This window comes from Physcomitrium patens, chromosome 5, assembly GCF_059467195.1.
Source record: "Physcomitrium patens ecotype Gransden chromosome 5, ASM5946719v1, whole genome shotgun sequence".
NCBI classification, from domain to species: Eukaryota; Viridiplantae; Streptophyta; class Bryopsida; order Funariales; family Funariaceae; genus Physcomitrium; species Physcomitrium patens.
The window spans coordinates 1,960,934-2,075,740 of NC_143414.1; the positions used below are offsets into that span (position 1 = coordinate 1,960,934).

A 114,807-nucleotide genomic window follows, 5' to 3' on the forward strand; every position below is an offset into this window, starting at 1 on the left:
TTAGTTACAGTAAGTAAAACGACAATCACAGTGTTATACAATTCTTTGACATCAAATTGATTTTAGAACCATAATCAATTAATGCTACAATTGGTTCTTCTAAATCTCCCAATTTTATCAAAGTTTTCATAGTAGTCCTTGCCAAATGACTTCTAAAATAATGAATAGAAGCTTAAATGACATTGTCTCTTTCTGTGAAACTTACTCTCAAGATATTTCAAAAATTTTGTATTTCATCTTCTTTATCTTTATTGCTTTCCATTGCTCTTATTCTTTGTGCATTTGATGTAATAGTATCTCCTAAAGATTGTTATTTTTCCTTTATTGTATCAATAATAACTTCATAAAACTCATACTTTGTAATTCCTATAATTTCACCAATTATGAATTCAACCTTTTTATTTAAAATCTGCTCTTCCAATACTTTCTTCAAATCTATAGCAACTTCAATATCTGATTGTAATTTACAAGCAAGAGACTTTGTTTTTTCTTTTTCAATTTTTCTTTCTTTTGTAGAAATATTCTCTATTATCTCTTCATATAGGAGATTCTTTTATTGTCATGCTTTTTCTTTTCTTATAGTTCTTTTTAAAGGACCTTCATTATTTTCATCTCTCTTTTTTTTTTTCTATTAATGCTTAATGTTGACTCCTTGCATTATAAGCATGCATAGATAATTCATCTGCTAGATCATTCTATCTAATAATTTGTCAAATATTATTATCAATATGTTCTAATTATCTCTAATAATTTTTTTTCCTTTAGCATAACTCATTGGACTTGTCCACAAAGAATTAGATTCTCCTAGAAACTTAAGGTTTATATTTAAATATTTACTAAGATTTGCTTCCATTCAATATGTTAATACTTTATTGCTTGAGATTATATGCACTTTAAAAGCATCTCCTACAAATACCTTCATTCTTCCTTTATCAAAATTTGTCTCCAATTTTTCTCTACTTTCTTTTAAGTGTATCATACCATCTTTAAAAAAAAAAAACCTTTTTATGTAGTGCTTGTATAAAATCCTCACATTTCATTCTTGAATGATCTATGCTATCATACCACATGCACCTATATACTATATCTTCTATTAGCTCTAATCTTTGTCTTGTTGATACTCTTGATGATTGATCCTTCTCTTCAAGTTTTGTAAAGTTTATTTATAAATCTCTCATTTTGCATATGATTTCATCAATGTTCATTTCTTCTTTCTTTGATGTAGTCATTCAAGGTTGAATCAAAGATATTGAATGGATAGTAGACATTTTTACCTTAAATACTTATAATGATCTTTGAATATCTATCCTATCTTTTTTTTTTTACTTTTTGCTAACAATCCTACTACTTCTTTTACTTCTTTATAATTTGTTATTAATCCTACATCTTTTTCTTCATCTTCAAGTAAGATTTCTAACTTCTCTTGCAATTCTCGATGAGTTGCTTGAAGACAGACTTCCACTTTACTTGGATCCAATAATTTCCTTTCTTTCTTTAATAAAGAAGAATATTACTTTTCAAACACCTTTTATAATTTTATTGCTAAAAGTTCCTTTTTTAGCCTTTCAACCTATTCAAAAAATGATTTCTTTGTAATTCAATCACTATCTTCTAAGAAAAATTTATTTTTCAATGTTTGAGATAGTTTTTTTCATGAACCTCCAAAATTTCCTATAATAAACCTTACATGATTTTTTATCTTTGATACAATAGTCAGTTCAAGTAATTGAACCACCTTCCTTTTTGAAAACACATCAATTTCATTTCTTTTATATAATACCTTAAATACTTTTTAATGTCTTTTTTTAAAAATTAATCAATCTTATCTACAACCACTTGTAATGTTTTATTTGTCATATCTTCTTTCTACTCTTTATCTTGTTGATGTTGCATAAAAAAGGCAAAAGCCTCAAGCATGCTTATGGAATTAGATTCAAAATATATATCTTATCTTCCACTAGTACCTCTACTTATAGCTCCAATCAAAGCACTATCTATAGCCCTTCTTTCAACTCTCTTGCCTTCTTTCTCTATAAATCAAATAACCAAAGTAATTTTTTCAAATATCTTCTACTTTAAGCTTTTCACATCGGGTTCATGAAATATGTCATATTACGTGAAGTGTTGCTTGAGAATGCATCAAGCACCTAAATGTGGAAGGTAGAATAGAAATTACAATAATAAAATCTTAATTCTAATAGAATATTAAATAAAATCTAATTGAATCTTAATAATTCTAAATAAGCTTTAATCAAATTCAAAAGAAACCTTAAAGAAATTATAAAAGAAACAATAAGAAATCTTAAAGCAGTTGAAAGATAATGCACAATAAACCTTAAAAGAATCTTTAAGAAGTTCTAAAAAATATTAGAATAATCACAATGTATCTTAAATAAATCTCAATCAAGTTCTAATTTAATCCTAATTGAAATTCTAATAGACTTGAATCAAATTCTAGCCAAATCCTATACAAATCCTAAATCCTAAATAAAAGCTTAGATAAACACTTAATCTTAAATCCAATCCTAATTAAATCCGAGCCAAATTCTAAATTCTAAATTAAATCCTAAACAAACATGAAATCCTAAATCATAGCCTAATCAAACTCTAAATCCTAAATTAAATTCTAATCAAATCCTAAAACCTAAACCAAATCCTAACCAAATCCTAATCAAATCTAAAACAAATCTTAAACTCTTTACCAAACCCTAATCAAATCTTAAATCCTAAATCAAATCCTAACTAAATCCAAAGATAGTTTAGAGCCTTGATATCTTTTGATTAAACTGTTGATCTTATTTAAAATTTTATACACCTCTCAATCTCTTAATTACAAACAAGTACAACAAATTTGAAGAAAATTTCACTTACCAAATGGAAGAAAAATCCTAAAATCTGCTTGAATATTAGCAAGCATACTTCTCTAACCTTGATACCAATCTTTCAATGCTAATATCTCTCTTTTGCACCATTAAACTGATTTTAAATTTCTCATATATATAAGAAAACAAGTCTACTACCTATACACATAACTTTCACTCTAATCCAATTAGTAGATTGCAAGAAATCTTAAAAATCCTCATTGGATCTAAAATTCTACTTTCTGAGATCCTAATCTATTTAAACCTCAATAACCTTCAATTCAACTATTGGATCAAATTAAAATTCATAATATATAATAAACACAACTATAACCATTAATCTATAAAATTTTATTTATAGATTTGCTATAAAACTCCTAAAATTATTCAAAACGTCAATCTTATTTTATTTTATAAAAATTCGAATCATCCAAACAATCTTGACTTTGTAAGGCTCTTATAAAGTCATTATAAATTCAAATCACACAAAACCAATGCTCATAAAAAATTTATCAAGTTTGCTATCAAATTCTACTCTTTGATCTCCAAAAGAACCGTGAAGTTGCCATAAGTGTGTGGTTTTGTGCCTCAGGGTGTGATTTTTATCAAGGTTGATAACTGGTTCTCTTTGAGTATCAATTCTTAGCTCTTTAAAGTAAGTTTGCTAAAATCTTTTCTAAACTTCTTTCTACATATGTCTATATTATTTAATTTTTTAATTTATATTTTTTTGCTTTATTTATGGTCTTACAAAATAAATAGAAGATCATTTTGTAAAAGATAATATTAGTACTTTTTAGTTTTACTATCTTTTTGACTATTATCTATATTTCTAAGATAATTTTTTATAATATTTTGAACTAAGATCTTCTATAATGTAATAATTTCTATAATTTTTTATTTATTAATTATCTTATATCATGACACCATGACATTATCCCCCCCTTCTAGATATGAGTTCAACAAGAAGCGATCATCATCTTTCATCAATCTTACAATTCTTTATCTTGATTTTGATGGATGTTGTCAATGAAAGGCCTCAATCTTTTTTCTTGCATTTATAAGATTCTTTATTGGCTCCTATGTGCATTCACTAATATCATATTCATACCAATGAACAAGATATTCTAATCTATTTCAATGCCACCTTGAATCTAAGATTTCTTCTACCTCAAATTTTTTATCATTATCCACTATTATAAAAGGAGGTGACATTTTTCTTCTTTCGAAAATATTCACTATCTTATATGGCTCAAGAAGAGACATGTGAAATACAGGGTAGATCTTCATAGATTTTGGTAGATATAATTGATAAGCAACATGATTGATTTGTTCACAAATAGGAAATAGTCTCAACCTACAATAGTCCAATTTATTTCAAAGACGAGTAGTCTTGATATTGCGATGAAGTAACCATACCTTATCACTTACATTGATTTGTGGTTATTCCTTGTAATAGGAATCCACATTGATCTTTTGTTATTTTTTAGCTTCTTTTAATTATGTCTTTATTGTTACATATAGCTCTAACAAATAATTTCTTAAATTTTTTGCTGCAAGATTATCAACTTTTGAAAAGTCAAAAGTTTTAATTCGTGGATGATAACCATAATTGATAAAGAAAGGTTTTTGAGTAGAAGAATGTACTAAATTATTGTATACAAACTTTACTAATGGCAAAAGAATTATTCAATCATCTTAATGATAATTGATGGTACACTTCAAATACTGCTCTAGAACTTGATTCACTTGTTTTGTTTATCTATTAGTTTGAAGATGAAAAATAAAAGAGAGCTTTATATTCACATTTAGAATCTTGAATAGGATTTTCTAGAATCTTAATATAAATTGAATCTTCTTATTCAATATAATATCCTTTGATAATCCATAATAGCAATAGATATTGTTAATGAAAAGCTTAACTATTTCTTCACTTGAAATAGATTTTTTATATACTATATAATATGGTATTTTAAAAAAGTAATCTATAATTATAAATATAGATTCATATAAACTTAAACTTAGAAGATCTATAATAAAATCCATATAAATAGAAGACCATGGTTGTTTGGATATAGGCAATGGTTGGAGAAGTCTATAAAATCAATGAAAAGAAGTTTTTGATCTTGAATAAATGTCACATGACTGGACAAAGTCTTTTATTATCTTCCACATTTGTGACCACCAAAAATTTCTAGATATAAGCTCTAAAAACTTGTTGTATCTAAAATGTCCTATTGCAAGAAAGTTGTGATGTACTTGAAGAACAAGTAAACGTATTTTTCTTTCTAAAACATAAAGGCATCCTTCAAAATAGAGTAGGTTGTTCTTAAATTCGAACTTCAAAATATCATGAGACTTAGAAGAAAGTTCTTGATATCATGAATAAGAAGATTAGAGCACATACTTGATTAAATTTATTTAATAAAGATAAAATCATTACTCAAAGATGAAAAATGCTCTAGCTTCAAGAAGGTTATAGTTTGTTGATCAAAAGATATGTCTCTTTCTTTTAGTATAAGATAAGAATGTCTAAAAAGAATATCTAATAAACCTTGTTGTTTTCTAAGTTGATATATTATCTTGAAATCAAATCTTGATAATGATATGCTCCAACAAGTTTGGCAACAATTTAAAATACGTGTTGATATGAAATACTTGAGGTTCTTGTGATCTATATATACTATAACTAGACTTGAAGCACCTTCTAGATAATGATGTCATTATTGAAATAAATCTACAATTGTAAGAAGTTCTTTGTTGTGGATCTCATAGTTAATCTTGGCTGCTAAAAATTTCTTGGATTGAAAAGCTAATGGATGGAGTTTGTCATATTTTTCTATTTGTGACAATACTACATCTAAGGCAAAGTTTGATGCATTTTTTTTTTATAAAGAACACCTTAAAAAAGTTGACACGATACAAAATTGGTACACAAATAAATTCTTTCTTTAAAGCAAGAAACGATGCTTTGGCTTCTTTATTCCACTCAAGTTTATCTATACAAATCAAATATTTAAGTAGAGCTATAATTTAAGAAAAGTTCTTGATAAAGATTTGATAATAATTAACTTAGCTCAAAAAGCATTGCACATCTCTTATTATTTTTTGAATCTTCCAATTTATAATAGTTTGGACTTTTCTTGGATCCATCATAAGATCTGCATTAGAAATGATATATCCTAAAAAGTCAACTTGAGTAGTGTAGAATACACACTTTTTCATCTTTACATATAATCATGCATCTCTTAGTTTCTGTAATATACGACAAATATGAACTTCATATTCTTTTGTATTCTTAAAATATATTAAAATGTCATTCAAATAATAAAAGATAAAATCATCATGATACTCACAAAAGACATCATTTACTAGATGTTGAAAAAGACATTGTGTATTTGTGAGTCCAAAAAGCATGACATTATATTCAAAATATCTATACCTAGTTTGAAAAGCAGTCTTCTATTTATCTTCTTTTTTTATGTAGATCCGATTATATGCTCTTTGTAGATCTATTTTTGTATAGATCTCTCTTTGATTTAATGAATGAAGAAATCTTGAAATCAAAAGTAGAAGATATATATTATTGATGGTGATCTTGTTAAGTCTTCAATAATCTATGCACATTTACAAAGATCCATTTTTTTTCTTCACAACTAAGATAGGCTCTCTAACTAGAGATTTAGAATGGCATAAAAAGTTCTTAGCCAAGTTTTCATCAATGTACTCTTAGAATTCAATCAATTCATTCTATAATAGGCTATAGATTGATCCAAATAGTGATTGAGTTCTTTCTTGAAGATCAATGGTACAATCATAAAGATAATGCTTTGAAAGAATATTTATATTTTTCTTTTCTAAAATATCTTAAAAAACTTGATACTAGCTAGGAATACCACTTAATATCTTTTCACCATCAACAATAGATGTGGTATATATAACAAAAGATGGCCCTTCATTTGTAGCATGCATAAAAACTTTTGCATCTATTAATAAGGGTTTATATAAACTAAACTTATAGATTTCTACTTGCCTAGTAGGATCTTTGGCTACATTATTAAAAAAATTGAGATTGTAAGAAATCCAGTCTATTTGAGGATTATATCTTTCTAACCATGATAACCCTAAAATGATTAGATTAAAAAGAGACTTAATCACATTAAATATTATTAAAATATTATGACCATTAATTGCTACTTCTACAAAAATAATTTTATATGTAACATCTTCAAAAAATAATGGACGTCCATCTATTACTTCTATATGTATAGATTTGATTTTCTTAATCAAAGAGATAATTTATTTTTTGACAAAGTCTTCATCTATAAAATAAGTTGAGACTCTTGAATCTAAAAAGGCTAAGATTTTGTGATTTTTTGGTCCTAAATAGACTTCAATTATAAAATAAGGTGAGGGATTAAAGGAGAGAATAGGACCTTTGCTAGATGTTGCATATGATTTCAATGACACAGTCCCTATTGTAGCTAGAGCAATTTGTTTTGGCACGCATGCTTCTTATTTTATAATTGTGTTTTTCTTTAGACAATATTGAGTAGTATGGTTACCTTCTCTATAATATAAGTATAAGCTCTCTTGATATCAACAAGTCTTTTCTTGCTCTATGAGGGATTTAAAATGTATCGTTGTCATGTTGTAACACAAGTATACTGTGAAAATATAAAGAAAAAGGACTTTTATTAATATTCAGTTACCTCGAATATTGGGAGCAACGACCAACTCCAGTGCAAATACTGAGTGGCCAGGTTCAGTCACCCCGTTACAGTCAGTCAGGACATACTGAAATGCTCCATTTGATTCCAATAACCGGAGTCAGCAAGAAGGAAAAGGACCAATTCACGTGACGGGTGAGCCTGGTTTGAAGAGCCAATTGGATCCAATTTCGAGAATCCAATCCGGGTCCTCTTACCTAATATGAGACCTGAATTGGTCGGGCAACCCAATGCAGTCTAATTACGGGGAAATTCAGGTCTTAATACTGGACTCTTATCCAATATGAGACCTGAATTGGTCGGGCAACCCAATGTAGTCTAATTACGGGAAAATCCGGGTCTTACTACTGGACTCTTATCCAATATGAGACCTGAATTGGTCGGGCAACCCAATGCAGTCCAATTACGCGAGCATTTAGGTTATTACGGGCATCTTACCCAATATGAGACCTGAATTGGTCGGGCGACTCAATGTGGACCCAAGTACGGGGTTTTGATTCTGTTTCAGGCTGTCCTATTCTCTGTGCCATTTCAGGGAATGTTGCTTTCGGTAAATGGATCTCTTAAAGGTAAAAACGGAGGAGGAAGCTCTGACGACGGGAGCCAATTTTGGATCTAAGCTCTGACGATGGGAGCCAATTTCAGATCCAAGACGGAAGATTGAAGAAATTCAGAGGATAAAGTTACGGGGAGAATAAGTTTTGAGGGGGGTTTTTTTGATCGAGGAGCTAGCTTCAAGCTTTTTTTCAAGGTTACTAGTTTGGTTTCATTGGAGGTTTTTGGAGATCAAGGAGATTGGAAAGGAGCTTCATGCTTCGGGTCGGGGAAGAAAAGACGGAGAATTGGATTTTTCTTCTTCATAGAGTTTTGGGAAGACTGAGGTAATCGTTGCTGAAGTCAGTGTTGTAATGGTGAATCGGGATTTTTTAATGAAGTGGGTTTGATTACTCTTGACTGTTTTGTGAAATCGAGCTACGACTATGATTGAAGAATTAAAAGGGTGTCTATAGGATTGAGTATGCGGAGTGAATGAAATTTATTGGGTTAATCTAACAAGACAGTCAGTGGATACAAGATCGTAAGTACAAGCGGTATCAGAGATTAGCAGATTGAGTTGTTCGGGGTTCTCTGTAACGTCTAGAGATCTATCGGCTGGGGCAAAAAGAACTTTGACAAGCAGTCGAAGGGCATCCGTATAGATTTACGGTATATTCTTGCAGTCATTTATATTTCAGCAGTCAAAAACTGATAGACTGCTTGACTATTGGCAAATCTCTATACTACCTTCTACAGCCAGACGCCCGGCGCGTTCTCGAGGAGGAAAGCACGTAATACGACACCGTATCAATTTGCATTAGTTTTGGCTTTGATAAATAAATTTTTGAAAACTTAGGAGCTGCCATCATTATTTGATTTGTTCTTCTCCAACCATATCTTTGTTCTTGACATCTTTCAAATAATCGATTATCATATGTAATGGCTTAAGTAATAAATTATTTTAAAGATTTTTTCTTTGATATTATTAGTAATAAGTCTTTGACATTATCCTTCAATCCATATCAAAATTGATTGATAAGGCTTTATCATTTCAATCCATGCCGCAAGCGAGGTTTTAAAATTTAGCAACATATATGATGGTTGATTGTGATGCTTGCCATAAAGATAAGACCTTGATCTCTACTACTCTTTCTTGATTATTTTCTCCAAATGTGGCCATAAATACTTCTAGAAATAAATTCAAATCATAAAAAAGCCACAACTCATTTTCCATCAAAGGTATAAACCAAAAAAGAGTACTTTTAGATATAAGTACATCTACGAATCCAACTTGAGTAAATCCATCAGAGTATTGAAAGGGATGCAATCTTAAATAGAGCTTGATATGTTACAAAAATCCTTGAAATTATAATCTTTTTCCATCAAACTTCTCAAGCATATTAATCTTTGTTTCTATCGTATTGGTAGAAATAAAACTTTCTAAATTTGATTATAAGATTAATCTACTTGCTTCCTTTAACTGCACAACTTCTTGATGTAGACTTTAAGCTTCTTTCATAGGCATAGAAATGATACCTTTGTAATTCACATTAGAAATATGTAAAATTTTTATTCTTAAAATATTGATAAGCTTGTGAAGATCTGTAGTAGTTGCAAATCTATTCTCACTTCTATTGAGACTAACATCCATAATCATTCTTTCCATAGACAACTCAAAAAAAATTCAAAAAGTTAAATTAGAAGAGGATAATTTGCAATCTCTAATATCAAATGAAAATTTTGATAAAGAGGAGGTAATCCACTCTCTTTTAAGGAAAAAGTCAATGTTAAAAAATAAGTTTGTTTCTTTAAAAGTATGTAGTCTGCAACCTTCAAAATACAACAATAGAAGTGAGATAATTTACTTACTTCTAAAACAAGACAAAAATAATAAATTAGCACTCTTGTCAAACTATCAAAGACATGATTCTTAAGGAAAGAAAATCCTTAATATACTCTTGTATCACTAAAAGAAACTAAAAAGTCACTCATAGATGATATAATATTGAATTAGAATGACTATTATCAAAAACAAAAAGATTAAAAAGTCTTGAAATAAGATTAAGGACAAAAAAAGCATTGATAAGAGTGAAAAAGGCTTCACTCTTTCTTCTATAAATAATCTCTAAATAGATACTATGTAACAATATTCTATAGGATCTCTAATATATATTAACTTTGTTAGCCATATGTCTTAACTTGTAAGGTAAGTTATCTATGTATGCACCACATAGTTAATTTGTTCTACAAGCTATTACATGGAGTTAACTTATTTTACAAGCTACTACATGGAATTAACTTATTCTACAAGCTACCACCACATGGTTAACTTGTTGGCTAAGTTTTTAACCTATAAATTCATTTAAAATCAAAACTATGTCTATTAAGCTTCTAAGAAGCTTTTTTAGAAGACTATGAAATTAATCTATATTTACTTACTTCTACCTATTTATACAAGTAACTACTGGAATAAATGTATATGTTTATGATTATATATTTGTGAAATCTATCCACCATCTTTGAAGATAAAAAAGATCAAAGTATGTGGTAAATACAATTTGCTGCATCTTAAATTTTATTAATACATGATAGCCGCTCTTTGTAGAATTTGTTCCTATAAGGAAGGATAATGTCACATACATACATAGGTATTCTAGTAAATACCTATATGATTAGGTAGAAGTATATAAAAATAAATAAAAATAAATTAATTTCATAATACCTTCTAGATAAGCTTCCTAGAAGCTTCATAGATGATGTTTTTATTTTATATGTATTTTTAGTTGATTAATCATGTATTAGTAGCTTGCAAAACAAGCTAACTATGTGACGTATATATAAAAAACTTACCTTACAAGTTAAGATACGTGTCTTGCAAAGTCAATATGTTTTAGACGTCCTATAAGATATCCTCATGTAGCTCCTAATTAAGAATATATATGAAGGCAAGACTGAAGCCTTTTTCACTCTTATCAATACCTTTTTAGTCTTTAGTCTTGTTTCAAGTCTTTCTAATCTTCTTGTTTTTAGCAATAGTCATTCTAGTTTAATATTATATCATCTTTGAATGACTTTCTAACTCTTTTCAGTAATACAAGAGTATATTGAGGATTTTCTTTCTTTAAGATTCATGTCCTTGAAAATTGATGGAGTTATTGAAAGAAAAGATGTAAATGAAGATTTTGGAACCTTCTTTTATTCTATATTCTAATTATTGATTTATAATACCTAAGAAAAATAGATCATTATGCTTTATTTAAGATATACAACTAATAAATATAATAACTATTAAAAATACATGTATAAGACCTTTAATAGATAATTGTATAAGCATTTGTAGAAATTTTTTTATTTGATGTTTTATATTTGGATTATAATAAATTTCAACTTGTACATAGAAGTAAAAACTTAACAACAATAAAAATACTACTTGGACTATTTAAAATGGATTACATAAGTAACACTTACTGTAGATACTAGTATAATTGTAATTCAGTGGATTGTGGATCAAGAAAATTTAAATAGAATTAAATTTTTAGTTTAATTTGTAGTTAAAGTATTCATCAACATATTTATTTGTAAGTCAAAAAAAACTATGAAAAGTTATTTTTGCTATGAAAGTTGAAAAAGATTATTTGATTCGTAGTAGTAGTAATTAAAACAAATTATTTGCTATTACTTGGAATGATTATTAATAGTTTAATACCGAATATTAAAATATTAAGATGGATTATTTATACTAAATTATTAAATCCAAAGTTTAAGTATGTTGCTGGAAAGGATGATTTGATAGCAGACATGTTGTCTTGACCAAGATATGAAAAAAAAGATGAGATGGTTGAAAACATTGATGATGTAGGACCAAAATTTTATTTAGTATCAAATTTTAGCATAGAGACAAGTTGTTTTTTGAAGAGCTTTATGAAGGAAAATTATTAGATATTAGTTGTTATTTCAATACCTTAAATAAATAAATAAAAATGATCTATTAAAAAATTTAAATAAATAAAAAATTATATATGTGGATTTTTGTTTCAAGCGGGGTTTTTATAGAAGAGACCAAAGAAAGGGATTGAGATACTACAACAAGTAATAGGAAATAAGAATAAAAAAAACTACTAGAAAGATTTTATGATAATTTATTGACATGCCATAGAAAAATTTGAGCTACTTTCACTAAATTCAAAGAATAATATTAGTAGAAAAATATATATCATGATATATTTTTATTTATAGAATCATGTGAAACTTATCAAGCATACACTAATGTATAACATTGAGATGGTTTATATTCAATATATTCTTTTTTATTTATTTTAAATAGATTGTTGGTTTGATTAAAATACAAATTAAATTATGGCAAATAAAATATTTGGTCTTGGCTCATGAAGATTTATCAAACCATGTAGAAGAAAGAGCATTGAAAAAAAATCCTAGAAGGGATTAAAAGAGATTTATAGATTTTTATTTAAAGATATTATTTGTCACTATGGATGTGTAAAAAAAATCATTGCAGATCATGGAGAATTAAATGCATAAGAAGCTTGTGATTTCTTTGAAAGATGTCAAATTAAGTTATTATTGATTATTGCTTATAATCCTAAAGGAAATACAAAAAATAAACATGATTATTTATAAGGATAATATTCACCTTTCAATTCAAATTACAAGTTAGCTTCAATTAAGAATTATTTGTAATTGGTGGTGTGAAGTGAAAGTAGCAAGAATAAGAAAAAAAAAAATAACAATATAAAATTAGTGAAACAAGGGCAATTAAGCAATTAAATACTACAAAACTAATTATAGTATGTTTATTAAATTTTCATCTAATAAAAAAATTAAAAATTAAAAAAATATTTTTAGATAGATAATTTTTTATCTTTTCAATGATATAAAAAATATATAAATCTAAGTTACTATGAACAATTTATCATAGGTTAAAAATAGAAGATAAATAATAAAAAAATTAAATAAATAATTTTTATCTCAAAGATAATTTGCTCAAAAGATCAAAAGTTAAGGCTCATAAGTAATGTATATGGATTGTTAAGAAAGGCCACAAGGCCTTAGTCTTATCTTCCTACCTATATCCAAGGTGCTACAATCCATATGGAACTTGTGCACCACCATTTGTACAAGGACTAGACTAGTTGCTGGTCCTTCTATTTTCTACAAGTAAAATTAATATTTTTGTATTATTGACTTTATCATAGTGTTTAAAAACATCAAATTATCCTATTAACCTTGTATAGTCTTTGAATCTTACTTCATTTCTTCATAATAGCTCCTATGGAGCAAAAACTCAATTTTATGAAGATCTTGAAATCTTCTAATTAAATTGTAAATAAATTCTAAAAAATCCTATAATATTTTTATAATACTAATATCTATTTAAGACTATATTTTCTTACCTTGATAATTTTTAATAGTAATAAAATCAATTTATATCTACTAAAAATCTTTTTTTATATAATTAACTAAAAAGATATGAAGTTTTCTTTATGCTTCTTTTAACTACTAATCAATCATTGATAGGGTTTTTATAAGTAAAAAATGTAGATAGAATGCCAATGAAGATATTGGTCTCAATAAATAATCTTTTATACTTAATAATAAATAAAAGTATTAAATTAGCTAAGATAATTACCTCCAAGACTTACTAAGACTCTATTTTTATGACCTTTCTTTTAATAAGACTTTTATAACTTATAAATTATTTTAAATTCTAATGAATAATTTAATAATAAAAAAAATTATAATCTTAATATTTATATAATTAAATGAATTAAAATTATATTTTTAATTAATCTACGAATTGAGATGCATTGGTAGCACTCACATCATCCACCAATTATAAAAGCATTAGTTAAAGTTTATAATAGAAAGGTTTTAAATGGTTTTAACTTTTACTATTTATATTATAGGCTAATTAAAAAATTTATAGTTTAATAATGAGATATATATCTATTGAGCTCATGATAGGTCAAAAATCTACTATGCCAATTGAGAAAAAAGTACTTACTTGGAATATACTATCATGGAAAGATGAATTGACAAGAAAAGAACTTTTAGCTATTAGAATTCAACAAATTGAGAAAAGACAAAAAGATGTGCAAATAGCATTACAAAGGTTAGAAAGAAAAAAGTTACAAAATAAGGAATAATTTAATAAACAACATTGATTGAGACTTAAGACAATTGAAGAAGGTGATTGGATTTTGGTATATGATAATAGCATAGACAATTAATATAGTACTTTAAGAAAGTTTTTTAAACAATGGTTAGACCATATGTGATGATATTTATTCATAATAATGTAATTTATTCATCATAAGAACTAGATGGAAGAAGATTAAAAATACCAATTGTAAAAAAGTAAGAGAAGATATTCAAATGAAAAGAAATAGAAATAAATATAGAAGCTCTTATTGAAGACATAAATCTTTCAAGAAAAGAAGATGATTCTGACTTACATAAAAAAAATAATGAAGAAGATTTAGATGAAGACATGGAGAATATAATATGAATCAAATAAGATTTGGATTATTTGATATATATCAAAGGATTCACATGTTCAGAGGAGGTAGATGTCATGTGATAATATGACTTTATAGTAAAAAATAAAAACATGAATATTATTATAGAAGAGCTTAATAAAAATATGTAATAAAAAATAAAAATAAATCATATAAAGATAATAAAAGATTTAGTTTTAACACTATTTTTTATAGAAAGAATTTTTATTTACTTTATAAGGGCATAAATAAGCCAAATAAAAGTATATGAGATAAAAAATTAATATAAGTATGTTTAAAAAAGAATGAAAAATATTTTAAAGTAAAAATTATCTTAAATTACTAAAAATTGATATCCAAAGAAGTTTAGTTGTACATTAGGATCAAAATCAGACCTTGAGGCACAAACTATATATATACAACAATTCTAGGATTCTTTGGTAAATTAGAGAGTGGAATTTGAAAGCAACCTAGAGAAGAGATTTTTGAGCATTGGTTTTATATCATTTAAATCAATATTGAGATTTTAAGGGATTTTTAATATTAATAATATTCTTGGTAGAATGAGAGTTTGAGAAATAAAATCATGTTTATAAATTTGAGGATTTCTTGAGTTTTGTTATATGTATAAAAGTAAGATTTAAATAATGTGTTGGTGTACAAGTTATATATGTGTATGCAAATTTTGAAATCAATCAAACAATTAGATTGAAGTATATGAGGGTTTTTCTGGATTGAGGTCTTAAAAATTGGAGTTTGATGGTTAGTGAATATTTCTTAGATTTTCAACAATTTATAGATTGGATTGAAGTAAAAGAAAATTATAAAGATACTAGACTTGATTTCCAAGGTTTGGATGAAATTTGAAAGTAATTCAATAATTCAAAAAGGAGATATTATCATTGGAAGTTTAGCAATTAAATTGGAGTAGGAGGCTATTTAAAATCTGATTGGATTATCTTGTATTTCTCTCAATTAATAAGTACGGTAAATTTCATTTTTCTTGTGCTTGTTTTTAACTAAGATATTAAAAAAATTACAAATTTTGAGTTGATCTTAATAGTTCAATCATTAATTGTTGAGGTTTCAATCTGTTATAGGATATTTGTCATAGACATATACATGTAAATTAATAATTATTTATATGATTAGATAAAAATTAGTAAAAATAGATTAATTCTATAATATCTTCTATAGAAGCTTTTTAGAAGCTTCATAGATGCTGCTTTGACTTTATAGGTGTCTATAATTGATTTTTTAGGTTATAAATGTAGTCAATAAGTTGGCCATGTGCCATACATGTTAGTAGCTTCAAGAACAAGCTAATTACATGGCCCACACGTAAAAAAATTGCCTTGTAAGCTAAAGCATATATCCTACAAAGTCAACACATATTAAAAGTCCTTTAAAACATTGCCATGTAGCTCTTAGTTAGATAGTATATGTAGAAGTAAGAATGAAGCATTCTTCACTCTTGTCAATTTCTTTTTTGCTTCTAGTCTAGATTTAAGAGTTTCTAATTTCATTGCCTTTTTGTAATAGCCATTTTAATTTTTTATTAATATATATACTATTTTATTACTAATTTGCCATTTTTCTTTTAATATAGATTTTCTAAGTTTATGCATCTTCTTCTAATTCATGTCCTTGACAAATTGACAAGAATATACTTACAATATTAGAGTTTTATCTTCTCTTCATTAAGAGTGGATTATCTTTTTTTTTTTATTAGACATAAGCATATTAGAAGTTGTCGATTATCTTCTTCTAAACTAATATTATTCTTAGTATCTTCTTTGTTCTCAAGTCCCCTCTTCTACTGATCTTGGGCAATAATGGACATTTATTTTTTAAATATTATCATAACATAGCTTGTTGAAATAAAAAAAAATGCAATGATATAAATGCAAGAGCAATTAAAGAAATTAATGCTTGCAATACATCAACTTGTTTATCACGACAAGAAACAACAAAGATGGCAAGAAGTGAAGACATAGATATGATTGAAGCTGCTTCAACATCTATATCCAATCATGTCCCTTCTCCTATGGTAGAACATCCTTTTGGTACTAGAGAACCAAGAATTTCCTTGCTTGAGAAGTTTAATGGCAGAAGATCTAAGTTTCAAGAATTTTTCAATCAAGTATAACTTGTGATTGAACTAATTCCAAAGCTATTCAACTTCAAGATCACAAGTTAGATTCATTAATACACTTCTTTCAAGTTCAACATTATCATGGTTTTCATCTTTTTTTAAACAACAAGATCCAATATTAGATAATTTGAAGGCTTTTTTAGTTGAATTTCAATCTATGTATAGAAAATATGATATAATTTATGTGGCACATGTTCAAACTATTACGAATTGGAAGATCTCAAAAATGGTTTAAGATGTCCAATATTTTTTAAAATTTACCAATTATTATTGGATTTTCATCAAAGACTTCTCTTAAATTGTACCTCCACTTACACATTTGTTTTGTAAAGACAAACTTCAATAGAATCAAGAAGTGAAAGCAGCATTTGAAGCTTTAAAGACAAACTTTATTTCTACACCAATCTTGTATCAAGTTGACTTTTCTAAGGCATTCTTTATGAAAATAGACACATCGAACTTTGCTTTGGATGTTATATTATCATAAATAGGAATAGATGATAAACTTCACCCACTAGCTTTTCATTCCATGAAATTTTCAACAATTGAGATTAACTATGAGATCCACGATAAAGAGCCTCTTACAATTATGGATTCTTTTCAAGAATGGCATCATTATCTAGAAGGCACTTCTACTCCAGTCACAAAGTTAATGAATCACAAGAACCTTGAATATTTCATGTCATCTTGTATTTTGAATCATTGCTAGGCTTCTTAAAGCATGTCTTTATCAAGATTTGAGTTCAATATCACTTATTGGGCAGGAAAACAATAAGGTTTGTTTGATGTCCTTTCCAGACATTCTTATCATATACCTAAAGAAAAAAATGCAGCATTTGATTAACAAAGAATAATTTTATTGAAGCTAGAATAATTTCATCTTCAAGCACTGAAATAAACATTGACTATTGATTCAACTTTTTTCAAACAAATTCAGTCAAGTATGTCCTCTAATCTTTTTATTTAAGATATCAAGAATACTTCTTTTAAGTCTCATAATACTTCAAACTTTAAATTCAATAAAAATCTATTTTATTTTGAAAGATGCGTATATGTGCTAAAACGAGAAGTATATTTACGTGTTTTTAATTCATGTCACGATGTCAGGATATAGAGAGTTTTCTGCAAGAAAACATTAGGTTCTTAGCTACCATTAATTACTCAATTAAGACTTGAGATAAGAAAGACTAAATTTATGTATATATATATATATATATATATATATATATATAACACTTTTAGGAATAATTACATCAAATATATAAGTCTTAAGTTCTCATACACACCCAAAATATGATAAAAAAAAAAACTCTAAATCCTTATATATCCTTATAGGATATTATTTTTGAACTTCAAAAATTCATATCTTCGAATTGGACCATTCAAACATACTTAAATTTTATATGAAGTATTGATGTACTTCAAACAATTACCACAATAAATTTCAACTACACATTCATTGCATATCTTAAGATATCACCAAAATCCTAATATTAGCTTCAAATCCTAGTTTTTATATACATGCATGTAATTTTTTTCATATCTCACGAACTAAGCTTTTAAATGCTATAAAATTTGTGTATATAGCTTTTTAATATAATAATCTACCTCCTCCAAAAGGTTTGAGCTAAAAATTTGTCCAAAAACTCAAGATATGGCTCCAACCATTACTATGAATAAAATCACTTATTACCTTTGATCTGGATGCACTGACTTCAATTCTCTATAACTTCTTCATCCAAACTCCAAATTCATTAAATAATATATGAAAAGTGTAGTTGAACAAGTGATCTCTCTAATTTTAATTGCTAATCCTTTGTTCCTCTTTGTAAACATATGTTATGCCCCAAAGAGTAACAATAGATATAAAATTGACACCTTAACTTTGAGTGCCAATAACTCCTTCATAAAAACTCCAAATTACATAAAGTTTGTATCTAATCCGTACCCAAAAATCTAAAATTTCTGATTCTAGCCTTCAAAGCTCGAATGATTTCAAAAGAGAAATCCTAATCCCTAATAAGGCCTCGAGCAACCTCCTTGAAGCTCATTGGGCATGGCTTTCGACCAATAGGAATGAAGATCCTCATTCCTTACCTTCATCCAACCATGCTTTCATCCCTTTTAATAAGCCTCCTACTAGTTAATATTTTTATCTTTAGGCTCTAATCTCATCTCTAGACTTCATACTAAATATTTAGGTCCTATAATTTTTTTAAATACTATAATCAAAATAGATAAAAATTCAAAATAAATTTTCTTATATCCAATTTATTTAAATTAATATATTAACCATTCTAATATACACCAAGATTTATAAACATATTATATGTTCTAACTAATTTTTACATACTATAAGCAATTACATGACAACAACGACTTTCCAACAATATGACATTTTGGATACAATAAGACTCTAGAACTAATATCTAGAGATTTTTAGTAGCCACAAAAATAAAAGGCTATAAAAGACTTTTTTTAATCATGTGATATTTGTTCAAGGTCAAAAACTCCTTGACATTGATTTTATAGACTTCTTCAACTATAACCTATTCCAAAACAATCATAATCTTTTCTTTCTATGGATTTTATTATGGATCTTTCAATCTCAAGATCGTGTAATTCTATATTTGTGATAGTAGATTGTTTTATCAATATGGCATATTTTGTACCATACACAAAATCTATCATATATAAAGAAACTTCAAAGCTTTTCCTTGACAATATCTATCAATATCATGGATTACCAAAAGTTATTATATTGGTAGGGGGACTCAATTTGTATCACGATTTTAGAGAATTCTTTTTAAGATTTTAAAGATGGACATAAAGCTTTCTTTGGCCTTTCATCCTCAAACTAATGGATAGATAAAGCGCATAAACCAAGTTTTGGAGCAATACTTAAGATGTACCATCAATTATCAATAAGACAATTAGAAAACTTTCTTATCATTAGGAAATTTGCTTGTAATAATACAATATATTTTTCTATGCAATAAACATCTTTTTTTACCTATTATGGTTACCATCTATGACTTCATACTTTTAACTTTTCAAAAGTTGATAATCTTGCAGCAAGAGGTTTGGAAAATTATTTGTTAGAGCTATATGTAATAATAAAGGTACAATTAAAAGAAGCTCAAGAATGACAAAAGATTAATGCGGATGCCTATCGAAAGGAACAACTACAATTCAATGTAGGTGACAAGATATGGTTGCTTCATTGTAATATCAAGATTATTCATCCTTATGATAAGTTGGACTATCACAAATTTGAACCTTTCTTTATTTGTAGACAAATCAATTCAATTGCTTATTGATTATACCTATCAAAAGCAATAAAGATCCATCATATCTTTTACATATCTCTTTTTGAACCATACAAGACTATGAACATATCAAGAAGAAGATAAGCTCCACTTTTTTCTATAAAAGTAGATAATAATAAAGAGTTCAAAGTGAAAGAAGTTTTAGACTCAAGGTGGCATTGAAATAAATTGAAATATCTTATTTATTGGCATAGATATGACATTAGTAAATGCACATGAGAGTTAGTAAAGAATCTTGTAAATACAATCAAAGTAGAAGAGACTTTTCATTGACAACATCCATCTAAATCAAGATGAAAAATAGTAAGTCTTTGCTATAAAAGAAACAAGATCTACAGAAGATTGCATTCCACCTTCTATCTTTCTTTGTTACTTTTGTTTATTTGTGATGCTAAGGAGATGAAGAACCAGCAACTAGCAAATTCAACTCAAGAGCTTTTATTTGTAGACTTACTAGATCAGACATTGTGATTGTCACAACCTTCAAGACAACAAAATGAAGATAAAGATCATCAAGAATGACATGTTCTTCCTTGAATAAATGGCAAGATACAACATGTTTAATATTACAACTTTGGAAGGAATTTCTAATGTTTGATGATTTTATTAGAGATAGAAACAACTCCTAACAATCTTTTAAATATTTTATTTGAAGAAAGTTATAAAGGCTTCAACAATGACCAAATAACAGGGCAGTCTGCTTGCCCTAATGTGGGATACTATCGATGGCTGAGGAACCTATCAACTATCTTTGAAGAAAACAAAGATCGAAGTATGTGCTAAATACAATTCATCGCATCTTAGATTTTTTCAACATATAAAGACCACTCCTCATAGAACTTATCTTAAGAAAGGGGAGTAATCTCATGAGTATACACATGTAAACCAATAATTACCTATATGATTAAATAAAAGTAAATAAAATTAGATTAATTCCATAATATCTTCTATAAAAGCTTCTTAAAAGCTTTATAAAAGCTTCATAGATACTGCTTTAACTTTATAGGTATCTATAATTAACTTTTTAGATTAAAAATGTAGTCAATAAGTTGGCTATGTGCCACACATGTTGGTAATTTGAACAACAAGCTAATTATGTGGCCCACATGTAGAAACATTTTCTTGTAAGCTAAGGCATGTCTCTTGCAAAGTCAACACATATTAGAGATCCTATAGAATATTATCACATAGCTCCTAATTAGATAGTATATATAAAAGCAAGAATAAAGCCCTCTTCACTCTTTTCAATTTGTTTCTTGTTTCTAGTCTAAATTTAAGACTTCCTAATTTTTTTATCTTTTAGAAATAGTAATTTTAATTTTCTATTAATATACATATTAATTTATTATTAATTCATCATTTTTCTTTTAACATAGATTTTTTAGATTTATGTATCTTCTTCTAGTTCATGTCGTTGATAATTTGTTAAGAGTTTTTTTAATATTTAAAATTTCTTTAGGATTTGGTTTACGATTTTTTTAAGATTAAGATTTAATTAGGATTTCAATTAGGATTTATCCTAGGATTTTATTAAGGTTGAATTAGGATTTTAATTAGGATTTAATAGAAGATTTGATTTAGTTTTATATGAGTATAAATTTCACTCTTCAACTCCAATTACAAGATGGCCTCAATTAAAAGTTGCTTGGAATTGGTGGTAAAAAGTAAAGTAAGCAATTGGCAAAAAACCAAAGAGGAACAACCACAATATAAATGAAAGAAATGAAATCAAGTAATTACAACATCCAAAACTAAGTCACAGTCTGTTTATTAGATTTTCATCCAAAAAAATAAAAATAAAAAATAAAAAATATATTTTAGATATATAATTTTCTTATCTTTTTAATGACATAAAAATCATATAATTCCAAGTTATTATCAGTAAGTTATGATAGATTAAAGATAGAATGTAAATAATAGAAAAGTTAAGTGAATAATTTTTACCTCAAGGATAACTTGCTTAAGAAATCAGGAATTTGAGCCTCACCAAGGCTCAAAAGTAGTGTATATTGGTTGTCTAAAGAGGCTTTGAGGCCTTAGTCTTATCTTCCTACCTATACCCAAGGTGCTACAATCCATATGGAAATTGTGCACCTCTCTTCCTATAAGAACTACACTAGCTACTAGTCCTCCTATTTTCTACTAGTAAAATTACATTTTTTGCATTTCTGAATTCACCATAGTGTTCAAAAATACCCAATTAGCCTAAGAACCTTGCATAGTCTTCAAATCTTGTTTCATTTCTTCATAATGGCTCTCAAGGTGGTAAAAACTTAATTTTACCAAGGTCTTGAAATTTTCTCTAAAAATTCATAAAAAATCCTATAATATTTCTATAATACTATTATCTATACAAGGCTGTATTTTTCGATCTTGGTGATTTTTTATAGTAATAAAATCAATTTTAATCCACTAAAAATCCTATTTTCTATATAATTAACTAAAAAGATATGAAGTTCTTTTTCATGCTTCTTCTAACCACTAATTAATCATTGATAGGATTTTATAGGTAATACATGTAGAAAGGGAGCCAATGAAGAAATTATTCTCAATAATTAATTCTTAATACTTAATAATAATAAATAAATAAAAATACTAAATTAACTAAGATAATTGCCTTCAAGACTTATTAAGACTCTATTTTTATAACTTTCCTTCAAATAAGATATTTATAACTTATAAATACTTCTAAATTATAATAAATAATTAAAAAGTCAAAAAAACTCTCTAATCTTAAAAATTTTATAATTATATTACTTAAAACTATGTTTTTAATTAATTGACCAATTACGATCAATTTGTAGGACTCAAAATTTATTAAAATTCTAATTAGAGTTAAATTAGGATTTTATTAGTATTTATTTAAGGTTTTTATTTTTAATATTTTTTTATTATTTTTAAAGATTACTTTATTTTTTAAAGTTTTGTTTTTATATTTTTTAAAGAATTCTTGTTATTTTTTTTTTAGATTAGTTTAGGACTTCTTTTTATTTTTTTTATAATTTCTTTTAAATTTATGTTGAATTGATTAAATTTTAATAAATATTAATAAAATTTATTTATAATTTATTTGAAACTCTATTAGACTTCATAGAATTGTTGCTGTATTTCTATTTTCCTTCCATAGTTGAGTACCTAGTGCATTCTCAAGCAAGAACACACATAAAAAAGCCAAAATATTATTTGATGTTTTAAAGAAGGATTTTACTTTTATATTAATCTTGTATTGCATTGATTTTTTTAAGATATTTTTTATAAAAAAAATGTATTAAAATTTGCTTTGAATATAATATTATCACAAATTGAAGCAATTGACAAATTACATTTATCAGTTTTTTATTCTAAGAAATATTCAACACTAAAGATCAGCTATAAAATCTATGATAAAGTATTTCTTATAATTAAAGATGCTTTTTAATAATGACATCATTATCTAGAAAGCACTTTCAACCCAATCACCATATATATATATATATATATATATATATATATATATTGGTTATAAGAACCTTGAGTACTTCATGTTAGCATAGATATTGAATCGTTGTCAAGCTTATTGAAGCATGTCATTATCAAGATTTGATTTTAAGATCACATATTGATGTCAAGGAGAAGAAATCGATGAAAAAGTAATTCAGATAAGTGAGCCTTCACTCAAAGAAAGGTAACAAAATATAAATAAAAAAGTATATATATTGAAAGAAAAACTCGAATGGCTATTGCCAAAAGACAAGAAAACTAGAGACCCTTGAAACTAGACTGGAAGCAAGAAAAAAATTGACAAGAGTGAAGAAGGCTTCACTCTTGTTTCTATATATACTATCTAACTAGGGGCTACGTAGCAACGTTCTATAGGACCTCCAATATGTGTTGACTTTATAGGACGCATGCCTTGACTTATAAGGCAAGTTCTTCTACGTGTGGGCAACATAGTTAGCTTGATCTTCAAGCTAACAACATGTGTAGCACATGACTAACTTATTGACCACGTTTCTAATCCAAAAAGTCAATTAAAGACACTTATGAAGTCAAAGTAGCATCTATAAAGCTTCTAGAAAGCTTCCATATTAAATACTATAGAATTAACTTATTTTTACCTACTTTTACTTATTTCCACCTATTTATATATGTAATTACTAGCTTACATGAATATGTCCGTGAAATTATCCCCCCTTTTAGGGACGAGTTCCATGAGGAGCAGTCATCATATGTTGAAGAAATCTATGATGCGACGAATTGTATTTGCCACATACTCTAATCTTTGTTCTCTTTGAAGATGATTGATAGGGCCTCTCAACCATCGATAGTGTCCCATACCAGGGCCGAAAGACCACCCAGTTATTTGATCATTGTTGAGGCATTCATAACTTCCTTCGAATAGAACATTTGGAATACCATCAGGACTTATTCCTACCTCTAACAAAATCACCAAACATTGGGAGTCCCTTCCCAAATCGTGATACCAAACGCATTGTATCTCGCCATCTATTCAAGGAAGAACATGTCATTCTTGAAGATCTTCATCTCGATTGCATCCTCTTGAAGGTTGTGACAATCGTAATGTCTCATCCGACAAATTAGCAAATGAAGGCTCTTGAGTTGAATCCACTAGTTGTTGGTTCTCCATCTCCTGAGCGTCACAACTATAAAGAAGCTACGAATAAGGATTGATAGTAGAATGTTATCTTGTCTAAATGTTGTTTCTTTTATAAAGAAGGTTTTTATCTTGATTTTGATGGATGTCGTCGATGAAAAGCCTCCACCGCCTTTATTGCATTTGCAAGATTCTTTAATGGCTTCCATGTACGTTCACTAATATCATATCTATGCCAATGGACAAGATATTCTAATTTATTTTGGCGTCGCCTTGAATCTAAGACTTCTTCTACTTCAAACTCTTCATTATTGTCCACTTCTATAGGAGAAGGTGAAGCTTGTCATCTTCTTGGTATGTCCATTGTCTTATATGGTTCAAGAAGAGACACGTGGAATACTGGATGGATTTTCATTGACTCCGGTAGATGTAAACGATATACAATTAGATTGATTTGTACAGAAATAGAAAATGGTCCAAGTCTTCGATAGTCCAACTTGTCATAAGGATGAGTGGTCTTGATATTGCGACAAAGTAGCCATACCTTATCACCCAAGTGGAATGGTGGTTGTTTCTTTTGATAGACATCCACATTGATATTTTGTTGTTCATGAGCCTCTTTTAACTACGCCTTCATTGTGGCATGTAGCTTTGATAAATGAATCGCCAAATCTTTCGTAGTAAGATTATCAACTTTTGAGAAGTCAAAAATATCAAGTCGTGGATGATAACCATAATTAGCAAAGAAAGGTGTTTGTTTTGTAGAAGAATGTACCATGTTATTGTAAGCAAACTCTGCCAATGGCAAAAGAGTTGTCCAATCATCTTATTGGTAATTAATGGTACATCTTAAATATTGCTCCAAAACTTAATTAACACGCTCCGTTTGTCCATTAGTTTGAGGATGGAATGTCGAAGATAGTTTTATATCTACTTTTAGAATCTTTAAAAGAATCCGCCAAAATATTGATACAAATTGAATTCCCCTATCTAATATAATATCCTTGGATAATCCATGATAGCGATAGATATTGTCAAGAAAGAGCTTAGTTGTTTCTTCACCTGTGATAGATTTTATACATGGTACAAAATGTGCCATCTTGGTAAAATGATCTACTATCACGAATATAGAATCATAAGAACCTGAGATTGGAAGATCCATGATGAAGTCCATAGAAACAAAAGACCATGGTTGTTCTAGAATGGATAATGGCTGAAGAAATCCAAAAGATCGATGACGAGGAGTTTTTGATCTTGAGCAAACATCACATGATTGTACAAAATCTTTGACTCCCTTTCATATTTGAGGCCACCAAAAATCCCTAGATATCAGCTCCAAAGTCTTATTGTATACAAAATGTCCTACTGTTGAGAAGTCGTGACGAGCTTGAAGAATATGCAAACGTGCTTCTCCTTCAGGAATATATAGGCGTCCTTCGAAATAGAGTAGGTTGTTCTTGAATTCAAATTTAGAAGAATCATGAGATTTAGAAGAATTATTCTTGATATCATGAACAAAAGGATCTGAAGACATATTTAATTGAACTTGTTTAAGAAAAGTTAAATCAACAGTCAATGTTGATTTTATTGCTCAAAGATGAAATTACTCCGACTTCAAGAGAACCATTTTTTGTTGCTTAAAAGCTGCATCTTCTTCTTTTGGTGCAAGATAAGAACGTCTAGACAAGGCATCGAACAAACCTTGTTGTTTTCCTGGCCGATAAGTGATGATGAACTCGAATCTTGATAAAGACATACTCCAGTGAGCTTGACAACAATTTAATATGCGTGCTCACATAAAATACTCGAGGTTCTTGTGATCCACATATACGGTGACTAGATTGGAAGCGCCTTCTAGATAATGATGCCATTCTTGAAAAGAATCCACAATTGAAAGAAGTTCTTTGTCGTGGATCTCATAATTGATTTCTGCTGTTGAGAATTTTCTTGAATGAAAGGCTACTAGATGAAGTTTGTTATTTATTCCCATTTGTGATAAAACCACACCTAGAGTAAAGTCTGATGCATCTGTTTCCATAAAGAATGCTTTGGAAAAATCAACACGATACAAGATTGGTGCAGAAACAAACGCTATCTTCTAAGATTCAAAAGTAACTTCCGCTTCTTGATTCCATTGGAGTTTGTCTTTACAAGTCAAATAAATAAGTGGAGCTACAACTCGAGAGAAGTCCTTCATGAAGATCCGATAGTAGTTGGCAAATTCCAAAAAACTTTAGACATCTCTTACCGTTTTTGACATCTTTCAATCTATAATAGTTTGAACTTTCTTACGGTCCATCATAAGTCCATTATTTGAAATGATGTAACCTAAGAAATTGACTTGAATAGTGTAGAATACACACTTTTCTATCTTGGCATAGAGTCCTGCATTTCTTAATTTTTGTAACACATGACGAACATGAAGTTCATGTTCTTCTAGATTATTAGAATAGATCAAGATGTCGTCTACATAATTCAACACAAAATCATCTAAAAATTCTTGAAAAACATCATTCATTAGATGTTGAAAAGCTACTGGTGCATTTGTAAGTCCAAAAGGCATGACATTGTATTCAAAATGTCTATATCTAGTTCGAAACGCAGTCTTCCATTCATCTCCTTTTTTGATGCGTACTAGATTGTATGCTCTCCGAAGATCTATTTTTGTATAGATCTTAGCTTGATTCAATTGATCAAGAAGTCCAGATATTAAAGGTAGTGGATACCTATTCTTGATGGTAATTTTGTTGAGTCCTCGATAATCAATACACATCCGCAATGATCCATCTTTTTTCTTCACAAATAGAATTGGAGCTTCTGCCAGAGATTTAGAATGGCATATGAAATTCTTGGCTATATTTTCTTCAATATACTCCTTGAGTTCAATCAACTCATTTTGTGATAAACTGTAGATTGGTCCGAATGGCACTTGTGCTCTTTCTTGAAGGTCAACTGAGCAATCATAGGGATGATGTTCCGAGAGTGTATCCGCATTCTTCTTTTCGAATACATCTTGAAATTCTTGATATTGGCTTGGAATGCTACTTGAAGTCTTTCCACCAGTAGAAACAAGTGTGGTATAAATAATATATGGTGATTCTTTCATAGCAGCATGCAAGAAAGCTTTTACACCTATAAATATAGGTTTAATTGAACTGGATTTATGACTCTCTACTTGATTAACTACACTATTAGTTATACTTTTAGAGAAAGTAAGAGTTTGTGAAATCCAATCTATTTGAGGGTTGTATTTTTTTAACCATGATAAATCTAAAATGACTGGATTAGAGGGAGATCTAATGATATTAAATACTACAAAGCTATTATGACCATTGATTATTACTTCTATAGGAAGGATTTTGTGAGTAATATCTCCAGAAGACAATAGATGACCATCTATGACTTCTATATGAACATGTTTAGTTTTCTTTACTAAAGATATGTTATGTCTTTTACTAAATCCTTCATCTAAGAAATACGCTGAGGCTCCTGAATCTAACAAGGCAGAGGCTTTGTAATATTTAGGTCCTAAAATAATATTTAATATAAAACAAGGAGAAGGCTCTGAGGAGATAATAAGACCTTTACTAGATGTTGTGCAAGGTTCCAACCGCATGGTCCCTATTATAGCTGGACAAACTCGTTTTCTGACATATTATCTTCTTTCACAGCCATACTCTTTATTTTGTGGTTGCGTCGTTTCTTTGGACAATGTTGAGCAGTGTGCTTTGGTTCTCCACAATACAAACATAATCTTTCTTGACGACGACAAGTCTTTTCTTGCTCAGTAAGAGGTTTGAAACATACTCCATCAATTTACATATCTTCTACTTCCAAATGTATGTGTTGAAGAGGTATTGGTGTTGCCATTGAATTATAGAAACATTGAGGTCCACTTATACGATTCTCAGATCAAAATTCAAAAAGGTCATTGTTGCACTTCACAGCAAAGTCAATTGCTTGACTCAATGTTTGAGGATCAGATAAGTTGAGCATTAATTTTTTTACCTCATATTGTAATCCGTAGAAAAATTGGCTAATAAGTGCAGCATCATCCTATTTGATATTAGTTACAAGTTGTTGAAATTATGAAGCATACAACGTTACTGATCGATTGCCTTGTCGTAAAATACGGATCTTATTGGTTGCAACACAAATTACATCATGTTCTCCATACATGCATCAAAACTCCGCCAAAAAAGCCTCTAGATTATCTAATATTTGATTTTGTTGTTCAGAAAAAGATGAAAACTACGATAGTGTTGAACCTGAAAGAAGCATACCAATGAATCTAACTTGCAATCCTGGAATTGCATAGCTTTGGGGTTGAAGTTCAATCACAAGTTACAATTGATTGATAAATCCTGGAAACTTGGATCTGGTGCCATCAAACTTCTTGGATAGGACAATTCTTGGTTCTCTAACACTAAAAGGGCGTTCCTATTGAAACATAGAAAGCAAACTCCACACAAGCAAGTTAGGACCAGCAAGGTTGCACTTCACAAATAGAATGTGGTATGAGATAATTCTTCCCATGCCAACCCTTTTCTTATATACTAGTACCAAGGTACCATGTGTTACAACCCATATGGGATATCTCTTAGGACCAACCTCTCCTGGTATTCTAAGGCACTATAGACCAGCAACTAACCTTGTAGGATATCCCTCATTATTCATATACTCTATTGACCATTAGCAGCAACTAAATGAGTTCTTTCCTTCAACACTCCCACTTTGCTATTGGTCAATTAGCTATCAATCCTAATGCCTTACTCAATATGTTGTGTCTCTCTTTCACTAAGGCTTTTGTTAGCAAATCAGCCAACATGTCTTTGGTTTCACAATACATCATATCAATAACTCCCATCTCTATCTTCTCTCTTATAAAGTGGTGTTGAATATCAATGTGCTTGGTTCTTGCATGATGCTTTGGATTCTTTGCAAAAGCCAAACATCCTTGATTGTCACATCTCAATGGAGTGGCTTCCAATTGCACAAGTCCAATGTCTTCCAACAACAACCTCAACCAAATTGCCTCCATTGCTCCATGACTTGCTGCCATATACTCCGCCTCCATGGTGGACAATGCAATTGTTGGTTGTCTCTTACAATTCCAAGATATGGCTCCCATTCCAACAAAGAATACATAGCCCGTTGTTGATCTTCTATCATTTGTATCTCCAGCCCAATCCGCATCACAATATCCATGTAATTCAATATTATTTCCTCCAAGACATAGTTTATGGTTCAAAGAGCCTTTCAAGTACCTCATGATTTTTTTGATGGTTGCCCAATGCATAGGACCTGGTTTTGCCATGTGTTGACTTACAACACTTACTGCAAATGCAAGATCCATCCTTGTACCCACCATTGCATACATGAGTGAGCCTACTGCTGCCTTGTATGGTATGCCTTGTATTTGATGCTCAACTTCAGCATATTCTTCATCCGTGAGCTTCATCAACTTCAAGTTGGCCTCCAAAGGAGTTCCAATGGGCTTGCAATCTTGCATGTTGAATCGTTTCAATACTTCTTCAATGTACTTGCTTTGACTCAATGTGATGGTCTTTGATACTCTATTCCTTGTAAATTCCACACCCAAACAATAATGAAGCTCTCCCAAATCACTCATTTCAAAATCTTTCTCCAATTTCTTCTTCAACCAATCTAATTTTATCATGGTGTTGCTTAAGATGATTAAATCATCTACATAGAGGATCACAACCAGCAAGAAGTCCTTGGCTTGCAACACATACAAAGAATGGTCAGCTTCACTTCTTATAAAACCTTCCTTCACAAAGAATGAGTCAATGCGTTGATACCATGCTCTTGGTGATTGCTTGAGTCTATACAATGACTTCTTCAACTTGCATACAAGGTTGGGTTTGTCTTGATCAATAAATCCTTGAGGTTGCTCCATGTAGATGTCTTCTTCCAATTCTCCATTCAAGAAGGCTGTCTTGACGTCCATTTGATGCATCTCCAAGTCTATTGATGCTCCAATTGCTACTATGGTTCTAATGGTAGTGAATTTGGCCACTGGAGCAAATGTCTCATTAAAATCCACTCTAGCAACTTGTGAGTAGCCTTTGGCAACCAATCTTGCTTTGTACCTCACAACATTGCCCATAGCATCTCTCTTGGTTCTAAACACCCACTTACATCCAATTGCTGAACGATTTGGTGGAAGTGGAGTCAACTCCCATGTCTTGTTGTCCATAAGAGATTTGTACTCTTCTTGCATAGCAATCTCCCACTTCATTGCATCACCACACCTCATTGCATTACACAAAGTCAATGGATCATCAAGAAGAGCAACATTGGCCTGATCTTCACTTACTTGTGGAAAGATGTGGTTCTTCCACCATTCACCTTGTGGTCTTCTTTCACGTGTTGGATATCTTCTTTCATGCAAAGAAGATGAGCCTTCATGCACCTCTTGCTGCCTTCTATGGCTCATACACTTCCTTCTCTCATTCATTGGTTGATATTCTTCATCTTCATTCTCTTCATTGTGCTTGTTGTATCTTGCTGGAATTGAAGTCTTTATAGAGTTGGACTCTTCTTCAATGATATCTTCATTTCCATCTTCACTTTGAGAATGCTCTTCTTCATCTTCTTCTTTGTTTGCTGAAATTGAAGATGTGTCCACAAACACACCACTACTCCCACTTGGACACATCTCCCACTTTTCACTTGCACTCTTATACTCCAAGAACTCTACATCACGACTTTTGATGATCTTTTTGGTGTCTAAACACATGAGCCTATATGCCTTGGTGCCTTCACAATATCCAAGGAATGCACATCTTGTGCCCTTTGCATCAAGTTTGCCTCTCATACTATCTGGAACTTTAGCATATGCAATGCATCCAAAAATCCTCATATGAGATAAACAAGGTTTCTTACCAGTCCAAGCTTCTTCGGGAGTCATTCCTTCAAGTGCACTTGTGGGACACCTATTTCTTGTATATACGGCATTTACCACAGCTTTCGCCCAATACTCATATCCAAGCTTTTGAGCATGAATCATACTCCTTGCCATCTCCACAATGGTGCGATTTGCTCTTTCAGCAACTCCATTTTGTTGTGGGGTATAGGGAGTGGAGGTTTATCTTGCAATGCCTTCATGCTTCAATAACTCATCAAAGTCTTTGGACAAATACTCACCTCCATTGTCCGATCGCAGCACCTTAATCTTGTGCTCACATTGCTTCTCTACAAGTGCTTTCCACTCCTTAAACTTAGCAAAACACTCACTTTTGGCCTTGATGATATAAATCCATACCTTCCTTGAAAAGTCATCAATAAATGTGACAAAATATTTTGCTCCACTCATAGATGGTGTTTTCATGGGTCCACAAACATCCGAATGCACAAGCTCCAGCAATTGATTTGCTCTTGTTGCAATTCCACTAGGAAATGGTGTCCTATGTTGTTTGCCTTGAATGCAACCTTCACAAGATAGATTCATAGTAGAATGGCCAAGGTCTAAGCCACTTACCATGGATTGAAGCTCCTTCATGCTTTTGGCATTCAAATGTCCAAGTCTTTGATGTCAAATGCCCACCTTATCTTCATTTGATGGAAATTCAACAAAAGCAGCAACCTCTACTCCATTGATGCGCTTGCAATTGATAATATAGAGATTGCCATCTCTAATCCCTTTTGCTACTTCTTTGCCTTCCATGGTTCTCACAAAACATCCATTCATATTGAATTGCACTTTGCACCCATGACTTACAAGTTTACTCACCGAAAGGAGGTTCTTCTTCATCTTTGGCACATGCAACACATCCTTGAGTGTGATCCTCTTGCTTATACCCTTGACCACTACTTCCACTACAATGGTGCCCATTCCAATGGCTTGTACCATACCATTATCACCTAACCAAACCTTAGTTGCTGGAATTGGTTGATAAGTGTTAAATGAACACTTGTATGGAGTCATGTGTTTGGTACATCCAAAATCCACGATCCATTTGCTCATATCAAGCATGGAAGAAGTTTGTTTTGCCATGAATGCAAAGTCATCACCTCCATGGTCATGAAAAGCATTATTGGCATTCTCTCTTTCTCCTCTCTTTGCCTTGAAATAATTCCTAGCAAAATGCCCTGGTTTTCCACAAATATAACAAGTTTTGGAAAGATTACGTTGAATGGAAGTACTTGCCTTACTTGGTCTCATAAATAGTGGTGATTGCTCTCCAATAGACTCCTTTTACTTTCTTTTGGTCACTTCATGGGCTAGTCTTGCCATGACATAGTCCAAAGTAAGATCTTTTCTTGAAATTGACTCCAATGCCACAATGAGGGAGGAATAGGAGTCCGGAAGGCTTGAGAGCAATGTCATCACAACATCTTCTTCAGGTAAAGGCTTGTCAATAACAGCAAGTTGGTTTGCAAGTGCTTTTACCTTATTCACATGAGCCATGAGATCTTCACCTTCTTCCGTCTTCACGGTGAAGAATTTTTGCCTTGACCATAGTACATTGGAGAGATTTCTACTCTCATAGACGTTGCAAAGAGTCTTCCATGCATCTGCTGCCCCTTTGCAAGAAATGACATGAGCAAAGTTGCTCTCATCTAAATTGGTGGCAATTATGCCAAAAGCCTTCTTTTCTCGTCTTTTGAACTCCTTATGCTCCTTGATGCTTGCCTCTACCCCAGGTGCCTCTTCTTCCTCACATACAATCTCCCAAAGATCCAATGACGCCAAAAGTAGCTCCATTTTGGCCTTCCAGTGGTGAAAGTTGTCACCTTTGAACTTTTCAACCATTTTCAAGCTATCACCCTCAAAAGATGCCATCTCAAGCTACACGTAGGTCCAAAAAACTCTTGATTTGGAGTTGTAATGGAGAAGATATCACTACTCAAAGATCGCTGAACCACAAACCCAGAATTCGCTGTTTTGCAACTTTTTGTAAATTATGAGTCCAAATCACGTCTAAATGGTGGGGAATGAATTTTAAAGTAATTCTATAGCTCTCATAAGTCTCCCTCACGTCACTCCACTCAAAATGACTCACTATCTCATAAAACTTTCAAACACTAGTGTTACTTCAGCAAAGACACTATCAAGGTCTTGCACAAAACTCATATACTCACAAATCCAGGAGCAATGACTTCAACAACACACTAGCAACACTCTACCATAAGATCCCAACTACCAAAGTAAGCAACAAAGAAATAATGCAAGAACAACTTACTTGGTAAGAGAGTGTGGGCCCATAACCTATTGAAACATAGAAAGCAAACTCCACACAAGCAAGTTAGGACCAGCAAGGTTGCACTTCACAAATAGAATGTGGTATGAGATAATTCTTCCCATGCCAACCCTTTTCTTATATACTAGTACCAAGGTACCATGTGTTACAACCCATATGGGATATCTCTTAGGACCAGCCTCTCCTTGTATTCTAAGGCACTATAGACCAGCAACTAACCTTGTAGGATATCCCTCATTACTCATATACTCTATTGACCATTAGCAACAACTAAATGAGTTCTTTCCTTCAACAGTTCCACCATAAGAGAAAGGACATGATTTGGTGCAGATGTTGAAGCAGTTCCAACCATTTCTATATCTTCACTTCTTGCCAATCCTGTTGCTCCTTGTGGTGGTAAATTGAGTTGATGCATCGCAAGCATTAACTCCTTCAATTGTTCTTGCATTTGTGCCATTGCACTCTTCATTTCAATTAGTTCTACCATGATAACACTTAGAAAAGAAAAGATGTTTAATATCGCTCAAGATAAATAGAAGAAAGGACTTGAGAACAAAGAAAATACTAAGGACAATATCAGTTTAGAAGAGGGTAATCCGTAACTTCTAATATGCTTATATCTTATCAAGAATAAAAGATAATCCACTCTTAATCAAGATTAGACAAAACTCTGATAGTGTAAGTATACTCTTGTCAATCTATCAAGGACAAGAACTTGATGAAAAAGCAATTCAAATAAGTGAGCCTTCACTCAAAGAAAGGTAACAAAATATAAATAAATAAGTATGTATATTGAAAGAGAAACTGGAATGGCTATTGCCAAAAGACAAGAAAACTAGACATCCTTGAAACTAGATTGGAAGCAAGAAAAGAGTTGACAAGAGTGAAGAAGGCTTCACTCTTGTTTTTATATATACTATCTAACTAGGGGCTACGTGGCAACATTCTATAGGACCTCCAATATGTGTTGACTTTATAGGACACATGCCTTGACTTACAAGGCAAGTTTTTCTACGTGTGGACCACATAGTTAGCTTGGTCTTCAAGCTAACATGTGTGGCACATGGTTAACTTGTTGACCACGTTTTCAATCCAAAAAGTCAATTAAAGACACTTATGAAATCAAAGCAGTATCTATGAAGCTTCTAGGAAGCTTCTATATTAAATATTATAGAATTAATTTACTTTTACCTATTTTTACTTACTTCCACCTATTTGTATATGTAATTACTAGCTTACATGAGTATGTCCGTGACAATTGACCTGAAAAATAATAAAGTTTGTTAGATGAACTTTCTAAACATTCTTATTTTTAACTTAAAGAAAGAAATATAGTTGTTGATTAAAAATGAATGATTGTCTTAAAGCCTAAGTAATTTCATCTTTAAGCAATAAAAATAATATTGACTATTGATTCAACCTTTGTGAAGTAAATGCAATTAATTATGTCATCTAATACTCTTATATATGATATCAAGAATATTTCTTTTGAATTTCATAATGCTTCTAAGTTCAAATTCAAAAACATCTTAATTTATTTTGAAGGTTGCCTATATATTCTAAGAAAAAAAGTATGTTTATGTATTTTTTAAGTATGTCATGACTATCTAATAAGAAGACATTTTGGATACAAGAATACTTTGGAGCTTATATGTAGAGATTTTTGGTGGCCACAAATGTAGAAGACTGTAAAAGACTTTGTAGAATCATGTGACATTTATTCAAGATCAAAAATTCCTTATCATTAATCCTTTGGACTTCTCCAACCACTACTTATATAGCAATAATTATGGTCTTTTGTTTCTATGGATTTTATTATGGATTTTTTAATATCAAATTCATATGACTCTATATTTGTCATTATAGATTGCTTCATTAAAATGGTACATTTTATACCATATACAAAACCTATTATATGTGATGAAACAACTAAGTTTTTTTTTGATAATATCTATTGCTATCATAAATTATCAAAAGATATTATATTAAATAAAAGAATATAATTTGTATCAAGTTTTTAGAAAATCCTTTTTAAGATATTAAAGGTCAATATAAAAAATAAATAAATAAATCAACCTTTCATCCTCAAATTGATGGATATGTAGAACAAATAAATCAAATTTTAGAACAATATTTGAGATGTACCTTCAACTATCATCACGATGATTGGATAATTTTTTTGTCATTCTCAAAGTTTATAAACAATAATTTGATATATTTTTCTATTCAAAAAATACCTTTCTTTATCAATTATGATTATCATCCATAACTTGATACTTTTGACTTTTCAAAAGTTGATAATTTTATGGTCGAAGATTTGGCAAATTGTTTGTCAAAGCTACATGTAATAATGAAGACATAGTTAAAGAGATCTCAAGAATGAAACAAGATTAATGTAGATGCCTATTGCAAGGAATAACCACAATTCAATATGCATGATAAGATATGATTATTTTGTCACAATATTAAGACTAGCCGTTCTTCTGATAAATTAGAATATTGTAAGCTTAGACCTATTCATTTTTGTGAATAAGTTGATTTTGTTGCTTATTGATTATATCTACCAAAGTCTATGAGGATCCATCCCACATTTCACTTATCTTTTTTTAAATCATATAAGATAGTGAATATCTTGGTAAGAAGTTAAATGCCACTCCTTCTTATAGAAATGGATAATAATCAAGAGTTCAAGGTAGAAGGAGTCTTAGATACAAGGTGGTGGCAAAATAGGTTTGAATATCTTATTCATTAGCACAAACATGATATTTATGAATATGCATAGAAACCAACATAAAAATCTTAAAAATATAACAATAAAGATTGAAGCTTTTTATTAACAACATCTATCAAAATCAAGATAAAAAATAGCAAGATCCATGAAAGATGATAGTTGCTCCTCATGGAACTCATTCCTAGAAAGAGTGGTAATATCCCAAATATACATATTTATTCTAATAATTATTTATATAGTTAGATAAAAATAGGTATAAATAAATTAATTTCATAATATCTTTTAGATAAGCTTTATAGATATGATTTGAACTTTACACACATTTGTAGTTAATTGATAGGTTAGAAACTTGATCAACAAGTTAAGTACATGTTATAAATGTTGGTAGCTTATAAAATAAGCTAACTATGTAGTGCACATATAAAAAACTTGTCTTGCAAATTAAAATATATATCTTATTAAGTTAACATGTCTTCGAGGTCCTATAGAACATTGTCATATAGCTCCTTATTAAATAATATATATAGAGGCAAGAGTGAAGTCTTCTTCATTCTTATCAATGCTTTTATAACCCTTAGTCTTGTTTCAAGACTTTTTTAGTCTTCTTGTCTTTGACAATAGATATTTTAATTCAATATATTATCATCTTTGAATAATTTTTTAGTCTTTTCAAGTGACACAAGAGTATATTGAAGATTTCTTTCTTTAAGATTCATGTCTTTAATAATTATTTAAAGACATTGGATTATTATAAGTTGGTCATATGTCTATTTTTATTAATAATCAAAGTTGCATTTTTTTTCAGAATCCTACATTCTATGCTTATACTATGCTTATAGAAATTCAACATTATTTTATTCATGAGAAGATTGAACTTGACAAGATCAACTTTTTTTTTTGCAGGACTAAAGATATGATTGTGGATAATTTGACCAAAAGTCTAACTTGTGAGAAGCATTCTAAGTTCAAAGAAATGATAAGAATCATTAAATTAAATTAATTTAATATATCATTAAATAAAGTATTAAAAGAGTGTTTACATATATATATGTAATTTTTGTTAGACATTATATGATTATTTATATGAATAGTTGAAATTGCATTACTAGTTGATAACTTGTAGCCGCCACATTAATTGGTCATTAAAATATAATTATTTCTACTTACGAAGTTGTCATGTAGCTTAATAAGTTAAGTATCCACATGTCAATTGGACCTTGGCGGCTAAGCTAGTTATTAGTGTAATTTCATTAAAAAGTCCATGTCAAAAAACCTCTTGTATTACAAGAACTAAAACCCAAGAATCATTTCAAGCAATTAATTCTCTTGAATCCTTAATGGTTGGTTTGTAAGTTCATATATATTTCACATCATTATACTTCTATCCTATAGCATTATATATCTCATATTTTTGACAATTGACAATTATATGCATTAGCATATGAAAAATAGGTTCTTTTAATAATATTAAGATTTATGAAATTTTAAAAATATGCATAATTCTGTAATAAAATCAAATAAATTTTCTATGATGTTTCAAATTTAATAAAAAAATTAATCAACTACAATTTTTAAAGCTAAATTGAAAAGAAATGAATTAACTATAGTTATAGCTGATAAAAATAGAATAAAAAATTATCAAATACAAAGAAGTTAAAATTAATAATTTTATATAATTATATAATTATACTTATATTTAAATAATTTTTATTTAATACTTCAGCAAAGAATTTGAATTTATCATATTAAAAATCATCAATAGATGTTATTACAATTAAAAGATAATTAATTTAAATTCTATAAATAAAATTTTGAATTTAAAAAATATGTAAATTATCTAAAAAAAGAAAATTATGCAATCCATACTTGTATAAAAATATTTAAAAAATAAATTTTTATTTAATTTAAATATCTTATATATATATATATATATATATATATATATATGTGTGTGTGTGTGTGTGTGTGTGTGTGTGTATGTATGTATGTATGTATATATATTTTATATTTATATTTATATTAAATAGAAGTTAAATATAAAAATAATTAAGAATCTTAATTAAGAATCTAGTTTTTTTGATAAATTTTATTTCTCTTTAAAATATAAAACTTAATATTTTCTACTTAATTTAAGATTATTTACCTGTAACAATAAGACAAATCTTTTATATGATATAAATGAAATAATATTTATTATAAATAAGATCTAATATTTTTAAGTAATGCATTCAAACTGAATAAGTATTTTTATAATTAAGTTTTTATAATTATTATATAATCATTTAAAAAATCATAGATTTATTTATTTATTTATTTATTCTCAATTTAAATAATTACTCGAAATATTTTTAAATATAATTTAGAATTAAATTTTAATTTTTTATATTATTATGTATAATATTATTTATTTATTTTAAAAATTATATTTTTAAATTTAAAAAATAATACTAACTAAATATATAGATTTTTTTATAAATATTTATTAAAAGATATTACAATTATTAAAAAAATTGGATGTTGAATAATTTTATTTATGGCTTATGATGGTATTCTTGATATCAAAGTAAAGCTTTTGTATCCACATTTATATTAGAGACGTAATTAAATTTCTATCATCTCTAAATAAACTTTTTTTTTCTTTAAAAATAATTACATTGAAATTTATTACCCATGGATTGTATTAGATCTAAACTTCAATTCATAAGAAATTTTAGTTAAGTCAATTTAATTCTTTGACTAATAGTTTATTCCAACTTCACTTATTACTTTAATGTTCTTTTTTTTGCATTACTTAAGTTGATTATACAAATGATATTTTAAAATAGTAATATTTAATTTTGGAATTGTTTTTTATTATTTTATTAATAAAAAATAAAAGATAGAAAAATATATTTTTCTATTTCACATTTATAAAATTAAGTTTTTTAGATTTTTTTGTGCATTTTTGCACATTTGAAGTACCAAAAATATTTTTAATGAATCAATTACTATAAATATGTCTTATGTCTCTAATATTTATACTATTTTTTAAAAATTATTGGAAATGACAATTTTTATTTATTTCAATAACTAAAATATATCATGGAAGTAAATAAGAATTGTCATTGCCAATAACATGAAAGAAAAGTAAATGGTTCTCTTATGATTTGATTTGATTTGATTTTTTCTTTTCTTACTAATGTTTTTTTAAGAGTGGTTGATAATTGACTTAACAACCACATGTAAAAACTTAAAGTTTTTTTTGCGCCCAATGGCATGGATTTCTGCTTGTCAACCATAAATCATGAGTATTTTAACAACCTTAAAATCTGCTATTGATGTTATGTAAACATTTTTTATTATTATATAAAAAATATTCAATAATAACCTAATTAATTTCACAATTATTATATCTTATATAAAATATTTATTATAGAATGATCACTGTGTAATTCAATTTTTTAAAAAATTCACCAATCTAAATAGCAATAATGATGATTAATATATATATATATATATATATATATATATATATTGATGTTATATTTTTTAATTAATTTATCTACTTCGTGATTAAAAATAAAAATATAAAATATAAATATATATAGGTAATGTTTTTAATAAAGTGTTGACAAATTATGTGATGAAGATAAAACATGAGGAGCATCGAAGAAGAATTTCAAATTAAAAAGAATGTCTAAAAAAGAAACTAAACTAAACTAAAAGGCATTACAAACGAACTAAACATGACACACATAAAACAACAAACAAATATTTCTTTTGGATGAAAACACTTTTGCAAACACACACACGTGTATATATATATATATATATATATATGTGTGTGTGTGTTTATATACATGTGTGTATGTACACTTGTAAGAGAGAAATAATAATAATAATAATAATAATGGCAAGTGTCATGTGCTGGTTGCTTTTGGATCCTCATTGATTTATTTATTTACATTTGTAAAGCAACTAGAAAATATTAAAAGTGGGCATTAATGGAGGCCCAATCTACTTGAAAAGGGGACTGGACCACACGCACACTTAAGCGTGTTCCTCTTTTAAAATCTTCCATAAAATCAATTCGAAGTATATATGTAGTCAATCATTAATCATTACATTAGCTTTTCTTTTTTATTTAAAAAACACTCTCCCCTGCATCCTCATTATCCCATACTTATATATATATATATATATATACATATATATATATATATATAAATAGAAGAGCGAGTATTTTGGAAGAGAGGACACACAAGAGAGACATGCACCACAGGTGGACGATGCAGTTCATCTGTAATAGTAACCAGGGGTGACAATAAAACGAAGGGTGATAGTAACGAGGGGGGATCCGAGCGGATTTAGCGAGGCAAAAGGGGGGGGGGATTTCGTCAGCAAAGGCGCGGGGGCAATATAAGAAGAAGAGAAAAGAAAAGAAAAAAAACAGGACGGGGCAGAGGAGGGGACCTGCCCCGTCCTGTTTGCATGCCAGCCGTCCATTCCTCGTCACAGCGCTCATCACAAAACGTCGTTTTGCTAAACAAACACAACACAAGGAAGGAATAAAACACGACAATTCCCTCCTCCTCCTCACAGCAATAACAAGAACAGCAACGCACTACTACTACTACTGAACTGCACAGCACTACACAGAACAGCACAGCACACACCCAGTATAGTAAAAACAGGGGCCACCCATCCAAGCCTGACAGGCATCTGCGAATACGAGAGAGAGAGATAGACGCAGTCAGCCCCACCACCACCACTACTACAACCCTCCACCTCTGCATCGGTATCTCCGCTGGGGCCTCACAACGGAATGACTCATGTCGCAGATTCATCCCCAAAGCCTGGCTGCTGCTGAGTGGGTGGCTGGCTGCCCTTTATGCTGCAGATTCCTCCAAGGGTGACCTTGAGTGACGGTGTTGTTGTTGTTGTTGTTGTGTAGAGCATTGTGTGAGCCAGTGCCGCAGTAAAGTGTGGACAGAGTAAGTAGCAGCAGTAGAGCAGTCAGCAGCAGCATAAGCAGCAGCCAAGCTGTAGCAGTAGCAGTTAGAGAAGGAGTCGCATCAGGCGTTTCGTGGGTGGCGCTGCCTTCCCCCACCAAACCATCGCTGACTTGCGAGGCCCTTAATGGGTCGTTTCTGGTGGCCTACTTTGATGGTAACTGGCGTTGCATTCATTCATTGCTGGGAGCTTTAGTGGTGGAGGCGTTGGGGGTGGTTGTGATTTCAGCTGGTGGGGTGGAGGAAGCAAGGGAGCGAGAGGGAGAGAGAGAGAGAGGGATTTAGGGTTTTTCGGGGGAGGAGTGCCTATGGCGGAGCGCCCAATGCCAATGGGGATGGAGCGTGTCCGTGTGAAATTCGAGAGTGGGTGTGCGTGCGACGAGGGGGCAGTGTGTGAGCGTCGCCATGGCTGCTAGAGTTGGTGAGAGGGCAGGTAGTGGGAGTAGTAGTGCCACTGTGAGGCGACAGAGAGCTGGAGGGGTGGATTTCAGGAACAATGGCAGCGGAGGAGGGGTCAGTGAGGTAGTTATCATGAAGGGAGGAGGGATTACGGGAGTTGGGGGCGGGGCGCCGTCCGTGACGCCATTTATGTTGCACAACTTGACAAAATCATTGAGTGAGAGCAAAGAGCAGGAGGAGAGAGGAGTGAGTGGGAGGAGAGGGCTGAGTGAAGGTTGGAAGGAGAGGGAGAGGGCGACGGCGAAGCCAGGGGAGTCGGCAGCAGCAGCCGTGGAGAGAGCGAATGGGCAGGGGCGGGAGAGAGAGAGGGTCAGGATTCGAGATCAGGAACTGCGCTTCGATGCGGAGAAGGAGCTGGGGAATGGCGTGGTGCTGTGCAAGGAGAGGTCGGATGGGATGCAGTGGAAGTATGTGAGTAATCTTGGAAGATCTGGGGAGAATACCATGCAGCTTATGTATGCGCAGCAGCATCGAGATCCTTTGGCTGTATGTCCTCTCCTCCTGTTGATGGATTGAATAGCATGGAAAATTTTAATGGTTCGCATTTGGGTTTCTCACATACTGACCCAGTGGAAAGTGTGGTCGTATGTGCTGAATTTAGGCGTTCGGATTATCGTGATTTTGTGACATAGTCCAACATAGTACACAACTTTCTGTTTAGTAAACCTTTTCTACGGCATATAATGGTTCCATGGTTATGAAGATTGCCGTTCTAATTACTAATAGAAAAGAACAAAAAAGCGGGGGAAAAAAAAGTAGGAAGGAGAAATTCTGTGGTTTGAAATGGGTGCGAGATTACAAATTACTAGATGCCAAGTGCGGAGGTTTAAGGCCGGGTGCAAGGGTCCTGGTTTTCGACGTGTGTATCTAATGGACAGAGGCTCTGATTGCAGGAATTAGTTTCATTTGTGAAGGCGTACATTGTGCCAGAAGGTTATCCTGACAGTGTTGCACCTTCCTACACACCATATATGCAATGGCGTGCCGTGCAGGTTTGTGCTTGCACAGCCATCATTTCTGTACCGATGCCCAACTTTCTGGCATAACATTTATTTATTTATTTATGTATTTGTTTTTCAACTTATGCTTCATTTCTGGAAAGAATTGTGTCCTGGAAGGTTAATTCAGAGTATTTAATAGTAGTGTAAGGTGTCGTGAAGACATGTTTCTCCGTGTCTTCGCTTGCATTGTTTACTCTTTGTGGTATATCTATTAGTATTGGTGTTCCTTCACTTCATTTTATCTCGGGTAATTTGTGCAGTACTTTTTTGGAGGTGCAATGAGCGTGTTCACTACGCGGTCGCTGATGCATGCGTTGGGCGTATCCAGAGGCACTTCTGCATCTTCTGCTGTCGCTGTCAACTGGGTCATAAAGGTCAGTATACTGGTCAGCGTTTTGAGTTCTAAAACCTCCTCTGAGGCAATTGATAGCTTGAAATATGAGCTGTCATGCTCTATTTACTGGAGAAACTTCACTCCCGAATGACTGGTTCAAGATCGACATTCCAGGCAAAAGTGCGAATTATTAGTTTTTTCTATGTGAAGTAAAATCCTCGTTGTAACCGAGACAAAGCAGCAGGCTATTGGTTGATCATTGGAACCAATTGATGTTTGTAAGTTTCTCACTGTTTCTTGGTTACAGTTTATGAAGTTCTAGTTCTTAAACGGTGTGTGACTAACTTCCAACCCATGTTGTTGAGCAGGACGGAGCAGGACGTATAGGGAAAATGCTTTTCGCTCGACATGGCAAGAAGTTTGATGTGGATCTTAAGCAGGTGCTTTTACTTATCCTTGTGTTTTTGGAACAGTTTTATCTACTCTTTGCACGTTTTCACAAGCCGAGATGTTGCATCCGTTTGTGGTAACATCACAAGGTTAAGTGAACCAGAAGGGCTTGTTTATTTTTCAGTTGCGCTTCAAAGGAGCAATGCTGATGCAGTTGGGCGCAGGCGTAGAGCTTACTACCATGGCAGTGCCTCATCTCTTCTTACCGCTGGCATGCGCTGCCAATGTAGCCAAGGTACGTTCTTAACACTTTCTTGAGTAGTTTGAAATAGAAAAAAAAAAAAATCTTTTTGATTGTGTAGTTCTGGATCTGCAACAGTTAACGTTCAAACTTAAGAATTTATGAGATACAGTTTGAGCTTCGCTAGTAACTTGTAAATATCAATTAACCAATGCTGGTATAAGTTCTTTCTTATTGTCTGTACCTCAGATCATAGCATTCAAAGTAAATCTGCAAGCTCATTTACTAGTTATTCTTTTATCAAATCTTACACTGCATCAAAGGTGATATTGTGTTCATGCATGATGGGTTTAGAATGTGGCGGCTGTGACTTCATCGTCAACTAGGGCTCCCATATACAAAGCCTTTGCCCGGCGAGAGAACATTGGAGACGTTACAGCCAAGGGAGAATGCATCAGTAATATTGCTGATCTGGTAAATGTTCCTCTTACTTCAAGGTTGTGTAGAGATCAAGATAGATCTGTCGAAGAAGTCCTTTCTGGCTCTTACTCGGCTGTATGGAGGTCTCAACACATTTAACTTGATTATCAATCGCTATAGATTTTCGTTCCAACCTTTGTATCAATGAATTTTCCTGGTTGTCTCTGAGATTGATCGGTGATGTCCAAGCGATCCTGATCAGTGTGGGATATTATTCGTGAACCGTGCAGCTGGGAACTGGACTAGGAATCTTCATCTCCAAGAGGAGTCCTTCCTTAGTGGCTACCTTCTGTGTGCTCTCGTGCGGATATATGATCTCCTCTTTCAACGAGGTGAGAGTCTCCCAGAAGGCATGAAGCTTGTTGTCTTCAACGAGGACAGGTTTAATTGTTTAGTGAATTTGTCCTCCACGTTAACGTCAACTCCTATCTTCATGCTTGAGGTGGTTTGATGTTTTAACTAATTCATATAGTTGCACATATCCAAGTATATGGTTGTCTCCATGCATTTTTGTTTTGGTTCTTGTGGTTGAAGCAGTATCCTCATGCTTTGCTTTGATGGTGTTTTCCAGATCAAATCAGTTCGTCTAGCCACGCTAAATCGGGCCAGATTTGGAGTAGTAGTTCAATCGTTCCTTGAAACTGGTAAATCTTTCTTCCGTTCTGTTTTTCTCAGTTTTTAATACCTGAGACAGTTGTGAAGCAAAGGTAAGAGTTTTTCTATGGATTTCAAATAGTACGTTCTAGTTCATTAGAATCCTCATCTAAGCAGCATATTTTATTTTTGGGCGCTTCAGGGCAAGTACCTTCGATTGAAGATGCGAATCGAAGGGAGAGCGTTATAACACTTCCTTGGCAGGAAAAGCCTCTGGAGCTTGGTAAATATTTTGCAACTTAAACCTTTCCCTGCAAAGTTTGACGAGCTCAATGATGGTGGATTAATATTGACCACTATTTCTGCCATGTGTGAATACTAGTAGTTTATTTTATTTTTTATTTTTAGATCAGTGTCTTGACGGCAACTGTGTCTGCAGGCTTGAATTATATTTTACATCTTTATTTGCTTTGACGCTACGCTTCTCACCATGCAACTTTTACAGGTTCCCGAGTTGGACAAGCGTTCTCCAACCCAAGAGAGTTCATAAGAACACAAGAGCAATTTCAGAAAGAAAACTACCTCGTAACATACAGACCAAACAAAAAACGTGCATATGTTGTGATCAAGGAATCTGCCTCCTCTGACGACGTTGTTCGAGCTACATTCCAGGTCAAATATATCTCCCTGACCACGCGCTTCGTTTGATTCCATGTTTCTTTGTTGATGTATAGTCACCCCTCATACAAAACTATTTTTTCCAGATTGTTTTGGCCTAGGCTGGAGGCTTTTTGATGTCAGGAGCCAATTTAGCTTAATTTCGGTTGCGGCGTTATGCAAGATGCATGCCTCCTTTGTCTGAGATTTAATGGGTTTGTTCTCGATTGTCTTGCAGGCACATGTCATGCTGCATATGTTACGGGGATTAGAGGGCACAATTACGAACAGCAATGTAGAGGATGCTGTGGCAGAGAGCACCAAGCGCACTTATGATTTATACGATTCCTTCAAAGAAGAGGCAAAGTCTAAGGTAAAAGGCTGTTCGCACCTGACGCTCGTTTATTCATTTCGTGCATAATCAAAACTATGAACGATGGGTTGCTCATCGTGTTGGTTGTGTCCATGGCGTTCAACCTTTCTAAGCTTTTTTTGCACTTGCAGGGTTGGATGATGGGAGAAACTTTGCTTAATCCTGGAGATTCAAGGGTTTGTGATTAACAATTTTGTAGTCCAGCATATTTTATCTGACCAATTTAAAGCTTTTCCTAATAAACTTGAGATTGTAACTAGTATATGCCAATTTTGCTAGTTTGTAACGCTAATTTCTTCATGTACTGGTAGAGTTATCATTTGATTTAGTTGAGCAATCCACAGTTTCAAATACATGTTACAAAGTAGAGGTACAAACAAGATGTATGGGAGTGGACAGATATATACTCTGTAAGGTTGTACACACCCACCTTGCTATTGAGGTTTAATATATTATGGTATATTCATTCGACAAATTCATGGACTTGACTTGATGTATGTAATCTGCATGACAATTGTGCTGATTATTCACATGAGAATTTATATCAACTGTTGTGTGGGAAGGCATGACATGATCAAAGGGACGCGAACTGATGTTACACTGTTCATGAACGAAGGATTGTACAATGAAACCTGTTAACAGCAGACCAGGGAGAACATTAAGTTGCCACCCCATGCATTGCTACATCCGATTTTTGCGAAAATTGCGCATATATTATTCCACAATACCTTGTGCGCATTGTGCACCACTTGAACTCATAGTCATCATCCTGCACACATCTTCCATGTCATACACATCTCCAGCGCATGATGTTGTTAATAATGGTCGTAAGCCACTATAGTTGTGACAGGAGACTCGGTGCTTATTTCTTGCCTCACATTATTGAGAGAAGCTGCTCAATCAAAAATTACTTGATACAGGGACTGCATATAATAACCATATAGCCCACATCAGGTGTACTGTAAGTGACGGCACAGAATCAATTCAAGCAGCTAAACAATCCTGACAAAAGAGCGACAATAATGCATAGATAGAGAACCCCGAACAACAGCCAGAACAAGGATGGGCGCAGTTCAGTTATGAGCAGGGTTAAACCCAAGTTAAATTTAAGATATTCAGAACAGCGAGATCGCGAAAAAGTGAGTGAGAGGAACCTGCAATGCTCCCTTGGAGATGATGTCATCACAGAGCCTGTTAGAATTTCGCACAAGGTTGCTGAGTGCACCAGCAGCATTTGATTTAGTCTTATCTTCCTCATCCTCTAGCAATATAGTCAGGTGTGGAATACAACGTTGCAGTTGATCATATAGTCTATCATCATGGTAAGCAGCATTTCCAACCTGTACATAGGGCAACCGCAACGGTTGGGTTCCAGAACTGCTTCATAGAAGTAGAGCACGCGAATCATAACTTCTATTATTGCCTTCACAAAACAATTGGCTTATTTCTTGGAACGAGGACATATAGATAAACATAATCATGTTCTTTCATAGCGAAGAAATTTATTTATTACTTGAATGGGGGAAAATGAGGACACGTATCGCAAAGCAAGCAAACTTCCGCGTATACCTATCCGGATCCACACATCGGTCAATGAGAATAATGACAATGTTATGCTTAACCTGTCCAGACAATATACATCAAAAGTTCATTCAAAGAGAATTCTTTATTAGCACAGGTGTAAACCAAATTCCACAAGAATAATAAAAATAAAAGTACACAAAACCAAACTTTTACAAAGTAACAAATTTAAGACAAAAACCATTCGAGACTATGTGTGGCATGATGAGACCAGAAAGACATACCAGAGCATCGTAAAAATAGGGCGTATGTCGACACATGTTTCCCAAGGCACTGCAAGCCTTGGAACGAATACCAGGATCCGTGTGGTGAGGACAAGCTTTCAAAGCATCCCATATATTGGCCTCTCCAATAGACTCATAAAAATCCTGTGCAATATGCATAACCCCTGGTTAGTTCAAGTATTAAATAGACAGAATGTAAATCCCATAACGAATCTCATTATGCACACCAATAGTACAATACTGTGACAATTGTCCTCAGAAAAAGAACACATTGCATTAATGTTCTTAATTGGAACAACTACTGTAGTGTTGATCAGAGCATGAGCTAACCATACCTCTAATGAGTTTCAATGCGGCATGAAAGTCAATGAGAAACAAAAAACAAATTTGCACAGGAAAATTTGAACAGGAAAATTTGAACAGGAAAATTTGAACATTGGTTTTTAAAGCGCGCAAGGTGAGCTCACATAGCAGCCATGTAAAAACAATCAGCTGTCAACATTTCACCAAAGAGATGTTACCTTGTTCATGCGAGAGAGATTAGATAAGGTCATAAGCACATCCCGCACAACCTCTTCAGGAGAGGCGAGGTTCGAGAGTTTGACCATTAGCGGACCACCAAGGAAGCCTTCTGAAACAACTTGTCCCGCCAAAACCCTAGAACTTTGCACCATTTGGGCAATGAGCCCAACTGGCCTGCCTAAATCATTCGTATGCATCAACTCCAGGCATCTTACTAGAGGAGCAGCAGCATGTACCTATACATACAGGTAGAGGAATTATCACAAAACTAGTGGGTCTAACTAGACTAGAAAGAGCAAGCATGACATGAAAATGCTTGATGCACGCGTTCGGCATAAATTTTACCCATCTAATAAATTTTTTAAAGAAAACTGAAAAAAAACAAAACAATACAAAACAAAACTGCTAGTAGATATTAGTGCCAAAGCAGTATCAAGAGCAAGGGGTAGCGCTCATCATTAAATTTAGTCTAACCAGAGAAATATGGAATATTCTTCTCGAAAATACTCAGTCATAACAATCAATAAAAACACATCTGAAACTCATGATATTACAGAGGAAATCCCAAGAAAACAGTCAATGCGACGTAGTGATAATGTACTGCCCGTAACCATCAGCTCAAGGACTGGTTACCTCTTGCAGCAGCTGCCAATAATTAGGCATGTTTGCTGCCATAGCCCTAGCCAACTCCGTTTCGGAGTCCAACGCCGTTCTCCCATCAGGTACAGGAGTAGCTGCAGTACTAGAAACTGCGCCAGGAATACTCTGCGCTTGCACAAAAAGAAATTCTAGAACTTCAACAATCTCACGTACCAAAGCCCGCAATCCATCACGACCATCACAATTTCCCTCCCATAGCTGTAAATGTGAAAGATGAACTCGATCCATTAAGTTTAGCAGAGTCAGTATAAGTACACGGCGAAATAAGACTTCACGATAGCCTCCTCCTCTAAGAGTGTACGCTAAGGCTGAGATTGCCCAGGTGACAGCCCTACAATATCATCTCCCAAGCCATTAGGCTCATCACAATCATCCCCTTGTTCGGAGCCACCAGCCAGTTAAGTCACCCAGATAGGAGGGAAACCCAAGGACCAATATTGTTCCGCAACCACCCCCCCCCCCCCCCCCCAACGAAGACGTGCCTCAAGAAGTCCTACGCACCCATTTCGGGTACCGGGATAACTTGTGAGGATACCAAAATTACTATGCCCATATTGGTTTGGAAGAGCGTTTGAGATTTTAAAAACTCGATTGAAGAAGTAACAATGTGTTCAATATACTGTAAAGTTGCACTTTCTCAGCATAGTCCAGAGCTGCGTACACAAGGAATTAATAACTAGAAATACTCGGAATTGAATTTGATCACGCTAAATAGATAAAAACAGCGTAAACTTGTGGTTAGAGAGACACCTTAACAATATGTCTTATAAGTGTGTACACTGAGTTTGTGTAGAAAAGTGGTTGACCTACATAAAGCTCATACCTATTTCAGATACCCGTACAACCGCCAGACAGTTACTCAGCTGTCTAATACATAAAAATAACTCATTCTAAACAACTAAACTACACAAGAATAAGTGCACCCCAACTATAAACAAATATGTGAAGTTACATGATCTGCAAAAACATGGAAGCAGATATATATAAGTATATAATGTGTCTGGGATGAAGAGTAAGAACAGACTTTTGACCACCACAAACATATAGTACACTAAAAAACTTACAGAATGACACCAAAAGACCAAAGATCAGATATGTGGTTGTAGGAATGCTCTTGAACTAGCTCAGGAGCCATGTAGAGGGGTGTCCTTGAATATGCAAACCATTCACATAATAAGCTAAAGGAGGTACATTGAAGTTTTAATGTTAAAGGGACTCAAGTCAACTTACACTTAAAGGTGCCAAAAAGCAGGCAATAATTCAGAAGAAGGAAGAAATCATTCGGAGGAAGCAAAAGATTTGTTACGAACAATAATCATTCTGATACACTTATACACTGAAATATATACCTTTGATAGACCGCAAAACCGTAGTGTTGCAAGACATTGCCCTTGCGAAACCAAAGCCGCATAGCTGAAAAGGCAAGAGATTAAATATTTGCATAAAAAATTTAGGGTGTACTGTGAGACAGAAGGTCAAAAGATGTAAATTTTTTTTCTACTGAAAAGACACTCACCAATTCAATGGGGTATTTTTAAAACATGTCGAAACAGTACAAAACCTGTGTTTCACTTGTAAATGTTGCCACAACGGGTGCGAATATTTTGACAGCCAAATCCCAGACACGTTTGAACAACCGGAAAGGTTCAGTAACAGCACTTGCTGGAAAGCAGAACCAATCCACATGAATGATTGTAAATATCTACCTTCACTATCCTAGCACCAATCAAAATATTCTGCGGCTTCATACCCCTGTGAATGATACGATGAGAGTGAAGATAATGTAGCGCTTTAACCTGCAGCTCACAAGACCAGGAACTCTAAGATTCTAGCTATAGAAGGATATGTCTCATGTTACGGAATCGAGCTCAAAATACACCTTCACATGTACAAGGACCAGAGTTTGAGAAGACAAATTAAAGCTCACCAGTTGTTTTGCTGTAGCTTGCACTTGAGCTTCTGGAAGGTACTTGTCATCTTCCAGGAGCTCAGACAGTTCACCCTATTCTCCACCCATCACAATAGATCCAATATCTCCAAACTGCCCAATCACGTTCTTTTCACATTCGTACAATCACGTCACAGTAGAATAAAATCAAACAGACTAGCTCGGCAACCCTCTACTCTAATCTCAAACATGCACATAGAATGCCATCAAAAACTCGTTGAGCCCAAATTAACCAGTTGCCTCCTATTTTAATGTACCTTCGGCTATGCCTCTGGTATCAAAGGGCCAGCCGGGGCCTTCTTCGGAATTAAATTTCAAGATTATCGTAAAGGGAATATATTATGATCAAAACAAGCAGTAGGAGAAGAGCATAGCTGAGCAATCTCGGTCACTACACAAAACTCCTGGTCACTTTCAAAAGCATCGAGCATTTCTATGATATTCTCATGCTTAAGTTGCTGCAATATTTGGAAAGACATGGCACTTAACAAATTGACAAATGTTTCAAGCCCCTCCATGTGAATATTCACAAACTCATGAAAACAATATGATTTCATGGTCGTGAGCACATGAAAACCAAAAAAATAGACAAAGCCTACATTAACCAAGGACAAGGAAGTAGAAGGCAAAAACACAAACTTACAAGTGTAAGATTGATCAATTCTCGTTAGAGACCATAAAAATATACCTCAATCTCCTGTCTAAGGTTGTCGATGTCCTTGTCACTCTTGCCATGCTTCACAATGAACTTCATTGCAACAGTCTGTAAGCAACGCAAAGCAATCGCAGCACATTGGATAATGTGAATTTTGGAGCAAAATCTCGATGCAAAGGACCATCTGCATGAAGCACAGATGACCGACAAACGGGAGGTGCTATAGTCGCATGATGCAAAAGGTAAAAGGAATAAAACCTGGTCCGTGTATTTTCTCCGACCTTTGTAGACTTTCCCAAATGAACCCTCTCCCACAAATTCTATTACATGATAATTTTCCACACCCATCCTGTAAGTAAATAGGGCAAATTGGGTGATGCTGGTGAAATGACGGAGCCGATGATAACCTCAATAAGAATTCTAAAAACGTTTAAGTGAAGTGAATGGCTGCGGTCAATGAAGACGCATGCTCAAATTTTATTTTATTTTTAAAGAAAAGGCACAGTTGATCATTCTTAACATGTTAAATTAAATATTCAAATTAAATAAAAAGGCTCTTGGTTGATCTCACAACTATGTTCCACCCAAGTAACAATGCAGGTGGCCACCTACCAGAAGTTGCACAGTTGTCCGCTCGCAGAGACAAATTATCCACTCATCCTCTCCGTCGTTGTCATAAACACCCGGCTGCCTTAAAGTATACATACACTTGACGTCCTAAAGCGCAGATGCATTCTGAACGGATCGAAGCCAATATGCTCTGGTTGTGCGTGGGAATGTAATATGTAGTAGAGGAGAATGGACTTGTTGCAATAATATCCTATGAAAAGAACATTAACAGAGAACAGGTAAGTCTGTTACTGCAACTTTCCATATTTACACTCAATTTCATAAACTTGAGTCTACTAGATTACTACAATCAAAAAGCAAGTACCTCTTGACTCCCAGTAACAACTCCAATATAGCCAAGACGTATTGGTATGACATTTCCGAGCAGGAAATTTCGGGCGTCTGTTCCTCTGTCAATTATATCCAACTGCACATTCCAAGTACTCAATGAAACACTTAAACACACCCTACAATAACATGAATGTATTTATTTTCAATAAGAAGACGAATACGTTTGGTTCGAGATCCTGTGAATGAGAATCGCATTGTTAGTTACATAGCTCCTCCGCCACCACTACATATTACGTTCCCAAATTTACAATGATCATGCATTCTTAGCCAGCAACGCATCAATTCATTCGACGCGCACAAAGATACTTGAGGATAGCGTCACGGAAACGCACCTAATTTCCAGAACTGCAGTCCGCCACACCAATTTTCATCACGAGCATAACAGTGGCATGTCAATTCAAATCCTCTACCAAATCACGAATCCTAACGAGTCCAATCACTGCACAATTTCAACTACCTGAATCAAGTAGGAAAGGATCAGCGACACGGTGCAATTAAGCTCAATATCCGGCCACCTCCTGCACACTACTCTCTCCGCCGCAGCATTGAAAGTTCTCGCGCATCTCGCCCTACGTTGGCGAATTGTCCACACTTCCCTAAACCTCCCTCTCACTCCTCTTTGTCGCAGCCATACTCTTGCTGCTGCTGCTGCTACTGTTTTCCTAGAATACGAGACAGCTACTGAAGAAGCAATGGCGATGGTGGCAGTGAGCAAACTCCGCAGCTCTCCCGTTGGCCTTGGTGTCGGAATGGTGGGGGGGGGGGGCTCACAGTTTAAATGCCAGTTACGGCGGGAAGTCTGCGCTGGCGTGGACCCACGTCGCTTTCGTTGGTACTGGTTGTGTAGGTTAGGATTTGAGTCAACAGCCAGTTTTCCGGTAACGGGCTATTCTAAATTCAAATATTGACCGGAAGGTCCAGTCACATCTTGAGTCGTGAAATACTAGGGATTTTGTATTGGAATAATATGGAAAATTGTAACATAATTATTCGAACTTTAATTAGAATGAAATGATTATTCTTGAAATTATAAGTACATTTGCACATAAAGACTATATCATTTGTTAATAATAAAAAATTGAATTGGTTAAATTTTTATTTTATTATTTTTATCTATAAATTGTTTTTTTAATTATAATCAAAAATTCATTTTTTATTAAAAAATAAAAAAAATCTAAAATTATTAATATAATACTTGATATATATTTATACCATTTATAACTTATAATAATCATTTTTGTAAACAACTAATTCAAAGATTAATTATCTTACAATCAAAGAAACTTAAGTATATATTGTAAAGAAGTATAGTATAATACAATCTATTTTCATATACTTTAATTAAAAAATTATTATTATTATTATTATTATTTAACTTTAAACATAAGTTTATTTTGTTATTTTAATAATAATAATATTTCTAGAAATGCATCACTTAAATATTTTTTTAGATTTAGATGACTAATTATTTCTAGAACAAAATTGTATTTATTAGAAAATGAATAATTTATTTGTCTAACATATTCAAGTCATTTTAATATAGGGCATTTTATCAAAAGATAATACATTAACTTACATAATTCTCCTTTTAATATAAGACGTGAAGGATCATGTCAAGGACATGAATTAAAAGATGATGCATAAACTAATGAAATTTGTGTCAAAGAAAGAGTGAAAAAATAGAAATAAGGAAGTATATATATTAAAAAGAAACTGGAATGGCTTATTGCCAAAAGACAAGAAAACTTGAGACTCTTAAAACTAGATTAGAAGCAAGAAAGGAGTTAACAAGAGTAAAGAAGGCTTCACTCTTGTCTCTATATATACTATCTAAGTAAGGGCTACGTGGCAATGTTCTATAAGACCTTTAATATGTGTTGACTTTGTAGGACACATGCCTTGACTTACAAGGCAAGTTTTTCTATATGTGGGCCACATAATTAGCTTGATCTTCAAGCTAACAATATGTGTGGCAGATGGCCAACTTGTTGACTACTTTTCTAATCCAAAAAGTCAATTAAAGACACCTATAAAGTCAAAGTAGTATTTATGAAGCTTCTATAGAAGATATTATAGAATTAACTTACTTTTCCCTACCTCTAATTACTTCTACCTATTTATACAGGTAATTACTGGCTTCTATGTATATGTCCATGACATTATCCCTCCTTCTAGGGACGAGTTCTACAAGGAACGATCATCATATGTTGAAAAATCTATAATGCGACAATTTGTATTTGCCACATACTTAGATCTTTGTTCTCTTCGAAGATGGTTGATAGGGCCTCTCAACCATCGATAGTGTCCCATACTAGGGCGGGAAGATCACCCTATTATTTGATTGTTGTTAAGGCCTTCATAACTTCCTTCAAATAAAATATTTGAAACACCATTAGGAGTTGTTCCTACCTCTAATAAAATTACCGAACAGTTCGGGTCTCTTCCAAGGTCGTGATACCAAGCATATTGTATCTCGCCATTTATTCGAGGAAAAATATATCATTCATGAAGATCTTCATCTTAATTGCGTCAGCTTGAAGGTTGCGACAATTGTAACATCTCGTCTAGTAGGTCAGCAAATAAAGACTCTTCAGTCGAATCCGTTGGTTGTTGATTCTCCATCTTCTTAGCATCACAACTTCAAAGAAGCTACAAATAAGGATTGAAAGTAGAATGTTATCTTGTCTAGATCTTGTTTTTTTCATAGAAAAGATCTTTATCTTGATTTTGATGGATGTCATTGATGAAAAGCCTCCACCGCCTTTATTGCATTTATAAGATTCTTTACTAGCTCCCATGTGCATTCATTAATATCATATCCACGCCAATGGATAAGATATTCTAATTTATTTTGGCACCGCCTTGAATCTAAGACTTCTTCAACTTTGAACTCTTCATTATTGTCTACTTCTATAGGAGGAGGTAGATCTTATCTTCTTCTTGATATATCTACTATCTTGTATGGTTCAAAAAGACAGACATGAAATATCTGATGGATTTTATTGAATCTAGTAGGTGTAAATGATATGCAATTACATTGACTTTTCAAAAGTCACCATTCTTGAAATGAATCCATGATTGCAAGAAGTTTTTTGTCGTGGATTTCATACTTAATCTCAATTGTTGAAAATTTTTTGGAATGAAAAGCTGTTAAGTGAATTTTATCATCTATTCCTATTTCTGATAATATGGCATCCAAAGCAAAGTCTGATGTGTTTGTTTCCATAAAAAAAATGCCTTAAGAAAAGTTGATGCAATATAAGATTGGTACAAAAATAAAGGCTAACTTCAAAGTTTCAAAAGATGCTTCAACTTCTTTGTTCCACTCAAGTTTGTCTTTGCAAGTCAAACGTGTAAGTGGAGTTGCAACTCGAGAGAAGTCTTTAATGAAGATCTAATAATAGTTAACAAAGCCCAAAAAGCATTGGACATCTCTTACCATTTTTAAAATCTTCCAATTCATAATGGTTTGAACTTTCTTAGGATCCATCATAAGTCCATCATTTTAAATGATGTATTCTAAAAAATTGACTTGAGTAGTGTGGAATACACACTTTTCTAACCTAGCATAGAATCCCACATCTCTTAATTTTTGTAACACATGATGAACATAAAATTCATGTTCATTTATGTTCTTAAAATAGATCAAGATGTCGTCTAGATAACAGACAACAAAATCATTTGATAACTCTCGAAAAACATTATTTATTGGATGTTGAAAAGCTACTGGTGCATTTATAAGTCCAAAAGGCATGACATTGTATTCAAAATGCCCACACCTAGTTCGAAATGCAGTCTTCTTTTTATCTCCTTCTTTAATATGTACTAGATTGTATGTTCTTCATATATCTATTTTTGTGTAGATCTTAGCTTAATTCAGTTGATCAAGAAGTCCAGATATCAAGGATAAAGTGTACCTATTCTTGATGATGATCTTGTTGAGTCATCGATAATCAACACACATCTACAATGATCCATAAATGGCAGTTGTGCTCTTTCTTGAAGGTCAATTTAGCAATTATAGGGACAATGTTCTGGAAGAGTATTTTGCATTCTTCTTCTCAAATATATCTTGAAATTCTTGATATTGGCTAGAAATGCCACTTGAAGTCTTCGCATCATTAGAAATAGGTGTGACATAAATGAAATAAAGTGATCCTTCTTTTGCAGTATGCAAGAAAGCTCTTGCACCTACAAACATAGGTTTAATTGTACTAGACTTATGACTTTCTATTGGATTAATTTCACTCTTAATTAAGCTTTTAGAGAAGTCAAGGGTATGAGAAGCTTCCATAGAAGATATTATAGAATTAACTTAGTTTTACCTACTTCTACTTACTTCTACTTATTTACATAGGTAATTACTGGCTTATATGTATATGTCCGTGACAAACCATGTCTTACATTAGAAGGGCATGAATATATGAATATAAAGTCACACTTATATAAAAATACAATAATAATAAAAATAAAATAAAAAATAATTTGATTTTTTTTTGTTTATTATTTGAATCTTTTTATTGAATAAGCAAATTTTTAAAATGCAATTAGAAACTATATTTAAACAGAACAAGATGTTCAACTAGATTTGTTGTACTACAAAAAAAATCACAAATTACAAAATTAATAATATTTAAGACAATAGTTGAGGGAATTACAAAATAATAATAATAATAATAATAATAATACAATGGATCAATTTAATTAAAATTTCAAAACTAAAAAAAGCATATTTTATAGTGAAAAAAATAGCTAAAATATCATATCAATAGGATTAATCCTATTGATGTTTTAATAAATCCACAAATAAGTACAGTTCGAATTTTTGTAGAACTACCATGCATGAGTAAAAAAAAATTCAAAAGGTGTTAGTGCTTTTTGAAATGTTTTTTATTACAAAAGACACACTAAATGCATGACTAAATTTTTATTCTATGTATGTGTGTGCATGCATATACATTCACATTCTAAAACATTAATCAATTAATTAATTACCTAAAAATAGGAAGAGGGTTTAATACTTGTGCATACTAAAATAATTAACATCATTGTTTATACTTTATGTGCTTGTTGTGTAAAAAAAGTTTTTACACTTTTCCTCTACATAAATGAATCAGTCTTGTATTTCTGTCAAAGTTATTTTACCACCTATCACAGTATGTTTTTATCACCTAATGATGTAAACTTAAGATCTTACAGTAACTAGAATATATAATTTCAACATACTTGATGTCAATTTTCCTTAAATACTATTCAAAAAATTATTCTCATTGGATGCAATAACAATAATATATAGCATAACAAAATCATCTTCTTGAAGAAAAAAAATATAGACATCTTTTGCACATAGTTAAATTTTGTAACTCTATAAAAAGGAGAATGATTTGATTTTATAAAAAAAGATTGATTCGTGCATAATATAATTAATAATTTAGACACTTGGGTGTGATCTCAGAATTATTTCAATTTTCCAACATCCCAAGATTAGTCTCTTGAGAAAAAATTGCATTATTATCTCATTTTATTTCTCTGCAAATAAATCACCTTCAACCCTTACAATTGAACACAAAACAATTTTCTTGTTTAAAATGTGGTGCATTGAATGACAAATCAACATAATGGTTAACCGGTAACAACTTTGCCCTATCCGGTGAAACAACCGGCTAATCTCCTGTAGGGAATTCTAATGAAATACAAAGTAAGTGGATTTCAATGAGCTGCTCAAAAACGTGACTAGCCTGCCATTATCTGCAATACTAATTTATTTACGGATAGGGAGCCCATGGGCTTAGAAAATTTACCCGGTTACAACAGTTCTGTAACCGGTTAACTAGACTGTGAACATCCATGCCCACTGCATCTCACCACGCATATGCAAGACGACGACGACGACGACGACGGAAGCAGGGACGAGACGGGACGAAGGAAGAAGAGACGCTGGGGGGGTGGGGGTGGGAGAGCAGAATATAGTACCGAGAATTTGTGCTATTGAAATTCTCTTGTGGGATCAATCACCTGGCCGCGCAGATATACACGAACCATTCTGTCTCGTCAGTGGCAAGATTCGCCGCTACCCTCCTCTTCAAACCTCTCCTTGCATTACTTAAGCTTTGCGTCTCTGTTCCCCTTTTCTATCGGTCGCTGCATCGCTCTGTTTTTGCTGTATTTTGCCTCACAACTTTTACTTCACTGTTTTTTCGTAGGGTTTTGCGGTGTGTTGTTGTTGTTGTTGTTGTTGTTGTTGTTTTTTGTTTTTTGTTTTTTTTTTTTTTTGCCATGGCGACTGCTAGTATGTCGTGTGCGATAGCTGCCGGCGCCTCCGCGGGGTTGCAGAGGAGCACGGAGCTCCCTCAGCTGCGCGGGGCGGAAGTCAGCCTCTGCAGTGCCAAGAGGCGCGGCAGGGGGAGCTTGGCTGTGAGGAAGGCTGTTGCTGTGGCGAGTACGACGATTGGCAATGGCCAGGGGCTCACTTACAAGGATGCCGGGGTGGACATTGACGCGGGCACGGAGCTCGTGCGGCGAATTGCGAAGATGACGCCGGGAATTGGCGGGTTTGGAGGGTTGTATCCCTTTGGGGATTCGTATTTGGTGGCGGGCACTGATGGTGTTGGGACCAAGCTGAAGCTGGCGTTTGACATGGACAAGCACGACACGATCGGGATCGACCTGGTGGCGATGAGCGTGAATGATATTATCACAAGCGGTGCTAAGCCTATGTTCTTTTTGGATTACTTTGCGACCAGTCATTTGGACGTGGACCAAGCGGAGCAAGTGATCAAAGGAATTGTGGACGGGTGCAAGCAGTCGGACTGCGCGCTGCTGGGTGGAGAGACAGCTGAAATGCCCGGGTTTTATGCGCCCGGAGAGTATGACTTAAGTGGATTTGCAGTAGGGAGTGTGAAAAAAGATGCGCTGATCGATGGAAAGAGTATTGCTCCTGGTGATGTTCTACTTGGCTTACCTTCAAGTGGAGTGCACTCTAACGGGTTCTCGCTTGTGCGTAAAGTGCTGGCCAAGTCTGGGGCATCTCTTCATGACGAATTGCCTGGTGCGGGAAAGTCCATCGGGGAGGCATTGCTTGCGCCCACAACCATCTACGTCAAGCAGGTGACCAGCGAAATTCTGTCTATTTCGTTCATGTTACCGTGTCCCTGTATCTTTTGGTTTGTCGTCGCATTCCGAGAGTATGTCAGAGCCGTTTCCACAACAATTAGCTTAGCTTTTCATGTTGTTTTGCCTTAGAGGTTGCAGCTGAGTAGCTGAAGTCATGTTCTCTTCCGGTCGCTTTCCTCGCATTCATGGCCTTGCATACTGCGTGGAAATTCTCACTCCCCTTCTGGTGATACAAATAGATGTATTACGGGCAATATTCCACTGTGCATCATCTAGTCATCTTCCCTTACTTATTCTGCTAGCCTTAGAAACTATTTCGGCATTTATCCATTTATTTGTTGGCAGCTGGTTCTTTCGAAATGCATGGTTTTATTTATTTATTTATTTATTTATTTATTTGTCTGATGCCTCGTGTGTTCCATTCACAGGTGTTGGATCTTGTGGCGAAAGGAGGCATTAAGGGAATTGCGCATATCACCGGTGGCGGTTTCACTGACAATATCCCTCGCGTCTTCCCAGACGGTCTGGGTGTGGAGATCGACGTAAATTCGTGGGAAGTGCCTCCTATCTTCAAGTGGTTGCAAGAGCAGGGTGGCGTGGACGATGCTGAAATGCGGCGAACATTCAACATGGGCATTGGTATGGTATTGATAGTTCGCAAGGATGCAGCAGAGAGGATCGTGTCCGAAGAAAGCTCGTACGGCAAGGTGTATCGCTTGGGTCACATCGTTGAGGGCAATGGTGTCATCTTCAACTAGGACCGAGGAAACCATCAACATCACGTTCAATCAAGGTTTGGCATCTACTTGTGATATATTTATTTACTTTATACGCAGACACAACATCAGATGACTTTAGAATGATTATTTAGCGATTCGGTAATTATAAACTGAAAGCAACTATTTTTAGGGATATGTTGATCATGATGTTTACTTATTTGTTGCCTTCTTACGTTGCAATTGCAGTGTGGGGCTAAATTTTAGAAGGTAGACCCATCACATCTCTGTGAGATCGTGGTAAATTCTATGCTGCTTTTTATGGGGATGTGAAGGCTTTGCAACGACCTGTTGGATACATTCATCGTCCACAATGAGGAGAGGCTTCTGGTGCTCGCTGTTGCCCACAATTTTGGATAGAAATTGGTCTACTATGATGATTGCTCGCCCTCCTGGTTTTAGTACATGCAAATTGTGGTCAACGCAGTGCAGTCGGGGTTGACGGGATTAGTGGGTAGAGGACAACCTGAGTAGAAATATCCACCCAACCCAAGTGGTTTGTTTTTAATGTTGCAAGCCAGTTGAAATACATCTTTCCAACGTATGAGCAAGAGAATTATGACGCCAGCGTAATCTGGCTATCTATTGTCACTATACAGGAGTTGCAGATCTTCAATGTGGTTGAGATGTTGAGAAACGCGCAGTAGTTTACAGTTTCCACTCCTAACGATGCTGCTTCGGTAATTGAATTCTGTTGCTCCAGGTATCCCACCGCCTGCACATGCTATTTATCTCTCGCGTGACCGTCCCAGTTCAACAGACTGGCGTCACTGTCCTAATCCAACTGTCGGGTTTATAAAACTACAAACGCAAATGATAATCTACACAGTGAGCGCAGTGTACATGATTTTACATCGGATTACAGCTGCATTCATCTCTAGATTGACTGGTGACGTCATCAATTATCCCACTGATCCTGCCGGCTCAAGAAATCCCACTTCTTCAGTGATGCGCCTCTAAAAATCTCTGAAAATCGTGACAAGCATTGCGTCCGTTTAGCGTAATGCCCTTGCGTGTCTCTGCTGATTGCCGACGTCGAAATCTTGGAGGTATCCACGGCCCAGGCAGGGTGCACGTACTCTACCGCACGCTCTGACGTCTGGTTCGCAAGAATGAAATTCATGAGGATATCCTCGCAGTTGAACAGCTCGTCAACCACAGCGCGCCCCTTGGCCGCGCGCTCGTTCCAATACTTGGAAAACGCGAATCCACTATCCATAAACGCGGCGCTCGTGAGGATCATGTTGTACCCCGACTGAGAGCGCGCGTATCGCTCGTTGCGGTATTGCAGAGGATTGCCTTCAATGAGACGAGGACAATATCCCACCATTCGATCAGGATTCTCCCTCCACGCCCTGAATCCCCGCTCAATATCATCGCAGGTCATCATGATATCATCGTCAAGCTCCAGAACAGCCTTCGTCGCGATCAAAGGGTCTGGTTTGAAGCGATTGTTGAGCGAATTTTCGGGCTCCACACGGATTCGAATCGGGACGGCTGAATCGAAATCCAACACTGGGTCCGGGGGAATGCCTTTGTTCCACACCACGACGATCTCACGAACCGATGCGCAGCGGGAGTAATGTTTAACATACAGCTGCAGGTTCCAGAGACGCGCGTCATATGTCATGGCGATCATCGTGAACTGAGAGTAGTGGCCATCAACGGGGTAAGGATCTTGGGCGCCGTTGCGACCAAAGAAAGAGTTCACTACTACGCAAACAGCGCAGACACTGAGAACTAAGCATACGAGGCCAGATACATACTGCAGGTAGGAGTTCGAGGGGAGTTTCTTGCGCAGGGAGGAGCCGGTTCTGTTCAAACGGCTCACTGCTCTGTAGAGACGGGTTGTCAATTGGGGGCGTACCACACAAGGCAGCAACGTCTCGATTGATCGCTTGCTCCCATTCAGCATGATCGAGAGAGGCGGCAAGAAACAACGACCATAGCCTGTCACTAAGCCCACTATAACGCTCATCGACAGGAGAAGCAAAAGAGCAGCTCCTCCGAGGGCATATTGCATCGACAAATACCCCGAGGGAACCCGATCTCCGTCCACAACCGCAATCCACTCACCCGAAGGCAGCTGGTGCAGGTTCATATGGTGAGATCGCTTGCCGTTCCAGGCATGGCGACCTTTCTTCGACTGCTCCAAATTGAGCGACACCTCAACCTCGCGGTAGCTGTTCTTCGTCAATGTGACCACATGGAAGACGCGCAACCGGCGCCCATAAGTCCCTCCACAGTCCTGCCCGAGACGGTATAGCTTGCCGTCGTGCACAAACGGACCCCCGCCGTTTCTGGCTCCCTCACTGCTCGGCCCATTCTTAATGGGATTCTTGGTATGTTCTTTCCAAGGGCCAAGAGGGGACGGCGCCACCCATATCTCCAATTGGCCATTCTTGCGGCTATTGAAGCGATTGAAATTGGAGGCAAACAGCCAGTAGTGTCCACTGTATTTCACCATGGACGCGTCCACCAAAGGCTGGTGGATCAAAGTCTTGTGGAAGTCCCACTGCAGAGGAAATCCCGTAGCCTTGTAGAGACGAAGATCCCCATTTCTGCTGCCTTCAGGCATCATATATAACTGTACCACACAAAAAACGAGACATTAGAGGAACAAACAGTGCAGAAGGTAACGAACCAACCGAGCCACGTCCGATCGAAGCGATAGAATATACGAAGACGAATGCAAGAAGATCACCGAATATCACCTCTCCTTCATACTCGAAGACGTATGGATAGGACAAATGCCATTCTTCGTCGAGAGCGATGCCCAAATACCTCCAAGTCAACCCTTCGTCTGAGCTTTCGGCCACACCAATATCTCCTTGCATTGTGATACTGTTCTTTGTTTCGAAGAACAAGTACATTTTAGAGCCCTGGTTTAGATGACGATAGGGAGTATGAACCATTAGAATCTATGTCAATTCAGATGCTCAAACAGTTGAAGCTTCAAGGGGAAAGCTATTTATCTGTTAGGATGATCCAACACGTCCAAGATTAGAGCAATCGGAGAAGGTGAAGGGAGGTCACCTTAATGAACATAAATGGATCTGCAACAAAATTACTGGGACGCGTCATGCTCGTCACTGACGCGCATGTGAATATTGGGTTGGCAATAGGCCATGCCGATGTTTTGTTGACCCATTTGTTTGTCTGCAGATGCATCATGCCGATTGGTATCAGAGCACTACGTTCCGAATCAATGTAGCTTTTAATTTCCAAACTTCTCAATCTCGACTTTGCATTACGGGAAAGTACCCACTACAGCAGCAAGTCAAGTCATCACCGACACTGAATAAATGACATAATGTTGAAATTGCAGGTAACACTCAATCTCCCGAAATTGAAGGTTCATTTGGTAAAAGTTCTGATAGGTTGACTTGGACAGGAAAACGAGAGCATTTCAGAAATAAAATTAAAAAAAGAAAATTGAAGCGGAGGAGAGAGGGATTGAAGAAAGTGCTGACAGCTTCAAGTGGCTGCAGAGAGAAAGGGGAGCTCCCACGATATAATCCGATGCTCCATGAGCCTTCGTTATCTGGTTGGCAGCCAGCGATTACTGCACCACTAAGGCTTTTGTAAGGGGAGAACACCAACCATGAAAAGAGAACGCCTACAAACGAGAAGAAGAGGATTGACAGAAAGTAATATAAGTAGGTTGATGAGAGGCCACAGGCACGGTGGGGGAGCTTGTCGGGGCACATGGTGCACATGCCATAGCTGGGCCATCGGTATTTGCTTTTCATCGTATCGAACCAGTCGAGTCCTGCTCCCGCTCGTGGACTTCCAGTGGCCTTCATTGTTACAATCTAGTTTCACCGCCAATAAATTATTCCTCCAAATCGTTCTGCACGATATGGTTCTCAGCGCCCAAGTAGCATCATCTTGGATATCCAATACCGCCAGTGGACAAAGTTCCTCTGTTGTATGAAAAGTCACCTGAGTTCCAAAGACAGCCGATGAAATGCACGATTCTCGGCAGCAGTCCAGATGAAACCCTGTTCTTTGGGGCACTCCAGCAGCTAAACTTAGACAGACATGCTGAAAGACCTGTTATCGCGAGGTCTACTCAAGGTCGTAGCAACTTGGCGGTAATCTGTGGGGAAATGGGAGCTGAAGCGGGTCATGAGGGTATCGGCTCCAGGATTCTTCCTGAAGCACACGTTGTGAGTGAGCGTTGTGACACAGGATACAACACGCGGGTTACGAGAACGTTGCTTCAGATTGTCGGCGTTTATTATTGCTCTCAACGAGGTTGGTGTCTACCCTGTTCGAACTAAATCCTTAAAAACCTCTCAAAGAAACGTCTCTCCTCTCGTCCTGCTAAGAGATGAAAAATGGGTGTGATCTCGACACAAGAAGCACTTTGTTCCTGCACGTAAAAATACATCACACACTTCAAAATGCCAATAGTTCTCAACTTCATTTTCGCCGACAGTAGCTGCCAGTTTCCGAATAGTAACTGCTAGAGCCAAAAAACCCTCATGATTTTCGACGCCAGAGAAATCACTAGAACTGTGGCATCCGCCAAGTTGCAACCCAGAAATGTAGATCTCTGACATGCTTTAGAAGCAACCTCGGAAGATTGCAGCAGCAACAAAGCACCTCCCTCCAAGACAATAAAGTAAAGAAAAAACTTAATAATCAGTTGATAAACACAGCTCCATTATCAGAAGTCGAGGTGCACTAGCAGAGTGTCCCAGCAAACGTCACACGCTTGATCCCTCGCTCTTTTTCTCTTGGTTACACACTTCTGCAGGGCTCCGTTACCTTGATACCTGGCAGAGAGACTTGAGGGGCAAGCCAGGCGGCAAATCGTCTACGAGATGGAGGAACCACCTCCAAGAACTAGCCCACAACTCCTTCTCCAGGTCCTCTCTCCCAACTGCCTCGCAGGGTCGACCCCAGTCGGCCCGAAGCTTCCGACTTCCACACAACACGACCTTCGCCAGTACTTCGAGAGGTGGATCCTGGTAACAGTTAAACTAACAAACTCACAATCTCCTCTTGTTTACGCATGAACTGACGACAACTTGCTGGCGGATCGAGACTTTAGCATGTATACAAGTTCTCTCCACATACACCGTCGGCGGAGCTCGACTCGACTCCCCTCTCCTCTATTAACAGCACCCGCCACTGGAGGCAAAAAACGGACCCCAAAGGACTGCATCCACATCGATGCTGCTCGAGAAATTTCGGCGGCTGGGGTCGACATCTCCACAAACAGACAAAACAATCCAAATGTGGGAAAGAAAGAATGATGGGAGGATCATCCGCCCCTCCCGCTGGTTCTGGTAGCGAATCCTACGCAGCTTTTGAGCTGCTACAAATGTCCCAGCAGCGGGGCGTGCCGGGTCTGAGCGCGAGAGAGAGAGATCTCCACTGCTGGCCAGGCCCCACTAGGCACCTCAATATTACGTACAGCTGGCGCAATTTCCCGTTTTGATTGAATTCACAACAGGCTTGGAACATCTAACCAGTCAGTCCAGCTTGAGTGAGTCGCCGAGGGGTCGTGTTGACCGGATCCCGTTGCGTGGCTAACCGAGTTCACGCTCCATGAGCGCGAGCGAGCTAGGCTTCGCAACAGAGGCCATCATCAGCAACTCTCTCCACCACAACGGAAAATCCCCTTCGAGAGTGACGGTCCTATCACCGTTCCATCGGTGTGAACGCGGCCCCTCCTCCTGTTTCGCCTTCAACGCTCACACCACCCACACCATAAAGAGACCGAAAGGGATCTATTACCGTCTCCGCGGTGTCAACGGGGACTCCAGGGGTGTAGGTGTTCTGGTGGGATCCACTTTTAGAAAAAAGGATCCAACCTTCGTTTTTTTTTCGCTGTGGTTTCATTGGAACTTTAAAAGTGAAGTGGTCGTTCGTTAAAAGGAGTAAGAGTTTCTCTTGGGATTTGTGTACTCTTATAAGGTTTGGATTGGATAATGTATCATTTAAAAGTGCACTAGTGTCTGGTGCAAACAATTGAATGGGGTTAGGAAGGAAGGATTGTGCAGTTTCGTTAGGATTTATATTCTTTATATTTTTATTTTCTTTGTTTTTGGTATTATGCATTAATGTGAAGAGAGAACTTTTATCATGTGGGGAGTGTGACTGAATGTTGGGCATGCCTCTGTTCATTTGTTTATTCCCTGTAGTGAATTTAACCAAATCAAAGTGTTGCTCAACTGCCAGTTGTCACATTTACAATGCAAATGTTAACAATATTGTAATTGTTTCGTGAATATCAAATAAATGATTATATCACAGTTGGAATTCAGCTACACTGTATTTTACAGTTTTAAAATACTTTTTACAAGATAAATAAATAAATCCTGGAAGAAGTATTACAAGTAGATAATAGTTTAGAAAATGCAATAAAATTAAGATAAATTATTTTAAAAAAATAAAAACTTCTTCAATCAATGAATGATCTTTGCATGATGTATACATAATTGATGACAAGAAACAAGCACAAGAATTGTGGCCAAATAACAGATCTACCTTGATAGCAAAAAACAATTATTTCTTTATTTCTTTATCATCGGGTCCATCATTTTTATTTAAAACTGATCTCTTCTCACATTGAAATTTAAATTTGATACAAACATCATTGCCAATATATATTTTATAAGCTTTGTAATAATAGAATAAAATGATGTTTTAGAATAGAGCAATTTGAAACAAATATCCATGTTCCATTACATGATAAAGAATATTTTTTTTGTAATATTTTTAAAACTTAAATTAGCACAAATATTAATGTAATATTTTCCAATAAAATATATAATCACATTCTTTAATTCGATTGATATTGTAAAAGAATAGTTGTACAGGTAGCACTTGTTTGATGTACTAATTTAAGACACCTTAATAAAACCAAGTTAAATTCACAATATTTATGCATTGTTAGAACCATGAATTGTAATTATATGTTCATAAATAAAGGATTGTGTTTAACCAAATTATATCTTATGATGTTGTTTTTAATAATTAAAAGCAATAGATTTACTAAACTATGGAATAAGCTAATAAAATATTATTCACTAGTTAGTAGATTCTTATTTTATTTCACAACTTAATTATTTCTATTTTTATAAAATTCAAAATTTATAAGTGTACAAACATCATATGTTTCTATAGTAAAATATTTAATGTAACATTGAAATAATAATAATAACAAACATACAAAAAACCATTATTTGATTTTTTAAAAGTGCATATAACTGCTACAAGTAATATCTAAAACCTTGAATCATCAAACACATTGTCATTGCATTGGTTCATGATAAATTATATTGATATGTAGAGGCTACTATTTTTTAACAGATTCATCATAGACACACAAATTGTCAATTTACAATTACCACGTTATACCATAATATACCATAATAGTCATCAAAGTTTTTAATGTTTCATTCTGTATAGAATTTTCTTACACATTAAAATGATGAATATTTTAACAAGAGTAAAAATGAACAAATTGAAAATTAGAAAGATCAAATAAAGAAGTTTATTCTTGAGTATAGCTTTATTCAAGAATACGATTGTTTAACTAACAAAACTTATTCTGTAATAATCCAACTATTATCTTCCAAATATAAATTGTTAGAATTTTATAGATATTTCTTTATTTTTTATATTTTTAAAGGAATAATATTACTTGTGAATTTTTATTGGATGCATTAAACAATGCATTAATTAATAAGAGAATATTTCTACTCTATATTGGAAGTGACAAACATATGTTGGTCAAATATATAAACTTTTTATTAAAGTAAAAAATAAAAAATAAAAAATTGAATCTCATAAAAATAAAGAAATTCAATAAAATAAAAAAACTGACACTTGAAATATCAAAAAAATTAAATAAAAAATAATACCAAAAGCAATTAAAATAACAAGTCTAAATTTTAATATTTAAATGAATAATTGTAAAATAGTAATAGAAATAATTAAACCATTAATTTTTCTATTTTTATTGAATGTATTATCTTATCAATATCAATTTATTATTATTGTTTTAAAAAAATTCTATGATATTTAATATACTTATTTGGATTTAATGTTCTTTGCCATCATAAATATTTCCAAAATATGCATTCATCAAAAATCATATTATTATACTTAAATTTTTAAAGAAATTTAAAATGTAATGTGTTTTATTTTACATGCGGATAATATTATAAATTATCATTAAACTTGTTAAATAATTTTAAAATCAAAATATGAATCCAAATATTTAATATAGAAAATAAGTTAATTCAATTAGTCATATTAAACCAAATAAACTATTGCAATATACATTGGATTTATATTTTTTTTCTTAATTGAAAGTTGAATTTTTTACAAAAAAATAAATTTGAGTAGGTGTGATGAAATAAATATTTTTTTAATAACATATGCCACAAGAATAACAATAAAAATAAAAATACTTGAAATAATCATTTGAAATAAATTGGTGGGTTTCATAAAAATAATTCAATAAATTTTTTAATAGTAGAATTTGATTCTTTATTTTCACGATTATTTTTTCTTTGATTTATTAACATGATTCTAAAACATATACTTACTAAAATATTTCATATTTTTCAAGAACAAATTTTTAATAAAAATATTTTTTTTTCTAAAATGCAGTTTAGATAATATTAAGACACCTTTGCATAACTTAAGCAGTTCTAATCTCTACATAAACTGGTTATTACTCTTAACTTTTTGATATGATAAATTGTTTTATTGTAAAAAAAGAACTTTAAGCATAAATTATTCAAGCTTTATTCATGTACTGTAAAAATATAACTAATGTATATCTCTCTCGATATATATATATATATATATATATATATATAAATGTATATTTAGATATCTGCAAACAACATAAAAAAATTATTTTTATTTTGTAAAACAATCTTGCAAGATATACATGCATGGTCATGTTTGAAATACAACAAAACTACCACAACAAAAACTTAAAACCATCCTTTTTGTGTCATTAATTTGTTAAATTTTTTTATTTTTTCTTTTTCTTTTGTTAATCCAACATCAAAACTCTCTGTCTTTTATTTGAAACCATCGTTTAAAGCATGAATACAAATAATAATATGGCAGTGCTTCTCCACATTTGATGGAAACGTCAAGCCCGTTTAGGAAACGAGCAGAGCACATAATACATCCGAAAGGATGGATGAAGAACACTCATTCCTTTTAACGAACAGAATACGTAATTCATCCGATACGGATGGATGAACGAGGCGAAGCATGGAGGAGCCTCGATGCTGTCTGTGCCGAGCTCTACGCCGCCATCGCCACCAATTTTTAGTTGGTTTTTTTTGTGCTTCGCTGCGTCTGTTGCAGCGTCATGGTTTAGATTCATGCGCTGATTCAAGTCCGCGGGGTTTCGATTCCTGCTTCACCTTCGTTCCGGGTATCGTATACTCTTCTTTTGCCCCGTTTGTTTTGCACTTTTCTTCCCGAACATTGTCTATGTAGGGTTCCATTTCCTCACCGCATTTTCACATTCAGTCTTCATCTCATTCATTGTTGAAGCTCTTAATTACAGGTGAAAATTTACGTCGTATGATCTCTTGATTTTCTGTGGTTCGCTAAGCTCAGGAATCATGAAGTGTCTGTATCTTTGTAACTTCACTCAATCGAAGAATTAGGGTTTCGGTCATTATTTCGATTTTTGTGTTGTTGGATTTCGAAGTGCGAAAATTTGTAGTTGGTCAATCTCGAAAGATGTTTTAACGTTGACTGTTGGACTTAATACTTGGGTTGTTTTCAGCTTTAGAGGTTTTCTTTCTTTCTGGAAGCAGCCAGAATGGCTGCGAAGAGAGAAGGTGAAGAGAATGACTTGGCTTTGGTTACAAAGCGGCAACGCACTGATGAAAGAGCTATAGTACCTGTGGGAGGTTCCGCTTTGTCCTCCAATGCCAACAATCAGCTGAGTGTAACGGTTGAGGTAGGTACCATGTGATTTTCTTCTCAATACTTACTCAAAGCTCTCTCTGGGTTGCCCTAATATACGGCAAAATTGAGCAATATTATTTCTTCAATAGGTGGTTGATGCCTTTGGAAGAAGACTTTTTAAAATTTTGACGGTAAATGAATGATTATTCTACCGTTCCCGTACTCTTAGTCTTATCTAGTCATACGTATTGAACCAAGTTTATACTTAGGGCGTCATCAATCATATATTCTCAAATGAATCAGAAGGCACCTCAACTCCTCTATGGGTGACAAGAAAAATCTAGTTCATTTTTATACAACATGTGCTGCACTTACTTGCATGGGTTATGATTTTCGAACCTCACGGCGATAAGCGTTAGAGTTGAGCCTTGATTTATTTTGGCAATTTCAGGGTGTGAAAAGAACGTCCAGTCTCGACGCTCCCATAATGCTGCTTTCAGGTCATGGGGTATGTTCTCAACTTCAATTAGATCGATGAGTTGTAGTTCCCTTGGGCACCTCCTTTCATTTTCAAATCTATGCCTTTTCTGCGCCAAGTATATTGATTTCGCACACACGATCACTGCATTTATTCTCATGCAGGGTGCTGTTTATACTATGAAGTTCAACCCTCAAGGCACTGCCATAGCTTCTGGATCTCATGACAAGGATATATGTGAGTTATTTTCTCGAAATCTATAAATTTCATGGGAAATCTATGGAGGTCCTTCAAGTGCCTCCTCGCTTGTTCCTAATCCCTATTATTGTGTAATTTATGAGCATAGTATGCAGGGATATTTAGATTTCAAGTTGAGAACTTGCATTTGACATTAGTGATTGGTAATGGAGGTTGTCTTACTGAATTCTGGTTTGGTAGTTCTATGGAATGTGCAAGGTGATTGTGATAATTACATGGTATTGAAGGGGCACCGTAACGCTGTGCTGGATCTTGTTTGGACTACCGATGGTCAACACATTATCTCAGCTAGTCCAGATAAAACAGTTCGTGCATGGGACGCAGTTACAGGGAAGCAGGTGTGTTTTTTGGCTTTCATACGTTAGGAGATTCTTTCTGAAGAGATTTTATTCTTTTATTTTCTTATAAATTTATTTTAATGTTTTTCATGTATAATGATTTTTAAAAGCATTCTCAACCCATGATTTATTTTGTCTTTACTTTAGACCTCTGTGAACTCTTTTGCAGGTTAAAAAGATGGCAGAGCATTCGTCATTTGTGAACAGTTGCTGCGCTGCTAGACGGGGTCCACCACTCATTATTAGCGGCTCAGATGATGGCACTGCTAAGTTGTGGGATATGCGTCATCGTGGTTGCATCCAAACCTTTCCAGACAAGTATCAGGTTGGTGTTTCTTGGTCAGCTTATTGCTTGCGTATCGATACTTAATCCTATTTCTTTCACTTAGAAGTCGCTACGTTATGATGGAAATTGAAGTGTTGATTAGTTGGCCTTAGTTGAACAGCCCAAATATTTATCTTCATCTTAAAATGAATGTCATTCGGCCGTGGTTTTGTCGGCGTAGACTGGTGGTCAAACCGTGTTGCATGAATCATATGTCGTGAAGTGTCATCAGTGGTCTCTTGCAGTTCATGATTTATTAAACGTATGGTTGGATTAACAGGTCACAGCAGTAGCCTTCTCTGAAGGTGCAGACAAAATTTTCAGTGGAGGTATTGACAACGACATCAAGGTGTGGGACCTCCGCAAGAATGAAGTGGCCATGAAGCTACAAGGACACACTGAGACGATAACTAGCATGCAACTTAGCCCAGATGGATCTTATCTTCTTACCAACTCAATGGATTGCACGTTGAGAGTCTGGGATATGAGGCCATATGCACCTCAGGTTGGCCGTCTCTCGTTGTTCCTAGGATGGGAACAACGCATCTGCCATTTCTTGCATGCAATTTGAACTAGAACACTTTGTTTGAATCAGCTGTCTGTTCGTCGATAATTACACTTTCCATATTTCTTTTAGCTTTTGAAATACGTCCTCTTTTCAAACTAATCCCCATTCCGCTGTGGTTTCTAGATTTTTTTCTAAACTATTGACTGAAGATCTCCTCGGAGGGAGGAAACCTTTTACGGAATGTAGTGGTTCTTAACACATTGAGGTGTTATTTTTCTTCTTTTACAATTCTTAACTTTTGACTTCTATTTCTATTTATAAAAGTTCATATCAATAATAAAAAATCATGATCGCAGAATCGATGCGTCAAGATATTTACGGGACATCAGCACAATTTTGAAAAGAACCTGCTAAGATGCAATTGGTCACCAGATGGCCAAAAGGTGACATCGGGCAGTGCAGATCGAATGGTGTATATTTGGGATACTACATCGCGAAGGATTTTGTACAAGGTACGCTTTTATATGAGCCACGGAATATTTTCGCTGGTTCAATTGTTTTTACCTCTTTTGACTGTTTTGCTACTGTTATCAGTGCTGTTATTTGTCCAAATGCTCATGATTATCATTTGCTCTTAGACATGTACGTTTTATGCACCTGTTCTTAGTGTCCTGAAATGAAATCAGGAGCCTCAAGACGGTGAAGTTCTCATAGACCTTGTGGTTGTGGCGTATGTCTGCAGCTTCCAGGGCATTCTGGTTGTGTCAACGAAGCTGTGCTTCATCCAAGGGAACCTATCATCGGGTCGTGCGGTAGTGATAAGCAGATCTATATAGGAGAAATTGATCCTACTGTAAGATAGGTTGATAGGAGTTAATCATCATCACTAGTTGTTCGAATGCTAAGTGGAGACGCAGCAGCATCCAACCCTGGGCGACTGGAGCACAACACGAGAGCTTCGGACGCCGGGAAAAACGTTTTCCTCATTCCGGGGTTTTCGGCGTTTGCAACACCTACATCCCACTGGAATCTGAAACTATAAGGCGTTCCATTATCTGGATACTGAGGTTGGAGCACTCGCCCCCAATGAGATTTTATCGAGTTCCTTTCTAGGAGCAATTATCCTTCTCTGAGCACAACAGAACTAGGGAGAGTACATTCCTATGCTTGACATTGGCTTTTTAATCAAATTAGGTCCTTGGTAACTGTGTTACAATGTTATCAAGCAGGTTTGTATGTGACACTGTAGCAAGTTCCATATTACCAAATCTGCTATCTGCTGTCGCAGAGGGGAGCTTCACATCCAAGTCTCGACCAACATTGCCAGCTCATAACCCAGTTGACCTCTTTCAATTTTGTTAGCAATGTAGATGTGGAGTGGGTGTGAGACAATGTCTATCTGGAGGGTCAATATTCTTAACAAAATCTCAAATTTAACATTAGTCTGGTTTTATTTGTATTTATATTTTTTATCCAAATTCAAAATTAAAAGTCAAATCTGTTTTTGAAAAGGAACATCCATTGGTATTTAAAATTTTGTTTAGAGAATTTGTACACCCGTTGTAGTCTAAAATCTTGACATCTTTGCTGCAAATCTTTACTAGTGTACTTCATTTTCCTTTAGAGATGTCAACAAATTTTATTTTTCGTCCATGAAAACTTCATAAAACCCACTTACCCTACCTGTAGTTAAACCCAATTAGACCCCCTCTCACAACGTGGAGACCCAAACCTCGACGACGTCGTATCAATCACGGGTTCGAACCCTCCCACCGACGACGAAGACTCCACGAGTCCGCCGTTCTTCAAGCCTTCACCGACACATGCAGTGCCGTCGAAGCCATGACACACTTTGCTGCTGCAGTAATTCATCGGAGCGAAGCACCGAGTATGAGTAGCGTCAGTGGTTGACGAGGAATTTATTGCCATTGTGCAGGTGGGTTTCTCTACATTAGCTGCCATTGGGTTTCACTTGTTTAGGCGGCGAGAGCTCCCCTTTCTTAAGCTTTACCATGACTCTTTTGTGATAGTGGGCATCAAGTTGTGTGCTTGTTTTTGTTGCAAATGTCATTGTGATTCGGTGTAAGGCGGTGATTCTTACATGGATTAGGTTGTAGTGAGATTGGTGCAGGATCAGCCAAGTCATGTGAGTCAGGGTTAAAGAATTTCGGCATGCTTAGTGCTGCTCCCTCAAAGGGGAGCACGAAGAGTGTGCTGGACTAGAATGAGTTTCCGAGATATAGAGGCTGGGGGCTTGCCCTCAGGTCCCATGCTGCAAGATTCCACGCAAGCGCTCGCATCGATAGTGTTTCAGATTAATACCGCTGTCTCTTCGTTTAAGCGTCTCGTTAATTCGTTGGTCACTGATATAGACACTCCCGTTCTTCGTGAGAAGCTGCAACCTACTCCTGTTGTTGAGTTTGTTGCATGGGTGCAATTGTTATTTTGCAGTTTTGAAAATGTTGATGAATGTTGTTACGAGATTTAGAAATGTAACGGGCTAAGTGCATCATGTGCGTTTATTCCAAAGAAACAACTTGAACATCTACATTTCGGGATAATTACGAAGTTTTTTCTCTTGCAGGCACAAAACGCGGCATCATATAGTAAACTCGTGAAAGAAACAGGCTCAAAGTGGAAAGTGGCTAGTGGACATGACCACAATAGACTTGTTTATGTGAGCTTTTGTCACCTTTTGCTTCAAATCTGCTTATGACTCAAGGAGTTAAGATATTGCCATCTGCCTTACAATGAAGGTAACCACAGTTTGTATTTGCCAGGGTTGCTTGTTTGTTCTGAGCTCAGTGTTCTTCGTCGTCTTATTGATACTCATACTTGATATCAGCAACTGTTCTGATTTTGGTGGAGGAAGTAAGCGTTCATGTTGATATTTTGGGAGGTGTAGATTGTAGTGATGCAGTGCGTAAACTTCCACGTATGCCTCCTTTGAAGCACGGGCGCGACAGCTAGTGCTAGCTATCGCAGTTGAGTCGATAAGGCAAAGTGCACTACAGTTCTTTTACCAAGTTCCTCAATCTATTCCCGTTGTGATTAAAGTGGAGAACCATTTCCCACGCAGGATAACAAGAAATTGAGGGATGCAAAATTTGCAAAAGACTTTCAAGCTGTGCTTGTAGAGTTTCAGAATGCTCAGAGAATCGCTCAGGAGCGGGAAAGTTGTACGCACCATTCATTCCTGAAGATGTATTATCAACAAGGTTTAGCCCGTGTTCCACCTTGCAACTCCTCTTATTTCATTATCTATTATACTATCTGGCCTAATTATTCTCATTGGGTTAATCAAAATTCTGCAATTTAGAGGACCAGGTGATTGTCTTCTTAGTGTGCTCGGATTTCTATATGAGGGTGGCTTACATTTTTGCTATCCATACTCATTCTAATCATTTTCTGGGAAAGGTACTCTTTTAATTCGCTCAGTCTTTCAGCTCATCTCGTTATCTTATTAAGTTTCCTAGGAAATAAAGTTGAGCTATAGAATGTGTCGGTGCACTGACGTAGGCTAGTTTTCTGGCCTTTTAATAACTCATGAGATGCATGTTTCGAGCAGGCAATATCCAAATGACGTGTATTCAGTGTCAGAGGAAAACCTGGAACAGAAAGCGTTCTATGCTGCACAAAGATCGTAAAAGCTTACCGTCTACTCTTAAAGAAGCTGGTTTTCCGTAAATCTGTTTGTGTTAAATCTGTTTTATATGCTTTGTGAAGTGCACGGCACATATCAGAGAACCCTTTCTTCAGTCAGATTTATTGAAAATTGACTAAGTTAATCAAACATTCACACATGTAATTTTGTAGTAATATATCATTATCTATTAAAAAACTTGATAAGATTTTTCATTCTTAAATATGAATATATGAAACACTTACAAAGAAACAAAACTCAGCAATTTTTTTTAATCAAAACACTCATTTCTATGAGAATGGTTGGTCTTTGGTTTGGATGGATGTTATTAATTTTTTAAATATACACAAAAAAAATATATAATTTTTTTGTTGTAAGAATCAAATTTAATTATATGTAAATTCTCTCTCTCTCTCTCTCTCTCTCTCTCTCTCTATATATATATATATATATATATATGTTATTGCTCCAAAAAATATATTTAAAAAAAAAGTGAAAATGGTCTATTAAATAATATTTTAATAAAATTGAGATAAAATAATATGATTGAGTCATTTTTAAAAATTTAAGTTCAATGAAAAAAATTGCACATAGTTGATAAATCTAACATCCTTTGATTTAATATTATTGTGTGTTTAAATAACTAATTAGAAAAATAGATGTCTCAAAATTCCTATAATAATCTAAAATAAAAAAATAACTAGAAGTAGAAGAGTAATTCAAAAGAAGTTCTACTATCTTAATAGTTTTACAACCAATTATTCAGATGTTGATTTAAGTAGTAAACAAAGTTAGAACATTATAGGGAATAATTTTCTATTTAGGTTTTGCAATTGGAATATAGCAATTTTGTAGAATTTTTGCAAATATTTTTAAAGACAAGAAAATTATGAAATATTAAAGAATTTTATATGTTATAAAATATTAGAAGGTGATAAATAAATATCAAACTAATTTTTTAAAAGCTTAAATTAGAAGATAGAAATATATAATCTTTGAATCATTTTAATGCTTTTAAGAAAATAATGTAGTTTACTCTTTATAAAGAAAGATCAAGTTTGAAAGTTGTGACTATTAATCTTGCCAAATAAAAATAAAAATAAAAATAAAATAAAATAATATATATATATATATATATATATATATATATATATATATATATATATATATATATACACACATATATATATATATATACACTCATATAAGAAAAAAATACACTACCATCTTTATTTCTAAGTACAAATAATTGAAGATACTTGAACTAATATTAAAAAAAATAATAAAAAATTAAGAATTATTTTACTATTACTTATATATATATATGATCTAGCAAGAATAGTGTGAAAAAGGTTTTTAATAACTAAAAGGTTTTTGGACCAAGTTTTAAAATTATAATATGCTACTATAGTGGCTTTTTAAATACAAATAACTTCCAAAAGAAAATTTCAAAGGCATATAATATATTAAAAGATATAAAAAAATCTAATATGTATTTATGAAACTTCATTGATGATTTTTAGGATTTTTTTTTTTATTTAATCTATTCTTATTTTATTTCTATTTAATTAAGTAGTTAAAGTAACTATAATAGTAGAAACTCTTTTTGGTTTCTTCTATCTTTTTTAATCTTTATAATTATACTACAAATATTATCTATTTGGTCATTTTTATTTTTGTTCTAAATTACAAGTGATTATCATAGGATCAGTTTAGATTTTCTAAACTAAAACTAGTTTTTAGAAAAATAAATACTTTGTATGGTTTTTAAAAATTAATTATATCTAAATATTAAATATTATAATCTATATATGATTTTTTCTCAACTTTTAAAAAACTTACAATTCTAAACGAATATTTCTATTATTTTCTTAGATTAATAGAATTTTAAAATTTAGAATCACTATTTAAAATAATAATCTTTATTTTAAAAAAATTATTTTTTATTATATTTTTTTCAAAGGTATATTCTTTTTTATTATATTTTATTATATAATTTATATATTTTTTTCTTTAAAATTATTTTTTCTAATAGAAATTGATATTCTTGTTATTCTAGTCTTGTTTGCATACAAAGGCTCATGTTATTTAAAAGCTGTTGTGTCGAAATTTATTGTAAATTTTTTTTTATAACATTAGTTAATTTTGATACTACTTTAGATTATATTATCTTTAAATTGTGTTGGGCTAATTTTTAAATATTTTTCTAAAAAATTAAAAACTAAAATTAAAATATACAATAATAATCATAATATATATTTTTTGATACTTCTAATGAGTATTTTTAAATTTATTAATTAATATTATATAATCACACACATACTATAAATATGATTAAAAATAATATTATAAGATTTTATAAGTAATTATTTACATAATATATTTTATGTATAAATATAAGTTATTTATGTGTGATTATGAATCTATATTAGAAATCCAAATTATTGATAGTATTTAAGTTTTTTAAAGTCAATTTACTTTAAAAATTATAATATTTTATTTTAAAAAATTATTAAATAGATTAAAAAGTAAAATTATCTTATTTAATGATATGTTATGATTTAATCTATTAGTGCATTGTTTATTATAGATACACTATATAAGAGACCAAACAAGAAATAAATATAAGAATTTCAATAATAGAGCTAATAAGAACTTGATTAAATTATATGAATATAAGATCAATACTAAAAGAGGTGAAGTTAAGCTCAAAGAGATGTGTTGTTGAAAGTGAGGATCTCCTTAGCTTCAATTCTAATATATACTAGGTATTAGGAAGCTTCCCAAAAAGTTTCCATATTGCTTGAAGATGAAGCAATCTTAGGAAGCTTTACAAATAACTTTCTTAATCTTCTTAGAACTTTTTATAATCTATAAGAATATTTTCAGAATCTTCTAAAATATTATAGAAATATTTTTATAATCTTCTATTAAAATATTCTAAGAATTTAAAACCTTCTAGAACTTGATCGAAAATTTAAGAATATTTCCAAAATCTTCTTTTTGGATGTTTGTAACATTACCTCTTCTTCTAACTTTCAGTTCTATAAGGAACATTGATTCCATATTTGCAATAGAATGATCAAAGCTTTAGCATCATCTTTAAGATTTTCTAATTAAAATTGATTGTAGCATAGGTGTTTCTTTCTTCCTAAATATTCAACTTCATCTTAAAGATGATCTTGTATAGGTTTTCAGAGCTAGAATGATTGTTCTATTAATAGTGATAAGAAAAGCTCCAACTTTGGCTCTATTTTGAAATTCACAATCTAAAAATTCTTTTATTCGATATATTTGATTATAAACAAGATAAAATACACTCTAAGATTATTGTGAGTAATAATTACTATTTTTATTATATACAACATCCTAATAGTAGCTTCATAGAACCGTCATCCTAAAATAACTTTAGGTTTTTGAGAATAGCATTGATGAAACTCTTGTATAATTTATGATGCACTGACTAGATTTTTTTGCTAGTTCTCACATTCGCTCAATGATATTGTAGTTGCGCCAATGAATAAAATTTTCCAACTTGCCTCTTCTTTTCGAAGAATCAAGGATTTTTTCTATTTCATATTTCATATGATTATTTATTTTAATGTAAGGTAGTGATGATTGTATTCTTCTTAGAATAGTTGATTATGAATAAGCTTCTAAGAAAGAAACATAAAAGATTGGATGTACCTACATAAATGTGCATAGTTCCAATTAATATGCCATTAGATTGATTTGCATTTGAATACAAAATAGTACTAGTCTTTAATAGTCAAACTTATTATAAGGTTAATTGCTCTTTGTATTTTATCAAAAAAGCCATACTTTATCTCCAATTTGAAAAGTAGGAGATTTTCTTTGTAAAATTATCTAAAGATGCTTTGTAAGAATCTTGTGCTACTTGTAAATAAAGCTTCAAAGTTGTTTAGAATTAGGAAAATATCAAGGATATAAACTCCAAAGAAAGATAATATCAATACACTTTTTTTTCGCTCGAAAATACTTAGAAATCACTCAAAGGTGATAATATATTGAATTAGAATGGCTATTGCCAAAGACTAGAAAACATGATGAGTCTTGAAACTAGACTGGAAATAAGAAAGGAGTTGACAAGAATGAAGAAGGCTTCACTCTTGTCTCTATATTTACTATCTAACTAGGGGCTACATGGCAACGTTCTATAGGACCTCTAATATGTGTTGACTTTGTAGGACACTTGCCTAGACTTATAAGATAAGTTTTTCTATATGTGGGCTACATAGTTAATTTGATCTTCAAGCTAACAACATGTGTGGCACATGGCCAACTTGTTGACCACGTTTCTAATCCAAAAAGTCAATTAAAGACACCTATGAAGTCAAAGCAGCGTCTATGAAGCTTCTAAGAAGCTTTTATATCAAATACTATAGAATTAACTTACTTTTATCTACTTTTACTTACTTCTACTTATTTATATATGTAATTATTAGCTTACATGAGTATGTCCGTGACATTACCCCCCCTTCTAGGGGCGAGTTCCACGAGGAGCGGTCATCATATGTTGAAGAAATCTATGATGCGACGAATTATATTCGCCACATACTCTGATCTTTGTTCTCTTCGAAGATGATTGATAGGACCTCTCAACCATCGGTAGTGTCCTATACTAAGGCGGAAAGACCGTCTAGTTATTTGGTCGTTGTTGAGACCTTCATAACTTCCTTCGAATAAAACATTTGAAACACCATCAGGAGTTGTTCCTACTTCTAGTAAAATCACCAAACATCGGGAGTCCCTTCGAAGGTCGTAATACCAAATGCGTTGTATCTCGCCATCTATTTGAAGAAGAACATATTGTTCTTGAAGATCTTCATCTCGATTGCATCGTCTTGAAGGTTGTGACAATTGTAATATCTCGTCTGATAAGTCAGCAAATGAAGGCTCTTGAGTCAAATCCGCTGGTTGTTGGTTCTCCATCTCTTTAGTGTCACAACTACAAAGAAGCTACAAACAAGGATTGAAAGTAGAATGTTATCTTGTCTAGATCTTGTTTCTTTTATAAAGAAGATTTTTATCTTGGTTTTGATGGATGTCATTGATGAAAAGCCTCCACCGCCTTTGTTGCATTTATAAGATTCTTTATTGGCTCCCATGTGGATTCACTAATATCATATCCGTGTCAATGGATAAAATATTCTAATTTATTTTGGCGCTGCCTTCAATTTAAGACTTCTTCTACTTCAAATTCTTTATTATTGTCCACTTCTATAGGAGGAGGTAGAGCTTGTCTTCTTCTTGGTATCTCCATTGTCTTATATGGTTCAAGAAGAGACATGTGGAATATTGGATGGATTTTCATTCACTCCGATAGATGTAAACAATATGCAACTGGATTGATTTTCATTGACTCCGATAGATGTAAACGATATGCAACTGGATTGATTTGTGTAGAAATAGAAAATGGTCCAAGCCTTCGATAGTCCAACTTGTCACAAGGACGAGTGGTCTTGATATTGCGATGAAGTAACTATACCTTATCGTCCATGTAGAATGGTGGTTGTTCTTTTCGATAGACATCCGTATTTATCTTCTGTCGTTCTTGAGCTTCTTTTAATTGCACCTTCATTGTTGCATGTAACTCTGACAACCAATTTGTCATATCTTCTATTGCAGGATTATCAACTTTTGAGAAATCAAATGTGTCAAGTCATAGATGATAACCATAATTGGTAAAGAAAGGTATTTGTTGTGTAGAAGAATGCACCAAATTATTATAAGTAAATTTTGCCAATGGCAAAAGAGTTGTCCAATCATCTTGTTGATGGTTGATGGTACATCTTAAGTATTACTCCAAGACTTAGTTTACGAGCTTTGTTTGTTCGTCAGTTTGAGGATGAAAAGCCGAAGATAGTTTTATATCCACTTATAAAATCTTAAAAAGGGTTCTCCAAAATCTTGATACAAATTGAGTTCCCCTATTTGATATAATATCGTTTAATAACCCATGATAGCAATAGATATTGTCAATAAAAAGCTTAGCTATTTCTTCACCTAAAATGGATTTTGTACATGGCACAAAATGTGCCATCTTAGTGAAGCGATCTACTATCACAAATATAGAGTCATAAGAAGATGAGCTTGGAAGATCCGTGATGAAGTCCATAGAAACAGAAGACCATAGTTGTTCTGGAATGGATAATGGCTGAAGAAGTCCAAAAGATCGATGATGAGGAGTTTTTGATCTTGAGCAAATATCACATGATTGTACAAAATCTTTGACTGCCTTCCACATTTGAGGCTACGAAAAAATCCCTAGATATCAGCTCCAAAGTCTTATTGTATCCAAAATGTCCTGCTATTGGAAAGTCATGACGAGCTTGAAGAACACGTAAACGAGCTTTTCCTTCTGGAACATATAGGCGTCTTTAAAAATAAAGTAGGTTGTTCTTGAACTCGAATTTAGAGAGATCATGAGATTTAGAAGAATTATTATTGATATCATGAATAAGAAGGTCTGAAGACATACTTAACTGGACTTGCTTGAGAAAAGTTAAATCAACAGTCAATGTTGATTTTATTGCTCGAAGATGAAATTGCTCTGGCTTCAAGAGAACCATTTTTTGTTGCTCAAAAGTTACATCTCCTTCTTTTGGTACAAGATAAGAACATCTAAAGAAGGCATCAAACAAATCTTGTTGTTTTCCTGGTCGATAAGTGATGATGAATTCAAATCTTGATAAAGACATGCTCCAACGAGCTTGACAACGATTTAATATGCGTGCTGACATGAAATATTTGAGGTTTTTATGATCCATGTACACGGTGATTGGACTTAAGGTGCCTTCTAGATAATGATGCCATTCTTGAAATGAATCCACAATTGCAAGAAGCTCTTTATCATGGATTTTATAGTTAATCTTACTTGCTGAAATATTTTTGGAATGGAAAGCTACTAGATGGAGTTTGTCATCTGCTCCCATTTGTAAAAAAAGAGCATCCAAGGTAAAGTCTGATGCATCTATTTTCATAAAAAATACCTTAGAAAAGTCAACGCGATATAAGATTGGTACAGAAGTAAATTCTTTCTTTAAAGTATCAAACACTACTTCAGCTTCTTTACTCCACTCAAATTTGTCTTTACAAGTCAAACGCGTAAGTGGAGCTGCAACTTGAAAAAAGTTCTTGATGAAGATTCGATAGTAATTTGCAAAGCCCAAAAAACATTACACATCCCGTACTGTTCTTAGAATCTTCCAATCTATGATAGTCTGGACCTTCTTGGGATCCATCATCAGGCCTTCGTTGGAAATGATGTATCCTAAAAAGTCAACTTGAGTAATGTGGAATACACACTTTTTCAACTTGACATATAATCCTGCATCTCTTAGTTTTTGTAATACACGACGAACATGGAGTTCATGTTTTTCTGTGTTCTTAGAGTAGATTAGAATGTCGACTAAATAACAAACGATAAAATCATCTAAAAAATCACAAAAAATATCATTCATAAGATGTTGAAAAGTAGTTGGTACATTTGTGAGTTCAAAAGGCATGATATTATATTCAAAATATCTATACTTAATTCAAAAAGAAGTCTTCCATTCATCTCCTTCTTTGATGTAGACTAAGTTGTATGTTCCTCGTAGATCTATTTTTGTGTAGATCTTTGCTTGATTGAGTTGATCAAGAATTCCTAAAATCAAAGGTAAAGGATACTTGTTTTTGATGGTGATCTTGTTAAGGCCCCGATAGTCTATGCACATCTGTAGAGATCAATTTTTTTTCTTCACAAATAAGATTGGCACTCCTGATGGAGATTTTGAATGGCGTATGAAGCTTTTAGCCAAGTTCTCAACAATATACTTCTTTAGTGCAATCAACTTGTTTTGCAATAAGTTATAGATTGGTCCAAATGGCGGTTGAGCTCCTTCTTGAAGATCAATTGAACAATCATAAGGTCGATGTTGTGGAAGAATATCTGCATTCTTCTTTTCAAAAATATCTTGGAATTCTTGATATTGACTAGGAATACCACTTGACGTCTTTTCACTATCTGAAATGGGCATGGCATATATAGCAAAAGATGGTCCCTCTTTGGCTGCATGCATGAAAGTTCTTGCCCCTACTAATAAGAGCTTAGATACACTAGACTTATGTATTTTTTCTTGATTAATAGAATTTTGAAATAAACTACTAAGAAAGTTAAAATTACGGGAAATCCAATTTATCTGAGGGTTTTGTTTATCTAACCAGGATAGTCCTAAAATGACTAGATTCAAAGGAGATTGTATGACATTAAATATTATTACACTATTATGATCTTTAATTACTACATCTAAAGAAACTGTCTCATGGATAATATCACCAAAAGATAATGAACGACCATCTATGACTTCCACATGTACTGGTTTGATTTTCTTGACTAACGATATTTTTTGTTTTTTGACAAAATCTTCATCTATGAAACAAGCTGAGGTTCCTGAATCTAATAATACAAAGACTTTATGATTTTTGGGTCCTAAATACACATCTATTGTAAAACAAGGTGAAAGATCTGAAGAAAGAATAGGACCTTGACTAGGTGTTGTACATGGTTCTAGCCGCACGGTCCCTATTGTAGTTGGAGGAACTCATTTTTTGACACATTATCTTCTTTTACAATCGTACTCCTCATTTTGTGATTGCATTGCTTCCAGGGACAATATTGAGCACTGTGTTTAGCTTCTCCGCAATATAGATATAAGTCCTCTTGATGTCGTCGAGTCTTTTCTTGTTCCATGAGGGATTTAAAACATACCATATCAATTTCCATTGGCTCTGGCCTTGATGGAAAGGTTTCCAAAAACTTAGAAGGTATTGCCATGACTTGACTTGTTCCTCTATAGTCATATCATTGTTCTTGACATCTTTCAAATAAACGATTATCACATGCAATAGCTTGAGCAATGAATTGTTCTAAAGAATCTATTTTTGGCATTGTTAATAACAAATCTTTGACATTATCCTTTAACCCATAGCGAAATTGATTGATAAGGGCTTTATCATTCTAATCCACATCACAAGTAAGACTTTGGAATTCAGCAGCATACTTGGTGGCTGAATGTGATTCTTGTCATAGTGATATAAGTTTGGTCTCTACTATCCTTTCTCGATTATTTTTTCTAAATGTAGCCATAAATACTTTCAAGAATGAATTCAAATCATAGAATAGTTATGAATCTTTTTCCATCAAAGGTGCGAACCAAGAGAGAGCACTTCCAGACAGAAGTGCATCTATGAATCCAACTTGAGTAAATCCATCAAGGTATTGGAAAGGATGCAACCTTAAGTAGAGTTTAACTAGTTGCAAAAACCTTCGAAATCTTGATCTTATTTCGTCAAAATTTTCAGGCATACTAATCCTTCCTCGAGCTTATAGAAGCAAAACTCTCGAAATTTGGTTGTGAGGCTAATCGACTTGTTTCCTTCAACTGCATAACTTCTTGGCATAGACTTTGAACTTCTTCTATAGTAGTAGGAATAGTGCTTCCATGATTAGTATTGGTGATGCGTGAAATTTTGGTCCTAAGAGAGTTGACAAGCGCATGAAGATTTGAAATAGTTGTAAATCTATTTTCACTTCCATCAAGTATAGCATCCATGATTTTTTCTTCCATAGACAACTCAAACAAATTCAAAAGTTAAATAAGAGGAGGGTAATCCGCAACCTCTAAAAATAAATTCTACAAAGAGGGGTAATTCACTCTCTTTAAAGAAAAGATCAATGTTAGAAAATAAGATTTTTTATTTAAAGGTAGGTAGTCTACAACCTTCAAAATACAATAATAGAAGTGGGATAATCCACTCATTTCTAGAATAAGACAGAAATAATATGTTATCACTCTTGTCAAACTATCAAAGACATGAATTCCAAAGAAAGATAATCTCAATATACTCTTATCTCACTCGAAAATACTTAGAAATCACTCAAAGGTGATAATATATTGAACTAGAATGGCTATTATCAAAGACTAGAAAATATGATGAGTCTTGAAACTAGACTGGAAATAAGAAAGGAGTTGACAAGAATGAAGAAGGCTTCACTCTTGTCTCTATACATATTATCTAACTAAAAGCTACGTGGCGACATTCTATAGGACCTCTAATATGTGTTGACTTTGTAGGAGACTTGCCTTGACTTACAAGGCAAGTTTTTCTATGTGTAGGCCATATAATTAGTTTGGTCTTCAAGTTAACAACATGTGTGGCACATGGCCAACTTGTTGACCACGTTTCTAATCCAAAAATTCAATTAAAGACACCTATGAAGTCAAAGTAGCATCTATGAAGCTTCTAAGAAGCTTTTATACCAAATACTATAGAATTAACTTACTTTTATCTACTTTTACTTATTTCTATTTATTTATATATGTAATGACTAGCTTACATGAGTATGTCCATGACAGACAATTATTTTGCAAGATCTTCGGTTACTGGATTGTCATCCTTTGATGCACCTAATAAATCAAGCTTAGAATGGTAATCATAATTGGGATAAAATAGTATTTTTTAAGTCAAAATATAAAAAATATTATTATAAGTAAACTTTACTAAAGATAAATATAAGATTCAATCATCTTATTGATAATTAATAGAATATTATAAATACTATTTTAAAACTTCATTGACTTATTCTGCATGACTATTGATTTGAAAGTGGAATGCATACAAAAATTTGATGTCCACCTTCAATATTTCAAAAAAAGATTTTTTAAACTTTGATATAAATTGAGGTTCTTAATAAAAAAAAATGATGTTATTAGATAGACCATGATATTGATATAGATTATCAAAAAAAAAACCTTGCTATTTTTTTTCTAAAAATTATCTTTTTATACAAAATAATACTTATCATCTTTGTAAGTTAATTTATAATAATATAGATAGTATCAAATATAGCTGATGGTAGCAGATCAATAATAAAATCCATTGATATTAAAGGCCATGGTTCTTTGAAATTGGTAGCAATATGAAGGACATAAACCTTAAAGAGTTAAAATGGCAATACACCCTTGTGTTACTCAAAAAGAGTAAGAAATTATTCAAAAGATGATAATATATTAAATTAGAATAGCTAATATTAAAGACAAGAAGACTAAAAAGTCTTGAAATAAGACTAAGGATTAAAAAAGTCTTGACAAGAGTAAAGAAGGCTTCATTCTTGCTTCTATAGATACTCTTAACTAGGAGTTATGTAGTGATGTCTTATAGAACCTCTAAAACATGTTGACTTTGTAAGACATATATCTTAACTTGTAAGGCAATTTTTTTATATATGTACTACATAATTAACTTATTTTATAAGCTATCAATATGTGGTTAATTTTTTGATTAAGGTTCTAATCTATCAATCAACTATAAACACATGTAAAGTTAAAGCATTATCTATAAAGCTACTAAGAAGCTACTATAGAAAATATTATGAAATACATTTACTTCTATCTATTTTTATTTAATCATATAGATAATTATTAAGATAAATATGTATATCCATAATATTATTCTTTTGTTTAGGAACGAGTTCCACAAAGAATAGTCATCATATGTTGAGGAATTATAAGATGCATTGATCTTTGTTCTCTTTGAAGATGGTTGATAGATCCTCTGAGCCATCAATAGTATCTCATATTAGGATAGAAAAATCACTCTATTATTTGGTCATATTTGAGGCGTTTTTAACTTTCTTTGAATAAAATATTTGAAACACCATCAAAAATTGTTCCTACCTCTAATAAAATCACCAAACATTGAGAATTTTTTCCAATGTCGTGATACCAAATTCATTGTAACTTGTCATCTATTCAAGGAAAGTTGACATTCGTTTAATTGTACCTTTATTGTTGCATGTAGCTAAGAAAAATTATTTTTTAAATCTTTTATCATAAGATTATCAACTTTTAAAAAGTCAAAAGTATCAAATTGTGGATGATAACCTTAATTGGCAAAAAAATATGTTTTTTGACTAGAAGCATATACTAAATTATTGTATACAAACTTTATTAATGGTAAAAGAGTTGTTCAATCAACTTAATAATTATTGATGGTACATTTCAAATATTACTCCAAAACTTGATTCATCTATTCTATTTGTCTATTAATTTTATAATAAAAAACTAAAAAGAGCTTTATATCCATCTTTAATATCTTGAAAAGGATTTTTCAAAATCTTGATATAAATTGAGTCCTTCTATCTAATATAATATCCTTGGACAATCCATGATAGCCATAGATATTATCAAGAAAAAGCTTAACTATTTCTTTACATGTGATAGATTTTGTATATGGTATAAAATGTGCCATCTTGGTAAAATGATCTATTATCACAAATATAGAATCATATGAATTTAAGATTAAAAGATCCATGATAAAATCCATAGAAACAAAAGGCCATGGTTGTTCAAGCATAGGTAACAGTTGAAAAAGTCTATAAAGTCAATGACAAGGAGTTTTAGACCTTGAAAAAATATCACATGTTTGTACAAAGTCTTTGACTATCTTTCAAATTTGAAGCCACCAAAAATCATTAGATATTAGCTTTATAATCTTGTTATATCCAAAATATCTGGCTACTAGAAAATTATGATAAACTTAAAAAATACGTAATTATACTTTAATTTTTAGAATATATAATTGTCCCTTGAAGTAGAATAGATTATTTTTTAATTCAAACTTAGAAGTATCATAAGACTTAAAAAAATTATTTTTGATATTATAAATAAGATGATCAGAAGATATAATTGATTGAATTTGCTTAATAAAGATTGAATTAAAATTCAATATTGATTTTATTACTCAAAGATGAAATGCTCTAGCTTTAAGAAAATTATTCTTTATTGATGAAAAGTTGAATTTCTTTCTTTTGGTGCAAGATAAGAACGTCTAAAAAATGCATCTCATAAACTTTCTTGTTTTTCAAGTCTATAGATGACCTTGAAATCAAATCATGATAAAAACATATTCAAACAAGCTTGGCGACAATTCAAAACACATACCAATATGAAGTACTTGAGGTTCTTGTGATTCATATATATAATAACTAGACTAGAAGTGTCTTCTACATAATGACACCATTCTTGAAATGAATTTATAATTATAAGAAGTTCTTTGTTGTTGATCTTGTAATTAATCTTAGCTACTGAATTTTTTTTGGAATACAAAGCAATTAGGTGGAGTTTATTATCTACTCCTATTTGTGATAAAACAACATTTATAGAAAAATCTGATGTATTTGTCTTTATAAAAAATGACTTAGAAAAATTAATGAAATCCAAAATTGGTGCAAAAATATATGTTTTTTTTAAAGCTTCAAAAGATGTCTCTACTTCTTTGCTCCATTCAAGTTTGCATTTACATATCAAACATGTAAAAAGAGCCATAATTTGAAAAAAGTTCTTAATAAAGATTCCATAATAATTAGCAAATCCTAAAAAAATATTATACATCTCTAATTATTTTTGGGACCTTCTAATCCATGATAGTCTAGATCTTCTTAGGATCTATTATTAATCTTTGATTAGAAATGATATATCCTAAGAAATCAACTTGAGTAGTGTGAAATACATACTTTTTTATCTTTGCATATAATCTTGCATGTCTAAGTTTTTGTAATATACAAAAAATATAAAGTTCATGTTTTTTTATGTTCTTAGAATAGAATGTTGTTTGAATAATAGACAACAAAATTATCAAGAAATGGAAAAAAGATATCATTCATAAAATATTGGAAAGCAGCTAGTACATTTATGAGTTTAAAGGCATGACATTATATTCAAAATATACAATCATAGAATCAATGCTCTAGAAGAATATTTACATTCTTTTTTTCAAAAATGTCCCAAAAATCTTTTTATTAGCTAGGAATACCACTTGACAACTTTCTACCATCAAAAATAGGTGTCACATATATAGCAAAAGATAGCCCTTCTTTTGTGGCATGCATTAAAGCTCTTGCATCTACTAGTAAGAATTTTGATGTATTAGGCTTATCTATTTTTACTTCACTATTGAGATTTTGGATTAAACTACAAAAAAAATTAAAATTATAAAAAATCCAATATATTTGAAGGTTATATTTTTTTAACCATGATAATTCTAAAATAATTGGATTAAAGAGAGATCTTATTACATTAAATATTACTATACTATTATAATCTTTAATTGCTACATTTAAAGAAATAATCATATGAATAATGTCTTGAAAAGGCAACAAATGACTATCTATAACTTCTATATGTATAGATTTAGTTTTCTTGATTAAAGTTATTTCTTGTTTATTAACAAAGTCTTTGTCTATAAAATAGGTTGACGCTCCTAAATCTAATAATGTAAAGACTTTATAATTTTTAGGTCCTAAATACACATTTATTATAAAACAAGATGAGAGATAGGACCTTTATTAGATATTGCATATGATTCCAACTGCATGGTCCTTATTGTAAGTAGAAAAACTTATTTTTTGATACATTATCTTTTTTAGCAATCATGCTCCTTATTTTGTAATTGTATTGCTTCTTTAGATAATATTGAGCAGTATGCTTAGCTTCTCCACAATATAAGTACAAACTCTTTGAACAACATCGAGTCTTTTTTTGCTTAGTAAGAAATTTAAAACATATTGTATCAATTTACATTAGTTTTGTCCTTGATAAATAAGTATTTAAAAACTTGAGACCTATAATCATTACTTGGTTTGTTCTTCTCTAGCTATATTTTTATTCTTGATACCTTTCAAAAAACTAATTATTGCATGCAATGGCTTGAACAATAAATTATTTCAAAGATTTTGCTTTTAGTATTGTCAATAACAAATCTTTAACGTTATCCTTCAATCTATATCAAAATTGATTGATAAGGATTTTTTCATTCCAATCTACATTACAAATAAGGTTTTAGAATTCAATAACATATATGGTAGTTGATTGTGATCCTTGTCATAAAAATAAGAGTTTGGTCTCTCATACTTTTTCTTTATTAATATCTCTTAATGTAACCAAAATCACTTTTAGGAATGAATTCAAATCATAAAGGACTCATGAATCTTTCTATATTGATAGTATAAACAAAAAACATATATACTTTTAGATAGAAGTACGCCTATGAATCCAACTTGAATAAATCCATGGGGGTATTGAAAGGGATGTAACTTTAAATAGAACTTGACTTATTGCAAAAATCCTCAAAATTTTGATCTTATTCTATCAAACTGATTAGGCATAATAATCCATGTCCTTGTCATACTTATAGAAGTAAAACTTCCTAGATTTGGTTGTGACATTGATCTACTTACTTCCTTAAATTGCATAACTTTTTGCCATAGATTTTGAACTTCTTCCATAAACATAGGATTAGTATTTCTATGGTTGGCATTGAAGATGCATGAAATTTCTACTCTAAGAGTATTCATAAGTTCGTCAAGATCTCCAATAGTTGTAAATATAATCTCACTTCTATCAAGTATAGCATCTATGATTTTTCCTTTAATTTTAAATAACTTAACAAATTTGCAAGTCAAATTAAAGAAGAGTAATTTGCAACCTCTAATATCAAATGAAATTTTCCATAAAGAAAGATAATTTTTTCTCTTCAAGAAAAAATATTAGTATTAAAAAACTAAATAATTTTTTTAAAGATAGATAATCTACATCCTTCAAAATATAATAATAAAAGTGAAATAATTCACTCACTTTTAAAACAAGACAAGAATAATAAGTTAACACTCTTGTAAAATTATAAAAGATATGAATTTCAAAGAATTAAAATCGCATATATCCTTATGTCACTCAAAAAGATTAAGAAATTACTCAAAAATAATAATATATTAAACTAGAATAGCTATTGTCAAAGGAAAGAAACCTAGAAAGTCTTGAGATAAGATTAAGGACTAAAAAAGCATTGACAAGAGTAAAAAAGACTTCACTCTTGCCTCCATATATACTCTTAATTAAGAATTATATAGCAATGTCTTATAGGACCTCTTAAACATATTGACTTTGTAAGATATGTATCTTAACTTGTAAGAAAATTTTTCTGTATGTGTACTATATAATTAACTTATTCTATAAGCTACCAATATATGGTTAACTTATTGACTAAGTTTCTAAACTATCAATCAACTACAAATACATATAAAGTCAAAGTAGCATCTATGAAGCTATTAAAAAGTTACTTAAAAAAATATTATGAAATAAATCTACTCTTATTTATTTTTATTAATCATATAAATAATTATTACGATAAATATATATGTCTTTGACAAGTGGTTGTAAAAGTCTATATGTATGATGTTAAGAATTCTTGAATCTTAAACAAATGTTATACAAGAAAATAATGTCCTTGATCTTCCATACCTGAGGCTATTAGCAATCTTAAGATTTAAGCTCCAATATTTTGTTAAATCCAAAATGTCTTGCAATTGGAAAATCATGACAAGATTGAAAGACATGAAGTCACATTAGTCTTTTTAGAATATATAAACAAGCTTCAAAATATAAAAGATCTTTCACAATCTTAAACTTTTTGTAATCAAGGTATTGCTTGATATTATGAACTAATGATTTCTTACTTAAAACTCCATGAATTTATTCAAGAAAATTTGATTCAACAAGTATAACTATAAAAGTAGTACAAAGAAAAAATTATTCTAGCTTTAAAAAATTGGTATATTAATGATCAAATGTTGCTTATCTAGCCTTTGGAATAAGACGTAATCTCTTTGATAAAGCATTTGATAGTCCTTACTCCTTTGCTAATTGATATATAATCATAAAATCAAAATGAAACAATAAAATATTCTAATGGCTTAAAACTTAGTGGTGATTTAAAATTTGAATTCATATGAAATATTTTAATTTTTTATAATTTGTATATACATTCACAAGATTTACAGTACCTTCTAATAAATGATGCCATTTTTAGAAAGAATTTATAATTACAAGAGGCTCTTTATTGTAAATATTATAATTAATCTTTACAATTGAAAACTTTTCAGAATACAATCCAACTAAATAGAACTTTCAATCCTTTTCTATTTGTGATAATATAACTTTTAATGCAAAGTCAAAAGCATCAGTCTCAAAATATAAGGCCTTTATAAAATCTAAATGCATTAAGATTGGTATCACAAACATATAACTGAAGAAAGTTTGAGAAGGTTCTAGGAGGTCCTAGAAGATTCTAATAGATTCTAAAAAAATTCTAAAAGATCATAGGAGACCTTAGAAGGTTCTAGGAGGCTTTAGATGATTTAGGAAGTTACCAAAGAAGGATCTTAGGCTTGTTTTGTTTCCAAGCATCATAGAAATTTCTCAAGAAGCTTCCTAGGACCTAGTATATATAGGAGTCGAGGCTGAGGGGATCCTCAGTCTTGACAACTTACTTCTTGTGGTCTAACCAGGACCTTCTTGCCTTCTATCTAGTTATTATTTTAATGCCAAGCTAACTCCATTTCTTTGTCTTGAATCCTTATCTTATATTTGGCCACTAATAGTTTGTTGAGATTTCTATAAAATAATATTAGAAGCTTGGTCTTTCTTGACAGAGAGTAGATTATCCTTCTTCTTGGAATTACTATAGCATTCTAGAGGTTGTAGAATACTCTTTTTTAGACTAATATTTTTCATTTCTTAATATTTCTTTGATTTTTTTTAATACTATAGATTAAGGTTTTTTTTCTTTTGAATACATATATTTTTCTAATTTTCTATAATAGAAGGTGGAAAAGTCAATATAACAAATTCTAAAGAAATCAAGTTAGATTCTATTATTAATGCTCTTAAAGCATTGAGAATCATGACAAAGACTTTGTCAATGCAGAATAAAGGATTATATATGACCATACATAATCGTCAAGGAGTCGGAGTGCCTCAACTACCACATCAAATGGCAATAGAGATTCCAAATTCTCAAACAACTATGTCTGCTTCAACAAACATGGAAAGTGCATCCACTCAAGGTAATGATTTGACAACAATAACAACAAAAGAACCAAGGATTAGCCTTCTAAAAATATTTGATGGCATCTGCTCAAAATTTTGTAGCTTTATAAATCAAGTACGACTAATCACCTTGCTTCAACTTCAATAATATTCTATTGAAGCATCTCATGTTGGTATAGTTGGAAGCTTACTCTCAGGTCAAGCTTTATCTTAGTTCGTTCCATTATATGAAAAGTATTTCTCTATATTGCACAATTTTGAAGTATTTTTGTCAGCATTTACGAAAGCATTTGGTGAGCATAATAAGATTCATTCTTCAATAACTAAAATTTGAAGCCTTTGATAAGGAACGCATTCTGTATCAATATATGCCTCAGATTTTTAACAATTAGAATGTGATATAAATTGGGAAGAAGATACATTGATGAATCAATTTCATTAGAGATTAAGAGACAATGTCAAGGACTTATTGTTATCTATGTCAAATCCTCAAATACTCAATGAAGCCATTAGTCAAGCTATGAAGTATGATAACCATTTATTTCAATGATAATAAGATAAACGTTCTTCAATTATGCCACATATACACACTAATTATTTTGTAGCTTCTTTACCGTCGAATTCTAATGAGCATTTGGAATCAAAAGATATGTAGATTGATGTAGTTTGCTTGAAACCTCTTTTTGAGTAAGAAAAAAAGCATTAAAGTAAACTTGGTCCATGCTTATATTGTAAAAAATTTGACCACAAGGTTTATAATTGTTTAGCAAAATACTAACATACATATCAAGTGAAGAGTGCGGCTACATCATCAAAAGTGTTGCAGGAAAATGAGGGTGTCTAGCCATAGTAAGAACTGTGCGACTAAATTCTTTACTATCACAAATCAAAAAAGATCCTATACTCTATGCTAATCCTTCTTGTTGTTTTATTATACTTGTACAGTTAGGAGTCACAAAACTAAAGTGTCATGTTATTTGACTCGAGAGCCTCTGCATGTTTTATTGATGAAGAATTCTCTAAATCACACAAAATATGTATGGTCAAAAAATCCAAAGCTGTATATGTAGAAGTAATAGATAGTCGATCTTTATCCTCTAGAGATATCACTCATGAAATAATTCCATTAGAAATAATCTTTGACAACTATAGCAGCCAAGTAGTATTCAATGTCATTAGATCACCATCAAGTTCGATCATTTTAGGATTCTCATGACTTGAAAAATATAATCCATAGATAAATTGGATATCTTGAAAGTTAGAGTTTCTTCTAATAGATTATAGAACCTCTAGATCTATGAAAAAACTTCTAATAATTGATAAGCCAAAACTTAAATAATATTTATTTATTAAAGCTAGAGTATTTGTGAGGGTAGTCAAACAGGGCATTACATTTGTTATCTATGCAAATCCACAATCGAAACCTATAGTTACTACAACAACAATTCCCGAGGCATATAAGAATTTTTCAGATGTATTTGAAAAAAAAAATGTGGACATCTTTCTAAAGCATTATCCTTACGATTGTATGATTGATCTTTGAAAATGTACTCAATCACTATTTGGACCCATCTACAATTTAACCCAAAATGAGCTTGTAAATTTAAAAGAGTACATTGAGAAAAAACTGACTAAGAATTTTATTTAACATTCCAAGTTACCAGCTAGTGCTCCAATATTATTTGTGAAGAAGAAAGATGGTTCAATAAACCCTAATCACGATAAAAAATCAATATCCATTGCTATTGATATCCAGACTTTTTGATCAACTTAGCCAAGAAAAGATCTTTACAAAGTTTGATCTACAAGGTGCATATAACTTGGTACGCATTAAGGATGGAGATGAATGAAAGATAGTATTTCACACAAAGTATGGACATTTTGAATACAATATCATGCCTTTTGGACTTACCAATGTACCAGCCATATTCCAACACTTAATGAATGACATATTTTGTATGTATCTCCATGGCTTTGTTATGATCTATTTAGATGATATTCTAATCTTTTCAAAGAATCTACAAGACCACGAAAAACATATCTACCTTGTATTGGAAAAACTACGAAGTACTAGGCTATATATAAAACTAGAGAAGTGTATATTTCATACACCTTAAGTCGAATTTGTTGGATATATTATTTCCAACAAAGGCCTTTTTATGAATCCAAAGAAGGTACAAAAAATCATCGATTGGATAAAGCCAAAAACTATATGCAATTTCCAATGCTTTCTTGGATTTACAAACTTCTATAGGATTTTTATTAAGAATTATTTCAAGATTGCTGCTCCACTTATGTAGTTGACATGCAATGACAAGCTAAACTAGGACCTCAAAGTAGAGAAAGCTTTTCAAAACTTAAAAGATGTTTTCACAATAATTCTAATTTAGATATATCTAGATTTCAATAATTCCTATTAAATGGAGATTGGTGCCTAAGACTTTGCATTGAGAGCAATCTTATCACAATATGGAAAAGATGGCAAACTTCATCTAATTATATTCCACTCTAGAAAATTTTCAATGGCAAAAATCAACTACAAAATCCATGATAAAGAGTTGCTTGCCATGATAGATTCTTTCCAAGAATGGTACCACTTTTTTAAAGACACCTCTCATTAGATGATTGTATATATAGATGACAAGAATCTTAAATATTTCATGTCAGTTCAAGTCTTGAATCATCACCAAGCATGTTGAAATATAACTTTATTATGATTTGACTTTTGCATCACATATTGACTCATAAGCTAACAAGGGTTAACAGATATATTATCAAGACATTCCTATCTTCAACCAAAAGTAAGTGAAGCAACATATGATCAACAATAGGCAACCTTATTAAAGCCTAAGCAATTTCATCTTTGAGCAACCAATATATCAATACTTGTAGATTTATCATTTTCTGATCAAGTTTGTAAAGCCTCAAATATAGACCCCCTTATTTTTAATATCAAGCGTCTTACCAACAACTTTCCTGAAAAGTCTTTTAAATTTAAGTATGAAGACAACATCTTGTTCTTTGAAGAATTTTTGTTCATTCTTGATGGACCAATTCACTTATGTGTTCTTCAAGCATGCCATGATTTCTTTATAGCTAGATATTTTGGATTCAACAAGACCTTGGAACTTCTGTGTAGAGACTTCTGAAGGCCTAAAATATGGAAGGACATTAAAAAATTCGTACTATCATGTGATACTTATTCAAGGTCAAAGAACCCTTGATATCGGCTATATAGACTTTTTCAACCTCTTTCTATTCCAAAATAATTATAATCATCTATCTTCATGGATTTCATTACAAATCTTCTACCATCAAATTCATTAAATACTATTTTCAAAGTTTTTGAATAATTGACTAAGATAGCATATTTTATTCCTTACAAGAAGTCAATTACTAGTGAAGAGATGGCAAGACTCATTATTGACAATATCTATCATTGCCACGGATTGCCAAATGATATTGTGTCAGATCTTGAGCCACAATTTGTATCATGGTTTTGAAAGGTACTCTTCAAGATTCTTAAAGTTGACATTAACCTTTCTTCTACCTTTTATCTTCAAACTGATGGTCAAACAAAATGGATCAACCAAACTCTTGAGCAATATTTGAGGTACACCATCAACTATTAACAAGACGACTAGACTTCCTATTTGTTATTGGTGGAGTTTGTATATAACAATATAATCCATGCATCTATGCAACGAACATCATTCTACTCAAACTACAATCATCATCCAAAGTTGGATATGCTAGAGCCTTCAAAGTTGATAAATCCAGAAGCAGAGGAGTTTATTACAAAGATGGCTGAATTTCAAGCAATCATGAAGACTCACCTAGAAAAGGCTCTACAACGTTATAAGCTATTAGTGGATGAATGAAACAAGAAATATCCTCCATTCCAAGTTGGTGACAAAATGTGGCTTCTTTGGCACAATATAAAAACCAACAAACCATATGATAAGTTGGACTACTAAAAAGACAACTAGAACCTCCTATGGTTGAAATCAATGATCATGTTAAATTTGAGGTAGAAGAGGTATTAGATTCAAGGATAAGACATAGAAGGCTTGAATATCTTATCTATTGGTGTGGCTATGATATCAACAATTGTATATAAAAACCAGCTAATAATCTTGTAAATGTACAAATAAAGATTTAAAAGTTCTATCAACAACATCCATCTAGACTAAAAGCAGCAAAATGAAGAACAGTAGCTTAGTAAGATGGCTTCACCATGAAGATTCTTAGTTCTTGACCTCATAAAGAAGGGAAAGAGACAACTTTTCAAATATTTAAACAATATAAGTCAATAATTTGAGTTCTTAACCATAGCTTATTTATATTCTTTTGATCTTGTCTACTTTATATGATATTGATAGTCAAAAGATAGACACCTTGTTGATCATACCATCTCAACCAAATAGCTTGTAGAGACAACTCCAAGATGAAGAGTCTCTTTAACCATGAAGACGTTAAAAGTTATCTAATAATAGGTCACTGATAATTGTATTTGAGGTAGAACTTACTTATAAAAGATATCCAAAAGGAATGTTTGTAGGATACTTTCATGATAAAGATATCAAAGTTCATCATTGGTCACAAATAGAAGGCTTGAGGTACTATTGATGGCTACATGGTCCTATAAACCATTTGCCTTGCAAAAAATAATTGGAATATATAATGGACACTATGCAATAGATCTTCAATTGCTTGTGCATATACTGACTTATAACAAGAAGTTGAAGAAGACATGATGTCATGAACATACAAGTGAAGAAGATTTGGGAAGGTTCTAGGAGATCCTAGAAGCTTCTAGAAGGTTCTAATAGGTTCTAAAAAGATTCCAAAAGATTTTAGTAGATTCTAAAAAAGTTCTAGAAGATCATAGGAGATCCTAAAAGGTTCTAAGTGGCTTTAGATGATTTAGGAAGTTGCCAAAGAAGGATCTTAGACTTGCTTTGTTTCCAAGCCTCATAAAAAAATTTCAAGAAGTTTCCTAGGATCTAATATATATATAAGTTAAAGCTAAAGGGATCCTCAGTGTGGACAATTTACTTCTTGTGGTCTAATCAGGATCTACTTCCCTTGTATTCAGTTATTGTTCTAATGTCGAACTAACTCCATTTCTTTGTCTTGAATCCTTGTCTTGTATATGGTTCCTAACAATTAAAGTTGTAATGAAAGCTATCTTCAAATCTTGAAAAGCCCTTTGTACTTGAGGTCTTCATTCCAATTTATTTTTGGATGTCATCTGAGTGAGAGGAGTACTAACTTGGAAATAATTTTTAATAAATATCTAATAGAAATTAGTAAATTTAAGAAAATATTGTACATCCCATAATGTCTTTAAAATTTTCTACTTTTTTATAGCTTAAACTTTCATTAGGTCCATCAACAGGCCTTCATTGGATATAATATATCCAAAATAAATTACTTTTGACTAATAAAATATACATTTTTCTAATTTGGCATATAATTATACATCTTTTAACTTTTACAAGACTAATCTCACATATTCTTCATATTCTTAAAAAATATTGGAATAGCTTAAGATATCATTAACATAGCAAATGACAAACTTATCTACAAATTCTGAAAAAACATCATTCATTAAATATTAGAATATAGTTGGAATATTTGTCAATCCAAAGGACATAACATATATTCAAAATGTTTGTATTTTATCCAAAATATTATTTTCTATTCTTATCCTTCTTTAATTTGTACCAAAATATACGCTCCATATAGATCTATTCTAGTATAGAATTTGGCTTAACTAAGTTACTTCAATAGCCTTGATATCAATGGTAATGGATAACAATTCTTTACTATTATTCTGTTGAGGCCGCAATAATCAATACACATTTATAAAGATTCATCTCTTTTCTTCACAAAAAGTATTGGTGCACTTATTGGCATAATCATACAATCAATATTTTGGCAATATATCAATATTCTTCTTTTTGAAGACATCTTCAAATTCCTTATCCTACTCTAAGATAGCTATTAGTGAGCTTATTTTTTCACAAGCTAAAGCTATATAAATAAAAAAATGACATTTCCTTCTTAGTTGTCTTCATTAAAGCCCTTGCTTTAAGAAATAAAGCCTTTGTTATTGACTTCTTAATAGGTTTTATCCAAAGGGATTTTATAAAAAATTCAACCTTATGAAACCTTGAATTTATAGATGGATTATATTTTTTTAATCACAAAAGTCTTAGAATAATAGAATTGGATAGGGTTCTAATAAAATTTAATATTATTTTGTTACTATGGCCCTTAAATGATATTTCTAGTAGTATGGTCTCATGAATAATATTACTTAAAAATAAAGATCAATCATTTATTACTTCTACATGTATTGGTTTTGACTTCTATATTAAAGCAATTTAATGAAGTTTAAAAAACTCTTCATCTAAAAAGCAAGTAAATGCTCTTAAATCTAATAATGCATTTGTTTGAAGTTTTGGTGGGCCAAAAAATAAAGGTATAATAAAACAACTAGCAAGTTGGGCACAGAAAGAGGGACCTTGATGAATTTAAGGAGTTAAAATGTTTAGCTGTATAGTCTTTATTGTTGCTAGGCTTATTAGTTTTCTTGAATAATTACACTCTTAATCTTCATTATAAGTTGTTTCTTTTGACAATTCCAAGATTTGTGGCCTTCTTCACTAGAATATAAGCATAGATCTTGTTCAAATTGGCACTTCTTTTTATTTTCTATAAGAAATTTAAACCATATTTCATCAATTTAGATATCTTCAACTCAAAAATATAGAAATAATATATTTATTAAAGCAGCAGAGTATAAATTTTTAATTCATTGTTTTGTCAAAGTCCATAAGCATTGATCTTGATAGCATTGAAACAATCAATTATTGTACTTCACAACTTGGTTGATAGCTTCATTGATTATTTGAAGATCAAGTAATGATAAGAATAGTTCTTTCACATCAATCCTTAGTTTTTAATAGAATTTGCTCATAAGAGCTTATGCATTCCAATTAATGTGATAAGCCAATTGCCTAAAATCAGATATATAAAGTGATATAAAGCATGATCCTTGGCATAATGAGTGAATCTTTGTTGTTGCTCATTGAGTTTTGTCATATTCTTCACATGCCTCCTCAAATGCTTCTAAAAAAGCTTCAAAGTTGCTCAAGATTGGAAATTTTTTCTCAAGTAAAGAAGCAAATAAAAATAAGGTTTGTCTTATAAGCAAGGTTCCAACTAAATCAACTTGTGACTCCTTTGTTAGATAGCGCTCAGATTATAGAAAAGTTATTAATCAAATTTGGTTAACAAATCCTCAAAACTTAGAGTATGTATCATAAAAATTTTCTAGAAGATTAATCCAAGACTCCTTTTGTTATTGAATAGGTGAATTTTTTTATATAAATATAGGTGCCACCTCCTCTTTGGATATAAAAGCTTAAGAAAGTGATTGCATCACAAGCTGAATTATTCCAAGTCTAGTATCACCATGAAATCTTCAAAAAAATCCTTCAATTTCAAGACTTTTATAAGAAAAGTATTCATCGTATTCATAATAGAATCTAACTTGGACTCGAGATTCAACCATATTAACACCTTCACCTCCAGCCATCTTAAAAGAAAAAAAATACAATTTCTAAACAATATTAGTTTAAAGAAGGATACTTCACAACCATTAAAGCGCTAAAATGCCTTCAAGAAGAGGGATAATCTTCTCTCTAACAAGAACTTGATTAAACCAAATGAATACAAGATCAACACTAAAAGAAGTGAGTTAGAACTCTAAGAGATGTATTATCAAGACTAAAGATCCTCTTAGCCTCAACTTTAATATTTACTAGGTATTAGGAAGCTTCTCGAGAAGTTTTCATGTTGCTTGAAGATGAAGCAACATTAGGAAGCTTCTCAAATAACTTCTTTAATTCTCTTGGAAATTTTTAGAATTTACAAAAATATTCTAAGAACCTTTTAGAATATTATAAGAATCTTTTAGAACCTTTTAGAACTTAATAGAATATTCTAAAAATATTTCCAAAAACCTCTTGTTGAATGTCCATAATATTAATATAATTTAATTAAGTGTTATGATTTATTTATAATATATTTTCTAAATAATATATTTTAATTTAAAATTTATGAAAAAAAATTAAAGATAACTATAGTGATTGATAATTGTTTCGGATAATTATAGTGATTAATAAATTTTATATTACATTTTTATTTTCTTAAATTTTAAAAAATAATATACATCATAATCCAAATTAATATTAAAAAATGCATATATTATATAAGTTTTATGCTTTAAATTTGAAACCCGTTTATTTTGAAACAACAACAACAACAACAAAAAAAAAAAAAAAAAAAAAAAAAAATCTATACTTGAATGTTTCATTACCAGTGATATCAGATCAGATCTACATCAATTGTGACCACAATTTCCAACTCTAGAATTCCACTTGAGAGGAAAACCTTACAATAGTGTTTCTACTTTTTCACAGAACTTAGGGTACAGGGGCCTTGTAATGGCAAGGTTTCGTATCCTGAATTAAATGTATAAATAATTGAATAAGAAAAAGACCAGTAAATGCAGAACAAGTTGCACTCTAGTGTATTACACTTTAGTGAACAACCCAATTTGTCAGGCCCCTTCTTATCCAGTCAGAAGAATCCACACTTGTGGGCCATTTTGAACGTGGAAGTTGTGTGCATTGTGGTGCATGACATTCCTGCCAGTGCCTGAATTCTCTCTGTTTTGTTTGGTGTTAAAACATTCCTCGGTTGATGTTGTAGAATACAGTAGCACTTCCAGTATTAGACTGCTCTGGCAGTGCTTGTAAATGTAATGTTCATCTGAGGAATGGTTGGGTGATTACACAACCGGGAGGGATGTGGGTGTGTTTGTGGAAGCCGGTTATATCATGCTTTGTAGCTTGCAATTTATTGATGAGGTTTGGTGTGTAACAATTGAAGATGACAGTCTCTGAGATTGTGCAACGCGCATCGCATGATACTTCCTTGCGAGTACAAAAATTGCAGCACTTATGGTATAATAACTCACACATGAAGGCGACACTTAACCCTTAACAGTGTTCGAGCATTTTGCTTGTGATCTGTCAAAATCCATGAATCCTAATTGCATTCATATCACGATAGAAATCGCATTCGAAATTTCGCTACTTCCTTTAGATTGGAAAGTATATGCCCTCTACCAAATCGAGTGGATTCTATCAAAATCGAACCTGTACCTTTCCTTTCTAGAAATCCAGGGGGGGAAAATCATAGAAATCATATATTTTGATATTGTTTCCGGCAATACCATTAAAAGCGACATCATAACCTACAGTTTTGGTTCCATCATCAGCGCACAGTAACAATGTGTGCGCAACGTGACTGAATGTTACTTTCAGCGCAAAACCCAACCTGAATGACAATAGCATTACAGGTTGCCGCACCACTTTTTCCAAAACCAAAAGTCAGCAACGAATTCACCAACCGACTACATAGAATGGACCCACTTACTGTTGTGCAAGAAAGCCATCGCTGCACCACATTGAAGCGGTACTTTTGATAGGAAGTGAAAAGAAACTGTAAAGTGTCTCAAGAGCCCAGAAACGAGACACGAGTCTTCATCAGAGCATCAGCCTTCGATTGATACAGGCCAAGGTCGCATTCAAGTAATAAAAGTTGGAAGATGTTCACATAGACTGTCAAATTGTCGACTTCATTCCCATCTGGAATAAGTTCCAAATACAGCAATTGTTTGTAAGCCAAGGTCCTGCATGAATTGACAAGAGACCTAGCAAATGAAATAAACCTTGTGCAGGTCATTAGCAACTCTATTGCCACTGTACACTGAGCAATTCATCACCACAATAGAAAACCTTTTGGGTTCCAGCAGTGAAACAGGAAAATGGAAACAGGGTTGTCATATTCATGACACTATATTGTGATGAATAGGTAGGACCACATTCATACACGACTGACCTAATTACCTTCTATGCAAGATAATTACATAATTCTGTCTGTCCTACTTACAGCGAAAAATCACCGAGCACGTACACCCACTCGACCTGGATAATACTCGTCACATCCAGACCGTCGTGTAATCTTCCACCATGTACTTTGACGCATGCACAATAACAATTCTCCAGCGACAGTGAACTCATCTATCTGCAACCTATAATCCGTAGTCCCTGATCCAACTACCTGCAGTCATCAGCATCCTCATCTGCCTGACACCCCATGCCAGTTGCGGGCACTTCCATAATGGCTCCCCTTCACGAAAGACTCTCGACGGCGACGCAAAGCCCCGATTCAGCAGCCACCAATTGCCTTCATCTACAAGCCATGGCCTCTTCCTCGCTCTCGGCTCCTGCGCCTGTGGCTCCGGGAACCTAAACCTCCACCCAGGTTCTCATTGTTTCCAGACGGGTTTCCGGCCAACCTATTCGCACTGTTCCCTTGCACCGGCTCTCCCCACAAAGTGCTACGTGCCGCACTGTTTCGAGCTGGATGGTACCGACCACGCACTAGAGATGGTAAGCCTCTACTACCAGCTATTGATGACGCTGGACCCAAAACTTGAAACAGCAAAAATACCGTCCACCAGTTTCCATCATCCCCTGGAAAGTCATTGTCGTCACCTCCCTCGTCGTCGCCTTCGCCGTCGCCATCGATCACATAATCTCCCAGCACCGTTGCGCCAGGCATGGTTGACTGTATCGTACTCAACACGTCCCCTAGGTCGCGCTGTCGCTCCAGCTGGATCCAACGATCCTGTCGAGTGCGGTCGATCTCCGACGGCCGGGCTAACGGGTGAGTGCACCGAGCATGCTTCCGCAGCTCTTCGTAAGGCCCGCTGAAGTTGCACGACTCCTGAGCACAGGTCCTCGTCTTCTGATTCAGGTGGGCGCGAGCAGCCTCCACCACCTTCCACCCTTTCACTTTTCCTCTGCAAAGAGGGCACAAAAGCTCGCCTGCATCCGCGTCTTCTCCTGGTACGACACTATTTGTGTTGCCCACATGGCTACTCGCCTCCACGGAAACCTGGCCCGAAGCATCATCTCCAGTATCATTCACTTCTACAGATGCCTCCCGTCTGTAATTGTCACCGCCATTACCTCCCAAACCTCTCACAACACGCTCTGAGGCAGACCCTGAGCCTCTTTCGCCCTCGAAATCATCCACCCTGTTCAACACTGCTCGTTCAGTTCCTGAAACACCTGCTTCTCCCACGCTAGCCAAAGGTAGTGTATCACGGAGTTCGTGAGCCTTCCTATACTGATCCAGGCAATTTGAGTGCCGGTAACTCGTATCACACATATAAGGGCGACAACCCTTACCGTAAGAACTACAGATCAACAAAACAGCATTGTGTGGGTGTTCCATGCATACGGGGCATGTTGCCTCCTCCCATTCTTTCCTCTCTGCTGAATCCTCGCCGTCAGCGGAAGAGGTCTCTTGCGCCACGCTCTGCCCATACCTCGAGTACGGCTTATAACGCAAGCTTTGTGAATCGGACGACAAACGCGACAAGTTGCGAGATTCCTTCGGCATCCTAACATTTATGCAGTTACACGGAAACCAAAAGTCAGCACCTTACCGCACTAGAGATCCACTTCATCACGCATACACCCCGACCTCGCAAACTCACACATATATCACGTCCACATTTTCAAAGAAATACCTGCTCCTCCACATCAGAACCATAACACACACACACACACACACTTCTCCCAACCTTCAAAAATACATAAAGCAGTTGTGGAAGGAACAGACACAAAGATTTTTGATTTTTGATGACAGTATTCTTCCGCGTTCTATCCTCGAGTATGTCACAAAATTCTCCCTAATTTCTATCCGGCAATCAGCAAAGTCGAACTTAAGGCTTCATTCTACGTAGCATCTAACAAGTAGGATACACGTATGTAGCACAGTATTTAGGTCCAGACATTCATGAGGAGGAATAATTCCAGATTTTGAAGACAGATTAGGTATCACACGCAAAAAAAAGGTTTTCGCATAACATCTGCCTCACCAACAACCCTCATACAACTCCACAAAAAAGCAACGTTCAACCACATGCCACAGAGCATGCCTGACGCATCACCTGGTAGATCTCTTGTAACCAGCACGCCGGAATTGGGCTACCCTCGAAATCCGCGTTCTGCGCCGAATGACGAAGAAGAATGAAAATGGAAAGTACTACTGTCCTTCAGATATACCCGTCACACCACTCCAACCAATTCAATTTTCAAGCCTACCAAAATCTCTAAGATTCCTTCTTGCCTTACCGTTTCGTATAGGCTAAGTTCCTTGCGTCTGCCCCCCTTAGCCAAGCAAAGGCTATTCAGCAGCAAACTACACCACACCAAGCGTAAGGAACCAAAGGACAGGAAAGCCGCAAGATGACGGATGTATATATTATAAGGTTTCCAAAAGTGAATTCCCGCGCATTCCTTCGAGAACAACCTCCGGGCGAAGTAAAATTAAGGTCACCCCCACCGCCTTCCGACTTCAGGACGGGGCTCCCAACAGGCGCCCTCCGTGCTGTTGTCAATCTCCGTCTCTTCGCCGTTCCTGTAACACGCACCAACGAAGCTTCGTCCGGACCTGAACAGCAGGGCAAGGACTCCACCAACGCACAAGAGCGCCAGCCCTAGAGGCCACAAAGGAAAAACCAAGAACTGATACGCAGGGTTTCACACAGCTCCACTCACAGCACTCCTCCAACACATCCCCCCGTTGCAGAGAATTTCAAATCTTACAATCGTCCCTCCCGCTGCAATCACCACATCGAACTCGACCTCCTTGCTCCGAGACACCTCTCCCCTTCTCCCTCACACAATTTACCACCTCACAGAACAACTGCACAAAAGACACAGAAGACGAAGAAGGCGAAGAAGACCACGCGGCACGCCCGCCGTCCCGCCCCGAAAAGCAATCTGAGGCCGAGAATTCAACAAGCGTTCAACATAGATAGGGTGTCAATGGAAGGCCAGGTTGGTTGTTCACTGCTTGCCAAACGGTTCGTCGTTCCAAGCAAATCGTCCCCCACCCCCCCCCCCGCCCCCCCAGAGACGCAAATCGCACCCGAACACGAATCGTCCAGCAGAAAAATTCCGCTACGCACGGCCAGGCCGTAAGGAGGAGCACGAGTATCGCATCTCACGCCCCCTTCTCTCTCTCCCTTAGAACTCAGGAGCAGCGTGTGAGAGAGGACGAAGAGGAGGAGAGATCTAGAAGGCTCCAAGCCACACTCCAAGGAGGAGGAGGAGCGAGGAAGAGGGAGAGCGTGCGATGGCAACACCAGCACGTTGTTATGGCATTGAGGACTCCATTCCATTCCCCCTTTGCCTCGCCCCCTCTCATTCTACTACTATTCTATTCTATTCTATTCTAGCTCCTCCTTTAAAGTACTTTTTCTACTGCCATAAAGTAAAAGGAAGGGGACCAGGCAGGGCAGGGCCTCCTCCCTTCGTTTCTCTTGGGGGCGTTTCAAACCATGAACACCCTTTTCACTCTCTTTACTTTTGGGGGTTTGGGTGTGTCAGTGTGTGAGTGTGTAAGTGTGTGTTATTACTATTATTATAATTTTTTTTTTTATTTGTTTTGATGGTATTTGAATGTTGTGCATATGGGGTGAGTAAGGTCATGATTATTTTGATAAATATGTAATTGATATGTTTGCACTTTTTTCAAAACTGTCCTAGTGAATGTTTCTGTGTGTGTTTGTTTGTTTGCTACCTGAACATTTTTGGGTATGAATTGTGATTTTTGGGTTAGTTGAGGTGTATGTTGTTGTGTTGAATTGTAATATATATATTTTTTTAAGGATGAACTTTGTACATCATCTCCTAGATGAAATAAAGTGTGTGCCTCCTCATTACTTCCAATTTGAAATGGACCAACTTTTAACCCACTCACTAAACAAAAGAGAACGGCACTAAGACAATCAAAAAGTTAAAAGAAAAAGGAAACACACATATATATATATAAATATAATTGGAGTATATGCTATTAAAACATGTATTTTATTTTTTAAACCTTTTTGTAAAGATCAAAGTTCCTTCATACAGAGACCATATAAATCCACTAACATGCAGGATGTGAAGCCCATGCACATGACCCTGTGACCGAGGAAAGGCCACCGAGGGACCCCCCCTGTAACCAAACCAGCCCTACTCGCCAGCATGGAAAAGGTCTCCTTCCCCATCCCACTCTGATTAGAAAAATGGATGAATGAACATAATCAGCAATTGTCATCCAGCAGTGACAGACAGTCCCATTTCGGGGGTGGGGGCGACCATCCTCAAAGGCAATCTACTTTTGAGCCACTTTCTTTTTCTTTCTTTTTTTTCTAAATTTTTTTACCTTTTTCCTTTCCTTTAGTTGGGTTGTGTAAAAGTTCCTTCCAAAGTAGAATCTACGTTATTTAGGTTACTAGGGTATAATTATTTTGTTTTCGTTATAGTGGAATTAAGTGTGACTTAGGTACAATGTAAAAAAAAGAAAGAAAAAAGAAGAGGTCTTCTTGTCATTGACAGATTTCTTTTCCTAATCTTAAATTTTATGCAATGAAATGTTATTTTTTGAAATAAAATAAAATAAAACAAAAACCAACTCATTTGCATCTTTTTGCATTGTTCAAAATGGTTGGTATCTTAAAAGTTTAACAAGAATTGGATTTACCAAGGCGTATATTTTTTTTACTTTTTTACTTAAAGTGTGAGGGAAAAAGTTGTTTTTCTCTTACAAGCTAAAATTATTTTCCTCGTTGGCAAAACTTTGTATTAGATAACTAATACATTGTATGTGCATGTAGAAAAACTATTATTATTTAAATTTATATATTTTTCTTGATGTATACAAAATACATGCAATACATCTGCTGCTTTAATTGCAGTTTCGTGCATGGCTAGTGTCAAAATCAAGTCTGAAACTTCATGTTAGTTTTGTACAATGTGTGTAAATGCATGAATAGAACAATACTTTGCATACTCAACATTGTATCTCTGTGGTAATAATACTATGGAGGAAAGAAGATATAAACCTCTAATAATTTGTATATATTTATTTTTCATTATTATTATTATTGAGAAATAATTTTTTTAGAGTTATGATTTAAATCAAATATTGTACATGCTCAATTTAAACATAATTACTTGTGCAAGCACAATTGAAGTTATTTTTCAATCTATTTGTGAAAAATGGAAATACATGTACAAACACCTATATTTTTTTATGTTTTTTTAATATTTTTTGCTCACAATTTACGTGTATTATTATTATTATTATTATTATTTTAAATTAGAATAAACAAAGTATCGGGGGTATTGAAATGAATGTGCGACAACTTTTTCCAGTTTTCAAAAAACAAAAAATTGACAAACTATTTATTGGACTAACATCAGCGCATGGGTGTGCTTTTGACCACACTACAGAGTACATTCAACCCTTTTTTATAAATTTATTTACCAAAATACGAAGACAATTGGGTGTTGAATTCGCAACATCGTTCAGGAAATAGCCATGAATAGAAAAATTGGTCGAAGAAGCTACGCTGTTTACTTAAAGACAAACTAACAAGCACCCACTCTGAATTAGATAACGAATGAAGGACGGAAAGTATACGTGGAGCGATGAAAGTCGTTCGTTCGTCGATTCGTTCTTCCATTCGTTGGTTCGTTGAGTACAAGGATTCGAACGACACAAGTACATAGATGAATGTCCTACGATTAAGGATGAATGTGGATGACTATGTTGGTGGGAGGGAGACGATGAATCGCCGTGACCTTTAACTCTCATTCATCGTCTCACTCTCCTCTTCACAGTTGCTCTCAATTCTTCTGCTTCATGGATTTTCGAAGCTTTTGCGGAAGGAGGATTTGTTCACGGGCGTGAGAGCGAGAGAGTGAGAGAGAGAGAGCAGTGAAGAGGAATTAAGGTTTTGATTGGCGCACTTTGCATGTGTCTGGAGGTGATCTGCAAGGAACGAAACGAGGTCCGGAAACACTTGTTGTGGTAATGTAGTGATGCTTGTGTGTTGATCTCGGTTTGCGGAAGTCATGGCGGATATTGTATCGCCGAGTCTAGATAGCAGTAGACGGCAGAAGTCAGCAACATTGGAGGAGTTTCCGTTGCCTGACTCGCACAGGAAGAGGACACAAGAAGCACAGAGGTCAAGAGCCTGTAGCGATGTTGGCTTCGGGGAGTATCGGGTTGCGATGGTGCAGCAGCCGCTGCAGGGATTCGATTATGTCAGTCCGCTGCGGAGTTTACACATGCCTGCTCGTCCATGTACTTACAAGAGTGATGCCATGGTGCCTGTTACAACGCCTAAGGCTAATCCAGGTCTGCGTTCGCACTTGCATTACAATCTGTATTTTTAGTGATGAGCATTTGTTCAGTATTGCTGCAGGAACAGTGTGTTTTGGTATGCACGTTCATGAGCTCGTCGTGAGTTGTGCTTGAAACCCTAATTTAGGTGATGAACTGATGTATGTTGAATGCTCCACAGGTCATCATCATCAAACAGCTTCCTCAGACCTCGTGTCGCATATACGTCAAAGGTACGGGCAGAAAAGAGAAATAGAACGTGGCCAGACCTCATGGTTGATCCCGGCTCTCGCGTTGATTCACTTGATAGCCTTCATCTTGGTAATGTCACATAACAATTGTGATAGGAAGGGCAGCAATGGTGGTGAGAATGTTTGTATCTTTAACTTTGTGAGGAGGTTTCCATTTCAACCTTTGTCGGAAAACCCTCTGTTAGGGCCATCGGCGATCTCGCTGTTGGATTTCGGCGCTCTTGAATCAGAGCTGGTAGGAAGGGCGGGTGAAGGGTGGCGTATGCTCACGACCTTGTCATTGCATGCTGGGATATTTCACCTGGTAGGAAATCTTGCTGGTTTATTTTATGTTGGCTTGCAACTGGAGAGAGAATTCGGCTTTCTGAAGGTATACTTTCCGATACTTCTGTATGAAGATTTCTGTTTCATATTTCTCTTACCATCTGTTATGGTTTGATCCGAGATTCGTGAGGGCATGCACTGGACTTCTTCTTGCTCTTGACTAAGACCAGTAATCCATGAACGTAATATCAATTATTATATCCGACTTAACAGCGAGTGTTCATTTTTTTTTATCTTTTATTTTTTTATTTTTGGTGAGTGTGGATGTGAGCCCTTGTCAAGACGGGAATTTTACTCAGAGAAAAGGAGGATAAAGCTCTATCGTCTCACTGCTCAACGGCGAGGGTTGCATATTTCATCTCGAACTTCGTGAGTTCAGATGCATTCGAAGTCTATTGCTACAGGTTATGCTGATCTATTATCTGGCGGGTTTTGCTGGGGCTTTAGCCTCAGTACTATTTATGCATGGCCGGGTGTCCGTGGGAGCTTCAGGAGCAACGATGGGCTTGATTGGTGCTAGGCTTGCAGAAGTGGTGATGAACTGGAATGTCTCCAAGCATCGCACTCGTTCAATCGTCTCCACTTCCTTCTTTCTTGTCGGTACTCTTGTGTATGGTCTGTTGCCCCTCATGGACAACTTCATGCATCTCGGAGGATTTCTCACCGGTTCGCTACTTGGTAATGTGTTGCTAATTCGACCACAAGCAGAGTGGGTCAACTATGAGCAGTGCTTTCCTGCTGTTGTATATGACGTGGACGACTTGCCAGCGAGGTCGAAGCACTCTAGGGGCCAAAAGGTTCTATGGATTGTTTCCCTCAACATTCTTGTTGCAGGCTACATTGCAGCTGCTTTTGCACTCTATACAGGTAACCGTTTTCATCTTTTTCCCTGAACGTTGTAGGTCGTAGTTTAAACAGAGTCGTTTGAGATAGATGATTTGATTGGATTCCAGGCAACGAATAAACCATGCTTGGGGACTCTGAGCTTTGTCGAATTGGTGGTGAGGTACGGTTCATGCTTGTTTTTGAAGAATGAATGTCTTGATTCCAACTAGTTGGGGGCTGTCGGATCTTAACTTATAACGTTACCAAAGATCAAGTTCGATTCGATTGGTTTGCAAGTCGATTCAGAACCGTGAAGAGGAGGCATATTATCACTGTGAACAGGGCTTTCCTGCAACCAAACCAAACAAGCACTCTTGGGAAGTCCTGGTGGTCAAGATCGTCTTGCATGGCATAACTTGCTGGAGTTGATGTTTTGATCCCATGCAGCCTTCTTCCCGCAGGGATGGATGCCAGAAGAAGGTGCAGCTGGTGCCATTATATGGCATGTATTCCAACAGATTTATGGAAATGCCATGGCAATCGCAATATTGTATGTGATAATCCTGCTCTATCTAGCCACACACGAATTGATTGCCTAGGGAAGCACTTCAAACTAAAAGTTCATGTTGGAAATGGGACTAGTGATATGCGAGAAAACTTCACAAGCTGCATCAGAAGCTGCATGTGAATCACAGTGACTTTTATATTTGTTGACGATAAAGTGCTTCCATCCGGCTGAAGACTTCCTCCCGAACTGTCATGCAAGTACAGCCTCCCTAATGCGCCATCACATCTGCCAGATTGTTGACCAATCAAAAGGATGAAGGGTTAAGAATCAACAATTCAACACACATGTTGAACTGCAATGCTCCTTTGTCAGGGTTGTACTTTGTGCAAGGAGATATTGGATGGTTACTGGGCATGAATTCTTGGCTGATGTCCTTTGTGGTTACGAGCTGAGAAGAAACTCTCCTTCAGGTTCAAGGCTTGGTTCTTCAAAGTGGCGTGAGTCATATGCATCATTCGCTCATGTAAAAATATTGCACTAGTTCGTAGTTTAACAGGTAACCACATCACTCGTCAATCTGTTACCAGCTCTCAACGGCAACCTGCATGATGCCGTTCACTCCCAGTTGTAACTTCATATGTTCGTGTACGTAATGTAAGGTCTATTTGCATAAAATCCAGTGTGCAAAGGTAACTCACAGAAGTTTCAGATGCAACATTTTCCGAGGTGAAAGGCGAACTTCTTATGGACATGAAGACTCGGAACTGTAGAAGGCCCATACTCTTGGTATGGAAATATTGGTTATTGCTTCCTGCGTAAGTGCATACAGCTCCGGGTCTCTTCGTGCTTAAGCAACTTGTTTCATGCCCTTTCCCGAATCACAATGTCCTGTCACACCTGCACAGGACATGGATCTAATGAGCCATCGTCCCATGCCGACAGTTTACTCTATCTCGATAAGCAACAAGAGGGATCAGTTTCAGGTAGAAGAAGAAGCTCGGCAACAGTTTGTACAAATTGTGGAATTAATGGAAGGATTGCATGGCACCTCACCATCACCAGGACTTATACTTACAATGGTGCTCTCTCTCTCTCTCTCTCTCTCTCTTTCTTTCTTCCGCTATTTCATTGATCATTGCCTTGTTATTAGTTATAAGTTCAAGTGTTATGGGTTCAAAATGAAACAAAAACGGAACTGTAGACTGCACGTCGTTTACATAGACATTATTGTTGTGGGTGTGTTAATATTTTATTTTCATTATTATTGTTATTCTATATATGAATTTAACTAGAGTCGAATGTATGGTTTGTTCTTGCTCTACAGATTGGTTTGATTTTACATGTGCTGTTTTCAGTTGCTTTTAAGATAAGTTATGAATGCTTATTATAAAGTGTTGTGACTATTGCTAACAATGTCTCATGCTTTAGTGATGGTTATTTTTCACAAAATTACACACATAATGTATACATATATAGTGATAGCATTGAATTTAATTGTAATTTTATTGTAAAAAAATGATTTAATATATTTCTTGTCAATTACATTTTAGGTACTTTAGATAGCATTTTTAATGCACTACAATTACATTATTTCATTGTAAGCTTAACACTTGGTGGTATTTTTACTTTAATCAACTGAAAAGTTTAATTCGGTCAATCTTTTTTATTAATCTAAAAATTATGTAAAATTTTGCAGTTTTTAAATTTCAATTTTTACATTTATATAGAAAATATGTGTGTATATATATATATATATATATATACATACACACATATTTTCTAAAAAAATCTTAAATTATACATATAATTTATTAAAAATATTTTGCCTTTAAAATATACATGTTTTTCTATAGGTTAAGAAATACTGCATATTAGTGTGTTTTTTTAGCAAAAAAAAGGAGGTTAAAAGTTTAGTACATATGCAACATATTATTTTTTATGTCACACAATAGATATTATATTTCTGTATACAAGTTTAACACCTATTATAAATTATTGGACTCAAGCAATATCAATATCACATTGGTTTGTTTTTGTGTATTTTTTTTCCTAAGTATAATTCATAATTGTGTAATGCATCTTGTAATTTTTCAAAATAAAATCCTTGATTGTTTTGTTGTTACTTGTCCAATTTTCATTTTAAAGTTCTTACTTATACACGTGCAAAATGACAGTGAAATTCAGTCTTCAATCATCAGTGCTAATAAATCCTCGTCCAACTCTCAGAAATCTGAATGTAAATTAGCATAACTGCACGCCTTAATCATGACTACTTTCTGCTAATTACAAGAAACATTAACATTTGGTTGTCCATTGAGAGTCCATTGGAGTTGCTAGTGACCTGCCAGATAGTGCAATCTGTTGCTAAAACCCACCATTCCAACGCCCTTCATGTTGCACAATCCTTGCAAACGCTTCCATTGTTGCCAGTGACAAACACATAAAAAGCTTCATGCCACTGGCATTCACAAGCCTGAAAATGGGGACCCTCTATCTACTCTTTGAGATGCAGAGTTTCC

At 33.6% G+C, this 114,807-nt stretch overlaps 6 protein-coding genes and 2 pseudogenes across 43 annotated transcripts; 5 read left to right on the forward strand and 3 right to left on the reverse strand.

Moving 5' to 3' along the window:
• Positions 1-41,377: 41,377 nt before the first annotated feature.
• Positions 41,378-46,674, forward strand: LOC112282761 (protein root UVB sensitive 6). Its single transcript, XM_024520817.3, has 12 exons — positions 41,378-42,615; positions 43,023-43,121; positions 43,391-43,504; positions 43,833-43,904; positions 44,039-44,149; positions 44,450-44,569; positions 44,806-44,907; positions 45,147-45,219; positions 45,372-45,452; positions 45,675-45,841; positions 46,065-46,199; positions 46,331-46,674. Exons 1-12 carry the CDS (start codon positions 42,076-42,078, stop codon positions 46,385-46,387), a joined length of 1,671 nt encoding a protein of 556 aa, XP_024376585.1. The 5' UTR covers positions 41,378-42,075; the 3' UTR covers positions 46,388-46,674.
• Positions 46,675-46,770: 96 nt separating this feature from the next.
• LOC112282470 (uncharacterized) lies at positions 46,771-53,494 on the reverse strand (annotated as a pseudogene). Its single transcript, XR_016503166.1, has 17 exons — positions 53,082-53,494; positions 52,724-52,825; positions 52,402-52,609; positions 52,048-52,138; positions 51,825-51,897; positions 51,505-51,603; positions 51,114-51,193; positions 50,893-50,982; positions 50,532-50,599; positions 50,251-50,331; positions 49,931-50,009; positions 49,160-49,525; positions 48,526-48,762; positions 48,005-48,148; positions 47,735-47,821; positions 47,354-47,539; positions 46,771-46,968 (listed from the first exon to the last, which is right to left on the reverse strand). The product of XR_016503166.1 is annotated as an uncharacterized LOC112282470 (transcript).
• A 5,266-nt stretch (positions 53,495-58,760) lies between these two features.
• Positions 58,761-61,232, forward strand: LOC112282423 (phosphoribosylformylglycinamidine cyclo-ligase, chloroplastic/mitochondrial). Its single transcript, XM_024519992.3, has 3 exons — positions 58,761-59,856; positions 60,291-60,655; positions 60,828-61,232. Exons 1-2 carry the CDS (start codon positions 59,026-59,028, stop codon positions 60,618-60,620), a joined length of 1,161 nt encoding a protein of 386 aa, XP_024375760.1. The 5' UTR covers positions 58,761-59,025; the 3' UTR covers positions 60,621-60,655; positions 60,828-61,232.
• Positions 61,110-65,767, reverse strand: LOC112282422 (glucosamine inositolphosphorylceramide transferase 1). 2 transcript variants are annotated; one of them, XM_024519990.3, is made up of 5 exons: positions 65,415-65,661; positions 64,112-65,016; positions 63,675-63,797; positions 63,353-63,520; positions 61,110-63,225 (listed from the first exon to the last, which is right to left on the reverse strand). In XM_024519990.3, exons 2-5 carry the CDS (start codon positions 64,442-64,444, stop codon positions 61,537-61,539), a joined length of 2,313 nt encoding a protein of 770 aa, XP_024375758.1. In that variant the 5' UTR covers positions 64,445-65,016; positions 65,415-65,661; the 3' UTR covers positions 61,110-61,536. The 2 variants fall into 2 exon arrangements, with proteins under 2 accessions (XP_024375758.1, XP_024375757.1); XM_024519989.3 differs by having other exon boundaries at positions 64,112-65,767.
• A 4,204-nt stretch (positions 65,768-69,971) lies between these two features.
• Positions 69,972-73,761, forward strand: LOC112281989 (uncharacterized). 3 transcript variants are annotated; one of them, XR_016502827.1, is made up of 10 exons: positions 69,972-70,062; positions 70,423-70,599; positions 70,999-71,055; positions 71,190-71,262; positions 71,464-71,621; positions 71,791-71,946; positions 72,227-72,451; positions 72,638-72,719; positions 72,811-72,966; positions 73,197-73,761. XR_016502827.1 is itself a non-coding variant. In XM_024519055.3 (9 exons), the coding sequence occupies exons 2-9, from the start codon at positions 70,459-70,461 to the stop codon at positions 73,314-73,316; spliced, it is 1,086 nt and encodes a 361-aa protein (XP_024374823.1). In that variant the 5' UTR covers positions 69,972-70,197; positions 70,423-70,458; the 3' UTR covers positions 73,317-73,761. The 3 variants fall into 3 exon arrangements, 2 of the variants coding, with proteins under 2 accessions (XP_024374823.1, XP_024374822.1); XM_024519055.3 differs by lacking the exon at positions 72,638-72,719 and having other exon boundaries at positions 69,972-70,197; XM_024519054.3 differs by lacking the exon at positions 72,638-72,719.
• A 143-nt stretch (positions 73,762-73,904) lies between these two features.
• LOC112281991 (syntaxin-22-like) lies at positions 73,905-76,257 on the forward strand (annotated as a pseudogene). The gene is made up of 4 exons (XR_016502828.1): positions 73,905-74,390; positions 74,572-74,851; positions 75,039-75,131; positions 75,534-76,257. The product of XR_016502828.1 is annotated as a syntaxin-22-like (transcript).
• Positions 76,258-103,744: 27,487 nt separating this feature from the next.
• On the reverse strand, positions 103,745-107,395 carry LOC112282333 (uncharacterized). Of its 3 annotated transcripts, XM_024519791.3 has the most exons (3): positions 106,336-107,393; positions 106,152-106,208; positions 103,745-105,599 (listed from the first exon to the last, which is right to left on the reverse strand). In XM_024519791.3, exon 3 carries the CDS (start codon positions 105,596-105,598, stop codon positions 104,381-104,383), a length of 1,218 nt encoding a protein of 405 aa, XP_024375559.1. In that variant the 5' UTR covers position 105,599; positions 106,152-106,208; positions 106,336-107,393; the 3' UTR covers positions 103,745-104,380. The 3 variants fall into 3 exon arrangements, with proteins under 3 accessions (XP_024375559.1, XP_024375560.1, XP_090106352.1); XM_024519792.3 differs by lacking the exon at positions 106,152-106,208 and having other exon boundaries at positions 106,336-107,395; XM_090250226.1 differs by having other exon boundaries at positions 106,152-107,393.
• Positions 107,396-109,797: 2,402 nt separating this feature from the next.
• On the forward strand, positions 109,798-113,841 carry LOC112282045 (RHOMBOID-like protein 2). 31 transcript variants are annotated; one of them, XM_073534436.2, is made up of 6 exons: positions 109,798-110,395; positions 110,562-111,001; positions 111,360-111,822; positions 112,228-112,330; positions 112,998-113,103; positions 113,194-113,841. In XM_073534436.2, the coding sequence occupies exons 1-5, from the start codon at positions 110,110-110,112 to the stop codon at positions 113,056-113,058; spliced, it is 1,353 nt and encodes a 450-aa protein (XP_073390537.1). In that variant the 5' UTR covers positions 109,798-110,109; the 3' UTR covers positions 113,059-113,103; positions 113,194-113,841. The 31 variants fall into 31 exon arrangements, 9 of the variants coding, with proteins under 9 accessions (XP_073390537.1, XP_073390538.1, XP_073390539.1 ...); XM_073534437.2 differs by having other exon boundaries at positions 112,998-113,074; XM_073534438.2 differs by having other exon boundaries at positions 112,998-113,074; positions 113,231-113,841.
• Positions 113,842-114,807: the final 966 nt, after the last annotated feature.

What these genes read in the sequence shown, in the direction of transcription:
- LOC112282422 (XM_024519989.3), bottom strand. Translation starts at nt 64,444, where the DNA reads ATGAAGGCCACTGGAAGTCCACGAGCGGGAGCAGGACTCGACTGGTTC. An exon ending in CTCTGCAGCCACTTGAAGCT is followed by an intron (nt 63,798 to 64,111) that starts GTCAGCACTTTC and finishes ATGCATCTGCAG; the next exon opens with ACAAACAAATGGGTCAACAA. An exon ending in TCTTCGAGTATGAAGGAGAG is followed by an intron (nt 63,226 to 63,352) that starts GTGATATTCGGT and finishes TGTGTGGTACAG; the next exon opens with TTATATATGATGCCTGAAGG.
- LOC112282423 (XM_024519992.3), top strand. Translation starts at nt 59,026, where the DNA reads ATGGCGACTGCTAGTATGTCGTGTGCGATAGCTGCCGGCGCCTCCGCG. An exon ending in CAACCATCTACGTCAAGCAG is followed by an intron (nt 59,857 to 60,290) that starts GTGACCAGCGAA and finishes TTCCATTCACAG; the next exon opens with GTGTTGGATCTTGTGGCGAA.
- LOC112282761 (XM_024520817.3), top strand. Translation starts at nt 42,076, where the DNA reads ATGGCTGCTAGAGTTGGTGAGAGGGCAGGTAGTGGGAGTAGTAGTGCC. An exon ending in TGCAATGGCGTGCCGTGCAG is followed by an intron (nt 43,122 to 43,390) that starts GTTTGTGCTTGC and finishes TAATTTGTGCAG; the next exon opens with TACTTTTTTGGAGGTGCAAT. An exon ending in GGAAAAGCCTCTGGAGCTTG is followed by an intron (nt 45,453 to 45,674) that starts GTAAATATTTTG and finishes CAACTTTTACAG; the next exon opens with GTTCCCGAGTTGGACAAGCG.
- LOC112281989 (XM_024519055.3), top strand. Translation starts at nt 70,459, where the DNA reads ATGGCTGCGAAGAGAGAAGGTGAAGAGAATGACTTGGCTTTGGTTACA. An exon ending in ACGCAGTTACAGGGAAGCAG is followed by an intron (nt 71,622 to 71,790) that starts GTGTGTTTTTTG and finishes ACTCTTTTGCAG; the next exon opens with GTTAAAAAGATGGCAGAGCA. An exon ending in CGCGAAGGATTTTGTACAAG is followed by an intron (nt 72,967 to 73,196) that starts GTACGCTTTTAT and finishes GTATGTCTGCAG; the next exon opens with CTTCCAGGGCATTCTGGTTG.
- LOC112282333 (XM_024519792.3), bottom strand. Translation starts at nt 105,598, where the DNA reads ATGCCGAAGGAATCTCGCAACTTGTCGCGTTTGTCGTCCGATTCACAA.
- LOC112282045 (XM_024519176.3), top strand. Translation starts at nt 110,110, where the DNA reads ATGGCGGATATTGTATCGCCGAGTCTAGATAGCAGTAGACGGCAGAAG. An exon ending in GAGAATTCGGCTTTCTGAAG is followed by an intron (nt 111,002 to 111,359) that starts GTATACTTTCCG and finishes CTATTGCTACAG; the next exon opens with GTTATGCTGATCTATTATCT. An exon ending in TGCTTTTGCACTCTATACAG is followed by an intron (nt 111,823 to 112,241) that starts GTAACCGTTTTC and finishes TTCTTCCCGCAG; the next exon opens with GGATGGATGCCAGAAGAAGG.